Source organism: Hypanus sabinus, chromosome 20 (assembly GCF_030144855.1).
Source record: "Hypanus sabinus isolate sHypSab1 chromosome 20, sHypSab1.hap1, whole genome shotgun sequence".
NCBI classification, from domain to species: Eukaryota; Metazoa; Chordata; class Chondrichthyes; order Myliobatiformes; family Dasyatidae; genus Hypanus; species Hypanus sabinus.
The window spans coordinates 31,452,288-31,575,933 of NC_082725.1; the positions used below are offsets into that span (position 1 = coordinate 31,452,288).

The window sequence follows — 123,646 nt, forward strand, 5'->3', positions numbered from 1 at the left end:
TTGTTCTAAGTCCACCATTTCCAAGCTAAGTAACATTTTCTGCATGAAAGCTGCAGTGATTTTGCACATATACTGTATATCTTTCATAGTTCACAGAAGCTGAGAAAAATATGGGACCGTGTATGTAAACTTTGCCAAAAAATAAATGATTTTTCTTTGGAAAACAAACATTCAATCAAAGATTGTGTTCATCTCACTTTACACAGAAATTAACTGATGTTTTATGCATACAACTTAATGATAGTTCACAAATACTTTTTGAAAGATCCATGAGCTAAGGCTTTATCTAAACATTTTGACAAATCCTTAAGAACACTACAGTAACACATACGAAATGCTGGAGAAACTCAGCAGATCAGGCAGCATCTATGAAGGGAAATAAACAGTTGATGATTTGGCCTGAAGCCCTTCATCAGGACTGAAAAGAAAGCAGAAACTAGAATATAAAGGTGGGGGGAGGGGCTAGTACCACAGTTTCTATCTTGAGAAGCTGTATTCTTCAATTTATGTAAAAACCATGGAGGTGTTCATTTTCTAGTAAAAAGATTGGCATTTATACCATACAGTGGCATGAGGTTATAACTAATGATCTGAACAAATTTCAGGTTATCAATACAGTCTACTGACTAACCCACCCAAAAATGCAAGGTGCCTCTCTCCTTCCTATTTCTGATGAAGAGCCTTTGACCTGAAATGTTAACTCTGTTTCTCTTCCCACAGATACAGGTTCACATGCTGAGTATTTCCAGCATTTTTTGTTTTTATTTTAGATTTTCATTAACTGTATTTTTTAATATTTTCATTATTACTGTGGAGGCATCACCATGGGGATTGAAATGGCTTATTATAAACATTAGGGCAAACTACCATGAGCCAAATGCTCCCTATGAGAAATCTTAATTTCATAAAATTACACAGTAAAAATCATGGTTGTTAATTGAATTGCTAGAAGTTAAACTCAAATATAATAGACTCACAGAAAATAATTTTCCAGGGAATATTTGTAAGAAGGACTTGGTCCATTCTATGTTCTCTCCATGAAATTAACAGAAATAAAATTCAATGGCTCTTATAAAGGGCATTTGATAATTCCTGCCAGATTCTCTCTTCTGTGATATAAGTAGTAAAGATGAAAACCTAGATAAATTTGACCATTAAAACATGCAGACATAATAGGAACAAGAGTAGATCACTTGGCTCTTCACACCATTCAGTAAAAACATGGTTGATATGCCCGAAATCTTACCCCCATTTCTGCAGGAGTTCCCTATTGCTCTCATTTCCCTGGTCTATCAAACATGGTATACTTCCTCTTTAGATTCTCCTAATAATTTACTTCACATTCCTATTGGATAGAGAGTTACAGGTGTTCCCATGCTCTATTAAAAGAAGATAAGAAATAACAAGGGATGTAAGAATTTGGTCCCTTTTAACTTTGATCTCTTGTCTCAGCACTGCATTTCTTCCATGTTTAAAAATCTACCAACCCAAGTCATGAATGGTGTCTCTGACTGAGTATTCACAGTCCAATGGGACGAAGGATGCTAAACACTGACCAACACTGAGTGCAGCATTTTTCATTCCTATCTGCTTAGTCTTTATTGAAAGGCTGACACTTTATTCAGGACCACAATTCTAGTTTGCACATAGCTTGGTGAACGGGCAAAGTGCAATTCAATGAGATTAATTTCAATTCTGAAGACTGTGAAGACAACTTAATCTCTCTTCATCCAAATATGATATAAAAGTTGAACAGAATCAATCAGGCCAGATCTGAATTTAATTAAGTTATAAATTTGGCATGTTTTGAAGTCTCATTTTAAGAAAGAATTATGAACAAAACAAATCAGTGGTTCTGTATTTCAGCCAGGAATTTCGATTGCAACACCACGATGCAATAATGTGGCATCAGAATTTTCCAAAGCTTTGTCTGAAATGGTTCTAAAATAAATCCTGTCAAATTAATATTCATACATAAGCATATTCTATGTGACATATTACTATTTGAAATTTTAAACAATCCTAATATTACTAGATGAACTTGCACTGTGACTGAATGCTAAAGAGAAAACAAATATTGAGTAGTAAGTTCACTGATGAACCCTGTGTCAATGACCACTGATAAAATGCGGACTCTAGAGCTTGGGCTTCAGTAACTCTCCTCTGCTCACTCCCCCTATGTGATCCTGCACATGTTGAAATCTGCAAAAACAAGACAACTAATCTGCCTTGAACCCTACCCCCCAAAGCTCCATTGGCAATTGCAACGCCAGGTGCACCACAAGGTCACTAGCTTTGATCCCCGAGTTAGGGTAATGAGGGTGATCCAATTCACTTCAATGTTCCTAGACAACAAATGGGAAGAATCAGCCATGGGTTTCTGTTTACACTCCAGCGACATCTGTCACTGCTTCATGTTTGTGGATGGAAGGTAAGAGTAAAGTTCAACATGTATACAACATCTACTCCATGCAAAAAAAGCATGCTTATTAATACTTATAGTCCAGCTTCACCTAGTGGCTGGCTGGTTGGGGGAGATGACAACAAGCTGCCAACACCTTTGGATTGATATTGCAACAATACTCATTATATTAAAGAGGTCGGGAAATGTGGAGAAAAATTCAACGAATAAATATGAACATATTGTTTAATTTTTAATTTAAAAACACAAATCGTACTAGTGACATTTTAAGCTTTAATTCTTGAGGAATTTGTAGAAACTATGAATAACTTTCTACCTTCATTAAATATTGTCAACATCATTTGCATCTGAAGCCTTGGGATTACTCAAATTCCTGTTGCTTTGTTATCAATTGACAAACTCACAGAAACAGTAAATCACACCTATTCTAGGAAACTAGCTAGCTATATATGGAGCCTGTACTAGACAGGATATGTGATCAAGTGACAATTTCCACCAACTTCTGACTCCTCCCAATTTCCCTCCAGTTGACTTTGACTTGTGGGTTCCCACAGAACTAGGTCATCCATTACTTTATATTAAGAAAATATATAACACATTATTGAAATCACAAGAAAGCTCAGAAGCTGAATGTTTCGCTCCAGCTAATCACAACTAAGTGACATGGAGGCTAATGGAGTGAATGATCCTGCTGTGGAAAAGAAGGAGGAGAGGGCAAAGTGGGACAATAAGTTACAATATGTCCTGAGCTGTGTTGGATTTGCAGTGGGTCTGGGGAATGTGTGGAGATTCCCGTATTTCTGTCAGACCTACGGAGGAGGTAAGTCAACGTCACAGATAGATCTCATACATATGCCTGTGGTTTACCTTCACAATGCTTTCTGCTATCTGTAGTTCTTTATTTTGAAAGTCACTGAGCTTTAAGCATATGAAATAATAGCAACATAGTAGAGGCTGGGAAGTGTTTAAAATAAGTAGTTTTATAGCTGCGGAGAAGTAATTTGTCAAAAAAAAATCAATAGAACTTATTCGATTTCTATTCCCATCACTTGCAGTGATTTGTGAGTTGATTAGTGAAATAATCAAAACTAAAATTAATCCTTTCTCTTAAGAAACACCTATCATTCTTGTAATATGAGAACATGATTCAGTTATTTTTGTCCATGACTTATAATTTCCTCAAATATTTTCCACTTTGGTCAGGCACTATCATATGAAACCAAGGCATTATTGTCTTAACTAGTCATGAAGTACAGAAAGAGGCCTTTCAGCAGAGCTTGCACATGCCAATCAAGTCGTCTATTTGACTAAATTAGTCAGCTCCATCATGGGTACCAGCCTCTGTAGTATCCAAGACAGCTTCAAGGAGCTGTGCCTCAGGAAAGCGTTGTCCATCATTAAGGACCCCCACCACCCAGGCATGCCCCCTTGTCATTATTACCCTCATGGAGGAGGTACGGAAGCCTGAAGGCACACACTCAGCAATTTAGAAACAGCTTCTTCCTCTCTGCCATCCAATTTCTAAATGGACATTGAACCCTTGAACAATAGCTCACTACTTTTTAAAACATTTATTTTCTGTTTTTTCACTACTTATTTTAATTATTTAATATACATATATATACCGTAATTCTTTTAAAAAATATTTATCATATATTGCATTGTACTGCTGCTACAAGGTTAACAGAGTTCATGACATATACCAGTGATATTAAGCCTGATTCTGAACTTTTTCTCACCCCATTTCCCTGCATTTAGCCCATATGTTGCTCAACCTTTCCTAATCATGTACCTGTCCAAATATATTTTAGACTTTGTAATTGCACTTAGCTCTACCACATCCTCTTGTCGCTTGTTTCATATACCTGCTACCCTCTGTGAGATAAAGTTGCCCCTCAGATATCTTTTCAGTCTTTAGACACCTCTACCCTGGGAGAAAAACGGTAACCAATCATCTTATCAATGGCCCTCTTGATTTTATAAATGTCTATAAGGTCACCCCTCAGCCTCCTATGCTTCAGAGATCAGTTGATACATAACTACCAACTTTTTATCAATTACAGAATCAGCATAATGAATGGGAAATAGAGTGATTGGCTAGCTAGTGAGTTGGGACCACTGTCGCTGAATATCTGGGGAGCTAAGTTAACAGGTTTTGAATCCATGAATATGTTGGTCTATCTCTGATGATATAGTCTTCTTCACTACCTTCTGCCTTACTACAAAATGGGAAAAGTACAAAAAGTACTGGAAATAGTCTGGTCAGGCAGCACATGTCGAGAGAGAAACAGGGACAACGCTTCAGGTTGATGATGTTTTGGTAGAACTGGAGAAGTGAGAGACTGAACATGTTTCAAGTTAGAGAGAGGAGGAGTAGAGAGAGTGGAGGAAACGTCTGCGATTGAGAGGGGACAATGACAGCCCAGGTGGTGAAATGGCTTTCAATGATAGGTCTGGGATAAGGAAGAGTGCACTTGTAAGTTACAGCAGAACTGTTTTGAGGAATGGAACTGGAGGAAGCAGATGGAAGACAGTAGAGAAAGGAAAAACATGTCCAGTAACCATGAAATGCCAAGCATAATTGAGTAAGTCTGAAATTGAAGAGAATATTCAGTCGATAAGACGTCATTGGTGGATGATATGACTGAGTTAATGTTATAATTACAACATTGCTGAATTTCTGACTTAATGTTAGATATGACCAGTTTTGACACAACTAGAAATGGCTGATCATCAGTATTCAATACTGAAACCGAAGATCTGCAATGTGCCAAGCAGCTGTTTCTTGAGTTTACACTGAGCTTCAGTAGGAGGTCAAAATTTATGATACCAATAGAGAAAGTAATAGATCATTTACTTTGACTTTCAAATAGCTTTTGACAAGATACCTCACAAGAGGTTAATAACCAATATTCAAGAGTTATGGATTCAGAGTAAAGTGTGTGAAAGGGTGAAGAATTGACTCAAAAACAGAAACTAATGGGAGGATCATTTTCACACCTAGAAGATGTTAAAAGTGGGGTTCTGCAGTGATCAGTTTTGGGGCTGCTGCTATTTTTAATTTAATTTAAGGATTTGGATAAGCACATAACAAATAAACCATTAAAGCTTGCAGATAATGCAAAATTAGTGGACAGGCTGATAACATACAGGCAGCTGAATCAATACAGTTAGATCTAAACAAAATCCAGATGTGGGCAGGTAAATAACAGATGAAATTCAATGCAAGTACTGTAAAATATTACACAGAGGAAGTAGAAATATTCGATATAAATAAACAATGGGGGGTGTCTTGAGTCGGAAAGTGCACTGTATGAGAAGGATTTGGGCATTCTGGTAGACTCGTCACTATCAACACCTAGACAATGCACAGAAGTGATTAGGAAGTGAATAGAATGTTGGGATAGACAGGAGTGCAGTGTTAATTTTTTAGGTGCCAGAGCTGACAAAATGCTTGCCATTTTGCGTCGAGCGGGCAGCGGAGTCCGTGGAAGCAGAGTCCTGGGCTTTGGCTAAGTGGGCTTCTGCATAAGGGGATTCGGTAAGCCTGTGTGATTGCTCGCTGAGGGGAAGAAGGTAAGGTCGCTAGGTGCTTTTTAGACTTATTCTATTAATCCAGTTCAGGTATGGGGGAGACAGTCAGAGCAGTGGTGTGCTCCGTATGCAGTATGTGGGAGGTCAGGGTCAACACAGTCATCACTGATGACCACACCTGCAAAAGGTGCGTCCAGCTGCAGCTCCTATCAGACCGAGTTAGGGAGTTGGAGCAGGAGCTGGATGAACTACGGATCATTCGGGAGGTGGAGGCAGAGATAGATAGGAGTTATCAGGAGGTAGTCACACCAAAAAACCAAGAAGTAGGCAGATGGGTGACGGTCCAGAGAGGCAGGGGGAGCAGGCAGAGAGAGCAGAGCACCCCTGCGGCCATTCCCATTAACAATAAGTATACTGTACTGGATACTGTTGATGGGGATGACCTACCAGGAATGAGTTGTAGTGGTCCTGCCTCTGGCACAGAGGTTGAACCCTCAACTAGAAAGGGGAGGAGGGAAGAGAAGAGAGCGATAGTTTTAGGGGACTCTATAGTTAAGGGGGCAGATAGGAGATTTTGTGGGGCAGATCAGGAGTCTCGGATGGTATGTTGCCTCCCTGGTGCCAGGGTCCGGGACATCTCAGATCGGGTGCAGGCTATTCTTGAGAGTGAGGGCATGAACCCAGATGTAGTGGTCCATGTACGGACCAATGATGTAGGTAAGGTGAGTGAGGGGGTCCTGCTTAGAGAGTTCAGGGAGTTAGGAGTGAAGCTGAAAGGCAGGACCTCCAGGGTGACAATCTCGGGATTGCTACCTGTGCCACGTGCGAGTGAGGTGAAGAATAGAATGATTATGCACATTAATACGAGGCTGAGAGCATGGTGCAGGAAGGAAGGGTTCAGGTTTTTGGATAATTGGTCTTTGCTCCAGGGACATTGGGATTTGTTTCGAAGGGATGGTCTACATCTGAACCGGAGGGGTACTAACATTCTTGCAGGAGTATTTGCCAGTGATGCTCGGGGGGGTTTAAACTAGATGTGCAGGGGGCAGGGATTCAGATCCAGAGGGTTGGTCAGAAGGTGCATGGGTTAAATGTGTACAAGGTTTGGGTGATCTTGAGAAGGTCATCAAAATTCAGGGTGCAATTTGCCCGATGGAAGTTCAAGGAGCTGGGTTAGGTACAGTAGACAGTGTTTTAAGCAAAGAGAGGAGGAATGGGCTAAGAATTCTATACTTGAATGCGCGTAGTGTCAGAAATAAGACAGATGAGCTTGAAGCTCAGATGAAAATGGGGAACTACGATATTGTTGGGATAACGGAGACATGGCTGCAAGGGGATCAGGCCTGGGAATTGAGTGTACCAGGGTATACGTGCTATCGTAGAGACAGAAATATGGGAAGAGGGGGTGGGGTGGCCCTGTTGGTGAGGAATGAGATTCAGTCCTTAGCAAGAGGTGACTTGGGAACAGGGGAAGTAGAGTCTGTATGGATTGAGCTGAGGAACAGTAAGGGTAAGAAGACCCTAATGGGTGTTGTGTACAGGCCCCCAAACAGTAGCGTGGATATTGGGTACAAGTTGATTAGGGAGTTAACATTGGCATGTGCTAAAGGTAATACAGTCGTTATGGGAGATTTCAACATGCAGGTGGACTGGGAGAATCAGGTAGGTGCTGGACCCCAGGATAGGGAGTTTGTGGAGTGTCTAAGGGATGTATTTTTGGAACAGCTTGTGCTTGAGCCAACCAGGAACGAGGCTATTTTGGACTTGGTGATGTGTAATGAACAGGAATTGATAAGTGATCTTGAAGTAAAGGAGCCATTAGGAAGTAGTGATCATTACATGATAAGTTTTTATCTACAATTTGAGAGGGATAGGGGCAGATCAGAGGTGTCAGTGTTGCAATTAAATAAAGGAGACTACGGAGCCATGAGGGATGAGCTGGCCAAAGTTAAATGGGCAGATGCCCTGGCAGGAAAGACAGTGGATCAGCAGTGGCAGATATTCTTGGGCATAATACAAAAGATGCAAATGCAGTTCATTCCAATGAGAAGGAAGGATTCAAAGAGGGGGAAGGGGCCACAGTGGTTGACAAAGGAAGTCAGAGATTGTATAGCATTAAAGAAAAAGAAGTATGACAGGGCTAAGATGAGTGGGAATACAGATGATTGGGAAAGTTTTAAGGAACAGCAGATCTTAACTAAAAAAGCAATACGGAGAGAAAAAATCAGGTATGAGCTCAGTCTAGCCAGGAATATAAAAGGGGATAGCAAAAGCTTTTTTAGCTATGTGAAGAGAAAGAAGATAGTTAAGAACAATGTTGGCCCCTTGAAGAATGAATTGGGAGAAATTGTTATGGGAAACAGGGAAATGGCAACAGAATTTAATGCATACTTTAGATCTGTCTTCACCAGGGAGGACACAAGCAATCTCCCAGATGTATGGATGGGCCAGGGTCATAAGATATCAGAGGAATTGAGACAGATTGACATTAGGAAAGAAACTGTGATGAGTAGACTGGTAGGACTGAAGGCTAATAAATCCCCGGGTCCAGATGGTCTGCATCCGAGGGTTCTAAAAGAGGTGGCTCAGGAAATTGCGGATGCATTGGTAATCATTTTCCAATGTTCCTTAGATTCAGGATCAGTTCCTGAAGATTGGAGAGTGGCTAATGTTGTCCCACTTTTCAAGAAGGGAGGGAAGGAGAAAACGGAGAACTATCGCCCTGTTAGCCTAAAGTCAGTCGTGGGGAAGATGCTTGAGTCCATTATTAAGGACGAAATAGTGGCACATCTAGATGGCAGAAATAGGATTAGGCCGAGCCAGCATGGATTTACCAAGGGCAAATCATGCTTGACTAATCTGTTCGAGTTTTTTGAGGGTGTAACAAGGATGTTAGACGAGGGTAAGCCAGTAGATGTTGTGTACCTAGATTTTCAGAAGGCATTCGATAAGGTGCCACATAGGAGATTGGTGAGTAAAATCAGAGCTCATGGCATTGGGGGCAGGGTTTCAACATGGATAGAAAACTGGTTGGCAGATAGAAAGCAAAGGGTAGCAGTGAATGGGTGTTTCTCAGACTGGCTGGAGGTGACTAGTGGGGTACCACAGGGCTCTGTATTGGGACCACAGTTCTTTACGATTTATGTCAATGATTTAGATGAGGGCATTGAAAACTATATCAGCAAGTTTGCTGACGATACTAAACTGGGTGGCAGTGTGACATGCGAAGAGGACGTTAGGAGAATACAGGGAGACTTGGATAGGCTGAGTGAGTGGGCAGATACTTGGCAGATGTCATTCAATGTGAATAAATGTGAAGTTATCCACTTTGGAAGCTGGAACAAGAGGGCAGAGTATTGTCTGAACTGTGTCGAGTTAGGTAAGGGAGAAATGCAAAGAGACCTAGGAGTCCTAGTTCACCAGTCAATGAAGGTGAATGGGCAAGTGCAACAGGCAGTGAAGAGGGCAAATGGAATGTTGGCCTTTATTACAAGGAGAATTGAGTTCAAGAGCAAGGATGTCCTTTTGCATTTGTACAGGGCTCTGGTGAGACCACACCTGGAATATTGTGTACAGTTTTGGTCTCCAGGTTTAAGGAAGGACATTCTGGCAATTGAGGAAGTGCAGCGTAGATTCACTAGGTTGATTCCTGGGATGGCAGGGCTGTCTTACGCAGAGAGATTGGAGAGATTGGGCTTGTATACGCTGGAATTGAGGAGATTGAGAGGGGATCTGATTGAAACGTTTAAGATAATTAAAGGATTTGATAGGATTGAGGCAGGAAATATGTTCCAGATGTTGGGAGAGTCCAGTACCAGAGGGCATGGATTGAGAATAAGAGGTCAGTTATTTAAAACAGAGTTGAGGAAGAGCTTCTTCTCCCAGAGAGTTGTGGAGGTGTGGAATGCACTGCCTCGGAAGACGGTGGAGGCCAATTCTCTGGATGCTTTCAAGAAGGAGCTGGATAGATATCTGATGGATAGGGGAATCAAGGGATATGGGGACAAGGCAGGGACTGGGTATTGATAGTGAATGATCAGCCATGATCTCAGAATGGCGGTGCAGACTCGAGGGGCTGAATGGTCTACTTCTGCACCTATTGTCTATTGTCTATTTCCTATATCCTCTCTCTATATATGTCACACCCAACTTGTGTACCTGCTCATTTCATGTACTGGGCAAATTCCTTGACCCATTCATGTAATAAGCAGGTACACAAATCATATTATATATATGATTTGTATATTCATATATACAATTACTATATATACTGTTAATACATATATATGAATAGGACTTCTTATAATGTCAAGCACCAAAGCAAGATGAAAAAAATGTATGAATTCCAGGGCTCCACTGAAATATAGTGATAGTTAAGACATTAACAAGATTATAGTCTATCACTACATTTCAGTGTATAACTGGTACAATAAAACATATAATAATTTAATAATATGACAAAGTATTGCATGGTTGCACACATTAATTACCATAAAATATAATTATCAAGCAAGTAAAGAAAATGATGGTAATCATGTATCTTACCAATTTTTTTTAAATTTTTTGTTATTAGTTTTTCAAAACATTTTACAAATTAAAAACCCCAAATCCCAATGAGGAACATTAAAACAGTGCAAAATTAAGCATACAATAACCATATGTTACAAAGGAAGAGAATTTAGCAAAAAAAAAAGCACCTGAATTAAAGACAAGTAAGCTTAGTGTCCTCCCCAAGCCCCACAACACAAGAAAAAACAACAGCAACTCCAGACCAACCACAACACAATATAGAGAGTATAAGTCAGGACAGCCAAGCTCCCAGACTGTGAATACACTCAGCAACAGAGGGTAATAATGCCTTCTACCAGAAAAAAAAGGAGCTGAAAGCAAGGGACCGAAAAGAAAAAAAACCCTAGTCAAGAGGAAGGTTATGAAAGTACTCGATAAAAGGTCCCCAGACCTTAAGGAACCTTAGATCCGAATTGAGAACTGAATAATGAATTTTTTCGAGGTCCAAATAGGCCATGATGTCATTAAGCCATTGAGCATGAGTGGGCGGGGCAGCATCTCTCCACCTGAGGAGGATCAAGCGTCTAGCCAGAAGAGAGGCAAAGGATAATATTCGGCATTTGTTCGGACCCAGACATAAATCTGTCTCGCCCCAGAAACCGAACAGAGCAATTAAGGGGTTTGGTTCTAGGTGCTGATTCAGAATACACAATAACGTAGTGAAGACATCTTTCCAGAATTTCTCCAAGCTAGGACAGAACCAGTACATATGGATGAGAGAGGCCACGCCCCTCTTGCATTTATCACAGAGCGGACTAACGCTAGGGTAGAATCGAGATAGTTTAGATTTAGACATATGGACTCTATGAACAATCTTAAACTGTAAAAGGCAGTGGTGAGCACAAAGAGAGGTTGAGTTAACCGATTTGAGAACTGAATCCCAGCTCTCCTCAGATAAGGAGATATTTTAATCCTGCTCCCAGGCCATTTTGATTTTATCCATGGGGGTCCGTCGTAAGGCCGCTAGTTTATCTTGGATGATTGATATTAAGCCTTTACCTAGTGGATTCATGGAAAGAAATAGGTCCATAGCATTTTTCGCAGGCATTTCAGGGAAGTTAGGAATTAAAGGAGCAATAAAGTGTCGGATTTGGAGATATCTGAAAAAATGAGCATTGGGCAGATTGAACTTAACAGAGAGCTGTTGGAAAGAAGTGAAGCGATTCAATGAAAAGATCTTCAAAATGTCTAATGCCCTTCCTATACCAAACCTGGAATGCTGAATCGTATGTAGTAGGTAAAAAAAGGTGATTATGAGCAATAGGGCTGGAAACGGAAAACCCCTGGAAACCATAGCATTTCCTGATCTGAGCCCATATACGCAAAGTGTGTCTAACAAGAGGATTAGCTATTGATCTGGGCAGACTACTAGGGAGTGCAGAGCCAAGAAGTGCAGAGATAGGTAATTCTTTGGTGGAGCTCAGCTCCATCGCCACCCAGTTAGGGCACTTGAGTTGGCCATGGAAGAAAGATCAGAAGGTAGCACAACGTATATTAGCTGCCCAATAATATAAACGAAAGTTAGGTAAAGCCATGCCACCCTCTTTTTTAGATTTTTGGAGATGGATTTTATTAATTCGAGAGCGCTTATTCTGCCACAGATATGACAAAATAATAGAGTCTAAGGAATCAAAAAAGGATTTAGGAATAAAAATTGGGATAGATTGAAATAGGTATAAAAATTTGGGGAGAACATACATTTTAACAACATTAATACAACCTACCAAAGACATAGATAGAAGTGATCTTACCAATTTAAAAGTAATTACCTACTTACCAAATGCCACCAATGAGAAGTTTCACAATAATTTCCACAAAGGGTCAGGCGTAATATGTGTTCAGGGGTCTAAAGCAACTCTTGTCCTGGTGTCATCTGATGACCTGTGGTACCGCAGCCATGATGTGACATATGACTCAGGATTCCACCGAACTGGAGAAGGTCTGTGTAGTTTAACCACATAAGTGCTGGTACATGATTTATGAGAATTCTAGAGCGTGTTGTTGTTATTATCAGGTTCATGTGACTGAATCCTCTCTCACCCTCAGCAGCACCAATAGGAGTAACTTGTGAGCAGCTCAGTAATGGGTGTAAATCTTGGGGGATGCTGCGTCCGCGATCCTCCACCTAATCTCTGAAGGCATTTATTACAGAGGAGGAAGAAAGCTTAAACCTCTCACCGAGAGATGATATTGCAGCTTCTCCATAATTAGGCAGTATTTCAGCAGGCCAGTTATCTTTATCGAGGACACACATTTCATTTCGCAGGGATTTATACATACTTTGAGGTTTAGAAGTTTGAGAACCTTTCAAGGGTGTTGCTGTGAACATACCATGCTGCAAACTGTTTATAAGATGAGTAAGAAACTGTAGATAATTAATGGAGACAATCTTGTTGTTCCTTGTTAAGGTAACTTCTCCAAACTTAACCCTTTTCAACTGCGTCTTGAGCTTCTAGAGTTTTTGTACCAGCTCGCTCTTTCAGTCCATGCAGTGATCTTATGCTCTGTTGGATCAGCTTGTCTGTATAAACAATCCTAGTAGTGCAATCCTGTAAATACTCTGACAGTAAACCAAGTTCATGCAACGTGTCATATGTTAGAGCAAAGTCCAACAGAAACTGTTCTGAAGAGGGTCTTTTCAACAGACCTTCATGGGTTTTTCTGTCTCTCCCAGATCTGGTTTCATCCTTCATTGCTTTTCAAACTGAAAACACAGTGCTTCATAATTTTGCCACACTGCTGAAACTGTCCAAACGAGCTAGCTACCCACCTTGTGCCCAGACCACGGCCTATTTTGCACATTTATTGTTCTAGTTGAGAGGCACATTCAGACAGTTCCTTTTGATTTAGAGGTGATCTACTGTAAACAGAGTACAATTTGTCCATAAGTGATTGAAAATGATTTATTCCATGAAATTCTCTCACCGAATCACCTACTGCAAGTTCTATCTGTGATTAAGTCAGTGCAAAATTATCACATCAGGGTAATGTTCCTTGAGAATTGTAGCAAGACCAAATTTGACACCAAGCATTACACTTGCCCCTTCACTAGCAAATGCTGCAAGGTTCTGTTTCAAGTAAGTCATCAAACCCATGGTTATTGAGACAGTTCAATAGATGCTTAGCAATTGTTGCAGCTTTCTGATCAGGCAGTTCCATTAGATCTAAAAACATTAAATGAGGATCACCTTCCTTATCACTTCCACATTTCAAATAAACTATTAGGGTGGTCTTAATGCTCAGGCTTGTTGATTCATCAACGAGAACAGAAGATTTGCCATTTATCTGTTTAATAGGCTGGCAAATTTTCTTTTTCATATTAATGGCTATGTGATTAATTATCTCTGTAGCACTAGTGCAGGTATGGAGTCAAATTACAATGTCAATACCATTTGTTTTTGAAGTTCCTTTAAGCCAAAGTGATCAGAGTATGGTCTGTCATTCTGAGCTAAATAATATGCAGAACGGAAAATTGAACAAGTTGCCTTTAGATGTGAAGCATTCATGGTGTCACATAATGTTCCAAGAGCATCTTCACTAGCTATATTTTCAATACTTAGAGCAGCAGAGTGAGCTTTTGATAGTTTGTGATCAACAATTTTTTGTCTGAGAGACTTCAAGCGTGTGCTTCGATCAGCTCCATAATAGGATACTTGTACGTCTGCCATGCCGATTCTCCTGTGATCCTTAAGTTCTTGAGGCTGTAGCACTTTACGTAGCTAGCCAGCCATCTCTTACTAGCCTTAACCTCCTTCCTCTTGCTCTCCTCAACCCCCTCACAGTAGTGCTCATGGAGGCTGTGCTTTTTCACGCATTATTTTGCCATCGACAGGGATATGCTTCTGTAACATGTCCTCTAGCCACACTCTTAATGCTTTTTCAGTCTTCACAAGCACTTTATCACAAACCAGAGAGACCATTTTTGCTATTGTAGGGGTAGCACGAATGAATTTCAAGATTTTCCATGAACTTCAGATTCTTTCTGCTTTATTGGGCGAATGCTCGATTCGTTCTTACTGACCTTACGGCCTACTTCGGCAAGCAACATGCCACTTTTCAAAAGATCTAAGTCTTTTATTTTCTTGGCAAACAATGCTCAAACAACGAGTGCTAGAGAGGGACTGAGGATCTGTGAAATGGCGGGGAGGCTACAGCAGGGTATGCTGGGAGGAGGAATTTCACAAACCACTCACAGCTCCAGGATTTCACCAAAAATGATGAAATATCCTAATATCATTAGTGGTATTTTCCCCACCAGCCGCCAGCCCCTCTCCCCAACCCCTGCTTCTGTAAAATTCCCTCTATTGAATATGTGGCCGCTTTTAAATTCCCCACTTGTTTATTTTGACTTTTTTTAACAGAGGTGCCAGAGCAGTGTTCCGGTGAGCTCCGGCAGCACTTACCCCTGGGGATATACAACGCACACAGTGGAATTCAAGTCTAGAGACATTTTCCTTGAGCTGTATGATGCACTTGTGAGGCTACACCTTGAGTACTGCGTACAACTTTGTCTCCAGATTTTGTGAGGGATGTGAAGGCACTGGAGAGAGTTTGGAACAGGGCAATGAGACTCATTCCATGTCTGCAGGGTATTGGTCATGAAGAAAGGTTGTAATAATGAAATCGCTTTAGCTTAAGTAAATGTAGAATGAGAGGAGACATGGTAGAAGTGTTCAAAATCATTCAGGCTCTAAGGTGGATGCCAGCTTCTACTTCAAAGTTAACCCAGCAACGAGGACATGGGGCCTTAGGTGGAGACTGGATGAAGGGACATTTCAAACTAACATTGGGAAACGTTTCTTTACACAGCAAGTTGTAGACACATGGAATGAACTAGTGGTGTAGTTAAGAGTAGTACCTCAGGGTCATTCAAATCTAACCTCAATGGTTATTTCAACACACTATGTGATTAGGAATTTGGTAAGCTTTGTTACACTAAATGGCCTGTCCTTGTCAAAAACTTTCTAAAGTCTAATGACAAAGCCAAAGAGCTCAGAGTGGAAGTGGGATGGACAGTTAAATGGATAGGTGGCTGGCATTCACAGCTTTGATTTGCTTTTCCATTGCCAACATAAGAATGGTCTGAACAATCCACAAACCCATGAACAACAACCTCACTATCACAAACAAGAGAAAGTCTGCAGATGCTGGAAGTCCAAGCAATACACAAAAAAACGCTGGAGGAACTCAGCAGGCCGGGCAGCATCTATGAGAAAAAGTACAGTCAGTGTTTCTGGCTGAAACTCTTCGGCAGGACTGGAGAGAAAAGCTGAGGTGTAGATTTGAAAGGTGGGACCCATACTAGTGTCCTCACTATTACATTTTCCACTATTTGTATATTCTTATAATTTATACCAACTTTACATCTATGCATACTGCTGTCACAAAACAATACATTTCACATTATTTAAGTCTGTGATAATAAATCTAATTCTGATTCTGATATTTAAGGTTTCCATTTAAAACTAAGTATGCCTTAACAAACCTTTCCCAAGAATGCTGTGCTTAAAAGGAGTCAACTTTTGGCGAAGCTTCCTCATCATGTGCAGTTACTAACTTGTCTCTAGATTTTATAAACACATTCTGTTCAAAGTGAAACACTGATCATATGTACTTGCCTGAAAATGTCTGTCAAGACTTTCCTCTCAAGACCTAAACACTTTTAAAAATTCATTTATGAGATGCGGGCTTAATAAGCAAGGCCAGAATTTGAAGTTTGAAACAGTTATTCTGCAGGAAAAATACTTAACGTTTGTAAAATTTGTTTCTCAGGTCCAGAAATGCTATTCAGCAGTAGTTATGTATCAGCAGGTTTTAAAAACAAGGAACATCTTATCAATGATGCTTAATGATGCACCATCAATAACTCACTCTGAGACGTAAGGCGAGATATCGGCTTTTATTGACTGGAAGAAGGAACCAGGAGTGAGTGTCTATCATACAATGTCCTGGAGACTGAGGCCGAGCGTCAGGCCTCAGATTGCCTTTATACAGGGGTCTGTGGGAGGAGCCACAGGAGCAGTCAGCGGGGGGCATGTCCAAACATGCACACATAGTTCACCACACTTAACATTTTCAGTGATTTCATTGCAACAGGATTACTTAAAATGAAAAGTTTGCATCAATTTATTAATTCAAGGTTCAGTGAAGTGTGCATGAACAGCAGCATTCAGAACTTCCTGTTAAAACTGTGTATGTATAATTATCAAAGTGGTTACCAGCTTCAGAGAGAAATCATGTGAAGTCTGTCAGTTTCACTGTCATTGCATAGAATAACAATATATAACCTTGGAGTTAATTAGCAAGTCTAGCAGCATCCATGGTGGGACAAAAACAAAGTTAATATTTCAGCATTTAATGCTGCAGTCTGCCTCCTAAGATATATATCTGAATGAGAGATTGAAGTGGGGAACAGAGCAATACTTGAAAATAATGTTATAAACATCTGATATTAATTTTCCATATTTTGATATCTCAGGGCTGCAAGGCCCCATTGTATCTTTTGCCTAAGGATTCAATTTCATGCTGGTCCCACCTTTGCACCTCTCCCAACAGACCAGACACAAAACAATGGGCAAAGGTTGTCCACGGTTTCACCAGGACTTCCATCTGAAGAGGTGTGGAAGCAACATTGCTCAAACTTCACCTGCACAATTCTTCATATTTCATTTAATCTCCCTCTTCCTGCTCAATTACAGTGCAAGCCTTGTCAATATTTTGGATCAGAACCCACAATTACTCTGACAGTGGAGTATAGTTACTCACTGCTATTAATCTCATAAGCATACAGTACATCATTTTCAGTGCTACCCGCTGGGAGTTAAATCCCAGACAGTGAAGTGCAAAATGGTGAAGAACTGCAAAGTGGAAAGAAAGGTGCTCAACTACAAACGGAAATAAAATTTTGCTGAAGTTCTTTCTTTCTCTTTTCAATTTATGATCACAGGAGCCTTTTTAATTCCTTATTTTATTGCACTAATCATTGAGGGAATTCCACTGCTTCACCTTGAGTTGGCGATTGGTCAGCATTTCCGCAGAGGTAGCATTGGTGTCTGGAGATCTATTTCTCCCTATCTGGGAGGTATAGGTAAGTTCTCACTTCTGAGATTTAAAAAAATTTACTGTCTTAATTTAGCGAATGAACATCATTAATGTCCTTGAATAGATTGAATTTATACATCATTTGCAGATCTCCCAAGCTTGTTTACAATGAGAGGAGCTGTGCTATAGAATAGATTTTGATCTTGGATGACTATGAGCCTATTTGGCATGAGGTTAGCTGTTGACATTAATAAAGCTTTTTAATTAGGGAAAGGGAGTTCATTATTGTAGTAATTCTAACAAGGCACAAGCATCGGTAAAGACACGGACTTGCAGACTACTCATTCACCCAGTATTCGACACACCACAGGCTCTCTCTCTCTCCCTTAGAAGGGAAAAAGAGGTTTCCTCACTTCACAGCGAGACGGGAGACAGAACAAAACAGCTCACTGGTTTATGGTGTTCAAAGTCTGTTGCGTCGCTTTTTCCAAGCTCTGTGCCCAAAGAACTTGGGTCCCTGGGCACACAGCCAGCAGCCATCTCGCTGCTTTTGATCTTCTGTCTCCCACAACATATCGGTCAGCAGCACCAGCCTCGAATCAGCCTGTCTCCGGAGCCATGAAAATCCGGCACCCTGAAGTTGCGCTAGTCTTCCAGGCCACATCCTTGGCCTAGCGAAAAGCGGCCAGCCGTGAGGCCTTGAGAGTGGGTCCCATTTCCGCAAAGAACTGAAGTCAGCGCTTAACTCCAGGTCAGAATATCCCAAAGAACCTTGAAAGGGAAGAAAAGAGATATCAAAGATAGAAATAAAGCTGTTTCCAAAGATACAAGCAAAGGGGACATCATTAGACACCATCATCCTCCTGAGCTCAACAATTGTGGATGTTTGTGCTGTCTGTCTGCTTGGTTTACTTTTTGAATACTATGCACTGGAAAGATGCCTTACCTCCACCCCCCTCGCCACATTATCTTACCTCCCCTTTCCTCAAGTAGCATGTTGGATCTTTCCTTAAGATCCAACCTATGACCTTTTTAAAGGTGTGATTTTTTTTCTGTAATCTCTGTGATTTCAACTAGTCATTGCTGCGTCCAATTTCATAGCAAAATTGGTCAATGTTTTTATAAATGAATTGATTCCAGTTTCCACGCTGGTACACTGAAAATTAATAAGGTTTGAATTCATGCATCGGCCTGATGTATATTTGTGTGTATAGACCTCTCACAACAATAATGAGACAGGTAAATAGTTAAGTGTTGCTCATTAACAGATAAATGACACAATCCAGTAGCCATTAAAGGTAAGCAGAAGACCATCTTCTAATGCAAATAGTAAATACTCTCTCAGTAAGTTTATATTTGTAGATTCAATTGTCAAGTATGAAGTAATTTTTAACTTAATTACTTGTTTTAGCTCTGATCATTATCTTTGTTTTGTCACAGGCATTGCCTCGATGCTGACAGTTTTCCAGCAAGGGCTGTTCTATAACACCATCCTTGCATGGACCCTCTGGTATTTATTTCATTCATTTGAGGAACCACTGCCTTGGAAAAACTGTCCTTTAAACAACAACCAAACAGGTTAAAGATAAGGATGAGTTTAACTGTCTTCTAATTTAAGCTCGATGGCCTGCCTCCCTAACAGTATTTTTTATTCGCCAGATGCAACATGACCAACTTATTATTTAGAGTCTTTTCTGGTAATATTTCCAGATATCAAAGTCCAGGGCATTTTGCTTTTGTCCTTTGGTTTATCTGCTCTATGACATGTATTTACAGGAAAGATTTATCGTATCTGGGCGGATGTGGCCATATAATCAAAATCTGTTCACCACTGTGCTTTCTTTACATTCTAGCACCAGAGCACAAAGATTAGTCACTGTAATGTCCCTTACTTAGGCAATTGACACAACTTCTACTGGAAAATGGGAACTCCACCAGCAATGGGAGTTACCTATCACTAGGTGAATGTTCAGAATCAGTGGGAGTCTCAAGCATTCTTACTGGGTGGTCTGCCCTGACTATGTTCTTTCCACTGGAAATATATCACCTCAAGATTCATTATCAAACCCCTACATCCAATAAAAAAAGTATTGTGGCTATATAAATACTTAAATTAACTAACGGTCATGAAACTCTCACTGCTAACTGGAAACACTGACAGAAAGATGTTTAAAATTACAAATGCATTTCCGAGATTCCTTTAAATCCTCCTCAGTTGGTCCACATCTCATTCTCACCCAGTTCCATGCAGATGATAATGATCGGCACCTTACATCTGCTCGAGAATAAAATAAAAGAGTAGCTTTCTAATATCCCCTTTGTAACATTTTTATATTCTATTAGCGAGCTTTATATACCTAGCTGGGGGTGGCCTGAAACTCCAACTCAGCGTGAATCCAAATCCCACTGAAATAGTTCCCTTTTATTTTTATTACTATCTGAAACTAGTGGATTCTAAATGCGAGCTGAGTCTGATACAGGTGCTGTTGACATATAAGTGAGATTTTGTTGATACTGTAGAAAGAGTGCAAAGGAGATTTACAGCAGATACTATAGAAAGAAAGCAGAGGAGTTTTACAAGGATGTTGCCTGAATTGGGGAGTGTGCCTTTTGAGAATAGGTTGAGTGAACTTGGCCTTTTCCCCTTGGAGCGACAGAGGATGAGAGGTGACCTGATAGAGGTATACAAGATGATGAGCGGCATTGATCATGTGGATAGCTAGAGGCTTTTTCCCAGGGCGGAAGTAGCTAAAAAGAGGGGGCATAGTTTTAAGCTGCTTGGAAGTAGGGACCCCGGGGATGTCAGAGATAAGTTTTTCACACAGAGAGTGGTGGGTACATGGAATGTACTGCCGGTAACGGTGATAGAGGCAGATACAATGGGGTGTTTATAGAGACTCCTAGATAGGTACGTGGAGCTTAGCCCTCTTAGAGGTCTATGTGGTAGGATAATTTTAGGCAGTTTACAGAGTAGTTTACATGATCGGCAGAACATTGTGGGCCGAAGGGCCTGTAATATGCTGTAGATTTCCATGTGCTATCTTCTACGAATTGCAGGTGGCGTCATATGAGGAACATGGAAAAGAACTGGGTGTGACTAACAGTTTCACAACTGGCCTTTACTGTTCCCATAAGGGGGTAACATTTTTTGGAGTTTGAACTGGAATTACAATCAGGTTTCAAAGATTAAAGAGAAGTGTGGTTAACCAGTGTCCAGTCAATGTTATATGAGAAGTGAATATTTAACAGAGTCATTGCTCTGTTGGTATTTTGTTTATAACGTGGAATCTTAATATGAATACCTGCTACCATTCTCCATAAAATGTAAACAGTTCTATTTTTATCACAATAAAATTACCATTGACATATTTCAGTAAATTCCATGAGAAGTGTGATCGCAGCTGCCTACTCTGTACAGTTCCACTTTCTATATCTTTCCATGGAAGTTGTTTAACAATAATTTCCTCTGCTTGATAACAACAGTATCAGGGTAGAGAAATAAAAACAATGTACGGTTTTATATTAACTCCAAAAGCTGTACAGAGAAATTGCATCTCTCCAATTCTAGACAGTTGGTGAGATTCTGCTGTTGACATTCCTGGAAACTTGGTGCTTCGATTACTGCCCAGTTAGCTTCTGCTGACGATTACCAGTGAGCTGTTTGTTGTTCCTGACCTTAAACGGAATCAAAAGGAAGGGGAGTCCATTTCAGTGTACATTGCTGAATTGAAGAGATTGTCTGAACATTGTCACTTCAATAATGGGCTTAACAATGCACCAAAAAATAATTTAGTTTGTGGAATCTTACAAGAAAGAATTCAAAAACAGCTCCAGCTGAAGCGCAACTTATATTTAAAAGAGCAGCTGAAATCATGATTTCAATGGAAACTGCAAACAGAGATGCAGTTGAGTTGCATTCAGGAATGAAGGTGAGTGTGAACAAAATTGCAATGTCTAAACATGAACCAGCCTGGCTGAACAAATTGTGTTACCATTGTGACAGGGGCTCATATAAACTAGTTCAATGCAGACTTAAAAGCCAAACTTGCTGAAAATGCAACAACATCGGATGCATACAACAAGTATGTTGGGCAGACAAAAATAAATGGACTGCAGAAGGAAGAGGAAAATGCTAAGAAGTCAATATGGTGTTTCAAAAAGAGCACTAACCTGCATGCTGTTGATGAAAAATCTGAGAGTGACTCAGGACTGAATAGCCTTTAGATTTACAAAGTGAAAACTAGCAATAGACAAGCAATATGGCTTGCTCCAGAAGTGAATAGCAAATTAATTAATCTGTTCATCTGTTTCAGTCTTTCTACAGAATGTGTATGAACAGCATTTCAAAGATACTAATCTGAAGCCTGCAAATATCCAATCAAGAATTTATACTGGAGAAAAGATAACTCCAGTGGTAATGATGTTTGTAACAGTGAAATAGAACAACCAACGAGCCACATTGAGCTTTTAAAACCGGGAAGATCAACATTGTGGGGGCGTGATTGGCTGAGCCAACTACAACTGGATTGGAGATTCATTCACTATTTGTGTGTCACATCTCCTGCAATTAAGTCAACTGAAAGTCATAGAGTCACAGAAAAGTACAGCACAGTAACAGGCCATTCAGCCCATCTAGTCTGTGCTGAGCATTTTAACCTGCCTACTCCAATCGACCTGCACTGGACCATTGCCCTCCATACCCCTACCATTCATGTACTTATTCAAGCTTTTCTTGAATGTTGAAATCAAGCTCATATGCCCCACTTGCACTGGCAATTCATTCCATAATCCCACAACCCTCTGAGTGAAGACATTTCCCCTCATTTTCCCCTTAAATTTTTCACCTTTTACCTTTAGCCCATGACCTCCAGTTGTAGTCCAACCTAACCTCAGTGGGAAAAAATCCTGCTTGCATTTACCCTATTGGTGCCCCTCATAATTTTCTATACCTCTATCAAATCTCCTCTCAAACTTCTATGGTCCAAGAAATAAAGTCCTAATCTATTCAATCTTTCCTTATAACTCAGGTCCCCAGACCCGGCAACATCTTTGTAAATTTTCTCTGTGCTTTTTAATCTTATTTACATCTTTCCTGTAGGTAGTGACCAAAACTGTGCACAGTACTCCAAATTAGGCCTCACCAATGCCTTATACAACTTTAACATAATATTCCATCTCCTATGCTCTGTACTTAAATTTATGAAGGCCAATATGCAACAGGTTTCTTTGTGACTCTATCAACCTGTTATACTACTTTCAATGAATTATGGACCTGTATTCCCAGATCCCTTTGTTCTACCTCACTCCACAGTGCCCTACCATTCACTGTGTAAAACCTACCCTGGTTAGTCTATCCAAGGTGTAACATCTTGCACTTGTCTGCATTTTTCCAGCTGGTCCATATTCTACTGCAAACCACGATAGGCTACCTCACTGTCCACTACACCCCCAATCTTGCTGTTATCTGCAAATTTGCTAATCCAGTTAACCACATTATCATCTAGATCATTGATATGGATAACAAAGAATACCAGTCCCAATAATGATCCCTGTGGAACTCCAGTCACAGGCATCCAGTCTGAGAGGCAACCCTCTACTACAGCTCTCTCACAAAGCCAATGTCAAATCCAATCTTCTACCTCATCTTGAATACCGAGCAACTGAACCTTCTTACCAAACCTCCTACTTGTCGAACCTCCCACAGGAACTTGTCGAAAGCCTTGCTAAAGTCAATGTAGACAACATCCATTGCCTTGCCTTCATCAACTTTCATGGTAACTTCCTTGAAAAGCACTATAAGATTGGTTAGACACATCCTACAATGCACAAAGACTATCCTTAATCAGTCTATGTCTATACAAATACTCATTCACACTATCCATCCCTTAGAATAGCTCTCAATAACATTCCCTCTTTTGGTAACAGACTCACCAGTTTATAATTTCCTGGCTTATTCTTTGAGCCTTTCTTAACCAGCGGAACAACATTAGCTATCCTCCAATCCGCTGGCACCTCACCTGTTGCTAATGTTGATTTAAATATATCTGCTACGGGGCCCAACAATTTCTGCAAGTGCCTCCTGCAGGGTCTGAGGGAACACTTTGTCAGGCCGTGCCGATTTATCCACACTAATTTGTCTCAAGACAGCAAACACCTCCTCCTTTGTAATTTATAAAGAGGCCATGAAATCGATGGTGGTTTGTCTCACTTCTATAGATTTTGTGTCCATCTCCTGAGTAAAAACAGATGCAAAAAATGTATTTAAGATTGCCCCCATTTCATGGATTAATTAAGAAAAGCACTGGATGATGCCACAACTGTCTCCATGCTGAACACCATGAATCGTTGCCCAACAGAGAGCAAATAAGTTTTGTCCCCACATCTGTGCCTCTGGTTGAAAGCACATTGGACAAGGAAGGGACACGACACTGAGAGGAAGAGTGAAAGTGATGAAAGCAGTGGTCCAACTACAACTGTTGTTGTAGGCAACATCTCAGAATGCTTCTGATAGGTTAATCAGGCAGTTACTTGTGAAATGTTGGTTGGTTTTAGGGTGGAAGAGAGTTCAAGCAGTTGTAAGCATTTGGCTTTTGTGAATATAAAGATCCAGAATCTACTCTGCATGTATTAAGGTTATTGCATGAACATCAAGTGGGAGACGAAAAGCTGCTGGTAAAAATAGATGCAAACACCAAAGTCAAGCTGGATGAACGGAACACCAAAAACAAAGGAATCAATGGAGGTACAAAAACAGAGCATTCATCAGATGATTTTGTTGATGAGGAAACCAAGAGGAGAGATCAAATTGAAAAAGGAGCAATGGAAGGATTAATAAGGGAGTACTCCAGTAAATTAAACAGAGTTTCCAAAGATCAAGATGCACAAACTAGAAGAAGGAAAAGGAAGCAAGATGCCCAGGGTTATCAGACCACTTCACACAGTCTCAGAATCAACTCCTACAACCACCACAGAAGGAACCTCAGAACCAGCCAAGCAGAGTGATCTTGCATGTCAGAAAAGATACTATCTCACAGGAGTGAGAAATCCTCCACTTCGATGAAATCTTTGAGCCTGAGTGGGACAACATAAAATTTACCTTGCTGTGGATGTCTGTGTATAGTAGTTGTATTAATAATATACTGTGTATATAGTTGAGATGCATTCTCTGTTGAGTTAAAGTTTATAGCCAAGCCAGGAGGAGGGTTGTGTAGTTAATATTTAAGCAATATTTGAGTAATTTTGTATATATGCATTGATTGATTAAGCATTTTTGTCCATTTAAATAATTAGTTACTGGTTATATGTATCAATATGTGAATTGCATCAAGCTACCACATCATATGTACGTACCTCACTTAAATTAAACACAAAGTTAGATTCAATTTCCGAACTCCCACATCTTCCTTTGAATTAGTTTAATGTTTTGAAGTTACAAAACATAGCAAAGTACTTATCAGAGCTGTCAGGATAAATAGTAGGTTGAAGTCTACTCCCTATGGAGCTTATGGATAACATTCAGTGATACCACAATAAATGGTTTAATATTGTGATTTTTTTATTGTTCAAGCACAGTAGTCTTAATTTAAAACATTAAGGATGAGGTTAAGAATGAATGATGAATTGCTTAATAAAATCAAATATTCCTTTGTGGTTGTGATCAAGAATATATCATTGCAGGTAACAGTAGGTGTTGGTGAAGTGTTACATTAATATAACCATATAACAATTACAGTACTGAAACAGGCCATCTCGGCCCTTCTAGTCCGTGCTGAACACTTAATCTCACCTAATCCCACTGACCCGCACTCAGCCCATAACCCTCCATTCCTTTCCTGTTCATATTCCTATCCAATTTTGCTTTAAATGACAATACCAAACCTGCCTCTACAACTTCTACTGGAAGCTCATTCCACACATCTACCACTCTCTGAGTAAAGAAATTCCCCCTCATATTACCCTTAAACTTTTGCCCCCTAAGTCTCAACTCATGTCCTCTTGTTTGAATCTCCCCTATTCTCATTGGAAAAAGCCTATCCACGTCTGCTCCATTTATCCCCCTCATTATTTTAAGTACCTCTATCAAGTCCCCCCTCAACCTTCTACGCAATTTTAACATTACATCCCAACTCCAATACTCAATGCTATGATTTATAAAGGCCAACATACCAAAAGCTTTCTTCACCACCCTATCGACATGAGATTCCACCTTCAGGGAACTATGCACCATTATTCCAAGATCACTCTGTTCTACTGCATTCTTCAATGCCCCACCATTTACTACATATTCTTCATTTTCCGAGTGAAAGGGCATATTACAAAATTTGTTTCCTTGTGTCTGCATTGAGGGACTGAACAGACTAGAAAGTCCAGATAAAAGTCCTATTTGGTAGGTCAAATATGATGGCAGAATATAGTATTAATGGTAAGACTCTTGGCAGTGTGGAGGATCAGAGGGATCTTGGGGTCCGAGTCCATAGGGCTCTCAATGCAGCTGCACAGGTTGATTCTGCAGTTAGGAAGGCATATGGTGTATTGGCCCTCATCATTCCTGGAATTGACTTTAGGAGCCGAGAGGTAATGTTGCAGCTATATAGGACTCTGGTCAGACCCCACTTGGAATACTGTGCTCAGTTCTGGTCGCCTCACTACAGGAAGGATGTGGAAACTATAGAAAGGGTGCAAATGAGATTTACAAGGATGTTGTCTGGATTGGGGAGCCTGTCTTATGAGAATAGGTTGAGTGAACTTGGCCCTTTCTCCTTGGAGCAATGGAGGGTGAGAGGTGACCTGATAGAGGTGTATAAGATGATGAAAGCCATTGATCATGTGGATAGTCAGAGGCTTTTTCCCAAGGCTGAAATGGCTGCCACAAGAGGGAACAGGTTTAAGGTGCTTGGGAGTAGATACAGAGGAGATGTCAGGGGTAAGTTTTTTACGCAGAGAGTGGTGAGTGTGTGGAATGGGCTGCCAGCAACGGTGGTGGAGGCAGAAACGATAGGGTCTTTTAAGAGACTTTTGGATAGGTACATGGAGCTTAGAAAAATAGAGGGCTATGGGTAACCCTAGTAATTTCTAAGTTAGGGACATGTTCGGCAGAGCTTTGTGGGCCGAAAGGCCAGTATTGTGCTGTAGGTTTTCTATGTTTCTAATCAATAAACCAGAAAATAGCCTATGAAGGAAATAATATTGATAGAGTGAACTTCTTGTTCTATTTATTTAAGTCATTCAATTTAATGTTTCACTGGTTTGCCCAACATATACAAGTTCATTTATACTTTTGAGTTCCAGGATTATTCACACTAGAAGCTCCTATATTCTCCAAGTTGCTGGAAACATCATGACTCCTAATAATTTTGCATATTAATGCCTACTTTGTTCTGCATTTAAGTTTATTTATTTAGTAATGTTTTTGACACCTTGCCTTTGGGCAATTCTACTCACTATCTTTCATATTTTTTGTAGGGTTTATTGAAGAGTGTGAACAGAGTACTTCTGTAGATTACTTCTGGTACAGGGAGACCTTGAATATCAGTCCTGATATTAGCTCATTTGGAGACGGCCTGCAATGGAGGATGGTTGTGTGCCTTGTTGCTGCTTGGTTGGTTTTGTATCTCTGTGTTATTAGAGGGTTTGAAAGCTTTGGAAAGGTGAGTTTTTGATAAAATAGTACTTTAAGGGTACTTGTTACGTTCAGCCAGCATAACTTTATCCGCAAGATTATCCCAACCCTAATCTCTGAATTGTCATACACATTATTCATGCTGGTCACATTGAGTCTTAGTTTTACAGAAATATTCTGGCAGAGTTCTCGTTTATAATCCAGATAGTTTGAAGTGGCCAGGATCCTATCCAGGAGAAGGCAGGAGAGTGGGATTAAGAGGGATAATAATTCAGCCATGCGGGAATGCGGAGCAGACTTGATGGGCCGAATGGCCGAATTCTGCTCCTGTGTCTTATGGTCTTTTCCAAAAATCTATTTGGATCCAAATGATGGAGTGCAGACGAGGTCTGAACCCTTAAAAGATGTACTAGTTTAAATATAATATCATGAATGTTAATTTTCTCAGGACTCATTCAAAATAAACATATGTTCTGCAGATTCTATTGCAAGCAGCAGAGAGAACACAGAACACCATTAGTACCTGCATGTTATGTACCCGTCCAGTGAACCCAAACATCAACTCTATTTACCAGTCTTTATCATAGAGTCATAGAGCATAGATACAGGCCCTTCGGCCCTACATGTCAATGCTGACCTTTTTGTCCATGACTCTAAAACCATCCGCCTGTAGTGGCAAACTATACAAGACTGTACATGCTCTTCAGCCCACAATGTTGTGCCAACCTTTTAATCTATTCCAAGGTCAATCTAACCCTCCCTTCCCACATAACTTCCATTTTCTTTCATCCATGCGCCTATCTAGGAGTCTTTCGAACATTTTTAATGTATCTGCTTCTAACACCACCCCTGGCAATGCATTCAACACATCCACCTCCTGTGTGTAAAACACTTACTTCTGATATACCCCAAATTCCTTCACCTTAAATTTAAATCCATAAACATCTGTGTCCCTTTATACGGTGCCTAATTAGTTGACCGTCTAAATGGTCTTATGCATACAAAATGCATCTAATTTTACCACTTCCACCGGCAGACCTTTGCAGATATCAAACACTGTCTGTCTGTTTACATAAATACACAGATTTACATAAATACCGCTGTCTAGGCCTAATTGTTTAATGCTATTGTGTAGTGACTTTGGTTTATACCAGTTGTAGATATTAATATTGGGACAATGTATACTATGTTCATGTTCCGTAGTCTTGCAACTTACTCTTTTAATTCAGCATATTTCTGGTGTTTTTCACTTCTTGATTTCTGTATGTAATCTGGTTTGGAATGGCTGTATCTATTAAGTAAGTTGTTCCTGCTTGTTTATCCTGTAGTATTATATTCAGCCAGTTATTATGGATTGTCCGATCTGTTGTAATGGATCAGTTGTAATATAATTTGTAGTGACTCTAAAACTGGATCAGATTCATATTTATAGTAAGGTATCGTATCCATTATGAGTTTGTATTTTAAAGCAAGATTTTGGTGAATGATGCTTGTCACTTGATTGTGTCTGTGTAAGCAATCAGATTGAGTTAAACTGCTTCAGGATCCTATAGCGTATTGGATTGTTTCTCGTTTCTCTCGGCATTTCCTGCGTTTATCATCTTGTTGGTCTTTCATGTATTTTTGATCATTTTTTGTGTTAACCACCTGGTCTGGTATTGCCACAAGGAACCCCTCTGTTTCTGGGGAGAGGTCTCCGGCTCTGAGCCAGGTGTTTGACAATTTCTTGTCAACGTCTTGTCTGCTCAGATTATGGGGATGACTTCCATGGAGGATCATGCTCTTCCATTGCTTTTCCTCTATGGTGATAATTTCTTCATTTTTCTGGGCTGTGCTTTCATTTAAGTTTAGTGGTGTGTACTTCTTATTAGAATTGCATTTGCTTGCATAGAGTGCTGAATTCTGTTTTTATTGATGAAAATATATCCTTATAAGTTTTATCTGACTGTTGTGTAATTATTTAATGACTGTTATTCCTCTTCCTCCTCCTGCCCTAAAGTATTGTTAATCTAAGTATGTTTGAGTACACATTGTGTTTTCTAAATTTTGTCATTTCATTTCTTATTTTTCTTTGTAAATTTTCCAGATTGGTTTTGGACCAAGATATTATGCCAAAAGAATATGTTAATACCTAAGGCCTTTGTTATATTATTACTATTGAGCTCTGGCAGATTTTAAGCCTTGAAATACACTCAGTTGAAAATTTTCCCTTTATTGCACTATGATCCATTTTCTTTGGTTGTTGATATTCCAAATACTTACAGTATTTGCTGCTCAGTTTTATAGTCTACTAGCTCTATTGCATTTTTCATTACGTTTAACGTTCTGCACTTATCTGCCAATAGACAGACCCAGCAGATTCGCGGGTAAAGTTTTGCCTCACCTGGATAGACCATTTGGGGCCCTGAATGGAGGTGAGGGAGGAGGAGAATGGGCAGGGATAAGCACCAGAAGGAAGATTAGTGGGGAGGGACGAGTGGATAAGGGAATTGAGGAGGAGTGATCTCTGCAGAAAGTGGTGGTGGGGGAGGCAAAGATACATTTAGCAGTAAGATCCCTTCTGAGAAGATGGAAGATGTTGTGTTGGATGCGGAAGCTGATGGGGTGGTAGGCAAGGACAAAAGGAACTCTATCACTATTAGAGCGGCAGGAAGGTGGGGTGGGTGTAGATGTATAGGAAATGGAGGAGATGCAGGTAAGGGCAGTATCAATAGTATTATCACTGGTTCTTTACATCCTTGCATACTCTTAAGGCATCCTTTCTACTGTCTGTAAGTTCATTGTGGTTATCTAAGTGAGTGGTGGTTAGTTGTGAGATGCATGATGTTACAATTTTATATATATTTTGTAAACAAGTAATAGGATCAGAGCACCACTCAATCTGGGTACAGATGTGCTTGGATTTATTTCTGTTTTTATCCATGGGTAGTATTTTATTTCCCACCCTCCCTACATATCTGCAGAGCTTTCCTCAACCTACCACCTGGGGACACAAATAATGGGGACAGAAAACCTCATTACCTGCTTCAAGGGAAAATAAGTCAAGCTGTTATTATCAATTTTCTTTTTGTATTTGCACAGTTTGTTGTCTTTTGCACATTGGTTGTACGTCCAGTTGGTGTGGTCTTTCATTAACTTTATAACAGTTATTGAATTTATTGAGTACACCCGCAAGAAAATGAATCTCAGGGTTGTATATGGTAACGTGTGCACTTTTGTTGACCGTTTGTCAATGGAACTAGGTTAGTAAACACTATGCAACTCGTAATTAATTGAAGGTCACACTTTATTATCTCTGCACAAACAACAATGTAACTATGTTGACAACAATTTAGAACATGAATTCTACTGTTCCCTCTGTACCAATATTCATTCGGACTATTCTTCCAAGAATAACACCAAAATCGGGGATCTCCGTTGGCCAGATGATTAATTCTTTCTTTTCCCAGACCTGGCACAGGGGGTACTTCCTTGCAATGGTGATGCTCTAAAAAAAAGTTACTGCTGTTAGCACTATCAAAGTGTCCCCTTTTATATTCAGTCCTTATCAATTCAAATGTAGCATTCCAGAGTCATTGAATACACAACACCTGGTTGACCCTATTGGTTCTGGTTCAGGGCTACAACCCACATTAAGCCTCGTGACTTTAACTAGGCGACCCAGACACTGAGTCTAATGAGATTACAGATTGCTTCTCCAGTAGGTCTGGCACTTTACACAATAAATTGCTACTCGTCTGAGAATGGTCTCAGGTTTAGCAGGTCATTACCTGAAGCTCCTTGTGTCCCCATTCAAATGCTTCGATTAAATTATCAGTTCAGATTCTACAAGATGGGTGGAGTCTGCAAGGATGGTGCCACAAAGTGGGCGTCTGCATCCCACTGGCCTTGACTCATTCGAGTTCGGCATTTTCTTCAATATTTCAAATCAGCCATGGCCAACACCTTGATAGTAAATTTACTTTGAACTTTGATGTTTTTGTAGTTTCAATAGGGCAAAAAATGTCCCACACCCAATGATTGAGGTCATTAACCACAAATTATCGGTTGGAAGTTAAATGGTGTTCAGGTTTTATTTCCTGATGATTGGTTCTCATAAGCACAAGAGGTTCTGCAGATGCTGAAAATGCTGGAGGAAGCCAACGGGCCAGTCAGTATCTATGGTGATGATCAATCAGTTAACGTTTTATGTCAAGATCCTTAATCAAGACTGGAAAGGAAGGAGGAAGAAGACCAGCAAACATGCACAATGTTCACTGTTCCCTCCGTAGATGCTGACTGACTGGTTCTCATTCTAATCAATCCATAATTATGCAATCTATAATTTCATAATCCTACAAAGAAAATGCTGGAGGATCTCAGCAGAACAGGAGAGGAATAAGATGTTGATGTTTCAAGCTAAGACCCTTTATTAGACTGACTCTTTTTATCTCTCCATAATTGCTGAGTTCCTCCAGCATTTTGAGTGTGTTACTCTGTATTACGATGCAGGAATATAGAAGAGGTAAGGGGGCAGAGTGGAGAATAGAGGAAGTGGGATGGGGGAGGGGGAAAATACCATAAGATGGAGGAATTACTGTTCATGCCCTCAGGTTGGGGGCTACCTGGACAGAATATGAGGTGTTCCGCCTCCAACCTGAGAGTGGCTTCATCATGGAAGAAGAGGAGGCCATGGACCAACATGTGAGAATGGGAATGGGGATTAGAATTAAATCCTGTGTTTTGCAGATGGAGCATAACCTTGCAAGCAGAGGAAATGTTACACCTGCCCATTCACCTCCTCCTTCAGCTCCATTCAAACAGTAATTCCACGTGAGGCAACAGTTCATCAGTGAATCTGCTGGGGTTGTATGAGGTTGGGGGACCACATTGCTGAGCATCATCGCTTCATCCACAAAAAGCCAGTAGCCAACCATTTCAAATCCAGTCCCTATTCCCATTCACATAGCATAACTTGATGGCATGAACATTGACATCTCCAACTTACAGTAATTTTCCACTTCCCCCTTCCCCCTTCTTCAATACCCTACTCTGGTCCGCAACTACTTAAATCTCCTGGTGCCCCTTTTCTCTCCCTTTCCCCTATGGTCCATTCTCCACTCCTTTCAGATTCCAACTTCTCCAGCCTTTTAGCTTTTCCTCGTATCATCACCCAGTTTCATACTTCATCACCAATTCCCCACCCACCTGGCTTCACCTATCAGCTTCTAGTGTATTCCGTCCCCTCTTCCCACCTTCCTATTCTGTCATTTTTCCTCTTCCCTTCCAGTCTCAAAGGGTCATGGCCCAAAATGTCGACTGCTTATACATTTTCATAGATGCTGCCTGATCTACTGAGTGCTTCCAGCATTTTGTGCATTGATCTGCAAAATCTCGTGCATCCATAACTTCAAGACCACAGAATGATCAACAATTAAACAATTTCATATTTCAAACAGGGGGAAAACATTATTAACTAGTTAAAAACCTGTCCTTTTTTTGTTGCAGGCCATTTACTTCACTGCAACTTTCCCTTATTTTATACTACTCATTCTCCTTGTACGAAGTTTAACACTGCCCGGGGCCACTAATGGTTTAATCTACCTAATTACCCCAGACGTAAGTAAGCACACTTAGTTGTATGTCAATAATATGCATTAAGATTTTTCTTGGTATTTTTTTCTATGTGATTTAGATGTTGCCTGCAAGGCCAGTGTGAACTGCCTAGATCTAATGGATCCCTGAGCTGACACAATTTATGACAGCAATGAAGAGTCAACAATCTCGGTGGGTCAGATCGGATCACTTTAGAATTGCATACTGCACATTTGCTGCCCTGAGGACATTTTGCAACACAATGGAATTTTACAACAATTACAAACTGTGAACCTTATTATTGCTGATACTATTTTTATATGCCCAACTTATCTATGAATCAATAGCCTAGACCTTTTTATGTACTAGTGCAATAAACCAACTAAATTAAGTCTGTTCCTACTAATGTATCCCTCTGGTAATGTCAGTAATATATCTGAATTCTTTATTAGCAATTTTTATAGCAATTTCTTTGCCTAGACAATTCCAGATTTGAGGACAACTTGCTTCCACTCCTCTATAGTATACTAGCCATGAGGGCAGGCACAATGTTGCAAAATTGTGTCCATCTGGGGTGGCATGGTAGCCTAGTGGTCAGCACAATGCTTTACAATAGAGCGGACCTGAGTTCAATTCCTGCCGCTGCCTGTAAGGGGTCTGCACACTCTTCCCGTGACTGCGTGGGTTTCCTCCCACAGTCCAAAGACATACAGGTTGGTAGGTTAATTGGTCATTGTAAAAATTGTACAGAGATTTTCTGGGATAAAATCCGGGGATTGCTGAGCAGCATGGCTTGAAGGGCCTTTTCCGTGCTGTGTCTCAATAAATAAATAAATTGGCAAATTTACATCAATGCTCCACAGAAAGTATCAGGATCCATCATAGCTTGGTATAGCAACTGCTCTGCCCATCGCCTTGAGGAACTGCAGCGTGTTCTGGACATAATTCAGCATATCGCAGAAAACAGCCTCCCCTCCTTCGACTCTGTCTTCACTTCTCCCTGCCCCAGTAAAGCAGCCAACATAAACAAAGAGTCCACCAGCAGTACCTAGACATTCTTTCTTTCAGAGATTGATAGGTTCTTGATTGGATATGGTGTCAAAGGTTATGGGGCAAAGGCCGGGAACTGGGGTTGAGGAAGAGAAGGAAAAAGGATCACTCTTGATTGAATGGTGGAGCGGAATCAATGGGCCAGATGGCCTAATTCTAATTCCTATGTCTTATGGTCCTCTCCTTCTTCACATTAGGCAGAAGATACAAAAACCTAAAATCACATATCACCAGATTGAAAGATAGTTTCTATCCTTCTGTTATTGAACACTTCCCTTATTCAATAAGATGGACTCTTGACCTCAAAACCTACCTCGTTATGACTCAACCTCACTGCCCACCTACGCTGCACTTTCTCTGTAATGATAATACTTTATTCTACATTTTGTTATTATTTTACCTTGTGCTGCTTCAGTGTATTGTGGTAATGAATTGATCTGTATGAGCAACATGCAAAACATGTTTTTCACTGTAACTCAGTACATACGACGATAATTAACCAATTTACCAGTTTAAAATTTGCCTCTACTCCTCTACAGTGCACAAACCATGAGGGTAGGCACAGTGTTGCAAAATCTCAACATGTTGGTGACGCAAATGTGTTTTTGCTAACAGGGTGATGTACTAGCATGCCATTTATTTTGCTGCACTAATTGTTCAATTGCAATGGGTCAATTGCTACTAAATTCTGTCCAGTTTCACATAGGTTTGATACGAAATCAGTGGAATCCATTTTAAAATTTTATCAGATGTCCATGTAGGATTAAGGAAAATATACTAAATTTCAAGTGGGGAAAAATTCACAAGGAAATATATAGAGAAAAATCAGAGAGGAAGATAACAATGACACATTGAAAAAGAAGGGAAGTGAGAAATTAAGAAAAAGTTCATTCAAATTGACAAGTAAACACCAGCACCCACCTACATACCAAATGATTTGCTTCCAAGCTATAAATACCATAGAAGCTCAAGCATTGATGTGGAATTGAAAATTCTAATTGCTTCTGGAGTCAAATTGGTCCATTAATATTGACTAAACTTTGTGCAACAACATTAGACAGACCTTGCATGAGGAAGTGTTGCTATGAGCCAGTCAGACATCAAGTGGAACTGGCAGTTCAACTCTGAGAAGTTCAGTCAGGATGGAGATGGAGAAGCAGTGTAGTGAGGTGAGGGTCTGCATGAAGCATTCTAAAATAAAGAGGATAATCTTGAAACTGTTTTGAGACTGTAACAAGGATTTGGTTTAATTCACATCAGTTCCTCTTCACAAGAAGAGAGACCTCAGTGTTCCCACAGGCAACAAAGGAATCACAATATTCAGAGGACTGTCTGTTATTAATCGGGTTTTGCAACCATCAATTTCTGCTTGCACGCAACAACACAGTCATAAAGGAGCAGCTTGAATGGAGTTGTTGAGGGAAAGGTTGTGGTTTTATTGGAGGTTGATGCAGATGTCATCTCCTTTTTAACAGGCCAATGTAAATTCCTGGGGCCACATTCAAATATATTCACTGCTAGACTCCTCACACATACTCATATTTCAATGAGTTTTTCCTGCTCTGCTTAATATTTCCTGTTAGAACACACCACAAATTAATTTGTGAACCTTTTCTGTACCACATCTAAGCCATATTGTTGCTTTAACAAGTAGGCAAATATGACCTACTCAAGGTTTTGTCTCCTCTGAGACTAGTACCTGAGGATGATGGATTTTGGTTCTGTCATCTTATGGCTTAGCTCTCTGGATCTAGGAAAAGCGATGGAAGTCCTATAATGAGGGATAGTACATTTCACATCAGACATTGTACAGCACATATTTCTCTGGTATGACAATTTTTATGTATAGCTATGTGTTTCTATGAGCATAAGGCACTCAGGTACCTACGAAGAAAACCATAGTTAAAATCAAAGCTAATATAACTGGTGACTGTGTTTAGAAAGTACATGTATTCTCTGATTTAATTTCATTTTATTTCAGTTGACTGTTCTGAGCCAGCCAAGAGTATGGCTAGATGCAGCGACCCAGATCTTTTTCTCATTGTCTTTGGGTTTTGGAGGACTAATTGCATTCTCCAGCTATAATCCACTGAAGTAAGAATATTATTTTCTGTAATGGCCTTCACTATTATAACTAGGGAGCAAGTGAAGAAAGTGAGGAATTTAATAGGAGTTTATCAAGTCATTAAATTTATATTATCAACATATTTCCAATGAGATATACACTATTCATATTAAATTATTCTTTTTGCTACATTAACAGAGCTGCTAACCAAGCATACAAAAGAGCATCCATTAAAAATGTGAATAATTTAATTACATATAAATGTGCTAAGTATCCATATATTAATGTCCTTCAGTAAGGTGATAACTATGACACAATGGAAAAATGAGTAGGGGCAGCCATTTTCCACTTTTCAATATGGCTGACCATCTACTTGATAATCCTGTTTCCACTTCTCCTCAAATCCCCTGATCACTTTAACATTAAGAAATGTACCTTCCTCCTTCTTGACTAGATTTGCTTGGCCTCACTACCTTCAGTGACAGGGAATTTGACAAGTTCACCACAAACTGAGTAAAGAAATTTCTCCTGATTTTGCTTCAAAGTGTCATTCTGTCTGACCCCCCCCCCACCCCCCACCCCACTTCTGCATTCTCCAGCTATCAGGTTTACCCTCCCTTTATCTAATATACATAGCCCTGTTAGAATTTTATAGGTTTCTATGAGATCCTCTCTTATTCTTTTACAATCTAGTGATTAATTGAGCCAGTCTAACCTCATACATTAATCCATCTCACCAATCAGTGTAGTAGACATTCATTACCCACCCTATGTAGGAAGATAGGAAGAAGAAAAATTGCACACAAAACTCTAAAACAAGAGAAAATCCCTAGATGCTGGGAATCCAAGCAACCCACACAAAATGCAGGAGGGATTCAGCAGGCCAGGCAGCATCTAAATGGGGTTTCACCAAGCCCCTATGTAGTAGTAGTAAGTAATCTTCTTTCCTCAAGAGGTTTCCACCATCATTGAAGATCCTGACTAGCCAATCTAAATCACACCAAGTTGCTTTAAGGAGCAGCTGAGAGCATTTGATATGACAAAGGTTTTGCAACCAGACGGCAATCCTGCTGCAGTACTGTACTGCAGATCCTGGATGTGGCTGTGATAGTCATCCCAGTCCAAAAAGACAATTGCAAGGTGTCCACAGAGCAATGTCGTAGGCCCGATTATCTTCAGCTACTTCATCAATGAACCTCTTGCCATTTTATGATCAGAAATATGGATAATCTCTGAAGTATGAAGCATCTGATCTACATGAAGCAAGAACTAGACAACATGAGCTTATGGGTGGCGAGGAATGTTTGCGCCACAGAGATGCCGGACACTGACCAGCTCTAAACAAAAGATATTCAATGGCATCACCATTGCTGACCCCCCACAATTAATATCCTAGGATGGTCACCAATAAGCAGAAATACTACTAGACCAGTCACATAGTGTAAAAACACGAGAAAAGATGCTGTGTATTTTGTAGTGAAGGACTTACTGTCCCTCCAGGCACCACAAAGCCTTTCCATCTTCTCCAAACCACAAATCAGGGATATCTCCCACTTTCCTGGATGAGTCAGTGCCAATAACTCTTTAAAGCTCCACACCATTCAGTACAAAGCAGCCTGCCTGACTGGCACCATATTAACCATTCTAAATATATGTATTCCCCATCATCAGTGCACTGTGTAGTATTTCCAAAATAACTCAGCTGGCTACCTCTGACAATATCTCCCTAATTTGCAAGCTCTACTACCAAGAAGGACAAGGATGGAAGGTGCATGGGATCACCACCATGGAGAGGTTCCCCTTCAAGTCACACACCATCCTGACTTGGAAATCTATAGCCAGTCATTCTTTGGGTTTAAATCCTGGATCTTCCCACCCAACAGCACTGTGGATGTGTCCCATCATTAGGAGGACTGCAGTGGGTCAAGAGGTCATCTCATGACCTCCTCTACAAGGGCAGTTAAGGACGGGTGATTAATGTTGGCTTTGTTTGAAAAGTCCAGATCTTGAAAATGCGTTCATTAAGAAAAGCCCTTATTTAAAATGAGACTTGAACACTCAAAAATCTGACTCAGAGTTAAGGGTCAATTTGGGTAAGATAAGGAAAGTATCCTCAACACTAGATAAAGGCCTTCAATGCAAGATGCTGGTAGTTCTGAACTCAATTTTAATTTATCTATGGAACAGAATATATGACAGGTGCACTGAGATAAATGAATGGTTAGGTAACTGTGCTTTTATTACTAAATGAGAAACCCCAATTCATTCTGAGCGGAAACATGAGGAGTGAATCATTGATATAAACAGAAACTATCAGATAAATTAAATTTGTTTTCAGCTCTTGCTCAGAGCATAATCAAGAAAACTTCAAACAAAGTCATTTCTATTATTGAGTTACATTAATAAACTCAATCCTCACTAGCTTAACCATCCTAGCTAATAGTTCTAGTTTTCCCTATCTGGTATAAATCAACTGTCTGATGTATATTAAACAAAAATTTTTTCTGCTTTGAAGGAATGACTGTGAGGTGGATGCTGTGACAGTAGCTGTTATCAACAGCTTTACATCCATCTTTGCTTCCATCCCCATCTTCTCCGTACTGGGATTTAAGGCAACTATGGCTTATTGGGATTGCTTGAACAAGTAAGTGGAGTTCTACAAACTACTCTGTTTATTAAAATTTACGCCAGTTCATTCAAAAGTGTTCTACTCCAAAACCTTGGGTGTCTACAATTAAATGGCTAATACACCTTTGCTGTGCACACCTGAGGACCCATAGCATAATTTACACACTAATGCTTTTCGTGGCATTTTAGGGTCGAACTGATTTCGAGTCTGACCTTTCCTTAGAGATTTTGAAAGAGGCTATTTATATGTTGGGGGAAAGATTGATTTCACCCGTGTATGGATGGGGTTACCCACAATGATATGAGGGTACTGGAGTTGCCATACCCCATTACACAGGGAATGCCATAGTTGTATTCAGCAAAGGGACGGCGCTTACGAAGGATATAATGAAGTCTGGCATTGAAAAGAGTCACTGGCAGCTCTTGTGGAGTTGTTACAAGCCCAAAACCAAACCAAAGATTCAAGGATGTATCAAGCTGGGTGTGAAGGACATGTTGGCCGATTTTAAATGTTGGACAAGGCTGGATAGAGTGTGTTTCTGAGGAGAAAGGAAAAAGACCCCTGTATTGGAAGAAGTATCTAGATTCATTGGAAAGAGTGATAATTATTGTGAGGTGAGCTGAGGTGTGTCAGGAAGCAAACAGAAGAATGGGAGGTGAGTCCCATGGAACAAATAAAGTTGGAAGTAGCGTGGTGGCATAGGGTAAATCTGAGGACTTAGGGGCAGAGTGGACAGGGAACCAAGGCAGCCAAGAGGCAGAGAAACATCCACAAATTCTATACACAATGACAAAGCACTTTCTCTGACATCCCAGCCACAGAAGCAAAGGATATTACCATTAGACAAGTTTCATTTCATGGCCTTGCAAGTTTGTAGACAAATGGGATGTGTGAACTAACCTTTCAGCAAGTCTGGAACTCCTTAATCATTCTGTTCATATTTGTATTAACTTTTCTCAACAGGAATATATTACTCTTATCAAATGAATTTGACATTCAGGATGGAAATATTACAAAAGAAAATTATGGTAGTTGGATAAGTTATCTGAATGCTACCCAATATGACAGAATCACATTACTTGATTTGAAGAACTGTGACCTTCAGAACTTTCTTGATCAGGTACGTAATTCAACTTAATGCCAATTTTTGACACCCTTGGTTATTTTAGGTGATGTTTATGAAACAGAATCCCCTTCTCTGGAGGACACAAAGAATTGTAATATTCCTGTTGCATTCCAACCTGGATTTTCAATTGTATGATCACGTCTGCTGAAATGATTAAAGAGTTGCTCAAATCATCTAAGTTCCTGCTCCAATAGCAGTGATATGTTCCCACTGCTGAGACATCGAATTCTCATTTTAAAGTTACAATTGAGTTTGTTTCCTTTTTCCTAGTGATTCTAGATCATAACTCATTGCATTTTTCTCCAATTAATGTTTTTAACATTCCAACAAAACCCCGCAGTATCCTGTCTACAAAGGCCCTGATAAATAGGGAATGTGATCTATTACCCAGTTTTACCACTTTCCCTCGCCCAAACAACTTCAGTAGTTCATCTGATGTCTATGCATTCAGAACCATACAGAACAGTGAACATCTGCACTCATTTTTTACAATCAGACTGGATGTTAGAACATTAATGGTTAAGGAACAGTAAATAGCAACACAACTAGCTAAATGTTACGACAGTGTCATAAACTGTGAGCAATTGTCAAATGGTACAGATTATCTTGATTGACCAATTAATTTACAATGTTATTACCTCACCTTGTATCTCAATAATGTTGACTCTGCATATTCTATTTTAGTAAAACAAAAAGCGCTGATGATTAGCAAAATATTCCTGACTCATACGTAGAAAGTGCTTGTTATCAGCTTATCAGAATAAAGAGGTATTTACGGAGAAAAAGTTATTTTATCTTCAATGGGATCCTACCGCCAAATACACCTTCAGCTTCCCCCCGCCCAGCCCAGCTCTCTACTTTCTGCAGGAATCACTCCCTCCGTGATTCCCTTGTCCAGTTGTTCTTCACCATGATTCTCCCTCCTGGTACTTTTCCCTGTAGGTGCAAGAAATGTTGCTGTTGCCCATTCACCTCTTCCCTTACCTCCATTCAGGGCCCCAACCAGTCTTTCGAGTGAGGCAACATTTCACCTGTGGCCTCCTCTACACTGCTGAGACTCGCTTTGTTTAGCTCCATGACCAAAATGTGGAATTTCCCAGTGGCCAACCACTTGAATTTAATTGAATTGAATTGACTTTATTTCTTACCTCCTTCCCATACTTGGGGAGTAAAAATCTTTACGTTACGTCTCCGTCTAAATGTGCAATGTGCAATCATAGTATTTTATAATAAGTTATAATAAATAGAACAATCAATGTAACATAGAAATTTACTCAAATCAGCATGACTTCATCAGTCTGATGGCCTGGTGGAAGATGCTGTCTCGGAGCCTGTTGGTCCTGGGTTTTATGTTGCAGTACCATTTCCTGGATGGTAGCAGCTGGAATGGATTATGGTTGGGGTGACTTGTGTCCCCAATGATCCTGCGGGCCCTTTTTACACACCTGCCTTTGTAAATGTTCTGAATCATGGGAAGTTCACAACTACTGATGCACTGGGCTGTCCGCACCACTCTCCACAGAATCCCGCGATTAGGGAAGTACAGTTCCCATACCATGCAGTGATACAGCCAGTCAGGATGCAATCAGTTGTGCTACTGTAAAAAGATCTTAGGATTTGGGGGCCCACGCCAAACTTTAACCGTCTGAGGTGAAAGAGGCACAGTTGTGCCTTTTTCACCACTCAGCCGGTGTGTACAGACCACGTGAGATCCGCGGTGATGTGGATGTCAAGGAACTTAAAGCAGTTTACCCTCTCGACCCCAGATCTATTGATGTCAATAGGGGTTAGCTCATCTCCATTCCTCCTGTAGTTCACAACCAGCTCCTTTGTTTTTGCGACATTGAGGGGGAGGTTGTTTTCTTGACAACACTGTGTCAGAGAGATGACTTCTTTCCTGTAGGCCATCTCATTATTGTTTGAGATTAGGCCAATCAATGTAGTGCTGTTGGCTAATTTAATCACCAGATTAGAGCAGTGGGTGGTGATACAGTCATGGGTGTACAGGGAGTAAAGGAGGGGATTTAGAACACAACCCTGAGGGGTTCCTCTGTAGACAGTCAATTCATATCTCCATTCTGACATTTTGCTCCTCCTCTGTCATGATGAAGCCACTCTCAGGTTGGAGGAGTAACACCTCATATTCGGTCTAGGTAGTCTCCAACTGGATGGGATGAACATTGATTTCTACAGTTTACGGAGATTTATTCCCCTTCCCCTTCCTTCTTCTTCATTTCCCCACTTTGACCTCTTCCCTCTTTTCCTCACCTGTCCTCCCATCTTCTTGAATCCTTGTAAAATGTTCATGTTGATCACTGATATAACCTGATGCAGGCCAGAATTTCTTCCATTCAGCTTTGAGTAATTCAATGGATCAATGGGTCTTTGCCAAAGAAGCATTTGGAAGTCAAGGTAGTCAATAATGTGACAAGAGAACAAAGTATTTTAATGAAATGGGTTAACGTCATATTACTAAGGCCACAAATCGAGCTTGCATTGCGAGTTTTGAATAATGTCATGTGATCTTTCATGAGAGCAGTTCAACTCATTTAAATTATCTCCTCAACACTGCACTGAATTTTTAATTTCAATTTCATGTTCTCAACTATGGAATGAAATTTGAACCTGACCTTCTCCTTTAGATCGCTACACTGAGCCAACCTTAACTTCTACCTAATATGAAAGCTGAAATACCAGTCAATTTCAACTTTTTCTGGAACAACACACACAAAATGCTGGAGGAACTCAGCAGAGCAGGCAGCATCTATGGAAATGAATAAACAGTTGACATTTCAGTCCAAAACCCTTCAACAAGACTGGAAATGAAGGGCAAGATGCCAGAACAAGAAGGTGGAGGGAAGAGGAGTACAAAACTAGAAGGCAAAGCCAGGTGGGTGGGGGAGGAATGAAGAAAGAAGCTGGGAGGTGATAAGGCAAAGGGCTGGAGAGGAAGGAATCTGATAGGGGAGGGGAATGGATTGTAGGGGAAAGGTGAAAAGAAGGGGCACTGAGGGAGGGGGGGAGATAGACAGGAGGAGAAGAGGGAAGTGGCCACCAATCCTTTCAAACCTGCCCCACCATTCAATACGGTTCACAATTTGCTACAGCCGGCCTATACTGACCTCAGTTTCTATTGGTGCCAGTTCCTCACAACCTTCAGTTCCTGTCTTTCAAATATTTATCTATCTCCACCTTAGATATATTTAATGACTTAGCCTCTACCACCCTTGGAGGCAAAAAAATTCCAGAGGTTCACTAACCTCTGAGAGAAACTTATACACACCTAAGTTTTAAATAACTAGACCTTTATTTTGTACTCTGTCCCCTTATTCATGTCTCTTCTACTAATGACAATATTTCAACATCTGCTCTGTCAAAGCCCCTGAGGATCTAGTATGTTTGAAAAAGGTTACCATGCATTCTTCTAAACCCCATGGAATACATACTCAAACCTCCTTGCCTCTCTTGATAGAACAAGCTTCTCCTCTTAGGAAGTAGCCTGGTAAGACTCCTTTGGACTGCCTCCAAATCTTTTATATCCTTTCGTTTTTCATGAAGGGACTAAAGTGGTGTGATGCGCTTCAGGTGTGGCTTCACCAACACACCTCTACAGCTGCAATAAAAACCTCCCCGTTATCAACCTGCCTGTTAACTTCTTGTGCCTCCTGACCTAGACACCTCTGGACTCCCCTCATCTCTTCCATTAAGATAATAATCCACCTTTTGATTCTTCTGACTGCAGTGCATGAGCTTGCACTTTCTTACACTAACCTCCCTTTGCCAGGTTTTGCCGTCACTCATACCATCTATATCCCACAGCAGAATCACAATGTCCTCACTGAAACATACCCTTCCACCTATTTTCGTATCAATTCTAGTACTTGATCAATAAATCTGTCATTGAGGGTTAATAATTCCACTCATCTTTTTTTGGGGATGTCACATATGCACTGGTCCTTATCAAAGTATTATTTTTCCCATTCTAATTCATCAAATGTATAGTAATCGTCTCATCTGTCTGCAGTGGCCCTTTAAAATTCACCCGAATTTGCAAAAGAGCAGATATAAAACACAATGAGCTAGAACATCCTTCGTTTTGACAGGTGCTCTCCAAAGATGCTTTGGCTACCACTGTGTTTGGGCAAGTAAGTTTCTTACTTCTATGTGTATGCATTGAAGAACAGAATTTAATGCAAGAAGCATCATGAACAACGCAGATGAGCTTAGAGCATGGATCTGTACTTGGAGGCATGATGTTGTAGCCATTACAGAGACTTGGATGGCTCAGGGGCAGGAATGGTTACTTAGAGTGTCAGGCTTTAGATGTTTCAGAAAGGACATGGAGGGAGGCAAAAAAGGTGGGAGTGTGGCACTGTTGATCAGAGATAGTATCACCGTTGCAGAAAAGGAGGAAGTCATGGAGGGATTGTCTACTGAGTCTCCGTGGGTGGAAGTTAGAAACAGAAAGGGGTGTTTTTTATAGACCACCCAATAGTAACAGGGACATCGAGGAACAGATAGGGAGACAGATTCTGGAACAGTGCAGTAATAACAGGGTTGCTGTGGTGGGGGACTTTAATGTCCCCAATATTGAGCAAGAGCAAGGGGTTTAGATAGCGTGGAGTTTGTTAGGTGGGTTCAGAAAGGTTTCCTGACAAGTATGTAAATAAGCCTACAAGAGGAGTGGCTGTACTTGATCTGGTATTGGGAAATGAAACTGGTCAGGTATCAGGTCTCTCAGTGGGACAGCATATTGTAGATAGTGATCACGATTCTATCTCCTTTACAATAGCATTGGAGAGAGATAGGAACAAAAAAGTTAGGAAAGCATTTAGTTGGAGTAAGGGAAAGTACGAAGCTATGAAGCAGGAACTTGGAAGCATAAGCTGGGAACAAATGTTCTCAGGGAAATGTACGGCAGAAATGTGGCAAATGTTCAGGGGATATTTGTGTGGAGTTCTGCACAGATAAGTTCCAACGAGACAGGGAAAGGATGGTAGGGCACAGGAACCATGGTGTACAAAGGCTGTTGAAAATCTAGTCAAGAAGAAAAGAAAAACTTACGAAAGGTTTCAAAGAACTAGGTTATGATAGAGATCGAGAAAATTATATGGCTAACAGGAAGGAATTTAAGAATGAAATTAGGAGAGCCAAAAGGGGCCATGAGAAGGCCTTGGTGAGCAGGATTAAAGAAAACCCTAAGGCATTCTTCAAGTACATGAAGAGCAAGAGGATAAGATGTGAGAGAGTAGGACCAATCAAGTGTGAAATGGAAAAGTGTACATGGAAACGGAGGAGATAGCAGAGGTACTTAATGAATACTTTGCTTCAATATTCACTACAGAAAAGGACCTTGGTGATTGTGGGGATGACTTGCAGCAGACTGAAAAGCTTGAGCGTATAGACATTAAGAAAGAGGATGTGCTCGAGCTTATGGAAAGCGTCAAGTTGGATAAGTAACCGAAATCAGATGAGGTATACCCAAGGCTACTGTGGGAAGCAAGGGAAGAGATTGCTGAGCCTCTGGCAATGATCTTTGCATCATCAATGGGGACGGGAGAGGTTCCGCAGGATTGTAGGGTTGTGGATGTTGTTCCCTTATTCAAGAAAGGGAGTAGAGATAGTCCAGGAAACTATAGACCAGCGAGTCTTACTTCAATGGTTGATAAGTTGATGGAGAGGATCCTGAGAGGCAAGATTTATGAACATATGGAGAAGCATAATATGATAAGGAAAAATCAGCATGGCTTTGTCAAAGGCAAGTCATGCCTTACAAGCCTGACTGAATTTTTTGAAGATGTGACTAAACACATTGATGAAGGTAGAGCAGTAGATGTAGTGTATATAGATTTCAGCAAGACATTTGATAAGGTACCCCATGCAAGGCTTATTGAGAAAGTAAGGAGGCATGGGATCCAAGGGGACATTGTTTTGTGGATCCAGAACTGGTTTGCCCACAGAAGGCAAAGAGTGGTTGTAGACAGATCATATTTTGCATGGAGGTTGGTGACCAGTGGTGTGCCTCAGGGATCTGTTCTGAGACCCCTTCTCTTCATGATTTTTATTAATAACCTGGATGAGGAAGTAGAGGGATGGGTTAGTAAATTTGCTGATGACACAAAGGTTGGGGGTGTGTTAGACAGTGTGGAGGGTTGTCAGAGGTTACAACGGGACATCGATAGGATGCAAAACTGGGCTGAGAAGTGGCAGATAGAGGTCAACACAGATAAGTGTGAGGTGGTTCATTTTGGTAGGTAAAATATGTAGCAAATATCGTATTAATGGTAAGACTCTTGGCAGTGCGGAGGATCAGAGGGATCTCGTGGTCAGAGTCCATTGGACACTCAAAGCTACTGCGCAGGTTGACTGTGTGGTTAAGAAGGCATACGGTGTATTGGCCTTCATCATCCATGGGATTGAGTTCAAGAGCCGAGAGGTAATGTTACAGCTATATAGGGCCCTGGTCAGACCCCACTTGGATTACTGTGCTCAATTCTGGTCACCTCACTACAGAAAGGATGTGGAAACTATAGAAAGGGTGCAGAGGAAATTTACAAGGACGTTTCCTGGATTGGCGAGCATGCCTTATGAGAATAGGTTGAGTGAACTTAGCCTTTTCTCCTTGGAGCGACGGAGGATGAGAGGTGACCGGATAGACATATATAAGATCATGAGTGGCATCGATCATGTGGAGAGTCAAAGGTTTTTTCTCAGGACTGAAATGGTTAACAGGAGAGGACACAGTATTATGGTGCTTGGAAGTAGGTACAGAGGAAATGTCAGGGATAAGTTTTTTTTACACAGTGAATGGTGAGTCCGTGGAATGGGCTGTCGGTGATGGTGCTGCAATAGGTTCTTTTAAGAGACTCCTAGGTAGGTCCATGGAGCTTAGAAAAATAGAGGGCTATGGGCAACCCGAGATAACTTCTAAAGTAAGTACATGTTCGGCACAGCATTGTGGGCCGAAGGGCCTGTATTATGCTGTAGGTTTTCTGTGTTTCTATGTTTCTAGAATTCACTAATAAGCCAATAGTTGAATGGCTGAATACCAGCATATGTGACATACTATTCCAAGGCAAAGTAAAAATACCCTCAGCTACGTTGTCAGGTGTGAAGTGCCAGAGGTGACTGATACATTTTTTATGACTTCGTTCATAAGTGCAGGCGAGTGTTTTGAGTTTTCCTCTGCTTTACTCAATTGTGCTGTTTAAATTATATGAGTATTTGGAAATATTTTGAAATTAAATTATTTTTGTCTTTTTTTTAATTCCACTTAAACATTTCCAGTAATCCAAAGACATTTTTAAAATAAAGACACTTCGAAGGCCTTTGAGTGTAGCCAGCTCTCAAAAGGCCATTAGAACTGCCAGGGTGGGGCTACAGGATCTGCTGCCTGAGATTTGGTTGCTGCACACTGTGAACTACATATATCTGTCTGGACACACCCCCTGCTGACTGCTCCTCTGGCTCCTCCCACAGACCCCAGTATAAAGGCGATTGAGGCCTGAGCCCGGCCCTCATTCTCCAGGATGTAGTATGGTGGTCAACTACTGCTTGTTCTTTCTTCCAGTCAATAAAAGCCGATATCTCGCCTTTACGTCTCAGAGAGTTATTGATGGTGCATCACACACTTCCTGCCTCGAGGGTAGGAGAGCTGTGGAAGAGAGACATCCACTCAGAGAGTACCTGCAGGACTACAAAATGTAACGATAATCAGGGGAAAGAATGACAGATTGATTATCCATGTCCTATTAAAAGACCAGTACCAAATCACCATCATCATGAATAAACTCTTCTCAGGCTATCGATTATAACCAACAGTTTGAAAACAGGCTCTCTCATCTTAAAATAGCAGAGTTTGTCATTGAAATATTGGTTATAATCAATACCTGTACCTGGCTGGAAGCCCAAGAAGAGTTTATTCGTAAAATACGCCGGGAAAGCACTAGATCCTTTTTCATCATCATCATTATGTGCCATCTGATATGGTGTGAGTGATCATGGTCTTCTGACCATGATTGTTCTTGGCAAATTTTTTCTACAGAAGTGGTTTGTTTGCCTTCTTCTGGGCAGAGAAATATGTCGTCAAAACACAACTCAAGTCTTCAGCAGAATTTGCATGGAAAATTATTTAAAACATCTGAGCTGAGACTTGAATAATTTAATTGTCTGCTATCTTTTCCATCTCCACTCCTCGATTGTTCTCTTTCCTCCTGATGAGAAGGAGGTGGGAAAATGTTTGATCCCATAGAAAACGTTAGGGAGAAAGAACAAGATGAACGATATTAAACAATGTCCAATAGACATTGATGCAAGTATAAAATAAAGCATTTTGCTTAAAATGATGTAGTTTTACAGCACAAGGAAAAGTCCTCCAGCCCAGCACATCCATGTTAACTGTTTTGTCTATTGACATAATCCCAGAATTCTATATCCTTTTATGCCTCATCTCTTTATGTCTATCTATATAATCTCTTAAACATACTAATTGCATCTGATACCACTACCTCCTCTCACAATGTGAGCTAGTTATCAACCACCCATGATGCTTTCCCAAAATTGCTTTCAAACACCTGCCTCTCACCTTAAACAATATTCTCTTACGTTTCGGATCCCTATACTAAGGGAAAAAAGACCTTAACTACACAAATACATGCCTCTTAAAGATTATATAGGTAGTTCTATCAGGTTACCTCCTGATATCATTATCTCCTTTCAAGGAAAACAAATCCAGCTGTCCAATTTTTCTTCCATAACTGAAGTCCTCCTTTCCAGACAATATCCTGATGAATCTCCTCTGCACTTTCTCAATAACAATCACATCCTTCCCACAGTGTGATGACCAGAACTGTGCGTGACACTCTCGGTTTGGCCTAACCAGTGTTTTATAACATTGCAACATAACGTCCACACGTGTATAATCCTGATTGACTGCTCATTTCCCTCCATAGATTCTATCTGCCTTGCTGAGTGTGTATTACTCAAGATTTCCAACATCTCTTAGTCCACACTTTAATATACTATACCCTGATCCGGAAAGGCAGGAATGCCATATTCCTTTCTCCTTTGCCCTGTCTGCCTCTAATGTCACTATGGGGGAAATAATAGATTTGAACCTCAGTGTACCTCTGTTCATCAACATTTCCTAGCACCCTATCATTCTGACATTAATGACAATAATATGGTTTTGATTAAAATGGCAAAATCTGAATTTTGTTCAGATCTGTGATCTCAACCATATGACAGTTATTGAGGATACTGCGCATTCACTAGAACGCTGCTCACTTAGAGGGAACATAAATCCAAGGAAAGATTCAGTTTCCATTTATTAGCAATGAAATATTTTGTCTGTTATTTCTTTTATACTTTAAGTAACGCACGGTGGAGGAAAGGCAAGAACTAGTGCTTGTGTCCGTATGTAGTTTTAATAGTCTTCCTTTTTAAAGAGTAGATGTTTAATATTTCCTTTCAATTTTCTTCTGCTCAGGGTGTCTCAGGCACTGGACTGGCATTTATTGTGTTTACGGAAGCCATTGTCCGAATGCCAGTCCCCCAGGTATGGGCCATATTGTTCTTCATCATGCTCTTCACTCTGGGTTTGTCGTCAATGTTCGGCAATATAGAGAGCATTCTTACTCCTTTGTTGGATTTGAACGTGTTTCCGAAGTACATCCCTAAAGAGATGATTACAGGTACGTGGTCGCTACCATCGTGTATCATTGTACTACAACAGGAGAAGCTGGCTTTGCACTGAATGATAGATGCCTTTGAATATTAGCAACTCCACTGAAATCATTAAGGATGTTTGAGAAATGGAGTCCAATATAGATAAACCATTATATCAAAAGAGAGATTTATTGTCATCAGTGGTAAGGATTTTCCACAAGGATTTTCCTGATTAGTCATGGAAGACGTGGCTTTAACTATGTCTGGCCTCTGTTTATCGATTACAGCTCAGCATTTAACACAATCAACCCCTCAGTACTAATCAAAATCTTCGAAACCCAGGCCTCAGTACCTCCCCCTGCTAATAGTTTCTTGACTTCCTCAATGGGAGGCAACAGTCATTGCAGATTGTTTATAACATCTCCTCCTTGCTTATAATCATCATAGGTGTGTCTCAGGGATGCATGCTTAACCCAGTGTTCACACACTCATGACTGCAACTAGGCACAGGTCAAATTTAAAGTTCAAAGTACATTTATTATCAGTGTGTATACATAATACAACCTCGAGATTAGTTTCCTTGAAGGCAGCCACAAAACAGAGAAACCCAAAAGAACCCATAAAAAAAGACGGTCAAAACACCCAAAGTGCAGATAGGGGAAAAACACATCCTGCAAACAATGAAAGTGAGCAAATAGCATTCAAAACAAAATGAGTCCATAGACACGGAGCTGGGAGCAGAAGGACTGGGCCTCAGCCTCAATTCAGAGCTGAGCCAATGCCACCAATTACACCATTGTTGTTGGCAGTCTCACATGGTGACAAAGTGTACAAGATTGAGACAGACCAAATTCGTTTTGAATATTTTTATAGGGCTTATGTTTTATTCTGCTACTTAAGAGATAGTGTTTAGAAAAATGCTTTGCCTAAATATTCTATTTTTTTGTCTTTCCTTTAGCCATGATATGCCTGGTGTCCTTTTTAATTGCACTTATTTTCACAACATCGTCTGGGAATTACTGGCTGGCAATTTTTGACAAATATGGAACTGGTTTGCCTCTTCTGATCATAACTTTCTTTGAGCTTATTGGAGTCATTTATGTGTATGGTATTAATAAGTAAGTAAAAAAAAAACTCTGGATTAACTATTTGCCTTTTCACTTAATATAGCAGACTCCCAGAGTAACTGGACTTCCTTTTTCATTCCATATTGGAAACAATTTCTACTATTCTTTCTAAACTCCTGCCAAGCCTTTATTTCTTCTAGGATGAATGTCAGAATAAACATTGGCTCAGTGTTAGTGATGGCATGACGTCCTGAAGATAATCTAGTCATGTCTGCTCTATCAGATGGTGGAAAATGGGATCCCTGATATCCAGCAGCTATGACATAATCAAGACACCGATATCATCAATTGATTTCAGAGCCGGGAAGATTTTATGCATTAGAATACTAAATGAAAATGGATCAGATACAAATATTTAAAGTACAAGTTTGATTTAAGTTTTTCCAAGTAGGTAAATTACAGGTGGATAAAATTGGATTTTTGTCCTTTAAGGGTTGTCAAAGAGGAATTATAGTTTATTTGCCATTCAGAATATTCTGCAGGGCCCTCGTTATTCAAAGGCTTTAATTTTGTTCAAGTGATTTCAGATCAGAAAGAAAGAAGTCTACACATAAACGCCCCACAAAGATGTAGAAAGGTATTGACTAAAATTCTGAAATCGCCACATTATGTTGGAAAATATGTTATGTTGGAGTTGCTAAAATAAAGACACAGAATGGTGGAAATACTCAGCAGGTTAGATCATATATGCAGAGAGAGAAACAGAAGTAATATGTCAGGTTGAGGATCCTTTGTCAGAAATTCTAAAGATGTCGTCAGGTTCTCTGATCATTAATGGTGAATGTTCCTGTCTTTACAGAAGGTACTACAACAAAGTTTGGATTGTATATCATCTTTAGTTGCCTCCACCACCATCCCCCCCCCCCCAACCCCATAATGCTCTTCAATATTCCTTGCCTGAGAAAAATTGCCAGAAACTTCACAATACCCTAGATTGTCCTTAACCTGTCAAGGAGCAGGGAATATAGAATTTCTCAATGTGACTTAACCTATTTGAGAAAAACGATCAGCATTCCATCCTTCTCTCAGGATGAGGCTTTTCATTCCAGAGCCACTGAGAAGTCCTCCTTTTTCAAAGAAAGGTGCTGCCCTTCCTCCACCATCAGCACTGCCTTCACCTGCATCTCTTCCTTCACCTTCACCTGCGCACGTCTGCTCTCACCCCATCTTCCCACTGACGCACCAGGAATAGGGTTCTGCTTCTCCCCACCTAGACTCTGCATTCAGCACACAAATCTCCGTCACTTCCACCATCTCCAACAGGATCCCACCACCAAGCACATCTTTCCCTCCCCACTGATCTCCCTCCTGGTACCTGTCCTTGCAAGTGGAACAAGTGCCACCCCTGCCCCTACTCCTCCTCCTTTACCACCATTTAAGGCCTTAAACAGTCCTTCCAGGTGAAGCAACACCTCACCTGTGAGTCTGTTGGCATCATCTACTGTGTCCAGTGCTCTTGGTGTGGCCTCCTGTATGTCAGTGAGATCCGATGTAGACTGGGAGACCGCTTTGTCCAGCACCTTCGTTCCATTTGCCATAAAAAGTGGGATTTCCCGGTGGCTACCAATTTCCATTTCCCATTCTGACATCAATTCATGGCCTCATTGCTACACTCAGGGTCGAGGAGCAACACCTTGCATTCCATCTGGGTAGCCAGCAACCTGATAGCATGAACATCATTTTTCTAACTTCTGATAATTCCCCCCTTTCAGCATTCTTCATTCCTGTTTCCCTCTCTTATCTTCTCATCTTACGTGCCCATACCCCCCTCTGGTGCTCTTCCCCTTTCCATTTCTTCTACAGTCTTCTGTCCTCTCCAACCAGGCCTTGTCCAGCCCATTATCCCTTACATCAATTTCCCAGCTCTTTACTTCAACCGCTCCCCATCTCCCAGTTTCACTTATCACCTACCCCCTTGTACTTCTTCCTCCCCTCCCCTACCTTTAAAGTCTGACTTTTGCCCCCCTTCCTTTCCGGACCTGATGAAGGGTCTCAGCCAGAAACATTGACTCTTTTCCACGGATGCAGCTTGGCCTGCTGAATTCCTCCAGCAGTGAGTGTGTGTGAGAGAGTGTGAGTGTGAGAGTGAATGTGAGAGAGTGCGAGTGTGTGAGAGAGAGTGCGAATGTGTGAGTGAGTGAGCGAGTGAGCATGCGTGTGTTCCTGTGTTGCTTCATCCTAATAAAATTGCCAGTTTCATAACCTGACAACAGTGATAACCTGACACAGATTGAACCTGCAGGTACTGCAGAATAAGGAATAGGTTTTATATGTACTGGCAATCTTTAGAGAACACTGACTCAGAAGTGAAGTATTAACCCACCAGTTGGCTGATGTCCAGAGCAACAAAAACCCTGCTTGATTCATCCAGTTTCCATAATTACACAATCACCATTCCTTTTACACTTGTTGAACAGATGATCTCTTACTTCAAAGAACTCAAATTTAACATTTCTCCTGATTATGTAGGTAATCTATAATTTTTATTTGACCATGTAGAGGTATATTAACAAGCATCTCACCCCTGGAACCTGTTGTGTTGTCATTAAATGAGTAGTATATTTGTTTGGTAAGATATAATAGGATAATGTTCATTTTCATTCTTAAAGCCTCATCTTGAAAATCTGACAGAAAACTAGATTTTCTTCTTCTCAGCTTCTGTGATGGTTTGGAATTTATGACTGGACGAAGGCCCAATATTTACTGGCATGTGACCTGGAGGTTTATTAGCCCTTTACTGCTATTTATCGTGTTTGTGGCACATGTTGCTGTAGAAATACAGTATCACTCATCTTACGAGGCATGGAATCCTGACTATGTAAGAACATTTTGTATTGTAATACCCAGTACATTTGACAACAGCTCTGGGGCCTTGATTTATCTTTCCATGAATTATCCACTTAATTTGCTTGAACTTATTTCATCAACATTTCCTGAATCTTATCTGCCACCAAAAAAACATGCATCCTCCATTATGGCTTTAAAAAACACAAAATCAATGCTTTTTTCATTGATATTCCAATGGGAGGTCCCCAAGTTTTCTGATGTCCAGCACCCCCTTGCTTATGTGGGTTAGGAATAATTGTATTTGGGAAGAACTTGTTCTAAGTTTCTTAGTATAAGTTCTGTTCTAAACTATAACTTGAACCTGGGTCATTTGGCTCTCTGCGGGTACTTGTGGGTACTGCCACTTCCACTTAAATTCTTGACAATCCTGCCTTACGCAACCCTGTTATCTCACATCATTAATGCTTTGATTAGCCACCGTTACCTTTACAATACTGAATAAATATTCCATTCTATAATTTGCAATCATCCTCCCATATTTTCCTGCCCCTTCCTCCATTGTGGCATGTCACCCATGTCCCCATTTCAATCCTATGTGCCTGGAACTACTTTGCTAAAGTCACAGATGCCAGTTTCTGAACATTGAACAATCCCATTCTTTCTAACGACTCCTCTACGTAGCAGATAATTATGTTTAATCATTCTATCACCCTCTATCAATAAAAGCAGGTTTCCAGAAGGTTTTCCTGTGATAGCTGAAGGTTCCGGGGCATTTGGACGTGAGGGTGGTGCTACTGTTAGAGGACATTAAATCCAGGTTCTGGCATCAGAACATTAGTAGTTCAAAAAGCAAATGAGAAAAGATTAGTGGGATGCTAACACGAGGAAATCTGTAGATGCTAGAAATTCAAGCAACACACACAAAATGCTGCTGGAACGCAGCAGGCCAGGCAGCTTCTATAGGCCTTCATCAGGTCTCGGCCTGAAACGTTGACAGCGCTTCTTCCTATAGATGCTGCCTGGCCTGCTGTGTTCCACCAGCATTTTGTGCGTGTTAGTGGGATGCTAGTTTTATTGCAATGAATGCTGAATAGAAGCCAGCAATTTACATCCATGGCGCTTTGAAAACTGAAGATCATCAACACGTATGGAGAAAGGCCATAACTGAGTTGATAAACAATTTCCAAGGCCACCAAAATAGCTGGGTAGGTCAGGTGTAACCACTGCATTTTTGGACTGTGATTGAGTCATCCAAACTAAATACAAAGGTTGATCATAGAATCTCTCACATCCTTTACTTCAACAGGTGGAGTTCCCCAAGAAAGAGGAGAAGGTGTATACAGACTGGGTAATATTCATATGTGCCTTCCTGGTCATATTGCCAACAATTTTTATTCCACTTACTGCTCTGTATCAGTTTATCAAATGTAAATTTGGAGGCTGCCAAGAAGAAGGAAGTTCGATTGATAACCCAGCTTTTGAATTATAAATTATTCCAGGATTTCAACTTGTAATTATCATTAGTGCTATATTGAAGTTGTTATTTTACCATATAATGAAGCATTCTTCATTTAATAACTGTTCAATTAATTTGTGATGACTTATTTCTCATTAGATTCTTTAGATTATAAGATGATGCATCCTCATTGGCACAACTAAAAGTTCAATTTTAATTTACTTGAGTTAAACCTATCATCTTTAAGGGGCAAATACATACTGGTAGCTATTTCACATAGTTCAGTTTTTTTCTTCACAAGACGTTTTCACCACAGTAAACATTATAATCCTATAATGATGTTTCTTTCAATGACTATGTAACCAAATTGGCTTACAATAATTAAAATATTTGAATTCATTTTGTTTTATGACTCTTTTTCATTCCAAATGTGATTCTTAGAAATAACATCCTACAATCTTAAGTCTTAAGCATACTGCATGTTTTTCATGTCTAGACCGAGAGAGATTTCAGGGTATTGTGGAACATAAACTCAGGAGCTCTGAAGAAAATATTGATAGCTTTCTAATGAATAATTTGCAAAAATACCTGCTGCAATGTTAGGCAACAAAAATCTTTTTTTTCAGTATTTTGAATGCAAAATACATTTTAAAATATCTGGGATGAATTTGCTATATAATTGTAGGCTTTGGAACAGCACAATCATTGCCAAATTTCTAATTCATCACAACACTAAAGGCTCAAAATTCCTCGGTGTCTGATCGTGAACATGAAGCAAATGTGGTCACAATACCTCCACTAAAGTCAAGTCTCCAATGTTGAGGAATATTCATTCAGCCGCAGGACTTGTCCTTCTCGTCCCAACAAGAACCTCCTTTTCTCACAAATGATTCTGGTGGTACTTTTGCAGGGTGCTGATTGCAGGAAGACAGACAAGTTGCTGGAGGAACTCGGCAGATCAGGCAGCATCTATAGAAATGAACAAACAGTCGACATTTCAGGCTAAGGCCCTTCATCAGGATGGGAAAAGAACGGGGAAGGTAGCAGAATAAGATGGGGGGGGGGGCGAGGGAAAGGAGTACAAGCTAGAAGGTGACAGGTGAAGCCAGATGTGTAGGGGAGGGGAATAAAGTAAGAAGCTGGGAGGTGATAGGTGGAAAATGTAAAGGGGTAGAGAAGAAGGAATCTGACAATATCATTACGTCCCATTTGTGTAAACTTATGGAAAGTATGATAATAAAGCAGTTGAATTATATTTTGGAAAAGAGAGGTGATACAGCATTTTATCAGAAGGTAGAATGACATTGGATTCAGTTTTACGTTTGGAAGATTATATTAGGAAAGCACAGGTAAATAAAGAAGTAATAGCAGTGTTTTTTGATATTGAAAAAGCATATTATCTGTTATGCAAGGAAAATCTTTTGATTTAATTCTGGAAGTTAGGATTGAGAAGTAAGGTTATTTTTATTTTGAGTTTTTTTTATTTGGATGGTCAATGCAGGTAAGGGTAGGTACAAGATAGAGACTGGGACCCCAGAAGGCATATTTGTAGGCTTTTCTTGTTTAATATTATGATTTATTATATTTTCTGAGATAGCTACTGGGTGGGTAAATCACTTTTTACAGATGATGGAGCTTTGTGGATCAGAGGTAGAAATTTCAATGTAACTGTATTTAGGATACAATTAGCAATTAATAAGGTTGAACAAGAAGAAGAAATTACCCTTCAACTCATGAGAGCATAGGCCATCAATTTTTTGCAGTTGATGTTTCTGTAGCAGGCAATTTCTCTTTTTACGAGATTGAGTTGCTAGCTTGGCGCTCAACCCAGCACAGATGGAAAACGTGCATGGGAGCCAGCTGGATTCGAACTTGGGACCTCCCACCCCAAAGTCCAGCGCTGATGCCACTATGCCACCAGCTGGCAATTAATAAGGTTGAACAAAGGGCAAATAGATGGGGTTATAGCTTTCAGTACTTGACATTACATGTTTTACAAAAAGGATCAATAGACCTGCAGTTGATTTGAAATTATATGGTCAAACTCTTGAAGAAGTGCCAATGGTTAAGATTTCTTGGCACATGTCTGGATAATAAGATGACATGGAAGCACCATATTGGTAAAATAATTGATAAATGTAAAGGGGTATTAAATATTCTTAGGTGTCTATGTGGGTATTCTTGGGGTGCAACAGAAAATCTCAGTTGATCATTTATGTATGTTTAATTAGATCGGTACTTGATTTTGGCTGTGTGGATTATGGATCAGCTTCATCTCATCTTCAAATTTAAAATGCTTGGATATGATGCAAACACACACTGTGTTGTGGTGCAGGAAGGTAATTTCGTCTTTTGCTTTTACTGGTTGAAACGGGACAACGGCCCTTACAGTTGTGGAGGTTAAGGTTGTTGTCAACAAACTGGATTAATTAGAGGGGACAGAGTTATGATCACCCTGTTAAAAGTCTGTTTCGAACTTCACCAGAAGAGTGTTTTTCGTTTTGGGTGGCTGGGTTCTTATCACGCTAGGAATATGGGTTTGCTGGATTATGCAATATGTCCCAATGTAAATCTTTTGGTAACAACCCCCCCCCCCGCCCATCGTGTTTGTTCCTCAGTGACTTTAGTTAATTTTAGGTTACATGATTTAATGAAGTCTAAGGATCTTGATATGCCTGAGAGTCATTGATTCATCAATATGTTAAAAATTGTTATGATACGCTAACCATTTTTACTGATGGGTCGAAGGATAATTTAACTGGGAATATAACGAGCGGTAGTAAATCAAGGCAACTGGACTTGCTGTGTTGTCTAGAAGACGTTTTGCCACTCATCCAAGAGGCTTCTTTCAGTTCTGATCCATGGTGGGTAGTTACCCGACCTTTAAACTCTGAGTTGTTTAAAGGTACAGCCATCACACGAGGGTCATTAAGAGTCAGAGAGGTAATGAGAGGGTCATTAGCCTTTGCATGAATGGAGGTGCGGACTGTTGTGGGGGTGCGAGGGTAGAGATGTTAGGACGACATTATAAGTCGCCGATGCGTGGTGCTGTACTCCCCCCCCCCCCTCCACACACACAGATCAGTACCTACAGTTCGACTCTCCTCACCCATTAGAACATAAGATGGGTTTATCAGAACACTGCATCACCATGCCAAGAATGTCCCCACCAACATTACAGACAAAGACAAGGAGAACAAGTATTTGAGAGAAGCCTCGAAAGCTTGCGGCTACCCTGACTGGGCCTTCATTAAGACAGCATCAGAAACCAGAAGGGACATCACCTCATCAGAGAGAGGTAAGGAGCAGACGGAAAAACATAGTCATCCAGAAAAACTGTTTCAGAAAAACTCACAGCAGGTCATTCTAGCAGTAGGTCAGAATTACCGCTGGAAGATTTTCAAACTTTATTTCATGTTCAAAGTATAGGTTTACACGTATTTTTCTTACGGGTTCCGGCATATAGAGGTGCTGACGTGAATGAGCGGGTTGATTGATTAGCCAAAAAAGCTGTTAGAAGTTCAACTGTGGATATAGACCTTCCACTTACCAATTCAGAAGCTAAGGGATGAGTGGGGTTAAGAATTTAGGATTTTGGCAAGACTTGTGGAAGAATGGGCATAATTGGAGACACCTTTACAGAATACATAAAACTGTTGGATTGATAGGAGAAAGGGATAAAACAAGAAGGGAATTATATTACTCAACTTAGAATTGGGCATAGTATGCTTAATTATTCTTTATATATTGTTAGAAAACATCACTCTGGCGTCTGTAGGTGTTATCATTATGAAACAGTTGAACACACTCTTTTACAATGTACATCTGTACATGTGAACTTCCCATTATTCAGGACATTTACAAAGACAGGTGTGTAAAAAGGCCCCAAAGGATCATTGGGGACCCAAGTCACCCCAACAAACAATCTGCTCCAGCTGCTACTCTCTGGGAAATGGTACCGCAGCATAAAAGCCAGGCCCAAAAGGCTCTGGGTCAGCTTCTTCCACCAGGCCATCAGACTGATTATCTCACGCTGTAACAATTGTAATTCAATGTTATATTGACTGTTGTACATACTATTTATTATAAATTACTACAAATTGCACATTTAGACAGAGACATAACAAAGATTTTTACTCATGTATATGGAGGATGTAAATAATAAAGTCAATTCAATACAAGGTTGAAAGAAAGCAAATGAAGGCTGTACTACTAACTTTGGGGTTGATAGTTTACAGTTAAAAACGTTAAGTTATGGAAATAACTAACTTAATTCATAGTATTGACTTTCATTGTTTACAATCAATAGGGCTTTTTGGGGTAATTTGGTTTTATTTGATAAAGAGCTAATAAGGGTTTTATCTCCCAACACACACACTCCAGTCCAGTCAGTGGCAGTAACGCACCTTTAATTTGGATTGCCAACCACCATTAAAAATCAGAGGAGTAGGAATCTGATAAGAGTTAGCCACAGGAAAAAGGGAGGGACAAGGGGCATTGGGGGTAGACTGGAGAGAAAAGAGGTAAGGGAGAGCCAAAGTGAGGAATTGAAGAAGAGGGAAGGGCGGGGGTGTTAAATTACCAGAAGTTGGAGAAATCAATGTTTATGCCATCAGGTTGGAGGCATGAGAGAGTATGAGGTGTTGTCCCTCCAAACTGAGAGTGGCCTCATCGTGCCAGTAGAGAAGGCCATGGACTGACATGTCAGAATGGGAAACAGGGATTGGAATTGAAATTGCTGCTCCTGGAGAAATCCTGCTTTTTGCAGATGGAGCACTTGACAAAGCAGTCCCCCAGTCTATACCTGGTCTCACCAACGTAGAGAAGGCCACATGGGGAGCACTGGATTCAGTAGACGACCCCGGCAGATTTGCAGGTGAAAGGTTGCTTCACCTGAAAAGACTATTTGGGACCCTGAATGGAGGTGAGGAGGAGGTGAATGGGCAGGTGTAGCACAGGGTTAAGTGCCAGGAGGGAGATTAGCGGGAAGGGACAAATGGACAAAGGAATCACAGAAGGAGCAATCCTCCAACCTGAAACATCAACGATTTATTCATTTCCATAAATGTTGCCTGACCTGCTGAGTTCCCCTAGCATTTTGTGTGTGTTCCTCTGGATTTCCAGCATCTGCAGAACCTCTTGTGTTTATGAGCACTGATTGGAGCTGCAGAGCAGAGAAAATACTCCTGCTCCTTCTATAATAATCAATATGAATTTTACAATAATGTACAAATTCAGAAGTTTAACCATTCTTGCATGCACAAAACATTTACTAATAATAAATGCACAACAAACTCTGGCATTTGGTTCAATTGAAAATAGTTTCACAAGTAGAATTCCGACAAGTTTCAGTTTTTAGCATTTACAAAGTATAGATTTCTATTCCATTAAAAATAATTGAATGTAAGGGGGTGGAGTTACAAAATCAGACCAATTTGGCTCTTCTGACAACATCCCTCAGAGTACAGGCCAAGTCACTTCTTTCAAATGAGGCAAGGTTAATGTCGAGGAAAAGTATGATGTCAATAATAAAAGTACTCCTGGAAAGAATACACAAATCTCCAGATTTTATAAGAGTGAAGGGATCAATATTTGAAGTAAAACTTCAGGTCACCCACTGTAGATCAAGGTTGAGAAAAATCCTTCTGCTGTTATTTGGTCCTGATATTCAAGTTCTGATTTGCAAACAAGACAATAAGTAGGTTCTTGCAGACCTCTTTGCCACTATTAAAAATTCCCTGTTGCAACAGATAGCCACCAGCGATGGTTAACATGATCCTGATAAAACTGCATTTGAAGAGTCAAGTGATCAATGGAAAGCAACCAGTAAGTTAGGGCTGACATCAAACAGGGAAGGAGATTTACACTTTCTATAATGTTGCTCAACATCTTTGGCCCCAAAGAGGAACATGTTAAACTGCAGAATCCCATGTATACAAGAGTTAATGGACATTTTAATATAACATGTGAATACATTTAAGGAACCACATTTTTCCCACTCCTCATTTCTTCCTTGTAATCTGATTTTTCTCCATCTCATGACTACAACTCCTCCTATTTTTATTGGTTCAACTTGCTATTGGCTTGCAGCAATTTACAGCCCAACTTTCTTTTAAAGAGAGCAGAAAATACTGGCAATAATTTTAAAAAAGGAAGGCAGTATACATGGACAAAGAAACAATCAATGTGAAGTCAGTGAACTGGTGAATCTCTGCGCAACCAGTGAGATGCCCTCTGACCCTGTGAGAAAACTTAGCAAATGTTTCATACAATAACACAAGCACAGAGAAAGGTCCTTTAGCCCAAACTCAGCTACAGCAGGGTGCCTTCTCAAACTAGTCTCATTTGCTTGCATTTTGCCCACAACTCTCGAAACCTTACCTATTCAAATGTCTTTTAAACTGTGCAATTGTACCCGCCTCTAACACTTCCTCTGCCGGTTCACTCCACATACCCACCTATGACTTTGTGAAAGACATGACTCTCAGGTCCCCTTAACCTACGCCTTCTAATTTGGGACTCCCCTACCCTGGGGGAAAGGTGGTGGCCATCCAACTACCTACATGCTCTTCTACAGGGAAAACAGTCCCAGTTTATCCATTCTCTACCCATACCTCAAGCTCTCCAGCCTCAGGCAATATACTTTTGAATCCTCTATGCACTCCTAAGCTTAATCACATTCTTCTTATAGTATGGCAACCAGAACTGGACACCCTATTCCAGCTGCAGTCTTGTCAACATCCTCTACAGCTGCAACATGATGTCCCAACTGAATGCCCTGTCCAATGAAAATAAGCATGTCATATATGCTCTCTTTAGATGTGGATCCATCTGCACCACGAAAAGAGGACAAAGTGTTAAAAGCACATGAAGTTAAATTTTTTAACATTATATACATCAGTAATCTTTGAGGCAAGTTTTCACTTTTCCCTAGTCTGCATCCTTGTTAATATCAGTTCTATTACCTCAATATTCACTTATGCCTAATTCCTCATCTGTGAAAGGACCTGATATTTTATATGTATTTTTAAATACAAGCATGCATGTTCATTCAAATAAACGAAACAATATCCATGTGACACACATTGCTGTAATCACATTTAATTATTTTATTCAGTGACAAGAAAACACAATTTTACCAAGTCATTTAAAAGCTGTATCATCAATTTTGGAAAGGGTAAACAAATCTTGCTTCAAATTATTAAAATCAGATAACTTGTGATCAGAAGATGGTTGAATTACGCAGTATTCCCGCTGAAAAATTTCATGCAATAATTTGTTCCATAAAATGCTTAGGACAATGCTTACAACCAAAGACAATTGAGGATCACCTTTATTTTCTCTACAGTTATGTCAATTCTAGCATTATAAATAATGGTCGAAGCATGATCTGATTTACTCATATCAGGAACACGATCAAATAACAAACTAGAATTTCGCTCCCACAATTGTTTTCTGTTCCTAAATTTTTGTGTCAGCAGTAATAAACCTGAAGAAAATCTACTTTATTAAAGTGTGACACAATTAATGAGTTGGGGGAAAAAAAAACATTCCTTATCTATGGTGTGACTGTTTTCCCCCCAAAAGACTGAGCAGCAAACAGTTAATACATTATCCTGCTGAAGTTACAGAGACACCAATTTTCTGGGATGTATGCAATTTGTCCATAACAGCTTTCATGACCAGTAGGAGATTGCTAAAGGAAGCATCACTTCCATAGATCTTAGAAATACAACTTTAAACTCCCTCTACCAGATGCATAAAGCCTTTTTCAAGTGCAGAATATCCCCATATTTTACATTAGTCATCCAGCCACTCAAAAGTTTCAAGCTCAAAGGCTCTACGAGCTCTCCTTCTATCAAATTGCTAACAGCCTATGTTCAAAGGGTGCCTCCCAAAGTTTCTCAACATTACCATTTTCAATAAAAGGTCTAACTAATTATTATCTTATGCAAAATGATTGAAATCCCTCCAAATGAACCAACTCAGTGTTGCAGGAATAAGTGATGCCCAGCCTCAACACTTGTGAACACAATTGTTTGTCTTGATATAATTAAAGGCAAATTCCTTTTATGAGAAACATGTGACAAATCATTGCAGGGGCAACAAAAAATCTCCAACTGCAATTAAAAGGTTCATGTCCTGTGAATTCTAACACCGTGGCATTAAAGATGTCTCAGTCTCTTGGTACAATATTCAAGTCAAGAATTTCCTACAAAAAGAAAGATTAAATCATTTAAATAGATGAAATATACTGAATGTCTTGAATGAATCAGTTACATCAACACTGAATGACACTAAATTATTTTATTGATAACTAAAATGATAAAAGACAGAACAGGAAAGCAATTGGAAGCATCATAATACATGGTCTCTGTTAGGAGTATTAATGCAGGAAAGGATTGAGCTTCCACAGTCAACCTTTCGGAAATGAGGAGCAATTGCAAAATGAATCACTTGTAGATTATTCACAGATTCACAAGTTTCTGTGGTGAACAGCAGTAAGACAAGGCAGGCAAAGACACAACAGGAAACATGGAAAACATTAAATCCTTAGGACTATATGGTCTACAAATTTGAGCTCTCATGGTATTTTGGTATACTTATATGTGGTAGATAGGTTCAGTGAACACCACGTGCAAGTTATCATAACAATTTCAAAGAGGTGGCAACAGTGAAAGCCCAGCTTAAACAGGAAAAGGAGCATCTTTGGAGAGGAATAAAGTGCCGGTGGTTCAGTCCAAGACCTTTCATCAGCAATGATGTCCTAATGAAGGGTCTCAGACTGAAACATCAGCTGTTAATTCCTCTCCATAGATGCTGCCTGACACACTGAGCTCCCCCAGTATGTGTGCGTGTTGCTTTGGATTTACAGCATCTGCAGAATCTCTTAAGTCAAACAAGAGGATGGGAACAATATACTGGGCTGTGAGGTGAAGGAAGGATGCGGAAAAAAAAAGGCGGAAGAGTGAGTAGCATCATCACAAGATTATGTATTTGATAGTTCAATTATCTTGATAGAAGATTAAATATTATTTATACAAACATACATTACCGACCCCCCCACCCCCCGCACCTAATGAAGTGTGACGGTATTGGCAGATAGGACATGCAGTAGCCAACTTCTGAGGAGTCCTAGGAACATCACTGAGATAATGATCAGATAACTGATTTCTTTGAGGATTGGTGGATGAGGACACACATTGACCAGGACACAGATCAACAGCTTGCTTGCTCTTCTTCAAATGGTGGCAGAAAATCACTTACAAGCATGTGACAGAGCAGAGGGGCCTCAGGACCACTCTCCAGCACCATTTCAGTAGAGGAGCTGCAGTATCTACCTATACTTTTATTCTTCACATCCTTGGAGAAGGATTCACAAATTTCTTTACCCTAAAACTCCAGGAAAGAGGTTATATCAGTGGCGAGTTCCAAAGTAGTTGTTGAACACATCATCAGAAGATTGGGAAGAACAGGCAGGAGCACGTTCGCAGATGGAATTCAGAAAGATGAAAGAATTAACAATAAATGTGAATGGGAGTATTCATTGAACTTTTACAGATCAGGAAGATGATATGGTCAAGGGAATATTAAGGGATTTTCCTAAATATGTACCAGAAATTTCTCACAGTACCTCAATCAATTTTTAATAAGAAAGTAATCCCAGATTTGTTTCTGGTGAAATTTATGCAGCAAGCTTCATACTGTCCTAAATGTTAACGATAAAAGATTCAATATTAAATTTTTAAAAGCTAATTAGATAAGAATTTGAAGACAAGTATTTGTAGAACAAGGATGAAGATGGACACATCAGATCATTTTCAAAACGTTGACACAGGCACAAAGGGCTGAATTGTTTCTGCCTATCCCGTATGACTCCGACTGCTGACAATTACTGATATTTAAAACATACCAGTTCTGCTTCAGTCTAAGATGGCAGCAAAATCTTGATGAAGAGATGGCTGGGTTACATTCTGCAACAACTGGAGTGTGGAATGTGGTAGAATCTTTTGCAATTTGGCCTTGCCTTTGAACAGAAACAGGACAATTAGTTTATTAAAGCATTATCAAAGATTTTACTCTGTTTTTTTATACACATCATAGTACTGTAAGAGCATAGTGAAAAGACTGCATCCCACAAAAAAAAACAACACAGAAAGCACAACATCTGAGGAAGTTATACTGGGTGTGAGAAGTAGCTCACAATACTTCATTTTTAACCCTCTTCATCCCAATAATTTAATCCCCATTGTTCAGCTCAAATTTAAGCTCTAACCTAACTGGGTCACCATGGCAAAAACAGACAATTCCTGACGCAGGTTCTGAACATGAAAACATCTACAATTCTATCCTTTCATAGATGCAGCTCAGCCTGCTAAGTTCTTCCAGCAGATTGTTTAATGTTCCATTGGTCACAAACCTCAATACATTCACATCACTGCCAGTATCTTTATCACTGTCAACCCAGAACTAAGTTCCTGTACACCAGTGGTTCCCAAACCTTGGCCCCCAAGCCACATTCCCAGGCCCATCCTCTTCCTTTCCAGCCATTACATTAAAAACTATAAAGAATTTCGTTTTAAGATGCCCAGTGAAAGAAAAATAGGGATTGCAGTGACAATTAATAGCAAAAAATTATTTCAATCTATTTAAAGCTGCAAATAAAATTTCTTTAATTACAGTAAAAATAACTTTCAGCAACAGTTTTACGGTGCACATGAATAGTCCAGCTACTCATTGCCTTTTCTCCTTTCAATGAGACGGGTGGGTTTGGTACGGTGATATCAACTGTTCAACATCAGGTGAATATCCCTCAGTAGGAGTTGCAGGTACCCATGTTCAGTCATTTACAGTCTGTTTCTATGCATTGACAGAAGTTGGGTGACGGCACTGTAACTTCACTCCACTAAATATGATGGTGGAGAGGCACCAAAGAACACCTTTTCCACAGTGCAGCATTTCTTTCTGCAAGCAAAAGTCTTGATATGAGTTTTTTTTAACCTCAGCTTCAGCTCAAGGTCATTTTCTAGCCAGATCAGTTTTTCCACCAGCCTTCCTGGAATTCCTCATTAGAAATATTCAGGAATTGACTTATTACCCAATCTGGATCTTAGATTGAGAGAGGTCCTGAAATCTATCTAACATGTCTTTATGCAGCTCACTCAGGTGGTCTCAGTATACTTTAAGATTACCATCTGGTATTCCTTCTGTCTCTTCCAAATCAGAAAGACTTGGAAATTGGAGAAGGTCGTGATGGCCAGTGTTACACTTAAATAGGGTTAACTTGATCAGATTCACATTTCCTTGTAACTTTACATAGTCTTCATTAAACTTTGCAAATCATTCTGACAGATAAACAATGTCATGCCTAATATTCTTGAGCTGACTACTGAATGAAGCATTTGAGTCTTCAAAGAATTCTATCAGTTTCAAAAAGTGCATAGAAGTGTGTTAGGCAGTTTCCTTTTGAGAGCCATCTGACTTCAGCATGCAACAGCAAGCATTCCAACTGTTCAACATTCTCAATGGAAAGTTCTTGAAATAGTTAAGAATTGGGAGTATGGCACTTGATTTTATTTACCACTGTAATAACAGTACTTAATGATCGGTGCAGCCAATCACTTATGTTTTTTTGCAACAAGATGTCTGTGAATTATATTATAAATGGTAAATATGTTAGGTATGGCTTTTTTCAAAAAAGTAGTAACCTGATAGTGGTGTCCTATCATTAATGATGCCCCGTCTGTTGCACAAGCAGGAACGTTGGTGAGCGGAATATTCTTCTCTTTCAAAAACTGCTCAACAACCCAAAATATCGGAAAAAAACTTTAGAAAAATAGACAGCTATGCACTAGGAAATCCTAGGCAGTTTCTAGAGTAGGTTACACAGTCAGCACAACATTGTTGGCCGAAGGGTCTGTAACGTGCTGTAAATTTCTATGATTCTATTGACCTCCCTTCCCATCGATCTCTAGCCCCCTTGCAAATAACAACTAATAATAACAAATAACAAATAATAAACCATGGTTTCATCTTTTATGAAGTGAACATAACCAAGAAGCAAAAATTCATTGCCTGGCAAAGTTGACTCATCCAACTGCAGGGCAAATTCTGTTGTCCAAAGTATGTTGCACAACATGTGTTTCACGTTCTCTGACATTTCATCTATTTGTCTCTGAGCAGAGATATCACTGAGTGGAAACACTCGTATTATTTGCTTTGGTTACATATACAAAACCATACTCAGAACCTTCCTTACACCTGGTAGAAACAGTTCTTCTTCAATTGTATGGGGCTTTCCAGACTTAGCAATTAGTATGAAGCACGCAAACCATCACTGTTTTGTTGTGAAGTGCCGTCAAACATGTTTTGAAGTATTTTCCATTTCTGAAAGTTTTCATGAAGTGACTGAAAATAAGCCAAGTTCTTAATTGCTTTATCAGAGTATATTTTCTTCCAGTGCTCAAGAAGCCTGGACCATTTCATTGTCTCATTTGAAAAAAATGTTTTCACACAAATAGGCACATTGGTTGCTTGGTGCTAGCATACATCCATATTTCAGATACCTCACATTATACTGTCTACACTTGTTCTTTTTGTTTGATCTGCTCTGCCCTTTTCTTTATGGATTAATGACCATGGTTAAACGCCTGTTGTTTAAGTCCACTCTCAAGCACTGTAATCGATAAAAAGGAAGCCAGTTATGACATCATCGTAGCTCAGGAAAAACCTGATCAATGCCTCAAGGTACATAAAGTGGGCTGCAGAAATGTAGTCAAGACCATTCTAAAGGGCAGATTCTGAACTTTACCCCCATTGAACACCATACAGGAATCGTGTCAGTGTGACTAGAGTATAGGAATTGTACTACAATAGTGAATGGCAGTAATGGCATGGAGTTCTTCAGTCCAGATTTCTCATGCTATGCCAAATTCAGAAGTATCACATTGCTTTTCAACAATTTATAATGCGCTCTGAGCAAAGTCCAAGAGAACGGTGGGTTAGCAAGAGAGGAGGTGATAAGTGATCACTGTAATGAATTATGAGGCACTGAGAATCAAATGCGTATAATAATTAATTTGTTCCTTAACCCCTCAGCTGCTCCTCTTTGCTATCAACTGCCCCCTCATTGCTGCCTTTATCTTTATTACCCCGTTAGAAACTCCCACCGTTCCCAGGCAACTTTGGGAACCACTGCTATTAACCAAAAACACAAGAAATTCTGCGGATTCTGGAAATCTTGAGCGCAACATACACAAAGTGCTGGAGGAACTCAACAGACCAGGCAGCATCTACAGAATAATCAGTCAATATTTCAGGCTGAGACACTTCATCAGAACTGAAAAGGAAGGGAGATGATGCTAGAAACATAGCATCTTCCCCCTTCCTTTTTAATTCTGACAAAGGGTCTTAGCCTGAAACACCAACTATTCATTTCCCTCTCTGTAAGCCAGTCAGTATTATGCCATGTAAATCTGCTTTCAAAGACATGTCCAGTTTCAGCACTACCAGTTACCACCTGACTCTCTAGCTTTCGGAGCCAAATGTTCTCCATCTTTACTTAATAACTAACTGATACACTCTTCACCTTCTGTAAATATTTCCATAAATCCACTCCTTGTAGTTTTCAGAAGGCCTCGAAATGAAGGAAGCAACAAAACACCATATATTTTAGTTAACATGAAATTATTTATCATCCCAGGAATCAACCTGCCTGCTCATATTTAATTGTACATTTTCTGTAAAGTCAGGATGAGTAAAGCAGCCTAATATGATGGGCCTAATTACTGTCTAATTGCCCTATTATTCTGAAGAATATAATTAGTTTTTTGATGATTACACTCATCCTAAATGCAACATATCTTAATTATTACAACAAAGTTATAGCAATAATTCATTATTTAGAGAGCCTTTATTTGAACATCATCACAAATTAACAAAAAGGACCAAAATGAGATTTCCTGCTCAATACTGAAGCTTCCTTCAAATCAAAACACCTCTTAGGAACACAATTTTTAAAAAAAAGCTGAATTATTTTCATGGCAAAAAAGTATGGAGGAGACTAGAATTTCTCTATTTGTTACAACTAATGAGTGGGTGTCCCACGTACTAATTGGCTGTGGTATTGAGAAACCATGTCCAGGCAACATGGCCGCAATTTTAACTTCAGTCACCAATCAGCTGTTTCTTTGCTTGTGGACTTATCAATGCATGATTCACTTGTAATTGATTCAAATGCATCATTTTAACACCACACAGTAAATACATTTGAAGTTTATTTTAAGAGATGCAGCATAGTTACAGACCCTTAAGCCCACACAAACCAATTAGACCCAAATGACCAATTATCCTGCTGACCCATATGTCTTTGGGATTTGGGTGGGCAGCAGAGCAGCTGAAGGAACCCCGCACAGTGATGGGGAGAACAAACTCCACAGAGCCAGTGGTGGGAGCTAAACCCAGGCTGCTGGCACTATAATAGCATTCCGGTATGCTAACTGCTATGTTACTGTACCACCCCAAATTGGGGGGGGGGGGGGGTGGATTTCACAAACTTTGGAAATGCTGGAAACCAAAGATTAAAAAAATCAGAAAATGCTGGAAATATTCAGCATGTCAGGCTGTGGATTTTGGCAGAGTTAAGGCAAGGGTTCTCAACCTTTTTTCTATGAAATGGAGCAACACCATTTAGCAAGGGGTCTGTGGACCCCAGGCTGAGAATTTCTGAGTTACAATGTAATGTCTAAGACTGCTTATCAGAGAAAGTTTGTTTCTTCGTTGCCTGTACTTTTACAATAGTGGAACACACTCCACTTGGTGCACAGAACAGATGTCAAAATGTAGAGAGCTAATTGACAGATTTCATTTCCCTTTACATTTATAAAAGTTAAAATACCATTTGAAGGCTTCCATTGTGATATAGAATGGATTCCAGCTAATTGGGACACATCGGGACCCAGTACATTTTGTCCCAATTAAGCAGCTGTCCCAGTTAACTAGAGTTTCATGGAAATTATTATAAAGGTATAAAATGACAAATTATTGTTTAACTAATTAACAAATTATGTATTTAAATGAAATACAGAACAAATCTCAACACTATCCATACTACAACAGTATTATAAAACTATATAACAGCTCCTAATAGTTACCAATGGAGGAACTCAGTGTATGAAACAATGTTCCTTTCATTAACTCTAAATTTAAAAACTTAGCAAACTAGTGCAGGTAATGGACTGCTTTCATACAACATTTTCAACAATTGCATTCTGCAAATCATCATTTTCGGTTGAACATTCAAGATGATTGTTGACTCCTTCAAATTCTCCATGGTTCCTCACTTGTTTACAGCTTCATTTCCACTCCCAGCTGTTTCTGGTATCCAAGCCTGAATGCTTGAAACCAGTGAGCAAAACAGTTCCGAGTTCTCCGAATAAATAAAAAAAACTATTTGCTCGATTAGTTTCTGTTCTTTCAGAGTTGTCCCAACTAAGCGGCTCCCCGATTAACCGATTGACAAATTAACCAGAATCCACTGTATTTTTACAAAAAACTATATTGGAATTAGTTCAGCTCATGGGTACCTACTACTCAAACCCACATTCTGAACGAGTAGACTCAGCTTAATGTAGCTGGTACTGAGTAGTACCACTCATTAGCTTAAGAAGACTGGCCAGTCTATTCTTTAATGCTGAGAGGCTCAAGAATGGTGGAGAAGTAATGAGAATTAGAATCATCTCTCTGAAAAGTACATGTTAGGTGAATTCAACTGTCACTTTTCTTCCAGATTATGTGAATTCTTTCTTTATCTCAAAGGACTGGAATACAGAATAAATGTGCTTTTACCGCTCAAAGCAAGGGTAAAACTGCATCTGATCTGGGCCAGAACACAAAACGGCTCAAATTTATCAGAAATGCGCAGAGGTTAAATCACATGGTAGGACGCAGAGATGAGAACGTCATCCCGGGAGTTGCTCAAACTAATTTTGACTGCTTCATCATTGATGTGAGGATTTGGTGCAAGCTAGCTTCTGCTGAGATATTACAGAATAGTCGAAACACTCAAAATCTAGCCACCAAGATATCCCAGAGTGTCACTCTTTCTCTCTCCTCCACTTCCAATGTGAGGAAATGTGAGCAAAGGGCTGGACTTAACTTGGTCCATGACAAAGGGAAAAAGTACAATACTAGAAGACTAGTTAAAGGCAAAAAAGTGGACTGTGGAATGTAGATTAGTAATGGCGGGAAGAGGAAAATTACATAATGTCCTCAACTTTGTGGCTCATTATATTTAATTTTGTCTTGCTTACACCGTCAAGCAACACCACAAACCTAATTTCGATTATAATAAAAACAAAGAATGCCAAAGCCATTTAACTCAGGCAGCATGTGTGGAAATGACACAGAGTTAAGATGCTTTGTCAAAACCGGTTATTCTAATATATCTATGTTAGACAGAAAGGTTGAGTAATTCAGGTATTCCATTGATGGTTCAATGGGAGTGAAATTCTATATTTGCCCCCACACAAGACGTGTCATCAATTTGATTAAAAAGAATACATTAAAGGCATTACAAAGCAACACACATAAAACCCTGGATGAACTCAGCAGGCCGGGCTGCACCTATGGAAAAGATAACAGTTGACATTTCGGGACAAGACCCTTCAGCAGGACAGAAGGGAAAAAAAAAGATGAGGACTCAGAGTTAGAAGGTGGGGGGAGGGGAGGAAGAAACACAAGGTGATAGGTAAAACCAGGAGGGAGAGAGGCAAAGTAAGGAACTGGGAAGTAGATTGGTGAAAGAGCTACAGGGCTGGAGAAGGGGGAATCTAATAGGACAGGACACAAGGCCATGGAAGAAAGAAAAGAGAGAGGAGCACCAGAGGGAGGCGAAAAGCAGGCAAGGAGATAAGGTGAGAGGGGGAAAAGGGATGGGTATGGTGACGATAAAGGGGTGGGAGCCATTACCAGAAGTTCCACTATACACTCATGACTGCGTAGTTAAGTATAGCACAAACACCATCTATAAATTTGCCAATGACACCGTTATTGCTGGTAAAATCTCAGATGGTGAAGAGGTGGCATACAGGAGTAATTCTGTGTCTTTGCAGATATGTAGACAACATCCACTGTCTTGCCTTCATCAACGTTCCTAGTAACTTCCTTGAAGTACTCTAGGACTGGTTAGACACGTCTGATCACGCACGAAGACATGCTTACTATCTCTAATCAGCTTCTGTCTATACAAATGCTCATATCCAGTCCCTCAGAATACCTTATAACAACTTTCCCACTACTGTTGTCAGGCTCACCGGCCTATAATCTCCTGGTTTATTTTTGGCGCCTTTCTAAACAGTGGAACAGCACTGGCTATCCTTCAGTCCCTCACCTGTCACCAACGATGATTTAAATATCTTTGGTAGGGCCCTGACAATTTCTGCACTTGCCTCTCATGGGCTCCAAGGGAACACCTTGTCAGACCTGGGGATTTATACACCCCAATTTGCCTCAAGACAGCAAACGCCTCCTCTGTAATCTGTATAGGACCCATGAACTCACCACTGCTTTGCCTCACTTCTCCCGAGTGTGTTCACCTCCCGAGTAAATACAGATACAAAATATCCATTTAAAATCTTTCCCATCTCTTTTAGCTCTACGCAGTGCTTACAATTCTGATCTTCCAGGAGGACCAATTTTGTCCCTTGCAATCCTTTTGTTCTTAACATACCTGTAGAATTCCTTAGGATTCTCCTTTGCCTCGTGCACGAGGGCAGCAGCATGAATGCCCTCCTGTAGCCCTTCTGATTTCTTGCTTCGTTGCATTTCTTGTACTCCCTTGTTCCTACCTGCCTATATCTGTTATACACCTTTTTCTTCCTTAAACCAGGGCCTCAATATCTCTTGAAAACCAAGGTTCTCTACACCTATTATCTTTACTTTTTATTCTGACAGGCACATACAAGCTTTGTACTCTCAAAATTTGACTTTTGAAGGCTTCTCACTTACTCAGTACACCTTTGCCAGAAAACAGCCTGTCCCTATCCACACTTATCAGGTCATTTCTGATACCTTCAAAATTGGCCTTTCTCCGATTTTGAATCTCAACACATGGACCAGATTTATCCTTTTAACATTTCCTTTGAAACTAATGGATGCAAAGTGTTCCCTTACACAAACTTCTGTCACCTGCCCTGTCAAATTCCTTAATAAGAGATCCACTATCACACGCTCTCTCACTGAGACTTCTATATACTGATTAAGGAAACTTTCCTGAACACATCTGACAAACTCAAACTCATCTAGTCCTTTTACCGTATGGGAGTTGCAGTCAACAAGTTAAAATATCGAGCTAAAACAAGTTATGTTTCTTGTAAACGTCTGCAATCTCTCTACCAATTTGTTCCTCTAAATCTATAATATTAACATGGTTATACCTTTCTGACCTACTTCTGTTTCCAACACTTGAGTTAAAGTTTATCACCGCTTACACCAGACAACTTCCAGCAACTCTCCGATCATTCCTACTCTGTTTCAAATGTTTCTCCATCAAATCAGTTCTTACTCCTATATCTAAAAACTGTAGAATTGCTGATATTTAGCCATTCATTTGCTCTTAAGTTAGCAACATAAATCTTTCCCCTGTGTTTAACTATTCACCTCCTGATTTAGTTTTCACTCTTGGCTGCGTTCTCAGCTTTACTCAACTGTTTCTTTAGCAGGGAGGTAGACGGGGGTACAAATTTGGAGAGCACCAAGGAGAAGGGTTGTAATGTGTGAGAGCCCCCAAACCAGCTGCAAATCTGTTCAGCCTGTCCTCTTGAATGATTCTGCGTATTACCACAGCTGCCTGCTCTCCGTGCAGATCAGCCAGGGGGGGGTCAACGTTTCTTTAAGCTGGTCTCGAAGTGGAGCTGCATGGTGGCTGTAGTCGGCGTCGCAGGTCAACGAACACAGATTACACAATCATCACTGACAATTGTTCTGCTCTGTTGTAGGAGATGATGGCACATACTTGGCCACAGTAAGAGATGAAAAGCAGTGGATGTGCATCCACCAACCCCGAAAGGCATGATCAAAACTGTTGTGACTCGCTGTAGAAACGACTGGGGAGCTTGGATCCGCGGAACTGATCTCATCGCACCCTCTTCTGCAGCTGAGCAAAGTCTGGTGCAGTACGGTTCTGAGAAGAACCTTTGACAGGAAAAAAATACAGGGGTGGGGGTTGTTGTGTTTGCACAAATGAACTCCTTTGTGTATTGGCAAGTCTCGCCACCAAGTTGGCAGTGAGGTCGATTAGTTCTGAGAAGCAAGTGGTAGCCACCTCTCGAGTTCCTCTGCTGATCTGACCAATTTAAAACAGCCCTCATCATGGCCACAATCTACCCTCGCGTACTTGCCCAGATTGCTGAGGCACTTAGTGGAGAAGCAACAGCAGCCCCATAAAGCACACACCTGCTCCTTTTCCCAGCAGCACCCTGAACGTTAACCAACTCACCGACATCCCCGTCTGCCACCACTGCCAAATGCAATCCACAGTGAGCCCTTCCAACCAACCACAAGTTCGAATATTTCCATCTCTGGTCCCACAGTAAGAGCAGATAGGTAAAAAAAATTATTAACGCATCACCCCAACAGCCACTAGCAATGTCATCCTGGCCTCGCTCACAAGTTTTAACAGTGTGTTCAAGTGCTAGATTTCAGTGATAATGGCAGTCTCATGATAATTTGTTATCAAGACTCAGGTAGTATAATTGCTCCATGAACTTTATAGGCAAATGTGGTTCCAGCGCTCCTCCTTTTCCCTCTACTTTACATTCAGTAGCATATTTTAGCCACCTTGTTGCAGAAAACCTCCTAACGTGCTGATGTCTGCCACCCCCACTCCCGCCAAAGGTCAGGGCAAGGTCTTTCAAAACTTGCCCCACTCTGCAGAGCTTTATAACTGGAAACAACTGTAAAAACACCAAAAACTTGAAAAGTCAGAGAAACAGCCAAGAGAAGTCATTCACCAACCACTACCAGTCCTGAACCCAGTGATCAACTAATAATCCACTCATAAATAAACAATCTAAAATGTATCATTGAATTGCAAGTTCATGGACGAAAACAAGGCATGAACGAATGAATCAACAAACCCATTCATACTGTGTAATGCTTACCTCTTTTAGCTTTTTATACTGTTATATCTTTGGTGCTTATTTACTTTATTCCGTGACCTTTCTCAATTACTCTTTATCTGTTCCATCAGTTTTAAACAGGGATGTCTAGAGTACATAAAATGGATTTCCAATGTTTGGGAGGCAATTTGTAAATAATACTGTACACACATACTCAGCTTTTACTCAGATTGTTTAATGTAATATGTAATGAGAGCATTTAGCCTTCATCCATCATATTTTCCGAATGATATCAGAGACAGCAGTACAAGATTAAATCACTGTTCAAGTGTCGGTGCAAAATTGCCATCAATATTTACTTACAGGTTTTCAGAGGTCCCAGGAGACACTTGTAAACAGCCTTGTGACTGGACAGCTTGACAATGAAAGCACAGCAGCACAGCCACTGGGAAGCTTCAAAAGGAAAAGGCCCACAAGCACCTTTGGAGCCTAAAGAAACCCCTGGAAAGAAGATTGATTTATTTTTAAAACTAGAAATGCTTAATGGAAATCAGACAATAAATCAGTTCTATTAATGTATGATCTCCATGACAATATTAATGACTGCTTGCATGTATTTTATTTCTTTTCAAATATTTATAATGATCTGATAAAGTTTTAAAAATCATCCTGTGACCATTATGTCAAGTTCCAAAACTCATGCAAGGCTAACATCAAATAATACCTTTTAAAAACTAGTTTTTCTTTATACTGGATAACATTTCCAATGTCAGGCAGACACTGGGGAATTGAGCATGATGATCAGTCACAACACAGTGCATTCAGACGCCTTCCCCATCATTGCAGGGGATTTCAACCAGACCAGATTGAAGTCATGTCATCCTACGCCCACACTTTGGAAAGTCCGATTACCTGGCTGTACTTCTATCCCAGCATGTAGGCAGAGACTAAAGACTGCAGCACCAGTGGTGAGGACTAAGGTGGTCAAGGGGGCAGAGAAGCAATTACAGAACTGCGTTGAGTTGGTGGACTGGAAAATATTTAGGTATTCATCTTTGGATCTGAATGAATATGCCCCAGTAGTCACCAATTTCATCAATGTGTGAATGAGTGTGCGCCTTCAAGAACATTCGGGACACAAAGAAACCAAAAGTAGAAAATAAACCAGGAGAATCATAGTCTGCTGAGGGCTAGATCAGAAGACTAGGGATACAGAACTACACAAGCAGCCAAAGTGCAACCCACAGAAGGCTATTTTAAGAGAGAAAAAAAATCAATTCCGATTGAAGCTCGAGACAGATTTGGATGCACGTCAGCTCTGGCTGGCTTTGCAGGCCATTCCTTCCTACAAGGCAGAACCTAGCATCACAAATGACTGTGATGCTTCACAACCAGTTGAGCTCAATGTCCTCTAGGCATAAAATGACACCTTTGAAAATCCCTGCATCATCTGTCGACATTGTAATCTATTTTGGAGGCAATGTCAGAACATCTTTTAAGAGGGTATATCCTAGCAATTGATTGTGTACTTGGTAAGGCATTGAACACCATGGCAACCAACTGGCAGGAGTGCTCAAGGACATCTTCAATCTCTCACTGCTACAGTTGGAGGCTCCCACCTGCTTCAAAGGAGCGACAATAATGCCAGTGCCCAAGTAAGCTGCCTCAATGATTGTTGCCCAGATGCACTCATATTTACTGTGATGAAGTGCTCTGAGAGATGGCCAAAACTAATTCTTGCCTAAACAAGGACCTGGGTCTGCTGCATTTTGCCTATCGCCACAATAGGTCTACAGTAGATGCATCTCACTGGTTCTCCACTCAGCCTTCAATCACCTAGACAATAGTAATACCTATCAGGTACTGACTACAACTCTGTGTGCAACACAATCATACCCCTCAGTTCTGATCAACAAGCTCCAAAACCTGGGTTTCTGTACTTCCCTCTGCAACCGGATCCTTGACTTCCCTATCGTGAGATTTCAGGCAGAGCGGATCGGAAATGGTACCTTTTCATTGACAATCAACGTTGGTGCACCCCAAGGACGCTTACTTAGCCCATTGCTCTACTCCCTCTATACCCACGACTGTGTGGCTCAGCACAGGTCAAACACCATCTATAGATTTGCCCTTACACAACCACTGTTAGCAGAAATTCAGGTGGTGACTCTATTTCTCTTTTTTATAACCACTTCCATGAAACTTCAGCTAATTGGATCTTACATTTTATTGTGTTTAGGATCTTATGGTCTGTTCTGATTAATTGGGAGACATTGGGACCAGCAAATTTTGACCTAATTAAGTGCCTGCCCCAACTAGCCGAAGTTTCATGGAAATATTTTAGAAAGTATTAAAAAAAAGACCACCTCCACCACTGTTGATGGCAGCCCATTCCACACACACACACACACACACCACTCTCTGTGTAAAACAAAACTTATTCCTGACATCTCCTCTGTACCTAACTTGTTGAAAAAGTAAAATAATTTCCTTTCACTCCTGTTTCTGGCATCTCCAAGCCTGAATGCATTGAAAGTGGTGTAAGCAAAACAGTTCTCAATTGTCTTACAGCTTATTTCCTGCCCGTTGTCAGTGACAAAAACGACTTCCCTCTTTGAACACAAACAGGTGCAACAGATGCTAGTTCGAAACTTTGTCAACGATCTCCTGTCCTAATTAAATGGAACAGAGTGCCAAATATATGAAGAGAATCCTGGCTATTTTCTCAATTAGTTTTTGTTCTTTGACAGCTGACCTGAATAACTCCCTGCCTCAATTAACCGATGGCCCAACGAACTGGAATCACTATTTCATACTGCAATTTATATTTTTTAATTATCTATTGCAATGTACTGCTGCCACAAGACAACAAATTTGACAACATATGCCAGTGATATTAAAGCTAACTTTGATTCTGAACACTGAATAAATTCAGTTAAGACTTTTATTCCCGGTTAATGTCATGCTCATGAATCAAAAGTTGATGAGATGCACTGACATCACTCACCTTGTTCCATGTGCCAAAATCCTTCATATTTCAGAAAATTGTGGTTTCAGTAAAATTAAGTGGCATAAGCCATGTTTCACTTTTAATTGTTTGGGACACTGGCCATTGTGGGGTGGTAGAAACACACCCAATTTCATGTAAAATGCCCAGCAATATAAATGTTGCAAAACTTTGACTTGAGAGACTCTGGCAATTTTGGCAGTTGGACTGTGCAATCAAGATTTGAATAGCTCAGCAGAAAGCCGATGAATAGACAATCAAGATTTGAATAGCTCAGACTCAGCAGAAAGCAGCTGATTGGGCAATCGAGGTCAGGTGACCAAGCAGTTTGAAAAGCTCAAACAAATAAATAGAGGGTTACCTCAAGTGGAGCGGCCAGTGAGTAAGCGGGCCAGTGAAAGAGTGGAGATTTGAGGCTTTGACTCGAGAGGCTGAGGACGAGCTCCACTCCAAGTGAGGTAAGGCCGGGTAAGTTCCTTTCAAAGGAGAAAGTTTCAAAAGTTGAGGCAAGTATTGGGTAGGTCATGGCAGCTGAGATCGGCCCCGTGGTTTGTTCATCCTGCAGCATGTGGGAAATCAGGGATACTTCCAGAGTCCCTAACGATTATGTGTGCAGGAAGTGTGTCCAGCTGCAGCTTCTGGCAGACCGCATTGAGCGTCTGGAGCTGCGATTGGATTCATACTGGAGCATCTGAGATGCCGAGAAAGTCGTGAATAGCACGTTTAGTAAGTTGGCCGCACCGCAGTTAAAGCCTACACAGGCAGAAAGGGAAGGGGTGGCCACTAGACAGCGTAGCAGTAGGCAGGTAGTGCAGGAGTTCCCTGAGGTCATCTCCCTCCTAAACAGATATACTGTTTTGGATACTGTTGGGGGAGATGTCTCATCAGGGGAAGGCAGCAGCAGCTGAGTTCATTGCACCATGAGTGGCTCTGCGGCACAGGAGAGAAGGAAAAGGAGTGGGAGAGCTATAGTGATAGGGGATTCGATTGTAAGGGGAATAGACAGGTGTTTCTGTGGCCGCAAACAAGACTCCAGGATGGTATGTTGCCTCCCTGGTGCAAGGGTCAAGGATGTCTCTGAGCGGCTGCAGGACATTCTGGAATGGGAGGGTGAACAGCTAGTGGTCGTGGTGCACATAGGTACCAATGATATAGGTATAAAACGGGATGAGGTCCTACAAAGTGAATTTAGGGAGTTAGGAGATAAACTAAAAAGTAGGACCACAAAGGAAATCATCTCTGGATTACTACCAGTGCCAGGTGCTAGTCAGAGTAGAAATAGGAGGATATTTCAGATGAATATGTGACTTGAAAAATGGTGCAAGGGGGAGGGATTCAAATTGCTGGGGCATTGGAACCAGTTCTGGGGGAGGTGGGACCGGTATAAACAGGACAGTCTGCACCTGGACTGGACTGGAACCAATGTCCTAGGGGGAGTGTTTGCTACTGCTGTTCAGGAGGCTTTAAACTAATGTGCAGGGGGATGGGAACAAGTGCAGAGAGACAGAGGGGTGTAAAATGAGGGTAGAAGCAAAAAGTAGTAAGGTGAAAAGTAAGAGTGGCAGGCAGACAAATCCAGGGCAAAAAGCAAAAAGAGCCACGTTTCAACATAATTGTATAAGGGCTAAGAGTGTTGTAAAAACAAGCCTGCAGGTTTTGTGTGTCAATGCGAGGAGCATTCGTAACAAGGTGGATGAATTGAATGCGCAGATAGTTATTAATGAATATGATATAGCTGGGATCACAGAGACATGGCTCCAGGTTGACCAAGGATGGGAGCTCAACATCCAGGGATATTCAATATTCAGGAGGGATAGATAGGAAAGAAAAGGAGGTGGGGTAGCATTGCTGGTTAGAGAGGAGATTAACACAATAGAAAGGAAGGACATTAGCCTGGAGGATGTGGAATCAATATGGGTAGAGCTGCATAACACTAAGGGGCAGAAAAGGTGTACAGGCCACCTAACAGTAGTAGTGAGGCTGGGGATGGCATTAAACAGGAAATTAGAAATGCGTGCACTAAAGGAACAGTAGTTATAATGGGTGACTTCAATCTACATATAGATTGGGTGAACTAAATTGGTAAGGGTGCTGAGGAAGAGAATTTCTTGGAATGTATGTGGGATGATTTTCTGAACCAACATATCGAGGAACCAACTGGAGAGCAGGCCATTCTAGATTGGGTATTGAGCAATGAGGAAGGGTTAGTTAGCAATCTTGTCATGTGAGGCCCCTTGGGTAATAGTGACCATAATATGGTGGAATTCTTCATTAAGATGGTGAGTGACATAGTTAATTCAGAAACAAAGGTTCTGAACTTAAAGAAGGGTAACTTTGTAGGTATGAGACGTGAATTAGCTAAGATAGACTGGCAAATGAGACTTAAAGGGTTGACGGTGGATATGCAATGGCAAGCATTTAAAGATCGCATAGATGAACTACAACAATTATTCATCCCAGTTTGGCAAAAGAATAAACCAGGGAAGGTAGTGCACCCGTGGCTGACAAGGGAAATTAGGAATAGTATCAAGTCCAAAGAAGAAACATATAAATTAGCGAAAAAAGCAGCACACCTGAGGACTGGGAGAAATTCAGAGACCAGCAGAGGAAGAAAAAGGGCTTAATTAGGAAAGGGAAAAAAGATTATGAGAGAAAGCTGGCAGGGAACATAAAAACTGACTGTAAAAGCTTTTATAGATATGTGAAAAGAAAAAGATTGGTCAAGACAAATGTAGGTCCTTTACGGTCAGAAACAGGTGAATTGATTATAGGGAACAAAGACATGGCAGACCAATTGAATAACTACATACTTTGGTTCTGTCTTCACTAAGGAAGACATAAATCATCTTCCAGAAATACTAACAGACCGAGGGACTAGTGAGATGGAGGAACTGAGGAAAATACATGTTAGTAGGGAAGTGGTGTTAGGTAAATTGAAGGGATTAAAGGCAGATAAATCCCCAGGGCCAGATGGTCTGCATCCCAGAGTGCTTAAGGAAGTAGCCCAAGAAATAGTGGATGCATTAGTGATAATTTTTCAAAACTCCTTAGATTCTGGATTAGTTCCTGAGGATTGGAGGGTGGCTAATGTAACCCCACTTTTTAAAAAAGGAGGGAGAGAGAAACTGGGGAATTATAGACCGGTTAGTCTGACATCGGTGGTGGGGAAAATGCTAGAGTCGGTTATCAAAGATGTGGTAACAGCACATTTGGAAAGAGGTGAAATCATCGGACAAAGTCAGCATGGATTTGTGAAAGGAAAATCATGTCTGACGAACCTTGTAGAATTTCTTGAAGATGTAACTAGTAGAGTGGATAGGGGAGAGCTAGTGGATGTGGTATATTTAGATTTTCAAAAGGCTTTTGACAAGGTCCCACACAGGAGATTAGTGTGCAAACTGAAAGCACACGGTATTGAGGGTATGGTATTGCTGTGGATAGAGAATTGGTTGGCAGACAGGAAGCAAAGAGTAGGAGTAAATGGGACCTTTTCAGAATGGCAGGCAGTGACTAGTGGGGTACCGCAAGGCTCAGTGCTGGGACCCCAGTTGTTTACAATATATATTAATGATTTAGATGAGGAAATTAAATGCAGCATCTCCAATTTCGCGGATGACACGAAGCTGGGCGGCGGGTGTTAGCTGTGAGGAGGATGCTAAGAGGATGCAGGGTGACTTGGATAGGTTAGGTGAGTGGGCAAATTCATGGCAGATGCAATTTAATGTGGATAAATGTGAGGTTATCCACTTTGGTTGCAAGAACAGGAAAACAGATTATTATCTGAATGGTGGCCGACTAGGAAAAGGGGAGGTGCAACGAGACCTGGGTGTCATTGTACACCAGTCATTGAAGGTGGGCATGCAGGTACAGCAGGCGGTGAAAAAGGCAAATGGTATGTTGGCATTCATAGCAAAAGGATTTGAGTACAGGAGCAGGGAGGTTCTACTGCAGTTGTACAAGGCCTTGGTGAGACCGCACCTAGAATATTGTGTGCAGTTTTGGTCCCCTAATCTGAGGAAAGACATTCTTGCCATAGAGGGAGTACAAAGAAGGCTCACCAGATTGATTCCTGGGATGGCAGGACTTTCATATGAAGAAAGGCTGGATCGACTAGGCTTATACTCACTGGAATTTAGAAGATTGAGGGGGGATCTTATTGAAACGTATAAAATTCTAAAGGGATTGGACAGGCTAGATGCAGGAAGATAGTTTCCGATGTTGGGGAAGTCCAGAACGAGGGGTCACAGTTAAAGGATAAAGGGGAAGCCTTTTGGGACCGAGATGAGGAAAAACTTCTTCACACAGTGGTAGATCTACGGAATTCTCTGCCACAGGAAACAGTTGAGGCCAGTTCATTGGCTATATTTAAGAGGAAGTCAGATATGGTCCTTGTGGCTAAAGGGATCAGGGGATATGGAGAGAAAGCAGGTGCAGGGTTTTGAGTTGGATGATCAGCCATGATCATACCGAATGGTGGTGCAGGCTCAAAGGGCTGAATGGCCTACTCCTGCACCTATTTTCTATGTTTCTAAGCGGGGTAATGTATCAATACCGCTTTCGAACATTCTGTGGCAACTCAAGTCAGTCCACTACCTCCCACAGCCCTGCATTATGGAAATTTAAAAATCTCACCTCGGTTTTTAGCTTTAAGAATGGTGTAACAACAAGTAACAATGTCAAAGATGACATCAAGGAAGAACGAAGGATTGTCCTTTATTCTTTGTCCAAAAGGGAGCCGCAAAACACAAGCGTGGAATCTGATTGGGGGGGGGGGGGGGGAGGGAAGAAAAGTCAGATCGGTGATACGGCAAATCAATCTACTCAGTTCACAGCCACAGGATGTGAGTCAATTACATCAAGAAAAAATAAACTGCAGCCCACCTTTCTTCAAAAGTGGATGAAAATATCCTGTGGCATTAATTCAAAGAGCAGAATTCTACCATATGACAGCAAAAGCTACTATTTAACTTCAGCATCATTTCAGATTTAGAGCCACAGAAAAGTACAGCACAGAAACAGGCCCTTGGACCCATCCAGTCTCTGCTGAACCATTTAAACTGCCTACTCCCGTCAATCTGCAATTTGCTCTTCATACCCCAACCAACCCAGCACAATCTGTACAATGGTAAAATGAAATACACATGGCAGCTACCTCTTCTATTATTATTAGACAATGGCAAGTCATTTATGGTATTTGCCCAATTTGTAAATACCCAATGGTATTTGACAACTGTGACCAACTGTGATTGTTGAAAGTGCAGGAGTACAAAAATCCATTTCTTTCTTTCTAGACGTTTAAAAACAATGGGAAGAAGTCTCAAGAACCAGAAAACACAGTGCATTACAAATAGCTTGGCTTTGAAAAATTACCCATTAGAGGCATCACAGTGGAGATTTTGCCATTTTTGACTCAGTTGATTGAATGTTGAAGTATGAGCTGAAATGCAGTAGTGCCTTTATGCACCCCTCAAGATAAACGAACAACGCAAATTTCAACAACAAAGTACCCCCAGAAATGGATTTGGTATTTTAGTAGGATGTTAAATTAAGCCCTCGGACTTCCAGTTCAGCTGCCTGCTTCAGTTGTGTGTGAGCTATCACAGATCATCAGGGATTCTTGTAAAATCCTCCCTCAACCAACCCCACCAAAACCACTCTCAGAATTTTACTTATGTTTGTAGAACCTTGCATGTAACTCAGAAACAGAAAACTTCAGCAGGTCAGGCAGCACTAATGGAAAGAGAAGAATTTCAAATCAAAGACGCTAGTCAGAACTCGGAAAGAGATAATAAAATTACGGAGTAGATGGTCAGAGGGGTGAACAGAGCAAAAGTAAAATGTGTTTTTATTTCATATTTTCAGCATCTGTGGTGTTTTTGATTTCCCATGTGCAAACTGGCTTGTGTTTTGGTCTCAATAAGTCACTTGTTCCTGAGCATCGTAGAATACTCTAAAACCTTGATAAGCGGACACATTAACCTTAATTTGTTTTATTGTGGCAATGAGGGATCTGCAGATATATTTACTCAGCCTAAGCACTGACAATTAAAGTGGCTTCAAAAACAGCTACAGGATAGTTTACAAGTCTGTAAACTATAGAGAAAGCGGAGTTCCTTCAGCAGTTTGTGTGTGTTTTTAAAGGGAAAGCTTGGTGCTTTATGGCACCTGACAGTGCCTCAAGTGATGCTTTACTGCTCAATTCACTACCTTTGAAACATAGTCACAGTTGTAAACACAGCAGCTACAAATAGCAATAAGGAAAGAGTCGGATTATCTGTGCGGTGTGAGGAACCTGCATTACGTGGAGAGGACCAACAAGTATCTGGGGGTGCACCTGGATGCTAGCACCAACACAGAGGCTGTGTCCAAGAAGGGCCAGAGTCCCCTCTACTTCATGAGGAGACTGAGGCCCTTTAGAGTATTCAGGCCTCTCCTTCACATGTTCTACCAGTCTGTTGTCACCAAAACTATCTTCTATGTGGTGATGTGCTGGGTCAATGGCATCAACACGGTGATGCCGACAGGCTCAATAAACTGATTAGAAAGGCTGGCTCGGTTATAGGAGTCAAACTGGACACACAGGAAGTGTGGTAGAACACAGGACCCTGTGGAAAATCCTGGCAATTCTGGGCAACGTTCCTCACTCTCTGCATGCCAGCTTGGCTGAACAGAGGAACACATCTAATAATAGACTAAGACAACTGCACTGCTCCAAAGAGTGCTACATGAGGTCATTCTTACCCTCAGCCATTAGGCTCTGTAATGATTCGACCTATAGCCAAGGAAGCGATGATTCCTTCCTGAAGTAACTTTTTTTTTAATTCTTTCTTACTTCCCTTCTAATATTTGTATATCTGTGCACTTGTAATGCTACTGTGACACTGTAATTTCCTTTGGGATCAATAAAATATCTTATTTATTGACTCAAGTAATGGAGCAATCCCTCTGCTCTTCTTCAAGCAGTGGCTACGGGATCTGCCTGAGAGAACAAATGGGGTCTCCCACAGGACAAGTTTAGCTCTCTCTCCGTATCAGTGTACTACATTAATGTCAGTATCTTAGAGGGATACAATTTTTGGTTTTCATACGGAACAATACATTGAGTCTGTGTCTAAAAAAGGAATGGAAAATAACACAGCATGCCCAACAGATCCCAGTTTTGAGCATCAACTGTGAAGTGTATTCCTCTGGCTGGTAAAATCCCAACACAAGACCGTTAGGCCGGAGGGGAGGGGCTGAGGCAGCCCACTGGCTCTAGCCAAGTGAAAGCGGGATGAGTGTACAGTGGCAAGCCAAAATCAACAATGGAATCAGGCTTGCCCTGACATAACAGGCCTTCTCATTTAACTGTCTGAATAACATGTAAATACTTCTACCCATCTACACAGATGCTTCTGACAAAATGAAAACATTACAGCCCACACCTTTTAGGACTTCCCTTTCTTGAAAAGTATGGTGGGTACAGTTTTGATTCTTAAAGTCGAATGAAATGAAACACTATCTCTGGATTTCAAATATTTCCCCATGTGGGCAGAGTGTATAGGGTAACAGCCAATTTCAGACAGAGGTACGGGGGGGGAAAAAGTGAGCATTCGTATCTTTGCATCAGGAACTACAGTAGAGTAGAAGGAAATGGGAACATGGTTTTTTTTAATACAAATGTTTAAAAAAGACATAACCTACAATTAAATGGTCCATGATAGATCTCACCTCTTCTGCAAATGATCAATTTCTAGTCCCTTCAATGGACAGGTCCTCAGTTGTGGAGGGAAGATTACATTACATTAACAAAGTTGCTAACTCAAAAACTTTAGCATTCATAACAAATCCACCAACAATTAAAGGTGATTGTTTTCCACCTATATCAGTAAAACTGACCTGCAGCAACGGGGGCTATGGACTTTTGATTGGCTCATAAGAGTACACTTAGTCACTTTGACTTACTTAAATATGAGAGAACTGACAAAATAAAGGAACTGATAGAGTCATAGAGAAGTACAGCACAGAAACAGGCACGTTAGCCTATCTAATTCATACCAAAACCTTTTTTAGCTGCCTATTCTCAATGGGACCATGGCCCTGCATACCCCTACCATCCACGTTCTTATCCAAACCTCTTTTAAACACTGAAATCAAGCTCACATGCACCGCTTGTGCTGGCAGCTCCTTCCACTCTTGCGATCCTCTGGGTGAAAAAGTTTCCCCTCATGTCCCCCCCCCCTTAAGCATCTCACCTTTCACCCTTAACCCATGACCTCTGGTTGCAGTCCCACCCAGCCACAGTGGAAAAAGCCTGCTTGCATTTACCCCTCATAATTTTGTACACCGCTATCAAATCTCCTCTCAATCTTCTATGTTCTAAAGAATACAGTCCATAAGATATAGGAGCAGAATTAAGCCATTTGGCCCATCGAGTCTGCTCTGCCATTTCATCGTGGCTGATCCAAATTTCCGCTCAGCCCCAGATCTCCTGCCTTCTGCCCCGTATCCCCTCATGTCTTGACCAATCTAGGATCTATCATCCTCTGCCTTAAATACACATGAAGACTTTGCTGCCCACAGCTACCTGTGGCAAAGCATTCCACAAATTCACCACTCTCTAGCTAAAGAATCTCCTCTGTTATAAAAGGACGCCTTTCTATTCCGAGGTTGCGTCCTCTGGTCTTAAACTCTCCCACTATAGGAAACATCTACTCTATCAAGGCCTTTCAACATTCCACAGGTTTCAATGAGATTACCCCCATTCTTCCTAATTCTAGTGAATACAGGCCCAACACCATCAAATGCTCTTCATATAACAGGCTGTTCAAACCTGGTATCATTTACATCAACCTCTTTTGAACCTTCCCCAATCCTAACCTATTCAATCTCTCCTTATAACTCAGGTCCTCCGACCCAGCAACGTCCATGTAAATTTTCTCTGCATTCTTTCAATCTTGTTTACATCTTTTCTGCAGGTAGGTGACCAAAACTGCACACAGTACTCCAAATTAGGTTTCATCAATGTCTTATACAACTTCAACATAACATCCCATCTTCTGTACTCCATACATTGATTTGGATTATTAGAAAGTGAGTGATGGGTTGTAGATGTTTAGTACCAGTGGCACAAAGTAACACATGAAAAGACAACCATAAAAATGTAGTTGATGGAGCCTGGGTATCTAATGCTTGTAGTATTATACAACAAAATGGAGAGGGTCAAGGAAAGACAAGCTGATAATAGTGTGAGAAGGGGATTTAAAACTTCATGTAAATTTAACAAGGTCAAGTAACCTTACTTTCTCAATGACAGCTGACAGGAAGATGAAACATGCAAAATGGTAGCAGACCAATTAAGAGAACAAATAGACCACAAATGGAGAATTATGAGGTGTGTGTGATGTCATGAACTTCAATAAGAAGAATTAGAAAACAGCACATCTTTCACATTTAATGAATGCTAGTGTCCAGAGAGATCTGGGTTTCTAAGTACATGAAGTACAGATAGGAAAAATTAATTAGGGCAACCAATAGAACCCTTAGGTGACTTCACACCCATGGATATTGGCACAGACTTTTTGTATCCCACCCTTTGACCCCCCCCCCCCAATCACAAGATTCAATGTTCAGATACGTAACCACCATCAGGCTCTAACACAGTTCCTAAACTGGCACATTTAAAAGGATGTCTTTCACAGCGTATCTGAAATAGTCGAACTACAAATGAAACACACTGTTGGAAGAGGAGTGCACAAACATAACTGAATGTTAAATCAAATTAAGGCAATGATTAGATCGCAAACTTCAACATTTAAACAACCTTAAGGGCTTTTTATTTATTTTTATTCCAATGTCCCAAATTATGTATGCATTTTTCCGCATATTTCAATTTTAAGCAGTGAAATTAAACAGATATCCCACTTTCAAGAGTACCTGTAAGCCTGGAGAAGAAAAATCTTATAGACATTGATGGCAACTGTTCTCAGTGTATTGATCTGCAGAAAAAATTAAAGTATATTACAACTGGTCCATACATCCATATATTTATTAGTAGGACAATGCAAAGAACATTCGTCTGCATCACTGTCTGGAATGCAGGGGGGCGGGAAGTATTGCATAGGACCAGAATAAGCTACAGAGAATTGTAAAGTTAGTCAGCTCCATCATGGGCACTGGCCTCTGTAGTATCCAGGGCATCTTCAAGAAGCAACACGTACAACAAGCTGGAGGAACTCAACAGGTTGGACAGCATCCATGGAAACGAGCAGTCAATGTTTCAGGCCGAGACCCTTCGTCAGGACACAGGTCTCGGCCCGAAATGTCGACTGCTTGTTTCCACGGATGCTGCCCGACCTGCTGAGTTCCTCCAGCTTGTTCTACGAGTTGCTTTGACCACAGCATCTGCAGTGTACTTTGTGTTTACATCTTCAAGGAGCGAAGCCTCAAAAAGGCATCGTCCATCATTAAGGACCCCCCATCACCCAGATCATGCCTTTTCCTCATCGCTACTGTCAGGGAGGAGGTACAGAAGCCTGAAGACATGCATTCAACAATTCAGGACCAGCTTCTTCCCCTCTGTCATCAGATTTCTGAATGGAAATTGAACCCATGAGCACTACCTCACTACTTAATTTATTTCTATTTTTGCACTACTTAGTTAACTATTTAATATTTACTGTAATTCAGTTTTTCTGTATTTATCATGTTCTGCTACTGCAAAGACAAGTTTCGCAACATATACCGGTAATATTACACCTGATTCTGATTACATCCTTTCCTCGCTAATCTATTACACTGAGCTTTGAAACAGAAGTGGAACCACATTATCTGCACCAAACATCAGAAGGTGTTTTGGAGACCTCATTCCAAATTCAAAGTTTAAACATCACTGTGGGTAAAAACATTCAAACAGAAAAAAAAGATTAATTGCAGGTTACTTTTTTTTTGTTCAATTCAAAGGTAAATGTGAATTAGAATAGAGATAGTAGAAAACACTTTGTGTCCCTTCATGTCTAATTAGAAATAAGGACTACTTGAACAATCTGATCGACAAAGAAAAATTCTACTCAAAGATCAAGATCAGACTAGTTTCAGATGGGCAAATATATTGATCACTTGCTATTACCAAGTCCTAGTCACCTCCGAAATAGCAATATCACAGAGCATTTTGGTTAATGTATTTAACATGTAACTTCATGATGCAAAATGAGTTATTAATTTATTAAAAGAGATGCTGCACTGATGACCACCAAAGGACAACACAAGCTATCCAATTAGACGGTTTACTCAAAACCATTTGCAAGGTTTTTCATAGAAAAGCACAGTAAGTAAAATTGCTATTTAACCTAAAAACTCAAGCCCCCAATCACGTTTATTAAATAAGCCCATTTCTAGTGAATGACGTGCCCTGATCCAAATTGGCATCATAAGCACTCCAAGATGAATGGGCAGCAAAGCTGGACACAGTTTTCACAGCCTTAATAATAGAGGCAGGCACCTGTTATGACAGCTTCTGCATTGTGGGGTGTAAACAGCAATGGGTAGAGATGGCATGGAATGAGCTTAATACAAAATATACCACATAGTTAAATGGGTTCAACAGCAAGTAATAGTAGCAGTTAGCACGAGGCTATTGCAGCGTGGGGTGTTTGGGAGTTCAGAGTTCAGTTCCGGTGCTGTTGTGTACGGAGTCTCTGTACGTCCTCACCGTTGAATGGAAGGGTCATCTCCGGGTGCTCTGGTTTCTTCCCACAGTCCGAAGGCCTACCGCGTAGGTTGACTGGTCATTGTAAATTGCCCCGAGATTAGGCTAGGGTTAATTGGGCTCGTCAGGGGTTGCTAGGCTGACATTGCTCAAAGGGCCTAAATAAGTAAATAAAATGAAGCTATTTGAGGGGCAAGTCAAATCTCACCTCAAGATCCAGGAATATATGGTGACATTTCAGCTTCAGAACAGCCAGTAGTTTCCTCTTCATATTTTGTCCAGCGTTGGAACTACAGCTGAAAGTAAGACTTGATCTAATGGAGATATTTGCATAGCTAAATTAAAGAAAATTATCAAGTTATTGTACTATGGAAATTAAGTCTCCAAACCCAAATGTGTTGGAACAGTGATTTTTTTTAAAAATCAGGTTAGCAAATTCAGCTGTGTTCATCAATCTGGCTTTCAATAACCATCACAGAAAGGATGAAATATTTTCCTCATGCAGTTAAATTTTATCAACCAGAACTTATAGGAGCACCATGTTCATTAGAGCAGTTAGTAAGATGGCTTGCCTTTGCCATGAAATTAAGGATTATTATATTCACCCAACAGAATCAGCAGTATAATAATTTTGTATATCTTAAAAGACAATCAGTAAGGCTGGTGAATCCAGAGTAAACTAATGCTGATAAACTTCCAAGGATTCTACTGAAGTAAAAATGATACCCTCTTGTCACGAAGCAGGCTCATTACCAAACAGATTGTTTTATCATCTTATCGTCATCTTGAATCTATAATGAACATTTAACATTGTAAAACACCTCAATATGCTTCAGAGGCAAGTTATTAAGCCAAATGTAACACCAAGCTATTTAAGGAGGCACAAGGGCAGTGAAGATAAATTTTGGTCAATGTGTTCGGTTTTAGCACCTCTCACAGTTGGACCAGGTGTAGAGATGAAGTGAAGTGGAGGTGGTTTCAGTATTCAGATCCTTAGTATCAATTGCCTATTGCAGAGGGATTAAAATGAGAGACTGAGGCAAAATTAAATCATAGCCATGTGGGGCCAAAGCATACTGGGAGAGAAAATGGTGAAACTTGGAGGAACACTGAGGCAAATCATACATCTTAAAGCACACTCATCCTGCTAACCAAGTCAGTTATATGTACTCGGAAACAGTAATCAGCAGCCTAAGAAACCTGTCCAGCCCCAGACCAAAGCTGAGAACACTTTCCTCTTCAGTCACGAGACTGCTAGTGGGGGCGGATGTAGGTTGAGACCACAGGACATCGGAGCAGAATCAGACCATTTGGCCCGTCCAGTCAGTACTGCCATTTGATCATGGCTGATTTATTATCCCTCTCAACCCCATTCTTCTGCCTTCTCACTGTAACCTTTGACAAAGTTATGAATTACAAAAAACTATATTGATAACAAAGAACATAGAGGAATTCCTTAAATTATTATTCCCCCCCCTCCCCCACTCCATGGATCCTGCCCACTTGGGTGACTAAATCCAGTGATTTTTCTTTTTATTCTTCAGAGATCAGTTACCCCCTGTGCACCCTCACCTTCCCATTCTGACTGGGGTAACCAAGCCCAGGATGGTAAAACTGGGTGGACTGCACCACTGTCCTATTCTAGGCTGCGAGTCAAAACTAATCCCTTTATCACATCGAGAGAAATGTACTTTCATTAATACACCATGTCATTTTGCCTTTCTGTACCTCAAGGACACGAGCTTACACCACCACTCTGCCCCCGCTACACTCATGACTGTGTGACTAGGCTCAATGCACATGTCATCTATAAATTCACCGATGACACAACCCACAACTGTTGTTGGCAGAATCTGAGTAACTACGCTCTCACCTTATAAAGTACAACAGAGCATTCAGAAGACCACTGTGCACATCCTTTAATGGAAATGAAGTTAACATATAACTGGAGATGTAACATATTTTTCAGGAAAGGGAAGCAAATTTATTGGCACATCCAGAAAAGGTGGAAGGTATAAAGACATTTTTATGAACAGTAGAAGATTAAATAAAGTTCCGGGAAGAGAGAGGCTTGGTGCCAGTTTAAATGACACAGCTGCCCATTCCACATAATATGGTAACAAAGATCAGCTGATGCACTGTGAACAAGTTCACGCTCTCTAAAGTCGAGTTTACAAATTCCAGTGTAACTTCCAAAGAGAAACAGAGCTCCCTCTAGTGTCAAGGTCAATACTTATACCTCAATTTCTAACAAAAAAATAAATCAGAGTACAGTACCTAGTCCATATCTACTGCACGGAGATTGGGTCTGTATTCCCTGCACTGTAACTACACTTTAAAAAGCCTCAATAGTCTGAGAAGTGATTGGGACACCCAAGATTGCTCAAAAAACTACCCCCCCCCCCCCCCCAACCATCTTTACTGATCAGGGTAGGAGTTTCCAACCCTTTTTTATGGCATGAACCAATACCATTAAACAAGGGATCCACGGAACCCCAGCTGGGAATACCTGGTCTAGGGCATTTCCTGTGATGGCAACAACGAGCAAGATGTTAAGTGTTACACAGCCATTAAGTTTGCATCTCAGTCATTCAGTAGCCACAGCCAACTTCATGTTAACATCAATCCCAGAATGTGATATACAAAATGGAACATACTAACTTACTGTCAGCCTGTTATGACATTTTAACCCATCACCCAACTTAGTGCACATCATCGTCTTATGTCAATCTTTGTGTAGTAGATTTCTTAATTTTCCCCCCCAGAGTAGCTTAGCAGTCAGATTCAAATGTTTAAATGGATTAAATGTAACAGTTATTTTCACTGGGACCTGAAAGACCGAAGAGTAGAATAACAATGCAATATGTCAGCATGTTTAAAAAAAGTCAATTAAAACATAACAAAGACTCAACCACTTTAGCAATCAGTTCAATGTACAAATATACTCAATATACTGTATATCTATACTCTTAGTTAAGAGATCCAGCAAGGTGGGATTTTTTTTTAATTAATTTGTTATGATTTAAATTAGATTAATGAAAATCTAATGCAAGTTCTAAAAAGAAAAACCATGATTGATATTGACATACTTTAATACTACAATTTAAAATTCACTGTTTTATCATGGGTTTTGAAATTAAATGCTGCTGTCTTTTTGTCTGCACGATGTGACGATTTACAGTTTCAAAGACGATGTTTCATGTCTGGAAATACCATGAAGACCCAAGGATTGTTGAAGCTACACTTAAAGACAAAATGAAGTTGGTCACAAGGCTATGAATGGTCAGAAAATTAATCTATTGCAGAGCATCCTACAAAAACTTACTCTTTGTTTTAAAATGTAACCTCAACTCCCCTTTTCATTTAAGAGGGGATTCAAGAAACACCATCAATTTTCTGATAACTTCAAGATATCTCATTTAATAACCAACACTGGTGTGTATCAGCAGTCTTTGTTTAACAGGATTCCTCCCAAATACTCTCTTTTTTTACCCCATTGCAAATTCTATATTGTCAAACTGCTTCGAGATCTGAACCTTGGTGAAGAACCCTGCTGCGATAAACCTCCTACCTGGAATAGTCACAGTAGATCTCCAGTGTCTGTGTGTCGAACAGCAGACCACACCAAGGAAAAAGACTGTGTTCCGGCAATGATCTGGCCATTTTGCAGTCTGGAATATCCTCATCAACAGGAAAGTTGACTACAGTTTTATGTGGACTTATGAAGCAGCCATATTCTGGAATTCCTGCAGCCAGAGTTCTTGATCATTCAGGAAAATAAACAAATAATGATTCAGTAAGATGTTCTATCTGAACTAGAAGTATCAGTTCATGTTGATAAAAAACAAAACGGTCACCAAGAATTACGCTTCACCATGAATTCTGGAATAGCTAATAATAACATAGCTGCCCATCAGTTTTTCGGTATTGATTAACATCACAGACATTGCAAAACAATTTAAATTGAAACGCCACATGCTGGATAAAGTTATTGTGTTATAATACACATTCCTACAGGAGCAGTATTTGGCTGGCATTGACTATCGAGTGAGCATTGTTCTGTATTCATCGACTGCATTGTTTTTCCCTTTCTGCTGTGGAAGATCAACCACAGTCTACCTTAGTAAGCAATAGTATCGTGGCTTCACACCTGCTGTCAAAGGCTTGAAAATACCATCAATGATGAGAGGCATTTAAAAGCAGTATGTGTATGTACAGTATATGTACATATAGAGTGGGTTCCAGTTAATTGGGATCAGTACAGTTTGGCCCAATGAAGTGGATGCCCCAATTAGCCAAAGTTTCCTGGAAATAGTTGGAAAGGTATTTAAAAAAAAAAGATAAACTACCATTTAACTGAATAACAAATTCAGTATTTAAATAAAATACAGAACAAATTAGAACATTATCCATAGTACTACAGCACTATAACACTGTGCAGTAGTTTCTACTAGTTATCGAGGAATTCATCCTGTGTACGCTTTTGAATGACTGTAAATGAAGACAATCAACACGGACATTTAGCGCAGGTAATGGACTGCCTTCATACAACACTGTCAACAATTGCATCCTCAAAACCTTTATTTCCATTGCAACGTTCAAGAAGCTTGTTGAAAATGTCAAATTTTTTTGTAGATCCTAATCTAGAGAAATCACTTCATATCATTTCATTGCACTCTCCTGATGAAGGGTTTCAGCTCGAAACGTCATCACTACCTAGTCCCATAGATGCTGTCTGGCCTGCTGAGTTCTGCCAGCATTTTGTGTCATTTTCATTCCCGGCCATTTCTGGCATCTCCAATTCTTGAAACTGCAGTGAGCAAAGCAGTCCTGAATTGTCTAGCTGCTTATTTCTAGTTATCATGAGAAATACCACTGCTCTTCTGATTTAAAAAAACAGAAGCATAGGCAACTGGCACTATTTAAAAACTGTTCATTCTAAGCATAGTGTGGTATTTAACTGCTACACAAGTGCTGGTGTCTGACACTAGTTAAAAACTGTTCAGCAGCAGCATCCTGCCCAAATTAAACAGCACAGGAAGGGAATCTCAGCTATTTTCTTAATTGGTGTTTGTTTTTTTAAGAGTTGTCAGTGGCTGCCACGATTAACTGAAGGCCCAAATACCTGGAATTGTGTTTGTATATATGTACTGTATGTATGTATATTTACACACACACACAAAATTAAGTCCAATGAGAAATTTTAAACCACTTCTGTTTTCAAGCCCAGGCCCCATTTAAACAATAGCCAGCCTGATCCCAGCTCCCAGCTTCCATTCCACAAAATGCAGAAGGGAAGGTCAGCGATGTGCTGACTTGGGAATTGAATTAACTGCCAGTGCTTTACAGAACACCAACAATAGGCAAGGGTATTTCAAGCCCACATTCAAAATGACTGACTCAATGTGCTAGCATTTCAATGAGAACTTGCATTGCTGCAGCTCCACCTGCTTTGATCTGACACCAACCTCCTCCTTGCTTCACACAAAGTACCTTGAAACGTTTTCTTTTAATCATAAGTCATTGCAGACAATCCTCATTACAAGGCAAAATAAATACTCAGCACAACTGGCCTTTTAATGCAGCTCAGACAGTGGCATGGAAATTATTTGGGGAGCTGTGTAAAGCATTTGTTTGATTATTAGGCAGTCAAGGTAAAAACCCAACCACAGTGTCAACTACATTCTCTAATAGTAAACTATTTAATTGCCATCAATAAAGTAGAGCCAAGCTATAAGCTCAAAAGGCACAAATAACTGGTGCACACAAAGCCCCAGTCAGTGATATTTGAAAGTCAAGTGATATTATCCACTTAATGATCATTGTCCACCCAAAGCCTGCAATTTATCACATGGACATTTCACAGTTTATATTTTCAGACAAGTTGCCACCTGCAGCCTAGCTAAGCAAGGTAGTAGTGGTTAGCACAACATCTTACAGCTCCAGCGACCCAGGTTCAATTCCTGCCACTGTCTGTAAAGAGTTTGTACGTTTTCCCTGTGATGGCGTGAATTCCCCCCGGGTGCTCCAGTTTCCTCCCACAGTCCAAAGACGTATCAGTTGGTAGGTTAATTGGTCATTGCAAATTGTTCTGTGTGATTAGGATAGGATTAAATTGGGTACTGCTGTGCAGCATGGGTTGACAGGCAAATTCCGCACTGTATTGCAATAAGTAAACAAGTAAATATATAAATAAAGAGATGAGCAATATTCAGTGGCTTTGAAACAATCACAGGAAATGTTTTCCAGCTTTCTGCACTACACAATGAACAGAATGTAAGGGTGTTCAATCAATTACTTGACTGCCTGTCAACTCCAGCATCAGGATTGATACACCGCTGAAGACAATGTTACAGTTAATATGGAACTGAAATTCCAATCAACTCTTCTATTGTACATGTACAACAGGCCTTTCAGCTCTCAGTCGCCGTTCTATCTGACTTACCTTAGAAACTTTTTGGCATGTGACAAGTGTGGTGTAACTAGCAAAAAGTCATCTATCAGTCGCATCATCAACCTATGAAAGATAAATATTTCAGCAATCACTGGAAAAACAAAATTAATGCCAATATTCAAAACCAGAAGTCATTTCTCTCAGTAATAGAATAATTGGCAACTTGGTTTATTATTGTCAAATGTCCCAAGTGAACGTCGACGTTTCGGGCCGAGGCTCTTCGACAGAATGCAGAATAAAGTTTTAGAGTTACAGAGAAAGTAGTGTGCAGGTAGACATTAGGTTGCAAGCTCATAACAAGGCAGGCTGTGAAGTCGCGTGTCCATCTTATCGTACCTGGTTCATGTTCAGTTGTCTTATAACAACAAGCTAGAAAGTGGTGGTATGGGATTTTAGGATTTGTATCTTCTGCCTGAAGAGAGGGGGTATAACAGAGAATGTGTGGGGTGGGTGAGGTCTTTGATTATGTTGGCTGCTTTAACAAGGCAGCAAAAAGCAAAAACAGTGTATAAGGGGAGCAAACACAAGGAAATCTGCAGATGCTGGAAATTCAAACACACACAAAATGCTGGTGGAACACAGCAGACCAGGCAGCATCTATAGGGAGAAGGGTCTCGGCCCGAAACATCAACAGTGCTTCTCCCTATAGATGCTGCCTGGCCTGCTGCGTTTCACCAGCATGAAGGGGAAACCAGTTTCTGTAACGTGCTAAGCTGTACCCACAACACTCTGTAGTTTCTTGTGGTCACATACAGGGTGATCAACTTCTATGCTGCTTCGATAAAAGTTGGAGAGGATCAAAGGGGGCATGCCAAATTTCTTTAGTCTCTTGAAAATGCAGAGGTATTGGTGCGTCTTGTCGGCTGTGGTAAAGTTTGGACCAGGACAGGCCATTGGTGATGCCCATTCCTAGAAACTTAAAGCTCTCAACTTGGACTTCAGCACTGTTGATGAAAACAGGAGCATCTGAAACCCTCCTCACCTTCCTGAAGGGAATGACCAGCTCTCCTGAGTTGGTGGCATCGAGGGAATGCTGGTCGTCGTGATGCAACATCACTAGGCTCCCCATCTCCTGCCTGCACTTCTACTAATTCGTTATTTGATATACGGCCCACTATGGCGTTATCATCTGCAAGCTTGCCGGTTGGAATTACACCAGAATCTGACCATTTTGGCAATGATGTCAGAAACATTCAGCTCCAGTTTTAAACAAATCCAAAGCCAGAGGAAAGGAGAAGAGAACTTACCCATCCTCCTGAATTCCACTCAAGAGCTTGTTCTCCATATCCCCATAACACAAGCTACAGAGCAAGGCTGAGACCAGGGAACCCTGTGGTATTCCACAGCACTGCACGTAATACCTGATAGAACAAAAAGAAGCTACTGAGACTGAATGGCACTCTATTCCATCTAATAGATTTATACAAGGTTTATTTATAATGCAAAAACAAATTGTTTTCATAAATTTTGGATTTTAGTATGTTTTCAAAATACTTTTGATTTTCAAATTCATGAAATGATTTAGCAGTTTTTGAAGAGTAGTTAAGGAGCCATTTAATAAAACAAACAATAAGTCAGCAACTTAAAGGAACGTTTGAACATTCCATCCAGTCTCAGATACAGGCAACAGCAACTACGCACCACCCTTGATAAAAGATACTTGCATGTATATGTACGTTTCATTGACTTTTACAAGAGAAATTTTAATTGAGTGTCAAAAATACACTTAACTTCATAGGAAGACACTTTTTATTGCTTGAGGTAAGCTAGCATAATACCAATTTAATCACTGAACTAGAAAAGACAGTTAGTTTTATCTGGCTCTGTGGAAAATAACCATTTAGTACTGAAAATTGAGAATGTTTGTTTCCTGCAGCAGCAGATTATCCAATAAAGACATACAGTTAGCAGGTTAATTGGTCATTGTAAATTATCCCGTGATTAGGATAGGATTAAATGCAGGGATTGCAGGGCAGTGAGGCTCGAAAGGCCGTAAGAGCCTATTTCATGCAGCATCACAAACAAATAAACAAACCAGAAAATTCACAACTATCCACTTCAAAACAAAGGCTAAGTTTCATTTACCGTAAATTCCGGACTATACGCCGCTACTTTTTTCCCCACGCTTTGAACACTGCAGCAACACTGCGGCCTATACTACGGTGCGGCTAATGCATGTTTTTTTTCATGCCGCCAAAAACATTTTGCCTCGTAACAGTAGACTGTTATGAATCCCATAACTGGAGAACTTACCAGCAAAGATAGTCTGATGTCACTATTTTCAAATGTTTTATTTATAAAGGGACACAAAAGTAGGGTTAATACATACATTCAGAGACAATAGAGGTCTGTTGAAGTCTGATGTCAATATTTTCAAATGTTTTATTTATAAAGGGACACAAAAGTAGGGTTAATACATACATTCAGATAGTGCACATCATCAACACTCAATCTAAAGCGCGGGTATAGTAATAATCATCATTAAGTGAGCTCTGCTGTTGTCTAGGGGTTAATAGATTGTCCGTTGGAAATATAAAAGTCACTCAGAAAGTCTGCCGGCCTCAGCCCGTTGGAAATCGCTGGGTTTCACGTGGGGCGACCGAGAGAGAGAGATTGGGGGAGAAGAGGAAGAACTTGCCGAGTCTTGATGACTCTTCCGTGAAATCGGGGGAGCGTTGGTTTTCTCTCCCCGATGTTAGTTAAAAGCGGTTTCCTGTGATTCCAGCCACAGATTCCAATCCCGGAATCTAACGCACGTGGCTTCCTTCAGAATGGCTTCCCGCTGCTGCGGGACCACCCTCTCGTGTCTTCTCGGTGCGTCTGAGGGGCTGTCCCCCGAGACTCTCCTTTATACTTCCTCACGGAGTCGCAGGTGTCAATCAGGTTGTGATGATGCAATCTCTCTCTCAACCAGCCCACCTTGCCCGAGGGCTTTTCACGTGGTCTCCATGAGACAATAGTCGCTGTCGCCTTATTCTGTATCCCGGGTGGAACGTGCAATTTGTATTGTTGTGATCCCAGCCCCCTCCTTTGTGAGAATCGCAAGAGCACCCGTCGAAAGGTGGGGGGGGGGACCCAGTCGGAGAGAGAGAGAGAGAGAAACATGTCAAAGTGCAGGTCCCACCAGGGATACAGAATAACAACAGCGACTATTGTCTCTGAATGTTTGTATTAACCCTACTTTTGTGTCCCTTTATCAATAAAAACGTTTGAAAATAGTGACATCAGACTTCAACGGACCTCTCTATCTTTGCTGGTAAGTTCTCCAGTTACGGGATTCGTAACAGCCCGTTTCTCTCTCTCTCTCTCTCTCCGACTGGGTCTACTGACCCCCCCCCCCCCCTTCGACGGGTGCTCTTGCGATTCTCACAAAGGAGAAAGGAGGGGGCTGGGATCATAGCAAGACCAATAAAATTGATGAGTAGTTCACAGAGGTCCAATGAAATTGTACGATAAATCAAGCGCACTTTCACAATTAAATTGTTGTAAATCAGTCATTTGTACTCACCCTCATCAACATGGAAAACACTTGAAGAAAAGCATATGATGCAGCTTTTAAGTTAAAGGCCATCAATAACTTTTCCTGGTAGGCTGCAGTATATATATTTTTTTACCAGTCATTAGGAGATATTGGAATGTTGTTCATGCACTGTTCAGTAAAAAAGTATACGCAACGTAATTTGTGTGTTACCGATACGTAGGTATATTTAAAAGTAGCTGTGTTACAGGCACTGTTCGAAAAAAAGGATTTGCAATATGTATTTGTTTATGTTACCATACGGATTTAATTAAAAGTTAAAAAATCCTCATGTGTAATATCTTTCTGTGTAAATATCTCATATTACAACATGGGACACCTGCGGCTTAAAATCCAGTGCGGCTTGTACAAGTACAAAATTGATTTTCTTTCTAAAATTAGAGCGTGCGGCTTTTAATCAGGTGCGCTCTGTAGTCCGGAATCTACGGTAAACTTGATCTGACCTTTTTCAAAGATGAATGGATCAATTAACCAATTAATTTCTTTGTTTGGCTCTCTGTCAGGAGACAATTTACAATGACCAATTAACTTACCAACAGGTAAGTCTTTGGACTGTTGGAGAAATCTGAAGCACCTGGAAGAAATCCATGTGGTCACAGGGAGAATGTACAAACTCCTTACAGGCAATGGTGGGAATCGAACCCGTATCACTGGTACTGTACATCATTGTGCCAACTGCTGTTAGGCAGAATTAATATCCCAGCATCTGCAGAATTAATATCACCTGCCTCATTCTTCTGTACAATCTGGATGCATTCCTCATTGAATGCTCATTAAGGTCCTTGCTCTGAGTTAATTAAAAATGGAGTTTCTATTGGCTATACTTGCTCGCAAATTTGTGGGAATCTCTTGGCAATAATGGGAACTTGCTTCTGAGCAAGGAAATTCCTGTTCTAGTGATGGGAATGTCTTATGGTGCTGTGGAGTTGTTACATCAGAATAAATTTATCAAGCTGGTTTAGCACATTTACAAGTATAAATTGTAGTTTTAATTACAAGGTGAATGCAGTAATTTTTCTACAAAGGGAATAACCTCGATTGAAGGTTATGGCTTTGTAGAAAAATTACTGTAGTCTGTATAGTCTGGCGTTCAATACTGCAGTCTCAATTAACAGAACACAACAGAATCAGGTTGATTATCTTTGTGAACTTAAATTTGTTAACTTAGTAGCAGTAGTTCAATGCCTCAGAAGACGGTGGAGGCCAATTCTCTGGATGCTTTCAAGAAGGAGCTAGATAGATATCTGATGGATAGGGGAATCAAGGGATATGGGGACAAGGCAGGGACTGGGTATTGATAGTGAATGATCAGCCATGATCTCAGAATGGTGGTGCAGACTCGAGGGGCCGAATGGTCTACTTCTGCACCTATTGTCAATACATGATAATATAGAAGGGAAAAAACTAAAAAGTAAAAGTAAATCATTATCTTGACCATCATTTGTTAAGCTAAAGATACAACTTGTCAGCAGACTTAAGTGTATTCAATGCAGATTGATCTCTCTGCAAAGATACACCTCACGAAATGGTAAAACTGGCCACCAGACAAATACTTTGAGAGAATTTTACTTACTTGCCCCCAATACTGATAATGTTGCTTTCAATCATTTGCTTGAAGTAGGTGAACACGTCTTCAGAGTTCTGGTTCAGTGTTAAACCCTGCATAAGAGAACATCTCTGAGTTAAAGGCTGATTCCACCATTCATGCATATGCACACTTCAAATTGCACAAGAGTGGTAACATCAGAATGGTTTGAGTTGATAAATTACAAAGCAAAGTTGTTATTCAGTGTTTCTACACACAATGTGCACTTGTGAAGAACAAAAAGATACAATGCCTAAAAATGTTTTTGAACAAATAAGAATTGATTGTTCATGCATTTCACAAAAGTTAAGACATCAAAAGAAGACAATCCCTTCTTTCTACGACAAAAACAAGAATGCAACACATGTATATTGAAAAGGTGGACATAAGCATAGCTTCCTTACCTGGTTTACCAGTATAGTGTTTTGCAGACAGCCTTTCTGTTGTAGATGTGACACAAATTCCTTCATGGTTGGCATTAGATCCATCAAAGTGGAAACCTGAATATATTAATACAAGTCAGAAGGGCAAAAGTTACATTACTATTTGAAAATGTAAAGCGATACAACAATGTGAGGTAACTAATGAACTGATATTTTCACATAATAGCCAGAAACTAGTAAGCAAAAAGACAAGGAAATCAGTAAATAATGATGAAGTGGCATTCAAATCGGATTATAAAAGACAGTAGTTCACTAACACATGGAAGCAACTATTGAACTACCGTAAATTCCGGACTATAAGCCGCTACTTTTTCCCCACGCTTTGAACACTGCGGCCTATACTACGGTGCGGCTAATGCATGTTTTTTTTTCATGCCGCCAAAAACATTTTGCCCCGTAACAGTAGACCAATAAAATTGATGAGTAGTTCACAGAGATCCAATGAAATTGTACGATAAATCAAGCGCACTTTCACAATTATTGTAAATCAGTCATTTGTCCTCACCCTCATCAACATGGAAAACACTCGAAGAAAAGCATATGATGCAGCTTTTAAGTTAAAGGCGATCAATCTGGCGGTTGAAGAAGGAAATCGAGCTGCTGCACATAATCTTGGCATAAATGAATTGATGGTGAGACGGTGGAGACGCCAGCGTGAAGAACTGAGTCAATGCAAAAAGACGACAAAAGCTTTCAGAGGTAATCATAGCAGATGGCCCGAACTTGAAAACTTTCTTGAAGACTGGGTTAACACTCAGAGAGCAGGCGGCCACGGTGTTTCCACCGTGCAGATCAGACTGAAGGCTAAAGCAATCGCCACCAAAATGAAAATAGAAGATTTTAGAGGTGGTCCATCGTGGTGTTTTAGATTTATGAGACGAAAAGGCCTATCCGTCAGGGTACGCACGACTCTGTGTCAGCAGCTCCCTCCCGACCACGAGGAAAAACTTGCTAACTTCCGCACATTCACTCAAACAAAGATCACGGAGAATTCCATCGGGCCAGATGATATCATAAATATGGATGAAGTACCTTTGACGTTTGACCTGCCTCTCACTCGGACTGTTAATAAAAAAGGTGACTCGTCCATCACACTGAAAACAAGTGGCCATGAGAGAACGCATTTTACTTGTGTTCTGAGCTGTACAGCATCCGGACTAAAGCTTCCACCGATGGTGATTTTTAAGCGGCTGACAATGAAAGTTCAGTGAAAGCTGCCATCAAGAGTACAAACTCAATTCCAGCTGTGATTCCTGGGGGCACCATGAAGTATTTGCAGCCACTGGACATCAGCGTGAACCGGGCATTTAAAGTGACGCTGCGCGTTGAGTGGGAGGCTTGGATGACGAGCGGCGAGACGCATGCGAAGAGCATCTTTAACTCAAGTCTGCCAGTGGATCCTAAATGCGTGGAGCCGTGTCACAACATCCACCATCACCAACGGGTTTCGAAAGGCTGGACTGCTGCGTGATGAAGAGGACCGCATGCGCTCAAGTGAGAGCGACAACGAAGAGACTGAAGTGAGTGACGAGATCCTGAGGTTGTTCAATTCGGACACTGAAGAAGAGGACTTTGATGGTTTTAGTGCGCAGGAGGAAGATGAAGAAGGCGATCAATAACTTTTCCTGGTAGGCTGCAGTATATATATTTTTTTTTACCAGTCATTAGGAGATATTGGAATGTTGTTCGTGCATTGTTCAGTAAAAAAGCATAAGCAACGTAATTTGTGTGTTACCGATACATATGTATATTTAAAAGTAGCTGTGTTACAGGCACTGTTCGAAAAAAAGCATTTGCAATATGTATTTGTTTATGTTACCATACGGATTTAATTAAAAGTTAAAAAATCCTCACATGTAATATCTTTCTGTGTAAATATCTCATATTACAACGTGGGACACCTGCGGCTTAAAATCCGGTGCAGCCTGTACAAGTACAAAATTGATTTTCTTTCTAAAATTAGAGCTTGCGGCTTTTAATCAGGTGCGCTCTGTAGTCCGGAATCTACGGTACATCAAAGCAAAATGACGAGGGACTCAAAGCTGCAGAAATGTGTTTTTTTCAGAAGTATTGCAAAAAGCCGGAATCAGCTGATATCATCAATCAGGGAACAGCAGCAGGAATTTCTGGGACCTACACCGAGGAAGGAGAATCTTGAGCATCTTGCAGTGATGGAAGAAAAAGTTGTAGTCAACAGCACATGACATTCATACGTTACATCAAGGTATGGACAGACAAAGGTTTTGAAGAGCTCATTATATCTTCTCAAATTAAAGACAGATGGAAGACCATGATCACCCACATCATTCGATGTGGCACAAGGTGATGATTGTAAAAAATGTAAGGACATAAGAGGGATGAGTAGAGGTACACAATTTTGACAGGAAAGAATATGGAGACTCAAACACAAGTAGTTTCATAGGCAGCCTGGGGCCTATCACTGCGTATGCAAATCGTTCACATCTAACAAGCAGGCTGATGTATTTTTTTTGCGACCAATAATATCCTTGTGCTGGAAGACAATGGCAAAAGTACTTAGGCACTGCATGGGGCAGTGAGGGAATAAGAAAACAGTATTATTTCTGGAAACTGGCTCTGAGGTGTATCGTACAGTCAGTATCAAAGGAGCTCCACAGAAAGCTACAATTACCTCATTGCTTAAGGGAATTCTGGCTGGAAGAATGTGCCAGCCCACATGGTTTGAAGAGTGATGAATTTAGTTCATGCAAACATGAACTGGAAAAAAAAGCCATTCATCATGAAACTAAGATATTGTGACTTCGGAAAGCTTTCAGATTATGTACTTTGCCACAATTTTTTCTGCCGCTTGAGAAGAAAGACAGAAATTGAAACTGTTAGATATGAAATCCTAAACATTTTGATTTTATATGCAGCGTCGTGACTTCCTCAGAGATGACAGACAAGAGTAATAGGAAATTCTGTCAAGTGCCAGTGAAAGATGCGCATTAGGTCAAAGGTCAACAAACAAAAGTCAAATTCAGAAACAAGGGCAACGTGACTGTAAGCAGCCTGGGACACTGTTACAGATGTATCACTCCACATGCAGCCTATATCCTCACAGAGTCAAAGCACTACTCATGTCAGAATAAAGGACACAAAACCAAGAGTTTGTAAAAGACAACTGATGGGAGTCTAGTCTCAATGCAACATCAGCACACAATCTCCACAAGGTTGTGTACTTAACCCCAGCTCGACTCACTTTATACCATGGAGTGTGTAGCTAAGTACAGTTTCAATGCCATATTTAAGTTTGCTGACAACTGTTGAAGGCTGATTCAACATGGTGACAAATAGGAAGGAGACTATTGACTACAAGACGAAGTCAACCTAGGTCCATGAGCCAGTCCTCATTGGAGGACAATGAATCTCAAGGTAGCATACAGTGACTTATTTTTATTTTGATAATAAATTTACTTCGAACTTTGAGAGAAATTTCTCATTAAAATTCACAAGAAGAAAACCTTCTTGAAAACTTACAGTATTACAATGCTGTAGATAACACAGTATTTATTTTATATGGTATCTAAACTGCAGTGATGTAGATCTGATTAATGGTAAGTCATGAGAAATGTAGACTGACACTGCAACAGACAGTTTCATTATGAAGAAAGACACATTTGACAAGCAGTTCAATCATCTACCTTTAGGACTTATTCAGGATGAATTTTTAAATTCTTGGCATTGATTCAGTGGAAAGCATGGTTCAGTGGTTAACGTACTGAAACAACCGTGGTTGGAGTGGAATTCACTGGGAGACAAGCAAATAATGCTAAAGAAATGCGAGTAAGTCTAGAAATTAAGTAGACAGGTGTACACTGCTCAGGCTGCATCCAGATTACCACATGAACGTCTGATATTGGTAGTGAAAGTTCATATTCACTTTTTAAACCAAGGACAGACTTTTCAGCAACAACCACTGATGTTGTTAAGATGGAACATTTTGGGCAAGGGTCCTACATAAGTTTTACGATCATTCTCCGATCAAGGGATTTGAATAATCAACATGTTCCTAATGGGGATATCACGCAGTCATTTCAAATCTTATCAAGGAAAAGGTTATAGATGAGCAACAAATGCATTAGAATCATCAGAGCTATGGAGGCAGAGTTTGTGTTTTGGACAACTATAGATACAGATTTGGAGCAAGTAGTGCCCGCATGTACAGGTTGTGAGTAATGCAAAAGAATACCATTCACGGCACTATTACAATGACAGAATTATTCCACTGAGTCCACAATGCTTTTCATCTAAAGGAGGACAGATTATTCTATTGCATTCTTCAAAATTGATTCAGGATTGTAATGTAGATACTGTACATATGATAATAAAAGATCTATTTCAAGAAATGAGTTGCATCTTTCCTGTGTATGGGGAAAAAAAAAATCAATGGATTTATTGATTTCACTGTTTCATTCAGCGTACTGTGGGCAGGTGAATGATTCATACATGTATACAAAGGAGGCTTATAACAACAATTTTTTTTCCAAATTGAAGGCAAGTCAGCTATTGATCAACTTCTTGTTAAAATTCTGTATGACATCATACCCTTCTACTGGCCTTACTCCAGCAGAGCCAGTAATTTATCTGCCTTTCCAGAAGACTGAGTATAATACAGGCTATCAGGGTGGAGATACATCTCTACCAAAAGAGGTGGAAAGCACTCCTTCCCTCCACTAGCCTGCAGGTCCCCTTGTGCAAGGTGTAGCACCTGCTCAGCCCCCGATCAAGGGCACACAAAGCTACAGGAGCAGGCAGTAGATGGTCGTATGAGCAGCTGGTGCATGTCACAAGCCCTGATTATTTGACCACTGACACCAGGCAGACGATCTCTAAAGAGTATTGATAATGGCTGGGGTTACCTGTCTTGTAAAGACACTGCCCAGAAGGTGGCAATGGCAAACTACTTCTGTAGAAAAATCTGCCAAGAACAATCATGGTCACAAAGACAATTGCCCACGTCATACAACACTGCACATAATGATGATAATGTTTGAAGTAATTAGAGCACTGGTCCTCAGTTAACACCCATACACACAATATTGAGTCTTTACCTGTCTTTTAAATGTCTTTCTAACTTGTCCAGCAGCATCCACCCAGATTTTTGCATAGCGTCGTATACAATAGTTCTCTGGTACTTTGAGATCCAGTATGCCTGAAATGACTTCCATTAGCTTGGCATGAGGAATAGCATCATAGGCACCAGCAACATCTACCTGCAAGAAGAACAGCTTTAAACTTAACTCTCCAGCACAATATAGCCTCCTCATACAATTTCCAACAGAATTAGTTAAAAGGCTATTTGCAATTTGAATTCTCCAACTTCCAGTAATTCCCTCCCTCTCCCTTCCCAACTCACCTTCACTGTCTCCTTTTCTAGCTGCCTATCACCTCTCTCATGACTCTGCCTTCATCTACTACCCATAGTGCTTTTCCCTTAGATTCCTTCTTCACCTCTCCAGCCTATCCCCTCCCTGCTTCCCCTCCCCCAGCCCTTGATCTTTCCTCTGGTTGGTTTTCACCTGGCACATTCCAAACCTCCCCCCACCTTCTTTATGGGGCCCCTGCCCCCTCCTTTAGTCCTGAAGAAGGGTCTCGGCCCAAAACGTTGACCGCTCCTTTCAACGGATACTGCCCGACCTGCTGAGCTCATCCAGCCTTTTTGTACGTCTTGATTTGACCACAGCATCTGCAGTGTACTTTGTGTTTGCAATTTGTGTGCAACTCAGCTAATGGTAACCAGCTTCACAATAATGTAACACAAATTTACCCTCAATTGTAAAAAAAAATCACCATTGAGCAGTGAAGCTAATACTAACGCCAGTGGTCTGGTTTGGCCCTGGGACAACACAACAGACGGAATATGACAGTAACATCAAGGAAGGTACATAGATACAATGCTCTTTGCATTCTCCAGATTGCGCCAGTATCTGATACTGACAAGCAGATACTTTGCTTTATTAGAAATCATAATGGTACAATACCGCCAACATATGACAGGTTAGAGATGCCCAACTCTTCACCACTATGTACTCTGTGCAGCTTTCAAACCAGCCATTTAAGTGTGGTTCAGTGTAAAAACCTTGTCTCAAGAGTTAGAACATCGATACAAGTACATAATATTTACAGATGCATTACTGAGAGGTAATTAGTATGTTCTCAAATGTATTATACCTTTCAAAGGTATAGGCCTGCCAACAAAACCCAGGCCATTAATTCAGAAATTAATGCCCTGGATTTTGTTGGCAGGCCTATGTGGAACTTTTGACATCTCTCAGCACAAGTACTGACAGGTTTCAAGAATCTCAGAAGGGCCACAAATTTTTGGTTACTTTCATTGTGCAGCTGTGTGGGAGAAAGACAAAATATGTTGAAGCTTTAATTACTTGGGTTTGGTTTAATGCTTTTAATTATAGAAAAATATTTTATATATTGTTAGAGGATACTATGTTTTTAATAAATACTATATTTGCTTATTTTATTTTTAATAATTTTTGTTTACAAATGTGAGCGATATTCAGAAATACTGATGAACCTTGGGAGTTTTCAGAGATGTCAAAACAAAACTGCAGATGTTAAAAATCTGAAGTAATAACAGAAAATGCCAGATAGAGACAGCAGGTCAGGCAATGTCTGTGGAAAGAGAAACAGTTAACATTTCAGGTCCAAGACCCTTTATCAGAGCCAAAATTCTCTGTTATTTCTGTTCCTCTTTCCAATGATGCTGAGTTAGCTGAGCATTTTTTGCTAATATATGGTAGTTTTGGGAGAAGAGAAACTTTGCTGTCAGCTAAATTGGGACAGCTTACTTTGGCCCATCTCAGAGGCCCTGTTGTTTTTGAGGCACTGGCATTAATGGGCAATGCTGCTTAGCCCAAACGTCTTCTGGGAAGTTGGTTTGAAACTGTCACGTGTACCAAGGTACAGCAAGATAAAACAACTTGTCTCGAACGCCATCCAACAGACCCAACTCATTACCACGGTGTACTGAGGTAGTCCAAGTTTAATTAATAACAGAGGCAAGAACAGAAAGCGTAGTGCAATAGACATCAAGATGCAAGGTCATGAGCGGATCAGTATCTTGAATTTAGACAAGGCAAATTCTATGCGAAAGTAAGTGATGAGCCCATTCAGAATAACCTGGGCTAATGCTTCCCCAGTACTTTAAGGATGTAGAAGGATATTATCCATTAAATCTCCAAATCATTTAAATGTCATTTAGTCCATTGTAATAGGAGATCTTTGAACTCACCTTGACAAAATAATAAGGGTGGTCCCTGCTCACTTTTTCAGCTTTCAAATTGTGTAACACAAACTCCCTCCAAGCTTTATAAATGTCATCAAGTCCATACACAGAGGAGCTCTTTAGCGATGGTTTTTGTTGACATTCGTAATTCAGAACGTCAAAAAGGACTTTCAGCTGAGTCTGTTGGCAAAAAACAAATTAAAAACATTTAATGCTTACAAATACAAGTAACAGCTATCCATACTGAAACAACTGGCTGGTATTAGCTGGAACAAATATAATACATAATATAAAAATAGGGAACAAATATAATGATGAGAAGTTTGCAATATAGCCCTATAAGAGTCCAGTGATTTCATAAAGATCAAAATTTGAAAGAAAAAAAAATCAAACTAAAAATTGTTATGGCATGTATCTTGTGTCTGTTCAGCAAGTTATAGGTTGTACAGTTAGATACAGGTTGAGAACCACTTATCCAAAATTCCAAAATCCAAAAACCTCCAAAACTTTTTTGAGCACTGACATGGCACCACAAATGGAGAAATCCACAAGGAGCTGGGAAGGTTCCGCGACGAAACGCAGGTCTTTGCACAGCACAGACAGTTCTGAAAAGTGACCTCACACACGTAAATAACAGTTAATGAAAAATAAAAATAGACAATTACTGAGAAAGCATGAAATGAAGATCGCGACTATGCACTGAAAGTGGATTTGTCAGCATCAGAGTGAACAGTATGCTGGTCATGAAACAAGCAAAGATCTACCACGATGAATTGAAAATTGAAGGTATTTGTAAATATTCAGCAGGCTGGTTGCAGAAATTTAAGAAAAGGCACAGCATTAAATTTTTTCTTCAAGTGTCTGCTGCATTACTAAGGCCCAGTGAATGAGACAGCTCCTGACTAGGGAGACTAGACTAATCCCCAATGATCAACACCCCTGCACAAGTAGCAAAACTAATATCAATTAATTCTTACACAAGTCGAATTTTCATACAAATCCCACTGGCCTGCTAACCTTAAGGGGGAGTTTTAGCCACCCCTCAACAGTCTGGCATATGTAAAATTTCAGTCCCAGAATACCCCAGCAATACATCCACATAAAAACAATTTCTTTAGAAGATAGCAAACTTATTGACCAGATCACTTAAAGATCGTTACAAAAGTACTGCTGTGTGATTTGTGTTAACGTACCAAAGTGTGGAAGCCTGAAAAACACAGATAAAGCTGGAGGAACTAAGCAAGTCAGGCAGCATCTGCGGAGGGGAAAGGACAATCGATGTTTTGGGTTCAGATCCTCCAACTGGACTGAAAGATAGAGGGGAGATAGCCAATATAACGAGTATGGGGTGGGGGGGGGGGTTAGAGAGCTGGCAAGGAATAATAAGCTCCAGGTGAGAAGTGATAGGCAGATGGGAGAAGGCAGAGTGGAAATAGCAACTAAAGTTGGCAATGGTGCAAGGTAAACAACTCCAGTGCACAGTTACCATTTATTTAAGGAGCAACATGTTATTTATAAAGGGCAAGGGTATACTGGCAGCTGTGCATGTCAATGCTATAACTGTTGTACATAAACATACCATAGACAACATCACAGCTAATCCATATCCAGGTTTGGGCCTTGTAAAGGAAATGTTTCTACTTGTTCCTGGCATCACCACACAGAGAAAAAATATGTACCGTTACCTTCAAGGTAACCCGACCTTGGGCACCCCGCAGCAGTATACAGCTAATCAAGCAACTCAAAAGTGTGTCGCAGTTGAAATGCAAAGAGTTTTGCAAGCATTTTCTGTGCAGTGAGGCCCTACAACATGAATGACACAGTGACAAAGTACTCTGGTTTTGTAGTGTTGGTTAACGGATAATACTGGCCACAACAATGCACCTCTTCGGTTAGTATCAGAGGAGCTTTAGTCTCTATCTAGAAGGTGGAATAAGCTCCAGGTTTAATATCCACGACTGAACACACACATCTGGAAATGTCATTCTAAACACAGAGTCATAATGTTACAATACATGTTCAATGAGTAATAATGAATTAAGTTTGGCAGCAGACTTAAAAGATTATTTGGCAGCTATGAGGAATTTCATACTGATGTTCAGCAGAGACAACACAAAGGATGGTGCTTACCCAGTTGAGGTTTCGGCCTTTCCCAGAAGACTTTGATCCCGCTATACTTCGCATTTTCACAATTGGCCGCAAGCCATTTTTCTTCGGAATAAACCGTAAACTGGAAGGGGGTGCCGTGCTCTTCTGCTGGAGTTTCTGTTCCACATCCTTGCATGAAATTGGCTGTAGCTGTACTTTTGCTAGATGATTTCTGCAGGTGCATGCAAAAGGAAACGATCACTTTTCTAGTACATCAATAAAATATATGCATATAAAATTAATGCTTTTGTGTGACAGGATATGTGACTTAGAAACAAGACTTCATATACGTGGATGTATTCATTGCGGCTTTAAGACACTGCCATTTGAAAACTTAATTTTATCCTTTGGGACAAACCATTATCCATGTATAAAGGAACTGGTCATTTAAATATATAGAGTGTGAGCACTTATGGAAGGCTTCACTATGAGCCAGTCAGCCAATTTCTGCTAATACCACCCTGATATTAGCAATTTCACCGCCAACAAAGTTTCGATATAAAGTAACAGGGACTGACATTGTCATTGACTCTCAGCATGATAACAAGAAGATTAATCAGATCAGAACCATCTCACCCAATCAGCAGTATAAATGCATCCCCAAACCTTTAGTGACGAGATTGAATTTTAGTAAATAATTCTGGAATATTTAGCTCATGATCATCTGTCTCTCCACATTGGAAAAGCCTTCCCAAATGGATACAATCTCTCCACGGATAAAATTTTACCTAGTTCCAATTACAGGCCAATAAATAGCAAGTATTCAATCCATAGAGTAACAAAGCTTTCTCATGAGATGAAAGGTGTTATTAGAATGTTACATGGCTTAGTGACTTTAATCCTGGGTTTTCTGGGAGGCATCATTACTTGTAGAAGGCATCTGGAAATACACAATGTTTACAAGGAACAGCCAAGTATGTAGCAATATTTGTATGGGGGCCACCATTGTGAAATTTCACTCAACCGCATAAATCTACTCATGTGAAACAAAAGCAGGGCCTTGATTAACTTCTAGCAAGATGACAGGAAGATTAATCAGACTGGAATCCTTCTCAACAGATCTAACTAGGTGCAGTAAACCAGGCAGCTAACATATCAGAACATAAATAGTGAAGCACTGGGCATCAGAGCGAAAGGCAAAGAGAGCAGAGGATCATGCCAGCTGCTGCCCCCCCCCCCCCCTGCAAACCCATCACAGATTAGGACTCATTCATCATACCTCTATAGTCACTAAACTGAATGTCTCCCGGCTAGAAAAGGAGTTTAGAAATCACATGAGAACAATGTCTCTTCCAAATTGCGGAAACGGATCAAAAACTTCTGAAATTCGGATCAAGCAACAAATTTTAAGTTGCAAATCTGCTGCTTCTATAAAGCCTTGGAATCCAAACAATCAAGGACCATCAACCTACCTGTGCAAAAGTTACATCAGCGCTTTAGCATGGAATATAGTGCAGGAAAAAGGCCCTTCAGTTCTCAGTATCTGTGCCAACCACAATGCCAATTTAAACATCCCATCTGCCTACACGTGCACATCTCCTTTAAACTTATTCCACCCCACCACTTGAAAGCTCTGCCCTCTAGTGTTTGGCATTTCCACCCCGGAAGGACGAACATGATTGAAAAGCAGTTAAGTGACAAGATGCATCATGATTCATTGCCTCTGAAACAGATCTGAAGTCACGGCCTTCCTGCAAATGGAGGTCTGCGTTCAAAGTAGAAGCTCGGGTATTATGGGACGAGCAGGAAAATCTGCAAGAACGAACTGCTACTGATGTGTGCAAGTGTGCAACCTGACAATGTTCTATTCTGCAGTCCTTAGCCAAGACGTCCTACTACTAATACTTCCGCTGTTTCTTTTTGACACGGTTCTTTGGGGACAATAAAAAAAAGTTCCAGAAGTAATTGCAAATCAGGAAAGAGGACAAAAAAAAACCTAAAATCAAATGTGATTTTGTCTTGATTTGCCAAGTTTAAAGCACGTTACTGTATGTGTGATTTTAGTAGAAATTTTATTTTTCTCTTGGCGGCATTAATGGGGGCTTTGCAGCTCAATGAGGGCACCTAGTGGCAGATGATGGAACTACACTGTATTGGCAGTTAATTTGACACCAATCTCTTCCTGTGTCACATATAATTCCTTCAATGCTCTCAATTGTACAAACAATTCCATGCACAACAAATTTCAAGCCCAAGGAGAAGATTATTGACCTCAGAGATCCACAAGCCAGTTCTCATCAGGGGATCAGAGGTGGAGAGGGTCAGCAACTTTAAATTCCTTGGCGTTATAATTTCAGAAGACCTGGGTCCAGCATGCAAGTGCAATTATGAAGAAAGTACAACATTGCCTCTAATTCCTTAGGAATTTGCAAAGATTCAGTTTGACATCCAAAACTCTGACAAACTTCTACAGATGTGTGGTGGAGAGTGTATCGATTGGCTGCAACACAGCCTGGTATGGGAACACCAAGGTCCTTAAACGAAAAATCCTACGAAAAGTAGCAGATACCCAGCTTATCATGGGTAAAGCCCTCCCCACCATTGTGCACATTAACAGGGGGCATCGTTGCAGGAAAGCTGCCTCCATCACCAGGGGCCCCCTACCACCCAGCTCATGCTGTCATCAGGGAGAAGCTACAAGAGCCTTAGGACTCACACACCAAGTTCAGGAACAGTTATTACCACCCACCCCGCCCCCAACCACCAGGCTCTTGAAACAGAGGGGAAATCGTCACTCAGCTTCATTGGTCCCATCTCTGATCTGTTCCCACAACCTATGGACTCACTTGCAACTCATGTTTTCAATATTTATTGCTTATTATTACATTTCTTTTTTTATTTGTACAGTTTATTTTCTTCTGCACACTGATTATTCACCCTGTTGCTGCCGTCTTTGATTCTATTATGGTTATTGAGCATCTCTGTAAGAAAAAGAACCTTTGGGCCGTACATGGAGACATACAGGCCTTTGATAATACATTTCAAAGTAAACTTTATTATCAAAGTACATATAGGTACAACCCTGAGATTCATTTTCCTGCAGGTATACTGAGCAAATCTATAGAATAGTAACTATAAGAAGATTACACTCAAGCAGATTAACACTCCCTCCCTCCCACATTTGGGTGTCACTGTGGATTTTTGTACCGACTCGGTGGAGTGACTGACTTTCACAGCTTATAACTCAGTAGCAAGGGTAGCACCCAACAATTCAGACTAATGAGGAAAATTAGTGGGTGCACGTTTGGAATACTTAACAACGAGGCACTAAAGTCTCCCATTTATTGCTATAAACGACTATGGTTCCATGTAACGTGACTGGAAAGGGTGTAGGAGCTAAACTTCGCAAAACATTAGTAAGTATGACTACTTTTCCTTACCGCATACCAATCCTCTGCACTTCCTTCCAAACACGTTTCCTATAGTAGAAAAGTGTGTTTTTCATGAACGTTGTCTCCGTAATGTAGAAGAATGACTTGAGTAGATGTACCACGTAAACGTCCATTAGCCAAAACAGGAACCGGCATAGGATATCTTCACGTAACTGGTGTTCTGAGGCAGGGACAAAGTGCTGGGCTGTCAAATAACACATTCCTTTATACTTCAGTTAGGGAAAGAAGTTTAGAAGGTTTCAGCATTACTGAGGGGGCTTAAATAATGTGACAGGAAAACCCACGATTTACCCAAATATCAGTGAAATCAGCAGATTAAATCAACAGTCACTGATACAACAAGGAAGGAAGGTTAGGAGAAACTTTGTGAAAGATACCAACATGCTCATGGAAGAGTTGCATATTGCCAGCATTTAAAGCATCTTCTGCAATCTCCTGAATGCTTGGGTTTCCTCAACTGTATGTAACAATGAAAGAGTTTTACACACTTATTTCAAGGCGAAGTCTCCAAATTTGAACTTATTCAAGGATATTTTGTTCAGACAGAAACATTAATGTGTAATTAACTGATTATTTGAAACAGGCGATGGTGAAAATCAGTAGATGGTAGATATCTTTTAAAATTTAGCAACAGTACAGTAAAAGGCTCTACTGACCAATAATATGCACGTGACTAATTAACCAACTAACTCGTACATCATCAGGACGTGGGAGGAAACCGAAGCACCCAGAGGAAATCCTTGTGGTCGTGGGGAGAACATATAAACCCATTACAGACAGGGGCAGAAAATCAACCCAGGTTACTGGTGCTGTAAAGCTTAGCGCTAACCGCCATACTATCATGCCACCCTCAATTTGTTTATATTTTCCTGAACAGTTATGAAATTAATAACAACATACAGCATTAAGGCTTAATTATAGCAAAAATAATCTTTTAAGGAGTGCAAGACCTCTCATGACCATTTCAGTTTTAAAATACCAATCTGAATGAACACAGCATCATAACAACAAGTGACCCACCTTTGTTGAGTTGAAGCCATACACAGTCATTCACTCTCATTTTCCACATCAGTTCACTGCAAGAGAATTTATCAAATTTCCCCAAGGAAATAAACTTCTTCACGTTCTTCAGGAAACGGCACTTGTTGTGATTTGATCCCCAAAGCTCATCCGATATAACCCTGATCAGACACTCCCTCACAAACCGGTAGACCTGGAGCGGACTACTGTATTGCTTAAGCAAAAGTAGCATATCCTTGTCCGAGCCACACGATCCTGCAGATGCTCTGATCGTTTCATGCGTTCTCGGTTCTGATGCTTCACCGTCGGGAGGACAACTCCGCTCAGCACACTCCAAGGATCTCCAAGAACGTGCACACTCTTCCAAGTGTCTTCCAGGCGTTGAATTGTGGCCAGGAAGATCATTGTTCACTGAAAAATGATCTGTCGAACTTTTGTTCAGTATCTGTTGCCGTTTCTCAATTTGGTGACCACTTGAAGAAACAGGAGTATTGGGTTTAGAGCCCGCAGCTCTGCTGATTGAAAGCCCTAAAGCCTTCTCTGTAACAGAAGAGGAGTCTGGCTCATTATTGGACGCAGCACGTGAAGCCTTACTGACCTTTCCCCCTTTCTGAATGCTAACTTGGCAATTTCTGGACAGTATCTGCAGATACGGACAACGTTTATGATTTCTTAACAATCGAAGGAAAATATTTCTCATTTGCCAGTAGCGCTTTGGAAACCTTTTCCTTCTCCGGTGATTGCTATTCTGCACTTGCACCATCTTCGCCCCTGATGCATTTCTGTTCAAGAATATGCCTTCGACAAGTCTCTGACCGCCTGTGCTAAATTCTTGCAACTGATTTAATATAAATGTCTTTGGCAAACATTCAGAATTATTATTGCAGTACATGATACTTCCTCTTTCAATATAAATTTCACTCCATGATTTTTTCTTTATGGAAGGAGCATCTTTAGGTGGATGCAGTGACGTCCCAGAGTATTTAGGCTTTGCTATTTCACTAAACTCTGTGTGATAATGTCCATTTTTACTGGCAGCGTTCCAGTCAGTGTTCTCTGTACTGGTGCATTCGGTGTTTCCGCTCATTTCCCTGCCACCGTGTTCCGACTTTCTCATTCTTGCACATTCCATTTCCTTACATTCGCTCTGCTCACCAGATTCTGCAGCAGAGAAGTTATCACGACCCTGTCCGCATTCGCAGTGCATCACTGTGCTTTTAGCCTTAAGTCTTGTGAACAGTGTGTCCTGCCCTTCAGCTACAGGGGACAGGGCACCTTTGTCGGAAGAAACAAAGTCTATACCACTTGTTTTTCCTTCAGTAGGCTCCTGTGCCCTGGCATCAGTCCGTGTACCCTGCCTTTTGGAGACAACACTGATACTTTTGTCCACGCTGCTCATCAGCGAAGTGAATTTGGGATACTTCGATTTACATTCAGTGACGTTAGTAACTTCCGTCCATTCCACGCTTCCTTTATCTGAATGATCAATTACACTACCAGACTGCTCAGCGGCCTCCGGGGATTCACACGACTCCTCGTCCACAAGCAACCTTTCATGTTCCGTCACTTTATTTTCCACCAGTACTGACAGTTCACTTCCTCTTAACCTCTTTGCAGGAGCCTCCACTCTGCCCTCACCCAGAGATCGTTTTAGTGACCTCCCAGCTTTGGCGACCATGTCATCTGAAGTCCACCTTCCGGTATCAGCTTCGAGTCTTGCCCGCTTCACAGATCTGTCTCGAACAGCGTGCGGTGGTCCTCGGAGATTCTGCTTGCGGGGCTCCGTACTGACAGCTCCTTTTGCCAATAGATTTCCATCTCCTGATAGTCCCTCCTTCCATTTCCTCCTCCTTGAAAGGAACTCCCTATAGAAGTTGACTTTCTTTTGAGCGTGCCTCAGCGCAAGGCTGGACTGGTATTGCACTGGCCTCTGCCTAAGCCAGGCAGACTGGAGCTGCGTACCGCATGAAAGGAGACTATAGATGGGAACGCCACACAACTGAAAGCAACAGCTTGGTGGGACTAGCCTAAAGAGGGAGCAATGCTCCAGCAAATACATCATAACGTCATCCCCAATCCTGCTCACCAGTGTTTTCCACAGCACGCTGGTCTTGATAACAGCCGTGGTGGTATTTATTTGGTAACTTTGTACGTTGGGGGTAGATCTAACAGGGATGAAACTTGTTTCCGTCGCATTGCTGTAACCAAATGTTAGCACGTTTCTTTTCCTTTTTTCGCAAATCCTTTGAACGACTCGCATAACCACTTCACTCTGTGTAGACAGCTGAAAAGAGACAAGACAAATCTCTTTGTTCTGTTGCAGTAAACCCCAGCCAGCATTTAAACTACTGGCAGCTTCCAGTATCTCTGGGTTGACAGTGACTCCAAGTTCCAGCTAGTTAGATCGAGGAAGGTGTAGAAAGACCCCCGTTTCTCCAAAGTATAAAGTGACCTGGATATTGCTGGAATGGAACATCTGACCCCCCCCCCACCTCCCCTCCACCCCCCAAGTTCTGTGAGCCAGCTGCCTCTGCACTGCCCGATTCTCCACCAGCAAATGAAGGCCGCAGTTTGGCGAGGAATTCATTGGAGCACACACTCAAGTCCTGTATTGGATACAGCAATACCCACACCTGATACAAATCCAGGGTGACTGAGATCTTGTCACTTTCATTAATAGTCATTTAGGAATATCCAGATTACCACTTCGGCTACATTGAACACCTATCTATTTTAAAAACACAATCAGCAGTATTAATGCTGTCATTCTCACCTCTAAACATAGTAAAGAGATAACTTTCATGTAAGTTTATAACTGCAGGGTATCGCTTTGCCGATATGACATGAAAGGTTGATATAATTTCCACTCGTTTAACAAACATTGAATCATATTAAAAATAATAAAAATTTCTCCAAACCCTAATCAGAGTACCAATTCTAAGTTCTTTGGCAATCATAAGGCTTTGCAGAAAATGTGGAATGAGCTGCAGAAGTGATAGAGGCAGGTACAAATTACAATACTTGAAAGACATGGACAGGGACAATGGTTGGGAAAGGTTTAGTGGAGTGCAGGCAAGTAGGACCAGCTTGGATAGGTTAATTGTTCAGTATGGTTCAGATGGGCCGAAAGGCCCAATTCCATTCACTGCTTCCCACAACGACTGAATTGTTCAATCATTGGAAGTCACAGGAAAACACTAAGATGATTAATCTTTTAAGGACCATATACGATCTTAACACTTCATGGGTTTCTCCAAAATTTTAAAAAGGTTAATCATTAGATTTCCAATAACAAGGTTATTATTAACAGAACAATTTAAATTTAAAATAATTAGGAAAAGGACCATGGATGTCATGAGCTTTTTTCCCCCTAAATGAATAGTGTTGCGATGTGGAATGTGCTTTGGAGAAATGGTAAACAGCAGTGAAGGGGGTAAGATTTAGAAGGCTCTGGGGAAAAGGTCTGCTGGTAATTGGAACCTTCAGGTGGTTAATACACAGGTCAAGCTGCGAATAACTCCCTCCTGTGCTCCAAATTGTTGGTTAGGGAAGCAGAACGCCATTCCACACGTGAGGAATATCCCTCAGGTCTCGTCGGTCAGAAACTCCCAGCAGATTGCGGGGAAGACAAAACCCCGCAGAAGGGCACGGAACTGTAAACTCGCAGCGCACAACAAGCTGTTTTGCTGCAGTAACTTCCAGAGCACGAACTCCATAAAACCAAAGGTGGGTCGCGTTCGGAGCTGTTCAGGAAGGTGTTGCGGCGTGACCTGAATTAGGTTCAACGCAGTTGTAATGTCCAGGAACGCCATGGTACAATGTTATAGGAAACTCTGGAAACGATAATTATGACCTGGATTGAGTCTTACTGTCAACAATGCAAAGTAATATTTTACAATTCCTAAAGTTTTCCACTTCACAAATCAGGAAGTCAGTCAACCCATAAGATATTTTATTCCTACTAACTTTAGACAGTACACTTAATTTCGGGACTTCTACAGGCGAAGTTACACTTCGTTGACTGTAGAAGGCGCCAGCGTTCATTACTTGCACATTGATTGCACTGCATGCTCCAAGAACATGATTTTAGTAAAACGCAATGCATTTTGTTCGAGTTCCAACAGCCTTCCTACCTGCTGGAAATTGACCGGCCGCCATAGAGGCTTTGCCTCCCGGGGGATGCAGACGATGAGCTGAGAGATAAAGCGCTTGTAGTTATCGGTATCAAACGTCTCCACCAAAACCGGCGGTGCAACATCATCGATGTCCGAAATGAACGCCTGTATCGAGGTTACGCGAGGATAGACAGCCGCCAGCAACTCATACAGGCCGCCATCAGCCATCGCCCGATTGCCTGGCGATAGCGCCGCACTCATTGTCCGGTCTGCTTGCACCCGATTCCCGCCGTCATTCATAGATTACCGCCCCGCGCTTTGCGGAGACCCGCCGCTTCCCTCCTGCCAATCAAACCCTCACTCCTCCTCCCTCCAAACTCTCCGGAATTCGCAGCACGTTGTGCTCTGCCAAGACCACTTCCCAATCCCATCAATTTCTCTCATCCTCGCATTCATAACCAATGGTCATTAAATCCTCAACTTCTTACTGTGTTCACCAGATTAACACTTTAAGTCACACCCGTGGTTACTCCAAACGTACTCTATACCTTACTAAATCACACGCAGTTATATGACATCAAAACGGAAGGGCTGGAAATACCTTGCAGGCGGGTCTGGTGAGAGTCGACTTGAAACGTTGAAGCATTTTTCCTTTCCAAAGCTGCTGTTTGAAGACTATTTCAAATTTCCAGCACCTGGAGTTTCACCTTAATTTTCACCTGATGAAGTACTCCGATTTTTGCTCCCTGGCTGAAATAGCTTATCCCTGTCATGATGTTAATTTTAATGTTAATACAACTTTTCCAAAATAAAGCAAAGTACCATGTAAAATTTTAGCTGCGGAGAGAAATCTGGTCTTCTTATATTACAGAATGGCTCTGAAGATAAAGATATAAAGCTTAGCTTTATTTGTAATGTACAAAGGTACATTAAAACATATAGTGAAATGCATTGCTTGAATCACGTCACCAACAATTTGCTAGGGACAGGCCACAAGTGCTGCCATGCTTCCTGTACCAGAATAGCATGCCCACAACTCACTAACCTGCATGTCTTTTAAAACCTGGGAGGAAAACAGAGCACACAGAAGAACATACAAGTTGCCTGCAGACAGCAGGGGTAATTGAACCCACCATCTGTGTTTGCTGGCACTATAAAGCAGTTGCTATGCAGTGATGAGTAACTCCATCCTCCTTCCCTTCCACCAACCAACACCGCTATCATATCATCATAAACCAAAAACAAAGGCTCATTTGAGGGAAAGGTTAGAATGATCATGCAGCAGGCTTAAATTGGTCGGTGCAACATCATGGGCCACAGGGCCATAGTGTGTTGTACTCTTCCTAATCATTGCGAAGTCTCCTCCCTATACAGAGTTAGCTGGAGTTAGATAAAGTTCTCAGGACAGATGATAGAAACAAAGTTTTTAAATGTCCCTAATTTTTAATTTAAAAAAATCAATATTGAAACATTCAATTTGGAGTAACTGGCAGGTCACTTTCAAGGACTCTGAAGTTCACATTCTCTGAATTATTTAGGTTTATTTTGTACTTGCACAGTTTGTCTTTTACACATTGGTTGTTTGTCAGTCTTTGTGTGTAGATGTTCATCGACTCAATAGTAAGTAAATTGTTGTTCTACTGTGAATGCCTGCAAAAAATTAATTTCAGGGTAGACATACAAGTACTTTGATAATGAATTTACTTTGAACTTTGTTATCTACATAGCAGTGATGCAAGGATTGTGGGATACAAATCCCTATCTCGCTGAAATTGGCAACACAATGGATAGGGAAGTGTGGAAGCAATGTTCCCTCTAAGGTGTGCACATGCACGCATCTTTTGCTTCTAGCACACAAAGGAATTTAAACTGCACACAAAATGTTGTCACCATCTTCCTCTTTGGCATGTTAAGTACATTCTACGATCGTGCACAATCGCATTTCCTTTTCTGGTTTCTGATGCGGTCGGTGTTGACAACATGGAGATTGCAATGATTTGTCTGTAGATTTTAGAACTGGCCTATTTAAACTGTTTTTACGCAATTGAAGTATTGCATACAATTCTCATTGCCACACTGCAGAAAAGGTAAGGTAACAATAGAGACTTTGTGAAGGAGATTCACAAGTCATCTAGCTGAACGGTGCTGAAAAAGCAACTTCTCCCTCAATTTAAGCAAAATTAAAGAACTGATTGTTGACTTCAGGAAGGGAAAAGAGAGTGAACAATCACAATCACCTATCTGCATTGAGGAATTGGCGGTGGAGAAGTCAGCAACTCTACCTTCCTGGGTGTCAACATATCAGATGACCTGTCCTGGGCCCCAGGACACATGTAGTCATAGGGAAAGTGCATCTGAGGAGGTTAAGGAGGTTCAGCTTATCAGCAAGTGTACTGTTGAAGGTATCCTGTCTAATTGCATCATGGCCTGGTACAATGCGAAGGAACACAGGAATCTGCTGAGTGCAGTGCATCATGGTACATCTCTCTCCATCACTGGGTGATACCTATAGAAGGTGCTGCCTCGGGAAGACAACATCTACCATCACGGTGCCCCTCCATCTGGGCTGTGCCAGCTACCGTCAGGCAGATAGAAGCATAAACCCCATACCACCAAGTCTGAGAACAGCTCCTTCCCTTCAACTCTTCAGTTCTAGAACAAACTGGGAAAACCCTAATTATTAAAGTTTAAAGCACTATGACCACTTTGCACTAAAATGAACTTTGATTTTTCACTGGTCTAGTGTTTTCTTGCAAGAGTGTGCATAACTTTTGTTAATGTTTTTGTTTTGAACACTGTTTATGTGATGCTCTGTGCATGTGTTGTTGCTGCAGGTACCATTGCACATGTGTACTTGTGCATATGACAAGAAACTCAACTTGTTGTTGCCTGGAATAGAAGGCTGAAGTTTTAAAGAAAGATTAGATCGGCTGGGGTTATTCTCATTGGAACAAAGGATTAAATTATACAGGCAAAGATATTGTAGTTTGGATAGTCATTAGTGTTCAGATAACATACTATCTACCTGGACCAATAACACCTCCTCACTACTCAAGAAGGTGCAGCAGCACCTACACTTTCTGAGGAGATTGAGGTATGCGAGGCTCCCCGCCCCCATTCCAACAACATTTTACAGAAGCACCGTCGAATGTGTCCTGTCTGACTGCATCATTGTGTGGGACGATGGACTGGAAGACCCTGTAGAAGATAATAAAAACCACCAAGAGATCACCAGGGTCTCCTTCTCCCACCCCCCACCCCCAACATTGAAACACTTACTGAGGGTTTTGCAGAGGAAGGGCCAGAAGCATTGTTGAAGATCCCTATCCCCCATCCCACGTTTTGGCTGACCCACTGCCATCAGGACGGAGGGCCAGAAGCATCAGAACTAGGTCTGCCAGACAGTTTCTTCCCTCAGGCTGTGAGACTAATGAATATCCTGCCACCACTGAGGTCTCATCACTAGGGCAGCAATCTGTTTACTGTTAACCTGTGCATGAATTTTCCATTATATTTTTTATATTTCAGTTTATGTACAGTGTGTGATGTATGTTTCTTTTGGGTGTATATATGTAAAGTCAGATGATAATCAATTTGAACTTGCTTTCCCTCCATGGGCATGGAAGTATTAATATAGAAAGCACAAGTTTAAAGTGAGAGGAGAGAAAATTAAAGGAGATCTGAAAGATAGATTTTTCCGAGGGTGGAGGTTATCTGGGAAAAGCTGCCTCTCCCAGAGGAGGTGGGAGAGGCAGATACAATCACCCTGTTTAATAGTAGATTGGATGGGACTTGGATAGGATAGACACAGAGGGTTACATACTGTATTGAACACAGGCAAATGGGATTAGTGTACACAGGCATCACAATTAGCACGGATGATCTGGCCCAAAAGGGCCCATTTCTCTACAATAATCACATTTGACAGAAGGGACTGTGAAAAATAGGTCTAATTCTAACCTCAACACACACACATGCAAACAATTAAAAATAATGAAGATGCTTGTCAGAAAAAAATGGAGGTACAGCTGAAAAAAAAGTTTGAGGAATTTGGTAGTAGATTATACGTGGTAGAATTTGCTTCAGGTTATGCCATGACATGGTTACTAACTATAAATGCACACTAATCACTACAAAATTCAATGTGAAACATCGACTTTCTCTACCTGTTCTGTGAGATGTTTCTACCATTTTCTGTTTTTATTTTATACA

At 40.6% G+C, this 123,646-nt stretch overlaps 2 protein-coding genes and 1 long non-coding RNA gene across 8 annotated transcripts; 2 read left to right on the top strand and 1 right to left on the bottom strand.

Annotated features, from left to right (window-relative positions):
* Positions 1-2,968: 2,968 nt before the first annotated feature.
* Positions 2,969-55,064, top strand: LOC132378399 (sodium-dependent neutral amino acid transporter B(0)AT3-like). Of its 4 annotated transcripts, XM_059945286.1 has the most exons (12): positions 2,974-3,242; positions 17,472-17,612; positions 19,007-19,144; positions 27,029-27,213; positions 32,673-32,783; positions 35,791-35,903; positions 38,390-38,518; positions 39,467-39,623; positions 49,117-49,321; positions 50,254-50,413; positions 53,078-53,240; positions 54,516-55,064. In XM_059945286.1, the coding sequence occupies exons 1-12, from the start codon at positions 3,086-3,088 to the stop codon at positions 54,696-54,698; spliced, it is 1,842 nt and encodes a 613-aa protein (XP_059801269.1). In that variant the 5' UTR covers positions 2,974-3,085; the 3' UTR covers positions 54,699-55,064. The 4 variants fall into 4 exon arrangements, with proteins under 4 accessions (XP_059801272.1, XP_059801270.1, XP_059801271.1 ...); XM_059945289.1 differs by lacking the exon at positions 53,078-53,240 and having other exon boundaries at positions 2,969-3,242; XM_059945287.1 differs by lacking the exon at positions 19,007-19,144 and having other exon boundaries at positions 2,972-3,242.
* Positions 55,065-55,398: 334 nt separating this feature from the next.
* Positions 55,399-120,195, bottom strand: tert (telomerase reverse transcriptase). Of its 2 annotated transcripts, none has more exons than XM_059945284.1 (17): positions 119,453-120,195; positions 115,320-117,603; positions 114,288-114,483; positions 110,890-111,079; positions 108,766-108,939; positions 106,568-106,729; positions 101,457-101,552; positions 101,041-101,126; positions 97,177-97,290; positions 95,921-95,992; positions 93,047-93,235; positions 89,684-89,810; positions 87,705-87,766; positions 82,422-82,546; positions 75,146-75,283; positions 64,579-64,692; positions 55,399-55,634 (listed from the first exon to the last, which is right to left on the bottom strand). In XM_059945284.1, the coding sequence occupies exons 1-16, from the start codon at positions 119,732-119,734 to the stop codon at positions 64,589-64,591; spliced, it is 4,401 nt and encodes a 1,466-aa protein (XP_059801267.1). In that variant the 5' UTR covers positions 119,735-120,195; the 3' UTR covers positions 55,399-55,634; positions 64,579-64,588. The 2 variants fall into 2 exon arrangements, with proteins under 2 accessions (XP_059801267.1, XP_059801266.1); XM_059945283.1 differs by lacking the exon at positions 55,399-55,634 and adding an exon at positions 61,760-62,877.
* On the top strand, positions 57,621-75,282 carry LOC132378401 (uncharacterized). Of its 2 annotated transcripts, none has more exons than XR_009507026.1 (3): positions 57,621-57,963; positions 73,661-73,827; positions 75,148-75,281. It is a non-coding gene; the product is annotated as an uncharacterized LOC132378401 (long non-coding RNA). The 2 variants fall into 2 exon arrangements; XR_009507025.1 differs by having other exon boundaries at positions 57,622-57,963; positions 73,661-73,832; positions 75,148-75,282.
* Positions 120,196-123,646: the final 3,451 nt, after the last annotated feature.

Coding starts and splice junctions, on each gene's coding strand:
- LOC132378399 (XM_059945286.1), top strand. CDS start 3,086: ATGGAGGCTAATGGAGTGAATGATCCTGCTGTGGAAAAGAAGGAGGAG. Junction 39,624..49,116: donor TTCAGAACTTTCTTGATCAG/GTACGTAATTCA, acceptor TCTTCTGCTCAG/GGTGTCTCAGGCACTGGACT. Junction 50,414..53,077: donor TATGTGTATGGTATTAATAA/GTAAGTAAAAAA, acceptor TCTTCTTCTCAG/CTTCTGTGATGGTTTGGAAT.
- tert (XM_059945284.1), bottom strand. CDS start 119,734: ATGAATGACGGCGGGAATCGGGTGCAAGCAGACCGGACAATGAGTGCG. Junction 95,993..97,176: donor AGTGGAATTCAGGAGGATGG/GTAAGTTCTCTT, acceptor TATCTTTCATAG/GTTGATGATGCGACTGATAG. Junction 75,284..82,421: donor TCTTAAAGCTAAAAACCGAG/GTGAGATTTTTA, acceptor TCTTCTTTCCAG/GGGTTTCTTTAGGCTCCAAA.